Source organism: Myxocyprinus asiaticus, chromosome 27 (assembly GCF_019703515.2).
Source record: "Myxocyprinus asiaticus isolate MX2 ecotype Aquarium Trade chromosome 27, UBuf_Myxa_2, whole genome shotgun sequence".
NCBI classification, from domain to species: Eukaryota; Metazoa; Chordata; class Actinopteri; order Cypriniformes; family Catostomidae; genus Myxocyprinus; species Myxocyprinus asiaticus.
This window is the reverse complement of record NC_059370.1, coordinates 27836036-27956544: the sequence shown is the minus strand read 5'-3', so window position 1 is coordinate 27956544 and position 120509 is coordinate 27836036. Positions and strand designations below refer to the sequence as shown.

Below are 120509 nucleotides of genomic sequence, written 5' to 3'. Positions count from 1 at the left end.
TGAAGTACAATAACACGAGCCGCAATTTAAAGATAAGCTTGTGCTGGAAACGAGCAAGACTTTTGTCAACGCGGGAAAAATATATTTGGTAGGCTATGCTTCTTAAGGGCTGAATGAGACAGTGTTTACCATTTAGGCAGGACTACCTCTGAGTTTAATGTATAAGTACGCATTTTTAAATCATTTTTTCAAATAGCCTAGCCTACATGATAAGGCCTATATTAAAAATCCTTCTGATTGGGTGTGAAAAGTAGGCTACAGTTTTAATTTGATTAAGTTTTGACGCATATACTGTAATAGCCTGCGTTAAACGGCATGCCATGCCTTATAACCCTTCATCTAAAACAATCCTAAAATAGCTAATAAAGTTTTTTAATGTATTCTTCGCCTCAGTTTTTTATTATTAAATACATATTTAATGCTATACAAAATCCGCAACTCATAAGAATTAATAACATTTTTGTTTCAACTCAGTGGCTGCGGATACTAGAGTTACCACAGAATGATTTTTCAATTGCAGGCACAATGAATACCGCCTCATTGGGATTTGCATGATTTTCGAACCGAAAATGCAAATGAAGATGCAATTTCAGCACGGTCTGTTATTCCTATTGTGTTTAGCTGAATGGTTGAGTCCCCTCTGGTTCTGACACTGGTAAAATAATATTCACTGCTCAATTAAAGAAAAGACGAGGCTTGAGCCTGTCCTTCTTTCAGATGTCACGAACTATTGGAATGATATTGTTCTCTAGATTAAATATATGTTTTAACTCGGTCTTTAAAAATAATGTAATAATTTTTGCGGTCAATTTAAACCAATCAAATAAATTATAAATAAGATTCATCAAAAGACAATATTTTTATTTCATTTATTTATTTATGTATTTATTTATATATTATATTTAATCGATTTAATTGAAAATTAATATAATTAATACGCGTTCTTTCCCATAAATTGTCATAGAATCGCTAAATATTATTTAATGAATTAATAAACTATAGCATAATTTAATAGATTACAACGTTTGTCCTCAGCAAGACAAACATCGTTTGGAAAGCGCATTTCAGCGCTGCTAATTTGTCACTTGTAATGGACAATTACTGAGTATGGAATGTAGGCCTCCAAACATAACACTACCGGTGCAGATTGAGGGATTTATCTGACTCACGCTCGAATGCGTTAGACAAGATCTTTCCCAAATTTTCACTCAGCCTATTTGTCATCTAAATTACCAGTTGTGGGGTAAATTTCTTTTTTTTTTTTTTAAATAAAAAAAAAATAAAAAAAATAAATCCACTTGAACCTACTGTCGTTTCAATTTCTTGTGCACATAAGAGTGATATACTTAACCTCAGCATAATTTTAAGACAGAAAATGAAATACCGAGCTGTAAATAACGTTTTACCATTTAACAATGTCAGAAACAGAATCTTTTTTTCTCACTGATACCTAATCTATATAAATCATTTTGTTTGAGTTTCTTAACCATTAAAATTAAGGCAGATTTGTTTACCTCTGACAGGGAAATGCAGTGGTAATCCAAAGAGAACTCTTGCATGTGCATTCTATTGTAGACCACAGCTTGTTGTTAACTTAATTTGTCATGGCATCATAGGCAAGTAACCTGAAAAAGGAATCAACAGAGCAAATTGACTGACATGCTCATCTCTGGCCTGGATGTAATGCAAGGTCATTCTTGTCTTTTCTTTGTGATTTGTGAAGCATGTAATTTTATTGCAATGGCATGCTACCATTTGTCACAGAATACAGTTACTTTAATATTTAGAAGTAGCCTACACAACACAGTAAATGTGGACAGTTTTATTTATTTTTATTTATTTATTTTTTTGTAAACTGAATATCTTTCCTTTTTGTTTTTCATTCACTTATGTGTAATCTCTACTTTCCATCTTTACCAGGGGAAGTCAAGACATGACCACCAAATGCTCTTTGTCCACTGTACTCATACATACATATTTTAACATTTCTATTTAAATTCATTTACAAAGAATACTAATTGTCAACAACTTTTTGTGAATAAGTTAAAAAATAAAGTACTGTGTACATAAGAGAGGTGTGTTGCAGCAGAAGAATAAAGGAATGTTTGAGAAGCTCTTAACCCCAGTCAGTGATGAATAGGACTTCTGATCAAATGCAGCATGAAGCTAATGTGTGCACATCATCTGCAGGGACATTGCACATGGTCTGAATACACAGTCTCTATTTGCTCCTCAATTACAACATTTTTCTATAGTATCTTTAACTTTCAGGAGGAACATTTTTACAGAAACATTAATAAAAACACATTTGGTACATGGTGCGTTAAATGAAAATAGTTTTAACTACATTTATTTTTACAAAATGAAAGCTAATTTCAATTAAACTACTGATTTAATTTAGCAGAAAATGACTATAAATATCATTTTGATTAAATCACTGTGCAAATTCTAATAGCACAATCAATTGTCTTTGAGCTTAGAGGTGTTAAGTGATGAAGAGGCATATCTGTCTCCTGAAAATCACTGTGTGATAATGTTTATGTCTCTGCATGGGGTCAATCTCTCACACTCCACAAACAATTAAGCAGTTATGCATAGCTGAATTATTTCTGAAACAAACAAAATATAAAAAATAAATAAAACTCAAGCAAATCAAATTAAAAACTGTTCAAGAACATTGCATAAAGATATATTAAATCCTGAGCAAATGAAGCCATTTTTTAAAACTGTTGTCTTTTGTCAATCAGAACTGTCATCACTGAAATGCTATAGGCTACAAAACTAATTACCGAACCCATTATTTCCCAAGTATCTTTTGAATCATTTCCATGTACTACAGTTTCTCCAAAACAATAGAACTTTCTCTTTTTTTTGTTTTGCAGAGAATGCTGAGTTGTCGGATTTTGCTTTGCACCAAATGTGGCAAGCAGATGGCTTTTGTTTTAAAAATAATTAAGATCCTACTAATGGTGCCTCTTAAAAATGAAACAGTCCCTTCATCAGACCTTCATTAGTTAAGATAATATTGTGGAAAGGCACAATTAATTTGCAGGGTATATCTTTAATTAATTAAATACTCCCAATTTTGTAAAATGATTAATACCACAAAGTTGTTATCTTTAAATTATTCTAAAATTAATATGTAATTATAATACTTTATGCAATATTAGTAAGAACTGAGGTTTTGGCTGTGACAAAAGCCTGCAGAACTAATTACAGAGGGTAATTTATTAAATCTTGGGGAAAGAAACAAACAAGTATAAATTGATATATTAATCACAGGCTTCATTACGTTAATCTGAGAGCGATTTGAGGTGAAAATGCGAATCTCAGTTGAGCGTCAAGCACTTGATAATGGAGATACTGGCTATAAATTTAGTCTGCATAAAGGTCTCATTAAAAGAAGCATAATTTAATTAAGAGTTAGCCATCGCCCTCCAAATGCATTAATTATCTTGGGTGTGATGACATGAGTCTTGGTATTACTGATTATTTCATTATGGCCAGTGTTGCTACTAACTGTGGCAAGGAACCTGCTGTTGTTGACAGGATAATGGATTGGGTGCCTGGGGATGAAGCCGTTCACCTTGGTACAGAGAAAAGAGAGAAGACATAGAGGACTACATTGGACACTCATAGTCCGTGCACCATCCATAATTCTCATTTCACTCCCATATAATTTATCTCTAAATGTTGGTGTGTGAAATATAATTAAAATACTGTATGTTTAGACCTCAAAGCATCTGTTCTGCATCTATAATGCTCAAACTGATTACTATAATCGTTGTGGTACATACTGATCCAGCAGGACAACAGGTAAGTCCATGCAGTATCTAACACAGCAGTCACTTGAAATGACCCAGTTAAAGGTGTTCCAAGAGCAAAGTGCATTTACTGCCCTTTTCTTTTATCATGTATCCTCATTTGCTACTGATATGGCAGTTTGCCATACCGCACACAAACACCCTCTTTCTTTCACTCTCTCTCTTTCTGTTGGGGTAAGAAGGGCACAGTAGGGCTGACAGCTCAAAGCCCTTGAAACTGACATGTCAATGGCAGATACAAGCTGTTGCAGTTGCACTGGCAGGGACACATTGCAGACACTAACTGCTTCCTTTCAGTGACAGCCTGACAAAGACATTCAACTACCTTTCAGAGCTACACACACATGTATAGACCACATGTGGCACAGACAGAGCACCGCTCCACATCCTTAGAGGCTTGTGTTATCCATTTATCGTCAACATTTTCTGGCAACAATTCTCTTGTTTTAAAATTGTAATTGCAGGGGCAAGACATGAGCCTGTAATTTCAACATCTGAGCTCCTAGCAGGTCCAACCTAATAAAATAATGTATTCCTAAGTTTAAATGTACTTTCTAAAATATAGAATCTGTTGTAGAAATATTTTCATTTGAACACTGAACTGCTGAAACTAAATAGAACAATGGAATACTACAGTATATAGGGAGTATTATCTTCCAATGATTAATTCATGTGACCTGATGCAGAATGAGAACAGGTTCTATAATAACAAACAATTACATAACAGCATGAGAGCATGATGATGCAGCTTATGCCTTTATTTGACACTTGTGAATAACAGTCTCACTAACAACAAGAATGAATATATATATATATATATATATATATATATATGTGTGTGTGTGTGTGTGTGTGTGTGTGTGTGTGGTTTTTTTTTTTGTTGTTTGTTTGTTTTTTTGGAGGGTGAAAAATGAAAATTTTGCAAACAGTTTCAGTCTGTGCAGCCACTAGGTGCAAATTTACAACAAACCCACCCACCACCCACCCTTTTTCACCCCTCCCTTAATGATACTCCAGCCCACAGCTGCAGTTTTCCAGAAAGACACTCACCATTGCAGTCGCTCTTCTAAATCCTTCCCTCTGTGAGTTTAAGGGGGTCACTATGAGAACCTGCAGACTTTGTAGCTGGAAAAAGCTGTATGAGACTCTCAAACTGAGTCAAGAGAGTGAAGGGTAGGCAAGCGGCAGTCTTCCATTCCACGACAGCACCAAGCGGAGCCCTCCCTGCACTGGGAGCCATCGCATTCAGCCAAGATTGCTTCATACAAAAGTTGACAATGCCCCAGTGAAAGCCATTGTTGATATTCAACATATTTTAAATAGCTGAGCAGAATGGACAACATGGCAGTCCACAAAACTTGGTAGGGAAACCTGACCTGGAGTTCCCAAAAAGCATCACATGCTTTATATGAGTGAAAAAAGACTTGAGATAAAACAAAAACAAACAAAAAAATTATGTGGCTAAGACTATGTACCCATTGCTCAGGGATACAGTAGAAATTACACATAATACCACTCATAGCTGAACAAAAGCTGTGGATGATAAACAAGCTCTTGTTTCTGCATGACGGATACTTCAATTATTGGAAGAAAGATTATTTTGCAAAGGGTTCAAAATGTGGTGGGATAGTACCAGTTCAAAGCAATGAAACATGCTTCCTAAATGGCCATATTAACGATGACCTGCCTAAGATCATCCATTTCAGCCTTTAATTGTTGTTCTGATTGCCTTGATGGCTTCTGACAGTAAGTGGTGTTTTATTTCCATCTTTGTCAAAGTGACAAGCACAGATTAATAAAGACATTTAACCCAGCTTTCACCGCCCATCTGTCAATATGCAACCTGGGGCAAATAACATGGACTGACATGCATAAACATGGAGGAATTCTTCTGAATTTGGCTTTGTAACTAAAATGATCCAAGTGTGTGTGTGTGTGTGTGTGTGTGTGTGTGAGAGAGAGAGAGAAAGAGAGAGAGAGAGAGATAGGAAAAGACAGATTGTATGTACCACTGGCTCTCTTTGAATTATGTTCAAAGAGGCATCATCAGGTTCCATACAGATGAATAATGAATCTTTTATTTAGAAGGGGTGAGAAACATTGCAACTGCAGTCTACCTCATCCTTGCCGTTAAGACCCTACTTTCACAAGGGGCAGTTTTGCTTTCACTGATATAAGACTTGGTTACATATATAAAATGAGAGAATATAATTGGTCTTAAGTAGTGATAGACCGACATATCGACCAGGCAGATTAATCGGCTGATATTTGGCCATTTTGCAATTCTCTGCATTGGCCGATCACCGTGCTCGCTTGGCTGATTAGGCCGTTTAATTGACTGATATTTGGCCATTTTGCCATTATCTGCATCGGCCGATCACCGTGCTCGCTTGGCTGTTTAACCGAAATGTTAACTTTCCCATGTCTCAGTTCCAAAATCTACCAATAGATTTGTCAATAGAAAGTCAACACTTTTTGTTTTCAAGGTTGTGATTTTTAAGTTATGCTAATTTGAGTAAATATTGCATAAAATAAATGTTTGTTTCACTGAAATTTCGTGTCAATCTGATTTACTGTAGTTAAATTGTATAATGTTTTTGCAGTTTGTATCAGCCATCTGCCATCCTGCTCTCTAGATATTGGCATCAGCCATTGAAAAAGAACATATTGGTCGAACACTCGTCTCAGGGTTGCAAGCTTTTCAGAACTGACTTAAAAATTCCCTTTAAATTCCAATATGGAATGTTTCATAAATTAACTTTCTGTATGTAGTATCAAAAATTGTGTGTCACCACTCAGTTATAATGTAGAGCTACAGTAAGAGATGCTTTAATGAATTAACCAGCTAATGTAATGCAATATAATCTTGCATCCGAATGTTTCAGACCAGTACTCTGAAATCAGCCCCTTTAGGTTAAGTTTCTGACAAGCGGATTCTCCCATTAAACATTTATGCACATTCTAGGTTCAAATGTGTTTACTATCTCCTGTGATGTGACCAACTGTGTCAACAGTGTGGCAGACCAGTGTTCTCACCCCGCATTAAAGCCAGGAAGTAATTGTGTTTGCATAATCAGTGACAAGCACAATTCTGAGGTTCCATTTTCCCAAAAAATTTCATTTTAACTTCACTGGCGGTCAGGTTTAGGGTCTGAAGTTAATAAAACATGCATTACTCTTCACTGTATTACATGGTTTACAGCTTAAAACAACTTTAGTCACAACTAGTTTTGGCACCCCTCTGTGGCCATTTCACCCGGAAACTTGAGCTCTCATGTGCCCTTCGTTAAAAAAAACTTGGGGCAGTGCTTAGAACTTCGGTAAACGCAAACTGAGTTAAGCTCAAGATATGTCAACCTACTGTTTGCAAATTCACTGTCATACAATAGGGCCAGTAACCGAGCTACAAACATATCATGGTTTGCATGATTGAAAATCTGCATTTCATTAATAAACACAGCAACTTACATCCTATAAAATAATGAAAATATTCACACATGTTCACAGTCAGGATACCAATCATTAGATTACCAGCAAATTTTGCAAGAATACAAGAGGTCTGTCATTTATGCTCCACTTGCCTAACTTATAGATAGATAAGATAGGCACTTCTGCCTATCTTATCTATCTGGTTGTAGTAGGTGGAACCAATGAAACAGTTAAAATAATAATAATAAAAAAGTACAGAAAGGGGGGGACTCCACCAGTCATCCATTAACCAGTACTCCAGAGTAAATTAACTAAAAATGCTTTTGGGCTGGCTAGTGAAACACTCAAAATTGGGAGCAGCATTCATAATCCTTGAGGTAAAAAGCTAATTCAAGCTCATCTGAAAAACTGATAGGTGTGTGCTGACTTTGAAAGTGCTACCCAAACTACTAACATGTGCTACAAGGACCCCGGGTATCCCTCAGCTTTGCCTGTGTACCATTGATTACCCCTCCCTACCCTTGAGATCCTTGCTTCATGTCATTCTATGGACGATATTGGAAGAAAAGGTAAATTTCCCAGAATGCTCTAATTTTACCCAAAGTCTTCACATTGGAGCCAAACCACATGAAGCAGGATTTTAAATTGGAAACCTTAAACAGAATACCTAATTAGTCATCTGTTCTTGCTCTTTTGTTGTTGCATCAGACAAATTCCACTATTAAATGACTGTTGAATATCTATGAATTGCAACTGTTTAAATTCCTTTTCCTGTCATTCCAATTCAAAATCCAATTCAACACCCTGTGGGGCATGGCCAATAAAATTAAAATTAAAACTCATGAATTGAATGACTTTCTAGTGTTCATGCTAGAAACAATACTTTTTAAGAAACTTAATTTAGAGCATTGTGAAGTGCACTCTGCATCTGGTCTGTGTGACATCCAAGGGCTTAAAGGGTTAATGTCAAAGTATGGGATTACTCACCCAGAAAACGGGCACCAAGCTGGCCGTCTGAGTAGGAGGAGGCCACTAGAATTGCATAATTATATTGATCTGGGACAAATTACAGCCTTGACAGCAGATGCCAGCCCAGTCTGATCTTACAGGTGTGTCGGCACTGGTGGGGGGAAAGTGAGAGCAAACTACAGAGAGAGTCCAAAAGAGAGATCTTCCTGGAAAACGACGTCAGTAGCACTCATCTCAACCATTACCTGCCATCAAAGTGCTAATTTTACTCTGCACATTACACCCAATCCTACTTGTCCAACCCCCTCCATGCTGGGCTGGATGGAGATGCCTGGTGGGAAAACGACATTCAATCTTCTGGCCACCCTATTCAGGCCAAATTGTCAAATGATGGCTTTCCACCTCTAAAGTTTCAGGAAGTGTAAGATGGCACCGGTCCTGGGCTGAGATGGGGGCTAAGAGCAGTTGAAGAGTGAACAGGGAAGGAGAATAAATCTCTGAAACTCATGGCCAATGTCCCTTCTATTGGACATGGACATAAAGAATTGATAAGAGCAAGCTTTCTTCTATCAGAACACATTAAGATCTTCTTGTTACACTAATAACACTTAACCAGTACCCGCTATATGAATGAAAGTATAATGGTAGAAAATATTATCCTAAAATATTCTGTCTGTTTATATAAAGGCAGATTCCTGCTAAACTCTCAGTCAACATTATAAATATAAAAAAACAATGGTGCTGAATTATCTCAAGCAAATAATTACAAACCTAGACACTATCTCTAACAGCCATATCATCTTACAATGAATGAAAATAAAGGCAATAGTTTAACTCAGTTTGACCGTACCACTATATCAAACAACTGGAACATAGCACTGCACAGAAAAGCAAGAAGTGCATGTCCTTACAAACATTTTTGTGTTGGCACAAATTTGCTGCAAAGGCCACTCATTCATTTTCACATGCAAATGAGCTTTGTGGCAAACTCTTCATTGCTGCCAAAGGTTTGCTTCAGGTTCACCAATACCAGTGAAGAGCTGCAAACTTTTCAACATTTTCGACAAATAGCAAGCTTATTTGCATGTGAAAATAATGAGTGGCAAATTTCTCTAGATTTTTTGGATGTAAACATACAAACACAGGCCAACAGACAAGCACATGCGTGCAAACAAAAACTCTTCATTGCACACAGCAAAGACGCAGAAATATTGTACTCAATACAACTCAACCCCAACTCAACCCCCCCCCCCCCTGCACCTGGAAAGAAGGGTGCTCTCTGTGCTAATTAAGTGCTAATGGTTGTGGCCCTGCAGAGAATACTAATTAGGATTTCTATTATCCTTTTGGGTGAGCATGTACTTCAGTACAGCCTAATGAGGGGAGGCAGGTATGTGTGTGCTGGGTTAATGGGGGGTCCACTATCAGGTCTCAGGGCTGTGGGCTGAAGTAGGGGGCGTTTCCTGTGGCTTGGCCTCTTTCTACGCTCCCACATGGAACCACACACACAAGCACTCAATGAGGAATAAAGTCCAGTGAAAGGAAGTAACTCCAAGATTTCTGATGTATGTAAACTCCACAATATTCTCTAGTTCACACTACATTCTCTTTGAATCCCTCACATCATCTTTCTCTTTTTCCTCTTTACATTACAAGTTAAGCTCAATCGACAGCATTTGTGTTATAATGTTGATTACCACAAAAAACTTAAAATGAAAGTGAATGGTGCTAATTTCTGGAGGGTTTAAAGGCGGAAATGTGAAGTGATTGCATTAATTATCACACTAAATACACGTTAACACATATTATTTACATTTGGTGACTATACTTTTGAAACATTCGGAATTTTAACATTGATTGGACCAACTCACTTCCATTGTAAGTGCCTCACTGTTACCCAGTTGTTTGCATTTTTTTTTTTTTTTTTTTTTTTAAGAAAAGGAGAGAGTGAGTAACATTATGCCACAAATGCTGCTGACTGAGCTACTTGTATTGAACCGTCAAGGCCTCTTTGCATTTTACCTAAGTTGAACTGAACATGGCAATAAGTACAAAATCTTATCATTGTCAAGTATTGTGATATTTAGTTCCCAAGGACAGGGGGACTTAAAAATGACCTGGATCAAAATTGAAAAACACTGTCACATGTGTAGTGAAACATACTTTATTTATTCACAAAGGCAAAAGTTTTGGAAAGTTTTGTTCTTTGAAGTCACAAAAAAGCTAGATTTTTGAATCCAACATATTCTGAAGAATGTATTTGAGTGGGCAAAAGTTAAATGAGTGAATCAAATATATTTCAAAATATGTCTTTACACTGTTTTAACAAGGTACAGTTCCACGCTCTGCTCCTCTTGTTCAAAAGAGTTAAAGAATGTAACCAATTCAATGACAACTTAACTCACTTCTCAGCACTTTCAGAGTGAATAACTCAAGTTCTCAAAGAGCCATGAAAGCTGTCACTTTAAAACTGCTTGCCACTGAGAAAATGATTCCAGTCAGCCAAAACTTCCTGTTTATTTACAGGCAATGACTAGATAAAAAAAATAAAAATACACATTGTGCCAAGCAGAGAGACAGCGGAGAATCTGATGGCAATGTAATGTAAGTGGGAATATGAGAGGATGTGCATGCACGTAAACACATAGATTGGGGGTGGTATTGGAATTACCTGTGAGAGATAATGGCAATGCATTAGATTACCTCTCTTTCCTTAAATGCGACACATTTAAGTAATCTTGTCCCCCAAAAACATGTCAATGGCTGAAAAGCTGCCTCAGCGCTATCAGGAGCTTCTGGTCCCCCACACTGATGCAGCTGGCAAAACGCTACCGTCGACTGTCAAAACGCAGCGCAAGATCTAGTTATAATATAATTGAATTTTCATATCAGAGGAGACCAGAGTTCTAGCAGACAATAGGAGTGCTGAGTCCTCTCTGATATTGGCACAGACCCTTTGCCACGCGCATGAAATCAGTATGTTAATGTTCCCGGGTTTTCTTTTTTTAAGGACACTTGTGCCTTCGCAATGTAATACTGATGTGGTTTCAAAAAATTGCAACTATTGATAAGTAGGCAGCTAGAAACATTTAGACCACCCCCCTCCCGTTGCCTTTCCCATCCAATCGACCAAGCTCCCAGACACTGCAGCACCCCTATCCTACACTCCTTTATTAAAATTGTAATTTATTTTTCTAAATCAGAATGACAGCTTGCTTTCTTTTCTCTGCAGCAGCCAGTGAATCAAACTGCTTTAATTACTTTCATAACTTCGCTGACCCTGGAACTGCGCACCTTGTGCAGAGAAAATGGGCCGCCAACAAAGCTCTCCTACTGCCACGGCTGCCTCTGTTCATTTAAAATGCAGGAATTTATAAAGCTCAGGATTTTCTATGATTTTGTTAGCATTTCACCTCCTATCTTTTCCACTTTCTCCTTTGACCCTCTCAGGCCACACTAGCCCGCTTTCCTCTAACACCAAAATCTCAGCACATACAGAAGTTAAGTTTCTTCAAAAAGACTGAGCATGCTTTGGTGGTTACTGATGTATACTTGTGTGTTTGTGTCAGTTAAAGGGCATGTTTATCACTATCCTCAGAAGTTTGTGATGGACCTCACAGCAGAACTACGGACATACCAACAGGAACTAAAGCACTTGATCTCTCTGCAGCTTGTGACCAACAGAGGTCAGGGTCATTCTGCAGATAAGTAAGGATTTATTGCACACATCAATGCACAATCAGTGACAAATCACACAAGTTACATCTCTTAGAAAATCCTCTCAAAAGCCCTTTATTTTTTTTTATTTTTTTTTTTTGCTCATGTTCATGACTGGCATACAGAGTTTTGAATCAAAAAGCAGAAGCCACATTCAGTATCTTGTCTCCCAAAACCATTCATTGCATTTAACCCTCCTGAGCTGTTTGTCTTTAAAGGCTTTAATACTGTGTTATCCCTGCTATCACCCTCACCTTCTGACTGGCGCTTCTGTGTTCCAGCCCGCTCGCTGACTGAGAAACCAGACTAACCCAGTGGGCATGATCGTGGGCTGACGGTCTGATATAATTGAATGAGTGATTATCTGTCTCATTAACAGACAATGAGACAGAGCGCAAGGCCATATATCTGGAATATTAATGAGAAGCTGCGGGGGGCTTGATAAGAAGGAAATAGTGCGCAGTTGTAATAGGGTTTAAAACAATTTGCCCAGGTTGGGTTGGCCCAACTGATTGGGGTTGTCTTAATCCCCAGTAACCCTTACAAATAGCCACTAGCTCTATATCATCAGCCACATACAGCCAGGCCTGCAGTGCAGCCGTAAGCTTCCAGCATCCATGGTGCAACTTGAGCAGACAGATCAGTATACCTCCCAGCTTACTAAAAATCAAGCTTTTATTAACTAATTTATTAATTAATTCAACACTAATTACTAATAGAGTTAGCAATTTTTATACATAATATAAAATTTAGTTTTTTATGGAGTTATTTTCTCATTAACTTCTTTGTCTCTGAACTCCAACAGATGCCAACTAAGTAATGAGTTTGGATCCGGTCGGCTTAAATCACCATGCTAATCAATATCTACCACCTATTACATTGAAAAGCAACATTTCCCTTTTTAGCCTTAATATAGGTTTGTCAGGGAGAGAAAGCCCTGTTCCCATGGTGACTATGAAAGCCATTTGCCTCCTTTTCAGCTGGGTAATGAACTTCTTTCCTCTTTATGTCACTCTTCCTCTCCACTCTCAGCATCTCAGAAGTCCACGTCCTTGAAATCATTAGTTTATTCACAAATGACAAACAATAGAGCAGAGAAACCATGAAAGTAAAGTCATTAGGTTCAGAGGTGCAAAAACCATATATGCAAGGTATGCAATGCATAGGGGCGCCATGTAAAGGGGAGCTCCAGCGGCTCACCAGAGGTGGTGCAATCGCTCCCCCCCACCCCCTCGCTTGACAGATACATGGGGCACAAAATTTAGTTTTGCATACCCGCTCGGAAATGTGTATTTGCGCTCCTGATCAGGTTGAACAATATGCAAATAAAAAATGGGGCAACGAGGTAGAAGGGTCATTCCTGGGATTCTGTAATATTTCAGTCCCCCCAGACATTATGAAGTGGTAGAAATTGTGGCCAGGTTGCAGAAATAGAGATTATTTATGTGAAACGCTAAATTTAGATGTGGCCACTTTAAGAGCTTCTTTCTCTCCTCACATTACTGTTCGCTGGCCTTCTGATGTGCCTGCACTGACAGAGAAGCCAGTTCACGACATGAGAGAGGTCCAGGTTGTAGAGTAATGTGTGATTTCATTCTAACGTGGTAAATATCATTTTTCTTTGAAACTGTTTAATTTATATCCTTTTTATGCATAAATGTGTTCACCTGTTAACCCTAAAAAATATGGATAATGTGTAATTCGGTTAGATGTGTTTGGATCACACGTGTGACATGCAGACCTCGTGGTGAACCAGAGTGGGGACTGGTATGTGAAAATTCACGTTATTTCATACCAAATGTTGTAACCCAATGTTTATTTGGTTATTTTGTGTATTTCTGAGTCAATGATTTCATTGAAAAGCAGTATTTTTGTAATGATACCTGAGTTATGTGTTAAATACAACTTCTTGGGAATTCATGGTTATTACATGTGAAAAACCAGAGATGAAGAGGGTAGACTAATGAATATTTTTATTTCCTTTGTACATTAGCCACTGCCATATTTCAAATGCCGGATTTCAAATATCTTATTTCAACACTGTATTCCATTCTTGGTTGTTTTTTTGTTGTTTTTGTTTTTTGTTTGTTTGTTTTTTTGTTTTTTGCTGTGTTTCATGGTGATCGGCTGCGAGTTGGACCTGAGATTCTTTTGTTTTTTTTAATTGTAATATAGTTTCTTCTGAAAGAAAGACACTGAGACAATTTTTTGTATACAATTATGTTTGTAAATGTGTGTGTGTGTTTGATGTATATTCTTTCCCCAATACACCCAGTTAAATTTTTTTGGTACCAGGAGTGGGGTATCTGAATGTTGGGAGCTCTTAAGGGTTTTTTAATTAATTATGTTTTTTTAAATACAGTGGTGGTGAAAACTGGTGCCGTGGAATCAGCCATTCAGTGGTGATTACAGCAAAGTTGGTAGATGTGTGGATGAGTTTGTTGAAGAGGTGGAGAGGGTGTTACTGATTAGAAATCAGACCCCAGAAGATCAAATAGACTTTGTTCTCTCTCTCCTGAAAGGTGCAGCTTTAGAGGAGGTTAGGTTACAGATGGGGAATGAACCCAAGCAACCATGGGACCTCTTTCCTTACTTGAGAGGCTTTCAGAGAAAAGCGTAGCATTTTCCAATTACTGCAGATCTTCTATACTCGCAAAATAGCTGAGGGTGAGAATCTTCGTACCTACTCTCATGCTTTGTCACAGATTTTGAACTCATCAGATCAGTCATCAGATGCAGTTGCAAACGTGTTACTATCCGAGACCAGTTCATCGAGGGTGTAAGAGATGCAGGCCTTCGGAGGGAGCTTCATAAGCTGGTGAGGGACAAACCACAGTCAACTCTGATTGAAGTGAGGGATGAAGCCTTAATTTAGTCTCTTGAAGACCCCAACCTGTGTGCCAGTACAGTAGCCCATAATCGTAGTGTAATTTCTGAGGCTACAGAATCCCAGTGTGCTGCTATTGAGATGCCTGCAAAGAACCCTGTTACACTTGAAGAGATTTTAAAGGTGGTAGCAGAGCAGGGAAAAGCCATAGGTGAGCTAACCCAAGCTGTCCAGAAACTAACCTTACACAATACTAAGCCAGAACCTGTGATCCATAGTAAATCTAAGATGCAGCCTAGGTTTACTGATGGTGGCCAGCCTATCTGCTTTAAGTGTAATGGTGTGGGACACATAGCTAAGAACTGTGGGAAAAAACCCAATCAGACAGTCAGGGAGGATGCAACATCCTCTGGGGCTCAGGGAAATGTGCACCCTCGGTTGCTGTGAGCCAGGCGATGCAAGGGCAGTCAGTTGGCTCAACCAACATAGACTCTAGTCTTGACTGAGTACTCAAGTGTGCTGTAGGAAAATGTCCTATAGTTGATTTAAAGATTTGCAGAGTTAATGCCTCTTGTTTACATGACACAGAAAGCCAGGTCAGTACAATTACTGAGAAATTTTTCAAGGAATACCTAGCGGGCGAAGATGGAGATATGCTCTTCACAGCAGGTTGGCTTAAGAATACTGCTGCCAACGGCTTAGACATACCTTACCTTGACTATCTTGAGTTGGAGGTTGAAACAATGGGTATTACCCTAACAGAGAGTGGTTTTCTAGTAGTCAGAAATGCACAGAGCTTTTCTGCTGTACCAGCTCTCATCAGTAGGAACAATGGGGTGGTTGCAGTCTGACTGGAGAGAGGCCTTCCAGCAGATGCAGAGTGCCAGTAATCTTGAGAAGCTGACTGTTGCACAGGTAGCTGGAAAAGACATGGTGCACACACCTGCTTCATCAGTGGCAACAGTAATGGTCCAAGGAAAAAAGAGTTTGTCACCTGACGGTTCACAAAGCTTGTTGTTAGAGCCAGTGTACTCACCTTCACCGGGTGGCCTGGTTGTCGTTCCTTCTCTTGTGTCCACTGAGAAACTATTTTTTCCTGTCCAGGTTGTAATTCTCTCTGCAGAAGATATCTGGTTGCAGCCCCATACCAGGCTTGGTACTCTTTCTCCTGTTGAGTCGGTTAAACAAGATGAGTGTTGTGAAGTGAAGTTCCAGAGAATTTTGACGAGTGTTGAGGAGATAATCGTGAACACAAAAGACATACAGGTATTGGAGAATAGCTCAAAAGACCTCCTTAACAAGCTACACATAGGTGATACTTCTGAGCAACAGGCGGAGCTAAGTGCCTTACTAATAAGATATTCTGATGTGTTTGCACTGGAGGATGAAGACCTGGGTTATACTGACAGAGTGCAACATGAGATTAATTTGGTAGATGATGTTCCCATTGCCCAGCGCTATAGACGTTTCCCAACAACTAATTATGGGGAGGTCAGGGAACATATTACCAAGCTCCTTAAGAAAGGGGTGTTCAAAGAAAGCATCAGTGCCTATGCATTGCCCATTGTGCATGTAAGGAAGACAGATGGTAGTCTCAGACTCTGTATTGATTACAGACAGCTGAACTCAAAGACCAAATGAGATGCATTCCCTGTGCCTACAATAGATGAGAGCTTTGATACCCTTCAGGGAGCAAAGTTCTTTTCTACAGTTGATTTGGCTAGCTGATATCATCAGGTTGCTGTATGTGAGCAAGACAGACATAAGACGGCATTTACGACTCCATTTGGGATCTTTGAGTACTGCCAGATGCCCTTTGGAGTTTGAAATGGACTGTCTATTTTTCAGCGTCTAATGCAGACCACCATGGGTGATAAAACATTTTTATCTTGATAACATATTTGTGTACTCGCCTACCTTATATGAGCACCTTCATAGACTAGAGATCGTGTTCAGCCAGCTAAAAGAAACCGGTCTTAATGTTAAGCTTATAAAGTGCCATTTCCTGTAGGAAAAGTTAACTTTCTTAGGTCATCATATCTCAGCTCAAGATATTGGTACATACCCCAGCAAAATTGAGGTAGTAAGGCAATGGAAGATTCCAAGCACAGTGAAAGAGTTAAGATCGTTCTTAGTCTTCTGTAGCTACTATAGAAGGTTTATTGAGGGTTTTTCTAAAATTGCTGGTCCTTTTCATGACTTAGTGAACCTGTGCCTGAGACAGTATGGTACTGCAAGGAAGCATGAGTTTGGTTCACTGTGGTCAGCACAGTGTCAGTCAGCTTTTAAGTTGTTGAAATAGAAGCATACCACTTCCCCTGTACTAGGCTATGCAGATTTCACTCTTCCTTTCACTTTGTAGACAGATGCGAGTAGTGAAGGGCTAGGTGCAGTCCTATACTAGCAGCAAGGTGACTGTAAGAGGGTTATAGCATATGACAGTAGGAGGCTATGTAACGCTGAAAGGAATGACCGGAATTGTAGTAGTATGAAGCTCGAGATACTGGCCCTCAAATGGGCAGTTTCTGAAAAATTTCGCAGTTATTTGCTAGGTTCTAAATTTGTGGTATATGGTGGAAATTCAGTAATAAGAGACTCAAAGACTGTGGTGCCTTTCTAATAAGTATTTATTGAACATATTTGCAAGGTGGACTCAAAACCATACAGGGACTCTTAACTCCAACTGGTGGTGAGCAATGAAACCTTCAAATTCTCTAGCTTATATGGGCACTAGGATGTCTTCACCCTGCATTTCTGGTAACAGATTGATGTAGACAGCCGCAGCTGTGGTCAGCTGTCCCAGCCAGAGGCAAAATTTTAACAGTAATGTTTGGCATTTCCAATAATACAGCATTATATCTTAACCACCATGCTGCAGACAGTTGAGCTGTTTTTTGTTCTAACAGTATGATTGATACTGCATGTGGGACCAATAGGGTCAAATGTTGATAACCCACCAAATATCTGGAAGCGAGCACTACTTTTTCTGCAGCAGCAACAGCTCTAAGGCATTTGGGCAGCCCAGCTGCCACTGTGTCTAATTTAGATGAGAAATAAGCTACTGGCTTTAATTTTCCCCCATGATCTTGTGACAGAACAGAAGTCATGTAACAAACTTTTTCATCCACAGCCTGCACAAAATGCTGTCAGGCAGTCCCAATGTGGGTGCAGATTGTAAAGCCACATTCAGAGAAGAGAAAGCTTCATTTCTGAATTCAGTCCAGATTACTTTGTCATGTGCCGCCAGGCCTCTACCATGTATCACTGCAGACAGTGGAGCCTCTATTTCCACATAATTAGGGTTCCACTGCCTACAATATGATGTCATTCTTAAACTCATAACTTGTATTTTGGTGATAGGCCGTGGAATGTTTTGTATGGCCAAAATTCTTCTGGGCGAGAGGGACTTACCCTCAGCTGTGATCACATGGCCCAGGAATGTGAATTGAGGCCTTACCCATTGCAATTTGGTTTTGCTTACTTTGTGGCCATTCTCAGCCAAGTGTTTCAAAAGGGTCAGAGTGTCAGATTTGCATGCTTCCTCTGTGGGAGAGCAGATAATAAATCATCAACATACTGGAGCAGTGCACTATTTTTTGAGAGCTCAAGGCCTTCTAAGCTATCTTTCATTAGAGAGTCTTTCATTGTAAATCTGTGCCAATCTTGTCCAGGTGTATGTTTTCCCCTCGAAGGAAAACACAAGCTAATACTGTGAGTCTTTATTGACCGGTATGCTAAAGAAAGCATTAGACAGGTCGATAACAGAGAACCACTTGCTATCTGATGGAACCTGGGACAGAATAATGAGTGGGTTGGCACATTTGGGGCATGTGCATATACGGCTGCATTCACAGCTTGTAAATCTTGAACAAATACCGGCTGGCCAGCATCTCTTATTTTCTTAACTGGAAAAATTGGAGTATGCTACGGTGACGTTTGGCATGGCACAATTATGCCTGATTTCAATAAAGATTCAAATACTGGTCGAATGCCTTCCATTGCTTCGGGATTCTGGTGTGATCACAACCGGTTCAGCACCTTTCATTAATCCCACATCATATTTACTTTGGGCCAAAAGAGAACTTGGTATTTCAGAGAGCTCAGGAGGGTCTTCACCAGACATGTGGTTGACCATTAAACATGTCTCCTCAACAATCTGAACAGTTCTGTCTACAGTTATGCCTAAGGGCATCTGTAATCTGTGAGTAACATGCTTAACATTATATTGAACCCCTTTTAAGTCTTGCCAATCTGTTTCAAATACACAATTACGCACCCACGGTCCTAAATCTTCCCATTTGACGTCAGCTGATTTAGCTAATGAAATATGTGGGCTAACACCCGGCAAAATTTTGCTCTTAGAAGCTCTGGCAGCTGAACACTTATGTCTTTCCAGTAAAACCAATCTGTCTGTATAACATCATTATCTATACATTTGAAAAACAATTCTTTCACAAAATCATAATTTCCTTCTGACACATAAGCTATGCAATGCAAATCACCCTCTTATAGGAAACCTAGTGTTCCCTGTGGTGTGTGTTCATGTGCGTGTTGCAGTAATTTTCTGCCCACTGTGTCTTGTGATACTTCTGTGAGGTACCATTCATAGGCGTAGAGAATGGGGGCGGGGACAGGGTTCGTTAGCATGGTGTAAGCATGTGAGTTCACTTCAGAGTCAGTATGTCTGGTCAGTACTACCCCTGCTTCGTTAGCCTTTAGAATAATGCCCAGAGTACACATTAAATCGTGTCCCAACAAATTAATTGGGCAGCATTTTGACAGTAGGAATGAATGTTTTATGATACCCTAATCGTTCTAATGTATCGTCCACTAAATTTGGGAGGGGGTGTGAATCCTTTTTTCATAATTACAGATTCTGTGGCAATAGAATCCACTAAAAATGTAAATGGTTTGTTTCCAACTGTCAGTGTGAGGGTAGGCATTTGTCCGAGTCTGTGGGTTTTCCCCTTTTTGTTTTGTTCTTTGGATGGCGTGTTGATCCAACTCTGTACTCAGGCTTCAGGTTCTCGCTTCTCAAACCTCTTATGTAGGGGAGGTTCAGGTTTCTCAGGAACTCTAACCCAACTATGCACAGCTTTATCCTTCAGCACTGAGTCCATTGTCGAGTCAGACAACCATCCTGTTAGTGACTGCCAGCTTGTGGTGGAAATTCTGTAATAAGAGTCTCAAAGACTGTGGTGTCTTTCTAATAAGTATTTAATGAACCCACTTGCAAGGTGGACTCAAAACCATACAGAGACTCTAACTCCGACTGGTAGTGAACAATGAAACCTTCAAATTCTCTAGCTTATATGGGTACTAGGATGCCTTCACCCTGCATTTCTGATAACAGACTGACGTAGACAGCCGCAGCTGTAGTCACCCATCCCTGCCAGAGGCAAAGAGACCATTCCTTGCTCCAGATCCTCCCTGCCCCTCGTGACAGTTTCAACCTTGACAACACTATCTGTTTGAGTAACTAGTCAGATAACCACAAGGAGGGAGGGGTGCAAGTACTTTCTGTTCTCTGAGATGCTGGGAGTGTTCAGTCACACACACAGAGAAACACGGAAACACAGTATGAGACTATAAGTCTTCTTAAAGTAAATATGATTATGAATAAACATGTATAAATGTAAACATTTCTATTACATGGTCATCACAGATAACAATCCTCTGTGTCACCTTAGAACAACTAAGTTGGGTGCAATCGAACAAAGATGGATGGCTCAATTAGCTGTCTTTGATTTTGAGGTGAGGTACCATCCAGGAAGGCATAATGCAGCTGCTGATGCCCTCTCTAGGCAGCCATTGGCAGGGGAGCCTGCTAGTCATGAGGACGTTGAATACGATAACTGTGTTGCTATTTGCAATGTAATAAATAAAGGAACAACCTTATACCTTGACTTGGTGACAGCTGGTGATCAGTGCTGTAAAGTTAGGCAGATTCATGCTTTAGAATGTGGAGTCACAGTGGAAAGGACTGAAACTCAGGGAAGTACATTTACTCTTCCAGGCTATACAAAAGCTGATCTGAATTGTTTCCAGATGAAAGATCCTTCTCTGTTCTTTCAGGAAGTTCTGAGACTGTAAATGGAAGCCCACGAATCATGAAAGACCCAGCCTATCTAAGCCTGTATTGTCCCTGTTAAAGCAGTGGAAATATATTAGAGAGTCAGAGTGGTTTCTATATCGAATTGTGGATGATCCTCGTCATGTTGAGTACCAGCAGCTGTTCTTACCTGCTTGTTTAAAAGAACAAGTACTTGAAGTGTCCATTACAACATGGGACATCAGGGAATTGAATGAACGCTCAACCTGTTGAGGCAGAGTTGCTTCTGGGTTGGCATACATGATGATGTAGAGCAATGGATCAAAAAGTGTCAGTGGTGTATCTTAACCAAGATGCCACAGCCATGGATGCATCCTCCTATGAAGCCGTTTCTAGCTTCAAGGCCGCTTGAAGTAGTGGCAGTGGATTTTACATTGCTTGAACCTGCCTCTGATGGCTGTGAAAATTCACACAGGCTTTCCCCACCAGAGATCAGAAGGCTGATACCACTGCTAAGATTCTACTGAAAAATGGTTGATGAAATATGGCATACCGGACAGGTTACATACTAATCAGGAAAGAAACTTTGAGAGTGAAGTGATAGCTGAGCTCTGTAGATTGTATGGGGTAAGGAAAACATGCACAACTCCATACCGGCCTCAGGGTAACGCTCAGTGTGATCGATTCAACAGAACGCTCCATGATCTGTTATGAACACTACCCCTGAAAAGAAAAAGCGGTGAACAGAACACCTTCCCGAATTGGTTTACGCATATAATGTAACACGCTTAGAGAAGCTCATGAAAAAGCAAGAGAATATGCAGAGCACAGGGCTGCTGAAAGACTTGCTCCATTAAATGACAAAGTTCATTGCCCTACCATTGATGTTGGTCAGATGGTGTATTTACGTCACAGACCTGTTGGTAGAAACAAAATACAGGATGCATGGGCTCCTACTGTATATTGGGTCATAGAGGTACAGGGTACTACACACACTATTGAGTCCCTGGAGGGTGGCCCTATTAAGAGAGTCCACAGGGTTGACTTGCATCCTTTTATGAACCCTGTTCTTGATCCTGTGGGGACAGGGAACAGTTCGTCATCTCCACTATCTAGGTCTCTGTCCAAGCAAGTGGAAGTTGAACCCTCTGATCCTGAGTTTGTGGTGCTGGAAGATGTCACATATCCTTGTCTGGAAGAGACAAAGGATATGGATGCTGAAGTCTCCAGGTCAGCTGAGGAACTCTTAGCTGTTGAAACTGATCTTGACTTAGTGTGGATCAACAAAGTTCTGACCCAGAAAGGGTGGTACCTGACACAGCCCCTAGGGTAGAAGAACCAGAGGTTAGGAGGCCTGTGCCAGCACCAAGACGAACCAAGTGAGAAAATGCTGGTATTCACTCAAACCCTTTTAATGAGCCAAGATCAGCATGTAATTCTGTTTCACTTAGTCCTGAAGTTTTCACCCAGGTTTTGACAAGCCTTGGTAGTGTTGTTTTCAGGGAAGTGCTGAAGGAAGTGAAGAATTTGTATTAATTGAGGACAATGACCTCTAGCAGGGGAGAATGTGGCCAGGTGGCAGAAAAACGCTAAATTTAGATGAGTCCCCTTTAAGAGGTTCTTTCTCTCCTCTCGCATTACTGTTCTCTGGCCTTTTGATGCACCTGCGCTGACAGAGAAGCCAGTTCACGGCATGAGAGAGCTCCATGTTGTAGAGTGCTGCGTGATTTCATTCTAACGTGTGGTAAATATCATCTTTGAAAATGTTCAATTTATATCCTTTATATGCATAAATGTGTTCACCTGTTAATCATAAAAATATGGATGTGTAATTCTGTTAGATGTGCTTGGATCGCACGCGTGACGTATAGACCTCGTGGTGAACCAGAGCGGGGACTGGGTATGTGAAAATTCACGTTATTTCATACCAAATGTTGTAACCCAGTGTTTATTTGGTTATTTTGTGTATTTCTGAGTCAATGATTTCATTGAGTAGCAGTATTTTGTAATGATACCCGAGTGTTATGTGTTAAATACAACTTCTTGGGAATTCATGGTATTACATGTGAAAAACCAGAGACAAAGAGGGTAGACTAATGTATATTTTTATTTCCTTTGTACATTAGCCACTGCTGTATTTCAAATGCCGCATTTAAAATATTGTATTTCAACACTGTATTCTATTCTTAGGTTTTATTGTTTTTTTGCTGTGTTTCATGGTGATCGGCTGTGAGTTGGACCTGAGATTTTTTTTTTATTGTAATTCAATTTCTTCTGAAAGAAAGACACAGAGACAATTTTTTGTATACAATTATTTAATTAAGCGCCAATCGACCGCTGTCCATTAAAATAAACAGCAGTCAGAAATAAACCCCAAAAAGACATTTTTGTGTGTGTGTGTGTGTGTGTGTGTGTGTGTGTGTTTGGTGTATTTTCTTTCCTCAATACACCCGGTTACAAAATGTTGAAAGCTTTTTACAAGATGTTGATATGTCCATTATAATGAATTAAAATAATTATTTCATTAAAATAATCTTTTATGATAAAGAATGTCTTCTTTCTGTCTTAAACCAAGCAATGTGTCATGTCCATGAGGCACTTCACTGAATTTGCACATAGAAAAATAAAATTGTACCCTGTCTATAATTTTTTGTCATTAATGTAAAGATTTATTTGTGTTCCTTTGCTGAGAAAATCATGATTTTTTTTTAAATTAAAAAAACCAGGCTATAAAGGTTTGTCCCTCAGTCTGAACTCAACCCCGTCACACCAACCATTTGCAGCCCATAAAACTTTTAGTTCTGCCCATATGTGACATTATTAATCAGAAGTGACATCATTCAGCTGTCTTCAACACCGTGGTACAGAAACAGGTATGAATATCATAATCTGTATTCATATTTTGAAGTGTATTATAGTAAGATGGGTATGGTCAAGCTCAACAACTCAGCCCCATCACATGAAATTAAGATAGTAAATCAGTACTTTTCAAAATGATATTTTAATCCATAAATATACACTACCGGTCAAAAGTTTTGAAACACTTACTCATTCTTTATTATATTTTTTTTCTTCACATTTTAGAATAATAGTAAAGTCATTAAAATTATGAAATAACATAAATGGAACTATGGGAATTATGCGTGACTAAACAAAATCCCAAATAAATCAAAACTGTGTTATATTTTAGCACCTTCAAAGTAGTCACCCTTTGCCTAGAATTTTCAGAAATGTACTCTTGACATTTTCTCAACCAACTTCTTGAGGTATCACCCTGGGATGCTTTTTAAACAGTATTGAAGGAGTTCCCATCTATGTTGGGCACTTATTGGCTGCATTTCTTTATTATTTGGTCCAAGTCATCCATTTCAAAAACTTTTTTTATATATATAAACTTTTGATTTATTAAGAAATAAATTAATATGGTGGCACAGTTATATTTTTGTCTACAAAACTAATTTCAAATATTTAAGCGTACACCTTCAGATCAAAAGATTTTTAAGATCATGAGAAACATTTGATCAAGTGTTTAAAACCTTTGACCGGTAGTGTATATAGAATTTATGAATATCATGCATGCTATATGGTCTTCTGTCAAACACCACACAATGAACAGTGGCCATTTTGAGAAAAAATCTACAACTCTGTCACACTCAAACCTGTCAGATTTCTTCACTGTTAACCTTAGTTATTCAGTACATTAAAAAAAAAAAAGTTACAAAAATAATGATGTATTATATAATACAAATTATATATATTTATTTGAATGAAACATGGTGTTAAAAATATGTGGGTGCAAGTTGCCTAGTGGTTGGAGAGTTGTGACGGGGTTGAGACAAGAGTGATTAGATCATTAAAATTGGAACACAATTAAAAATCAATATATTGTTTTCTGTGCACAGCCTGACATGTTAAGGGCTAGCTAAAAAGAAATTGGGGTTTTAGTTAAATATCTGAATTAAATTTTTTTTTTTTTTTTTTTTTTTTTTTTACAGAAAACAAAGCCACAGACACACAATGAGATTTTTATATATATATATATATATATATATATATATATATATATATATATATATATATATATATATATAGTTTTATCACATATAAAAAAACTTTCATACATTTTATATCTGTAGTCTTTACATTTCAATGAGGGACACATAAGCAGCAGGTAGATGCTTATTTTATAACAAGTATTGTGTAGAATAATTTTCAACCCACTTCTGTTATGTCCGTGACGGGGTTGAGAAAAGTGTCCAAATCAGAAAAAAAATAGGAAATAATAAAAAGGGATTTGATGTCTGATGTGGTAAAATATGATTTGTTGGAGGTTTAATATGTTCCTAATTCGGAGTATTAAGAGAATTAATCAAATGTAGTTGAAATTTTTTTTTTTTTCCAAGTTGTAATATTACTGAATCCCAGGAATGACCTAGAAACAGAACTTCTAGGGCCATACTTCCTCACCTACTCATGTACCTACAAGTCTGACTCAAGTTCACAAAACCATATATTTCAGTCCATGTCCACCTCTTTTTAACAGAAACAAAAACATGAACTGCAGTCCACAAGTTTGTAACTGTGCTATGGAATATAAAAATATTAAATAATATAAACAATTAATCTCACTTGTCCTTGGAGGTTGACAGTTTCCTTGATTATTGTCTCATTATACTTTTACTAAACAAAAGGTTATATATAAAATATTAAAATGTTGCATGTTGAAACCACCTGCCTAATATTGTGTAGGTCCTCCTCGTTCTCACCACAACTGTACAGAGCAGTTATCTGAGTTACCGTAGACTTTGTCAGTTCGAACCAGTCTGGCCATCCTCTGTTGACCTCTCCCATCAAGGCATTTCCATCCACAGAACTGCCGCTGGATGTTTTTTGGTTTTGGCACCATTCGGAATAAATTCTAGAGACTGTTGTGTGTGAAAATCCCAGAAGATCAGCAGTTACAGAAATACTCAAACCAGCCCATCTGGCACCAACAATCATCCATGCAATTATCTAATCAGCCAATCATGTGGCAGCAGTACTGTGCATAAAATCATGCAGATACGTGTCAGGAGCTTCAGTTAAAGTTCACATCAACCATCAGAATGGGGAAAAAATGTAATTTTAGTGATTTGGACCGTGGCATGATTGCTGGTGTCAGATGGGCTGGTTTGAGTATTTCTGAGTACATATATATATATATATATATATATATATATATATATATATATATATATATATATATATATATATATATATAAATTGAGTATATTAAATAAAGTTTTAATAGTTCTAATTAAAACCAGTTTGAAGGAAATGTTTTAATTTTATATATAAAATGTTAAAATGTTGCTTTATAAATATTATATAAACTGAGTATAGTAAAATTATACTACATTTTTAAAAGCCACTTACAGTGGAGAAAATATTCTTGACAAACAGTTATGGACAGAGCAACATGTTATACACAAAAAAACAAAAAAACATTTGCATTAAGCATCTACAGAAGAAACTTTTTTTCTTTTTTCTAGTATAAGAAAAATATATATTATTGTTTAATGTTAATAATGAAGTAGTTAGGGTTAGGACACTTGTTATTATCATTCTACATTCAGAAAACATTATAACAAGTTCTTTCAAAAACGTCTACTGGCTGGTTAAAAAAACAAAAAAAGACCGAAAACAATTCAATTGCAAACAGTGCTTCTTGAGCAAAAGAAATTGATTCTGTTCAGTGTTACAGTCCTTGTTACCTCAATGTACAACACAAAATAATACATATAATGGTTACTTATTGCTACTGTTGGGAAAAATCAGGCTTCACAGGCAGTGAGTAAATTTCTTATTCTTTACTGCTAGATGTCTCGTATAAGTATTGTTATGCAGTGCAGTGATCATGGCATTATTTCTTTATCAGGGACTCCCACCCCCTGTCCTTGGGCCCTGTGGCTCTCAGCACAAGGATGTGAGGGTAGGAGTACAGTAACACAGAGAGAGGGAGGGGGAGGGAAACATATGTGGAGGAAGGATCAGGATGATCAATGAAAAATACATATGAAACTATCTATTCTTTATAATGAAATTATAATGTGTTAGATATTGGGCATAATATTTGACTGTAAAAACATACAAAAATATGACTTTCTCACATAGGCAACAATCAAAAAACACCAACTGTGGTGGCAATTAATTATCTGCACTTGATAGTTGTTTGTGTGTAGCTTTTAATGAAACACTAATATAACAATTGTTTTGAAGTTTTCCATATTAAACACAGTCCCTTAACTTATAAGTAATAGTTCAGTGGCCATATGAATAGTTTTATTGTGTATTTACATATCTGTATTGTGCATAAGCCTTGACTGACTTGATGCAATTCAAACATTCAGGGTTATTTTAGTGGGCTGTTAAAAAAAAGACGGGAAGTTATTTTTGTGTCTTTAACTATTCATGACCCAAACAACCCATCTTTTCTCCCACAACAAGAGAAGCAGCCAACAGGTCTATTTATTAAAGTCAAAAAGCCATTAGCTAGAGAGTTCAGGCAGATGAGGGTATGATGTCCATGCTCTCATCATTAAAATGTAAAATGCTACTGGGGACATCTACTGACCAAAAGAAAAAATGAAGCGCCTTTCCATGAGAGACCCCAGAACATCCTTCCATGTGCTGCTTTTCAAAACATTAAAAAAAAAGAATCTTAGAAAACCACTGTTAACAACAGGATGCTCCAAGATGATGAACTCAGCATTTGAAAAGATAAAAGAAAAACACTCTAAACTTCAATTTTTAACTTTTAAATTAGCACAAACACTTTTGAACTCTACATTTTATGAACCACAAACAATATTGCATTATAAACCCATTTCTAATAGAAAATGCAATGTGGATTTGAACAACCATTGGTTTAAATCATATTAAATATGAGTGTATAATTTATCTTGTGTCAAAGCAATTACTTATAAATGCATTTTCCATCTAATGGATAATTTCTAAATGGTCAGATTCAAATTACAGTAATTTCCACTTGTAAGAGCCACAAATTACTAAAATAAAAATATTTATATTTCTTTCTTTCTATAGATGTTGATTTAATAATTGAGAACATGTAATTTTATATTTTAATAGTTCAACTGTTTTCTTATTAAGCAACTGACTATGATACTGGCTCACACACATGTACAGCTACACAGCTGAACAGTTCCTCTGCCAAATGACAAAAACAGCTGAAGCAGCCAAGAGGGGATATCTGCAGAACTGCAGTTGTGCTTTTTGACTTTACAGCCTCCCTCACAACCATTCACCTTTTCAATCACAGTATCTCATGTTGTCTCTCAGGTTCAAATAACTGGAACTTTCCATTGCATCTTACCTCATTTTATATGAATTATAATGTTTCCAGTATTCAGGAAAAAATAAAAAAATAAGTGGTAAAGTAGGTATTCTTTTGGAATTGGTAGAAGAATCATTATAATTATTCATGAAAAATTATGGAACTACAGTTGAGTTCTCTCACAGGAGGATTTCAAGCCTTCATTTTCATCAACAGGAACTTCAGACATAATAGAAAACAGAGGCATTGTGTTACCATTTTTGTAGTAGTAGTCACAGGCCAGAGTCCATCTCTGGCATGTAGAGTGGGTTTTGTTTTTGGTCTTGACAGTAGCTCCACACTGCCATGTTATGTCCTTGACCAACAGTGAGCAGTTTCAGCAGATGAAGGTATCCATAGGAGTGAACTGGCCATCAGTACTTTTATAAAATGAGCTGCACTGTTGCTGCATTACATTACCAGTGATAATACTTGATGGCAAAAACATTAGGAGTACACAAAGAAAGCAAACCACATCACTTCTCCAGAGAAACTCCTTTACTTTCATCTACACCTTAGTGTTTACAACAACGCCGTCCAGACTTCTTTCAGATTTATGTATCAGTGCTTCAAGAGATACGGCTGTCGCCACTGAACACATGGGGTCTCTAAAATCTTTTGAGGCAGCCTTCAAGGATATCATGTAAAAAAAAATACCCCAAATCCATGACTACAGTTTAGATTCATTGTTGGCTTGGGCATCTGGGTTCTTAAAGACCAGTACGATATTGTTCTTAGGAGGTGAGTGCACATACGCAGTGGATCGGGTGTTGGCCATTTGTCTCGTGAACACTCTGATGAGTTTCGAGCGGTAATGATCCCCCGCCAGGAAGTAGAGGATGGGGTCCAAACAGCTGTTCATGCTGGCAAGCGGACGAGTGATTTTATAAGCAAAGTTGACAATATTAAGGGACTTACAGTTAGCGTCTAGAATACGGTAGGCATAGTAGAGGGAACGGGTGATATGGAAGGGTACAAAGCAGATTGCAAACACAATCAGCACCACTATGATAAGTTTAACGGACTTCTTCCGGGATGAAGCACTCTGTTGACTTTGGGCCAGGCCCGTTCTGGGTTGGCACAGGGCCCGTGCCATTAAACAGTAGCAAATCATGATGACCAGAAAGGGCAGAATAAACAGCAGCACCATTACCACCGAGTTGTAAGTAACATAGCTGTTAAAGTCTCCCGGGCCACTGGTGTCATGACACAAAGTGTCATTGTCCCTCTGAGAAATAGTGACGAAAATCAGCTTGGGCACCAAGCAGGCTATGACTGCTATCCAGACCAAAATACAGACCAAGTGGGCATGGCGTGGCTTCACCAAAGTGAGAGTGCGAATGGGGTGACAGATGCCAAGATAGCGGTGCACACTGATGCAAGTGAGGAAAAGGATGCTGCAGTACAAGTTGGCATAGAAAAGGAAGCGCACAACCTTACAGAGGAAAACACCAAATAGCCAATGGTTGCGGTTTGCATAGTAATATATGAGCATTGGCAAGGAGAGCACATAGAGTGTGTCTGACAGAGCCAGATGAAACATATACACTGTACAGGTGTTCCAGGGCCTCATCTTAGTAATGAACATCCACAGTGCCACAGAGTTTAGTGCCAGTCCCAGGAAACACACCAATGAGTATGACACAGGTAGTAGGATATATTTGAATTCCTCACTGAAGCGACAGCTAAAATTTGCCTCCTCCAAAGACATCAGTTTCAGTGTGGTGGGAGGAAAGGACAAATTCCTTGAGAAACGTTCCCTTAATAATGAATTCATTTCTCTGTTTAAATGGGGGAGGAAAAAAAATAGCAATTTTAAGAAACTTTATATATATATATATATATATATATATAATATATATATATAATATTTAGACTATATCTCATTTTAAATGATTTGTGTTTTTGTCGAAAACGAGGGTAAAACCCGAACACGCAGAAAACTGTATAAGTCTTATAATTCAAAATACCTAATAAACTCTTGTGAAACTTTCTCCCATTTACACTAGTTTGTTGCCTTTTAAAGTAATTCGCAAAATAGCTAGCGTAAGATTGAAACCTGCACACTAAATTTCGCCTTTTCTTTAACGGAGCAGCTAACTCTGTGTGAAAATTAAATCATCAGGGAGAGAGAAAGAGATCAGCACGCGGGGAGCGAGTTAACACACTAAAACTTACCGTTCAGTCGAACAAGGTACATTCGTCCCTCACAGATCAAATAATGAACGTAGAAGATTGAGGTTAAATGGATCAAACCTCCTCAGCCTGTTTAAGAGATTAAAGTAGCCAGATTTATTGGATTGAGCTTGAACTCGTGCTATGGTCCCGCTGGATTAGATGAGCGCGTGATCGGTGGGGCGGAGAATCGGCGCCAATTTAAGATTCTCTCTTCAGCGCCTCAGGACCAATCAGACCAACGGCTACAGGTGTTGTTTAATGTCTAATCTCTTTTCTTAAATATTCATAACAAAGCTTTCAAAATAGTGAAAAGTCTAAATTATACGTTTAAAAAAATCTTCGATGTAAAAATGAATCACGCTTTTCCTAATTTCTTGGAGTTTCTGAACACCTCAGACCTGCACCTCAGTATCATAGCGTCGCTTATCAGTTTCTGTCATCTTATCCCATAAAACAGACACTAATATACTGCCGAAGCTCATCTCCTATACCCTTTAAACACTCTTTGTTAGCTCACGTACTGACACAACCCAGTTTTTATGATAAAATCCTTTAAGGAAAATTATAGGACTATATTTTAACCCCAATACAAACACTGTTTAGTTTTCTTTCCGTTTTATATTAGCACTCCAGACATTGACACTCTCAATCTCTTAATTCCAGGATATACTAAAAATAGGTTTTAGATGGTTTCATAGTACACAAGCATTAGCCATGAAACAGTCTAAATGTCAAAAGTTTACATTTTATTTCACTCTGTGTGGGCAACAAACCATTTGTCTGTTTACATGATGAGTCAAAATTATCTGTTCTGTAACTTTATCTTTAGCACTACAACTAAGAGGAAATGTGTGACTTAGGGGTGTGTTTACTTTCCATAAAATGTCTTTGCAAACTGCATTTTCAGTATCCTCAAAGGCATAACCACAGATAATAAAGAGAAAATCCCTACTGTTTCCTAAGAGCTCCCAGAAGCTGATTCATATTTGTTTAAAATTAATAAAGAAAATTTTAAAACAGTGCCATTCAACCAATGAGAGGTTGGTAGTATACGTCTTCCCCGGAGAGGAGACCTTATCACACAGCAGTTAACACTCACTTGCCGGAACTGATTCTTCAGCAATATACATTACACTCATAAACAATCTGAGAGACACACACATTTATATTGCACCCATTCAGATTACAGAGCGAGGTAAATTGTACTGGTAGGTGAGCATAGTACAAACTATGATCACTGTTTGTTTAGGGAAGTCGAGGGCTAACACAGAAGAGCAAATGTCTTATGAAAATCCACACTTAGTACTCTAAATGTCTATAAACTGCATGTTCCATGCAGGCTGAACAATTAGTGATGTAGTTTTCAAACTCATTCAACTATATAATTCAGCAATTATATATGGCTTATACACCATGTTATAATAAAGGCATATTAAATTACAATTTATGATATGTCATGGAATAAAAAATCAGTTGTGTACATGCTGGGGGGATAAGTTTCATTACTATTGCTGACCTGATGGCTAGGCAGAGGGGCAGTTCTGGGAAATTGTGCAAATTGTACAAGAATACGAGTGGGAAATTGCTCAGTATCACTCTTGTGGCCCACATAATCTTTTGACTGACAGTTTAGGCAAGACCATGCATAACACACATCTGCTCTCCACCTGCTTTCTTTGATTACTATAAGGCTAAGATGCAAAGTCAGGAAAAAAAAAAAAAACCCAATAACAGCACTATTTTAAGAGCAAATAAAAAGTGAGATACATTGTAGCACACAAGGATGTGTTGGCACACTTGGTAATGAGTAACTTATGCTGACCTTTCTCCAACTTTTTGTCACTATCTGTCTATCTATTGATCAAGCTATCTATCGATCTATCCAAGTAATCACAACCATTCCAGACTTAATTTTTTTATGTCAGAGAGAGGCAGCTCTATCCGAAAGACGACTGAACGTTTCCTTCAAGATCACCCTTTGTATTTTTCAGTGATCATGAATGGTTAAACATTGCTCTTTTTCTGTGACTTTATAAAACCATCACAATGATCTAAAGTAAGCATTAAATAACAATGTAAATACAATAAACACTACCGTTCAAAAGTTTAGGGTCACTTACTCATTCTTTATTTAATTTCTTATTTTTTCACATTTTAGAATAATAGTAAAGTCATCACAACTATGGAATAATAGAAATGGAAATATGGGAATTATGTTGTGACTAAAAAAATCCAAAATAAATCAAAACTATGTTATATTCAAAAGTGGCCACACTTTGCCTAGATTTTGCAGAAATGTACTCTTGGCATTTTCTAAACCAACTTCTTGAGGTATCACCCTGGGATGCTTTTTAAACAGTATTGAAGGAGTTCCCATCTATATGCTGGGCACTTAGTGGCTGCTTTTCTTAATTATTCGGTCCAAGTCATCCATTTCAAAAACTTTTTTTTTTAATTAAATACAATTTGTTTTCTAATTAAATAAATTAATATGGTGTCACAATTATATTTTTGTCTACAAAACTAATTTCAAACATTTCAGCATACACCTTCAGATCAAAAGGTTTTTAAGATCATGAGAAACATTTCAGGCAAGTGACCCCAAACTTTTGAACGGTAGTGTATAAATTAAAGTAATAAAGTACTATTTGACCCAAAAGTGGATCTGGACAAACTATGGGGAGGGGGGTGAATCCACTTATGGTCATGTTAACATCATAAAAGAGAAAGCAACTCAAATAGTCTTGAGAGTTTTATAGTTTTATATAAAGGAAAAGCAAATAGAAGGACATTTTTCTATCTGTATTAAATTCCTGTGGAAAATCCAACTGACTCCTTCAGCAAACATTTTATTTTTGCACATTTAAAAGATAATACATATCCACGAGTCTGCCATGAATTAATACAGCATACAACTTTATTACAAATGAAATGACAAATGAAATGTAAACTTTTGAAATCGAGCAAGAAAAAAAATAATTGAGGCAAAATTTTATCTCATCATTCATAAAAAATCTCCTGAACAATACATTATAACCTGATAGTGAACCAGTCTCTGTGTTCAGTCCCAAATCTTGGGCAGGTTCTCCAAGATTCTTCGTCGGTGAGATGGGTTGGACACACCTGCTGCACACAGCTCCTCCTCGGTAATACCACTACACAAGACCAGAGAACACACCTTTCACTTTTTATATTACTGGGACACATGTAGGGCACTTTTGAGCACTTTTTTTTTTCTTTTTACAGAGCGCCTTCACTGCTTTGAATCAGTCTCTGAAAAGCATAACCGTGAAAGAACTGTGAAATGCACAGGCTGAAGACAGACCATCTCAGATCATCTGTTCCCCTCAGCACATCATCCTCACCTGAAGTAATCAAGATCATCCCAGCCATTGTGGGCGAGGCCCAGAGTGTAGCGCTGCAGACCAAGAGTACTAAGCAGCTCTCGCACTGTTTCTGGGGCTCCATGCAAGACAGAAACCTGTCGACAAACATCCCCTTTGTTTTCATCAAAGCTAAAATTAATCATGTCATTACCAATTCTAACCCTAAAGTCCATATATACAATATTCTGCATTGTAACATAGAAAGTGCCAACTCACCTCTTTCTCCCAACAGTAGTTTCTCTCATTAGCTAAACCATAATCATACCCATGATGCTTTTGCTGAGATGAAATTTGATGAAAATGGTATTTCCTATCTACGGGTTGAAAATCCACCTCACTTAGTGATTTTGCAATTTGAAGGGCTGTAAGTGAGTTGTCTCCTGAAGCTGCAGTTAGCTGCTCAATTACCCAGGGAGCTGAGGATTCACGGATTGGAACCCTAGTGGAAATATTTGGGTAGAGCTTTGGACCTTTTCTCATTGGCTTGGGCTGGCCTTCATGGAGCCTGTGATAGTCCTTTTGGACTTTTTCCTTTAGTGGCATCTGTATTTCCCGGGAAAAAATTGAATGGTTCATATAAGAAGAATTTGTGAGTTTTTTTACTGATAATACTGAATTCTGTGTCATACTGTTCTTAAGGGACTGTAACTGTAAGTATTGTTTTGAGGAAGTGCCCTGTCTCTGGTTTTGCGATGTATTAGGGACATCTGGTTCAGGAAAAAGCTGATAAGAGGAAGCAGGCAATGGCAATTCACTTGAACTCTCACAAAAAGGTTTGTTGGGTGCTAGAGAGCCAGGAATCTCAATCTCTGTGAAGTCTGACCTCAGAGCAGACCTTTTGCCATGGCTGTAGCCTCCTGTCACTCTAGGGAGCTTTATCACAGTGTCTTCAGCCCACACTTCTTGGGACTCCTTGCAGGGCGAGGGAATCTCTTCCACCCTCCGCAACACAGGCACCCCCTCAAAGATAAAGTAAGCAGGATTGGTGTAGCTGTTTGGGGCTGTGGTGTGTGAGACTGATGGAGCTCTGCAGTGGGAACAAAAAGTAGGTCCAAGTCAGGAAGCTAAATTTCCAGTGTGAAAAGTTAGCAGAACATAAGTACAAGGACATCTGATTTAGGATATGAATGAAAATAATTTATCATAAGCTATGTTTCCATAAACTTTTTTTATGCGTATTTTGAGATATCACAAAAAAACCGCTGGATGGAAACACTAAGATGCGAATAAATCTCCAAAATGCACATGAATTTGCATTCATAAATGTTTTATTTGATAAGATGAAATGTGCATAAACTATGATGGAAACACATTTACCGAATAAACTCCTATTGAATTTGTTAGGAAGAAAAGATGCACATCAAAAAGGTCATGTGACTGAATAACTCCTTCAATACTGGACTAACCAGCGGGCCAATCATCGCATCTGAAATGTTTCTCTGGTCATCCTGAAATAACGGTGTCTAGAAAATCCAAAGCCTACAAAGATTTTGCAGAGCAAATAAGTCGAAAACAAACTTGAACTGTATGAAACAGAAGGATTGTTGACACTTTTGAAAAATATCTTGATACAGACAGTTACAACCAACAAGAAAGCCTTAAAATGATTTTTACAGAGAAACTCCAATTTGTAGAATAATATTCTATGAAATACAAATCAGTTATTGTATACTATTGAGATGCTATTATATCACAAAGCTATAAAATAAGTATTTGTTAACTGTTTCACTTAAGTGTCACCTTTGATTCAGGTTCAGAGTGAGCCAGCATTGAGCCTCCATAAGGATGGATGAACACATATATAGAGCTCAGAAGTGCATGATGCGCTGTTGCTCCCAAACATGAGACAAAGTTCTTCAGAATGTTTTGTCTGCATGCTCTAAACCACCAGTATTTTATTAATAAAACACTCACATTGGCTACAATTTCTCCAGAAGTGACGATTTCATCCTTTTGAACACCCTTGGATGGAAACATGGCTTTATTCGCACATTGTTTTTGTGATAATATGGTTTTTCGCATAAATTAAATTTGCAACTTGGATGGAATCATAGCTAAAGATAAAGTCATAAAGTCACTATTCACTACTTTTTTGGTCTGTTTGTGTCTATTTTGTGACTTGATATTTTGTGACTTATTTTTGACTTACTGAGCAGGCAATGCACAGGAGGAGGGTGGAAACAAATGGTCCTTCATCAGTTCCTTCTCATCCTTCTCAACAGAGAGCCACTCTGTAATGTGCAAAAAGACATGTCTATTGCCAAACTGTACTATGAATATTGTAAAAGTCTGAGGCAAAGCCATTAAAGGTTTCAGGGAGTGCACATTCAGAATCATGTTTCAATGAAGGTCTCAGGATGCATCAGGACAAGATCAGGCAGCAGGGAGACAAAAGAGGATGCCATGGTAGATGGAAAAGCAAAAACAGAGCCAAAGCTACAGAGGAACCAAAACAGGAAGAAATATGAAGGGCAAAGGGTGTCCAGGGAGCATTTGAGGAAGTGATAGTGAATAGAGGCCATGTGGGTGACCAGGTCTCATGACAAAAAACTTTGCCGTAGCGACTTTTTGCCCTGCATTGTAAATATGTCATTGTCATGTCATTCTTACCTTAGTTCGGACAATTCCATCACAGGCAATCTACAGATTTATTGTGTGTTTTTAAACACAATGTTTAATTTCACTTAAAAATATAAGTTTAATTATTATTTAATTATATTATACTATCACGTTGATATTTTAGATCACCCAACCCCACCCCTAAATCTAACCACTTATCAACAATATAAAGCATATAACAGGCAGGTAAATATAGTCACAGTAATTTTATTTATATTACATTTATATATATTTTTGAACACCTAACCCTACCCCTATGCCTAAACCTTGCCAATAATATAACAACAATATAGCAAACCAACAATATAAACAACTTAACAAGAAGATATATGAACAGTCACAATAATTTATTGATGACAAAAAAAGAAAATAAAAAAATAAAAATGACGACAATAAAGCACCATAAAAGTATTCCAACCGACTCTGCATTTGAAGTCTTCTGAAAGCATAAGGCAGCTTCATGTGAGTTACAGGGTGAAACTGAAGGCATCACTGATGTTAGAGGGATAGTTCACCCAAAAATGAAAATGCTGTCTTTATTTACTCACCCTCATGATATCCCAGTTGTGTATGACTTTCTTTCTTTACCAGAACACATTTGAAGAAAAACTGAAAAACATCTTAGCTCAGTAGGTCCTTAAAATGCAAGTGAATGGAGATTTCTCTTTTGAAGTTCCAAAAATCACAGACAGTCAGCATAAATGTCAACCATACGACACCAGCTGTTAAATTAATGTCTTCTAAAGTGACATGATCACTTTTGGTGTGAAAAAGATATTTAAGTACTTTTTTTTAACTCTAAATCATGCTTCTGGTGAGCAGCGGTATGCATGTGTGACATAATCGCATTGGCATTTGAAACACGCGTGAACTGACACAAGTGATTCACAGCCAGAAGAGCAGTGCTGTTTACAAGTGAGAAGGAGGAACGCTGTACAGTATCTTGGCTGGTTTTGGTGTAGATCTGTATTGATCTGTTTCTTTACTTACAATGGCTTGTGTGCTTATCCTGGATGTCTAAACTGAGTGGAGAACATGATATTTTATCTGTATCCATGGCAACGTGAATCCGTCACATGAAGTGTTGGATTATAGTTAAAAAGTACTTAAATATTTATCTTTTTCACACCAAAAGCGGTTATGTCACTTTAGAAGACATTAATTTAACTGCTGGAGCCCTATCGATTACGTTTATGCTACGTTTATACGATTTGTGGAGCTTCAAATAGAGAAATCTCCATTCACTTGCAGGACCTACTGAGCAAAGATATTTGTCTATTTTTCTTCAAATGTGTTCTGGCGAAGAAAGAAAGTCATACACACCTGGGATATCATGAGGGTGAGTAAATAATGATAGAATTTTCATTTTTGTGTAAACTATCCCTTTAAAGCTATCGTAACGTTTGATCAGGCTGCAAATCTGAAACGTCTAAATGAACGAGTTGGGATCTGACTGTTTTGGCAAATGGAAACGCTGATAGTTGCTAAAAGATTTAAAGTTGGATTTGTTCTTCACACAAAGCGATCACACGGCATCGGAAGATCCAGAGTACAGTGATAATTTTTATGATAATGTGCATGGTGCAATTCTAATTTTTTTTAGCTGCAACTCAGCAATGTGTAAATGATGATAGAATTTTCAAATAATTTAATAGTAAAATTAAGCATTGTGTAAAGCAATGGAATGCTTTGAAATGAGTTGAATACGGCATCAGTGTGATATTTATATGGCCCAAGGGCAACATTTTAGTGGTGCAGGCAGAAAGACCCCAATGACGTTAATTAAGTGTATTTGAATGACCCACCATAGATCCTTTCCCGGATCCTTCGGCGGTCTGGTGGTACATGGACCCTAATTCGTCCTCTAATAGAGCCCATCTCTTCCCCTCTGTGAGTCAAGCATGTCTGAAATGATTCTGAGCATTTATCTGTTACCGAGTGAAGAGCCACACAGCACTCACCTGAAATAGCATAAAACAGGAACTATGACCACACTGATTCAACACAACAATAAAGAGGATGTGGTATGTACTTAAGTTATGATGAGGTATTGGTTTCTACAGTATATACAAAACCAGAGTTCCAGAGACATTTTATTTCAAAAAGGCAAAATGAGCTTGGCAATGTACCATATGACTCAAAGCCATCACATGACTTCACAGAAAATAGCAAGTGCTGATCCCGGAGATGCTCTAAATCTGAGGAAACTGGGTGAAGCTGAAAAAATGTGGGAGTAAAAAGAGAAAGAGAAATAAAAATGTATTCATCATCAAAAACATATTTTTTCCTTTTATTTGACATAGTTGGCAACCACAGCTTTATCCCAAAGCACACCTCAACTATCTGCTTGTGTTGTGCACAAATAATGGTCACCAACAAAAAGTGAAAAGTCCTTATTAAACATAGCGTATGTGACAAAGCAAAATAATCACAATGAGTCAAATGATTTCTATCACAACCTTGGGGAACTGCTTAGAAGACCAGCCAAGTTTAAGAAACCCTGCCACCTCACAGCACTGGGAGTCATTCTCTGCAGAACGGTGAGGCTCTATACAGAATGAAAAGGAAAAGTCTCAAAAAAGAACTGTCACATTTTGAACTCTCAGTTCAAAAGAAAACAGACCAGCAATAAGGCATTGCATGCTCACTAGTCTGATTGATTATTGCACAAAAAATACCTTCAAGACAGCGGGAGTGGAATTCGATGAAAAACTTGGCCTTGCTAGCAGTTTTCACTATGGCCTCAATCGCCTCTAGCTCAATGCTGGCTCGCTCTGAACCTGAATCTGCACCCACAAAAGTGACACTAAGTGACAGTTAACAAATACTTATTTTATAGCTTTGTGATATAATAGCATCTCAATAATATACAATAACTGATTTGTATTTCATAGAATATTATTCTACAAATTGGAGTTTCTCTGTAAAAATCATTTTAAGGCTTTCTTGTTGGTTGTAACTGTCTGTATGAGATAGCCTTGAAATCAAGAAAAGAGTATTCTGTGGCAAAGGGAAATGGTGGTTCCTTAATTTAATGCATAGATAGCAACTCCTAATTTAACATAATAACCTTAGGTTATTATGAAATGCCCTATTAGTAAAAAAAAAAAAAAAAACTGAATAGGACTTTCCCTACCTGTTCTTGTGAACTGTGATATCACACCCACTTCAAAAGTAGCAAAAACAGGAGAGTGATCACTGGTGAAGATGTCATCTGTGCAACCTGATGAACAGATCCATAGGATACATTTTAAAAATGTATATTATCCTTTTAACCTATTAACCTTTATAGTGCAATGGAGCTATACACATCTCATTCCAAATGAGTCCTATGTACTCCTCTAAAGCTAAAGTGCAAACCAACAAATTAGTTTTTCTAGCCTCTTTAGTTGTAATGAAGAACTTGAACAGTTATGCACTGAACAATAGCTGCTAGTTATGGCTGCTACAGGGACTAGATTTGACATTAGCAAGGCAAAAATCAATTGGTCTTCTTTCATTACCATGTGATTTGATAGTTTCTGAAACATTAATGAGAATAGGAAATTAAACAAATACGCTTGATAAAGTTTGAATTCAATGTAATTCAGGTTGTGTATGAGAATAAATATAAGGCTGAACATACCATACGAGGTACAGGTAATGTGAGATTCTGGGTAGGACTTCCACAGAACTCGGTCACACCATGAAGGCCCATTGACTTGCATCTAAGAAATTAGAATTATTTTGTGTGTGTGCATGTACAGTATGTGTGAATACAAGTGTTTTTTTTTTTTTTCAAAGTTACACTAGCTAAATCAAGAAGGATGAGATATAAAACTGTAATATTCAGTGCTGTCACAAAATCATTAAGATCTCATTCATCAATTATCTTGTTTAACATGCCACCTAAATGGAGAAAATGGAAAATTGGAAAGTGGGAATTTTAGAAACTGACACAGATTGCAACGCAAAGGCCAAATGCATTAACTATATAATTATTTGTCAATATCGAGTTATGACCAAAACCAGGTCACTTTGACTATGATTTTTCCCATGACAGAGTTTGGCTCAACTATGATTCATAGAAAAATGAAGTAACTATAAAATCCACACCAGTTACTGCATTTTACCTTTGTATGTTAGAAGAGACAGAATTAATGAAATAGAAAGTCTTACTCCACTAGACTTGTACTTCTGCCATAGATAGCAGTCTCTAGAACCACGTTCATACCGATAGGTGGGTGGAAACAAAATCTTCTCCTCCTCTTAACAGAGCAAAAACAAAGATCAAGTAAAATATTAAAAACAGAGTTATAAACTGACTATTAAGACTTATTTTTTGTCCTACGGTTGCTGTCATGTTTGTGTCTGGTATCCGTGGGAGGGAAAAAGCAGCCTGCAGTTCTTACCAAAGTTAAAAAAGGCTTTTCTTCTATGTCGCTCTCTGGTCAATTGGTCTGCACACATCAGCTCCTCAAATTCTCGCTTGGAAACATGCTTTAATATGTCCTGCAAAAAAAGAGAGCAAAAGTCAGAGACACTTGGCCTTGGATATCTGATATAAGTACACAAAGACATGCAGAACTTTTAAATTAATCACTCAGACAACAAACGGTTTCATATTTTTACTGAAACATACTGTTTGTGTCAATTATAATAATCAATAATATAAATCATTATAATAAAACAATTATAATATAGAAATGACTAATATCTAGACTGAAAGAAATTTGAGATAAGCTATGTGACTTGTGCATCAAGGTCCAGGCGGTAGTTGAGGTCTCCACACCAGAAGAGATGACTGAAACGAAGGCTAATGTCAAAAGTGCTGAACTGTTTTTCTCCAAGAGACAACAGCCTGAGGATGTCCTGGAAATTGTGGTTCCTCCTGAGAGAAGAAAGAGGAACAACACAGAATACACTCTCATGTACTTCAGGTGACAAGTACGGCTACAACCATAAGGATACCCTAAGGAAAAGGTTATTGCTCAAGCATTGCTCTTACAGAGCAGAGATAAGGAGAGGGATAGTTCATCCAAAACTGAAAATTCTCTCATTATTTACTCACCCTCATGCCATTCCAGATGTGTATGACTTTCTTTCATCTGTTGAACTCAAATAGAAGAAATTCTCAGCTCTTTTGGTCCATACAATGCAAGTGAATGGGGGGCAAAATTTTGAAGCTAAAGAAATCACATAAGTCAGCATAAAATAAATCTATAAGACTCCAGTGGTTAAATAAATGTCTTCAGAAGTGATATGATAGGTGTGGGTGAGAAACAGTTCACTTTCACATTCTTCTTCTTAATTTTTTGGTGATTCACATTCTTCATGCATATCGCCCCCTACTGGGTAGGGAGAAGAATTTCTAGCAAAAAATAACATAAATATTGATCTTTTTCTCACCCACACCTATCATATCACTTCTGACTCCATAGATTCAACTACTGGAGTCGTATTGATTAACTTTGTGAGGCCTTTATGTGCTTTTTGGAGCGACAAAATTTTGGCAACCATTCACTTGCATTGTATGGACCAAAAGAGTTAAAATATTCTTCTAAAAATCATAATTTGTGTTCTACAGAAGAAAGTCATACACATCTGGTGTATGAGGGTGAGGGTGAGTAAATGATGAGAGAATTTTCATTTTTGGGTGAACTATCCCTTTTAATGGAGTGGTTTATCTGTCTCAGTTGTTTCTCCTAAAACTCCTTTGGGAAAATAAAAAATACAGACAATTGTTCACATCAGTACGAGTATGGAGCTATAAAATAATTGCTGAAAGAAAAGCCCAGATACTATTATTAAAAACAAATTATATTAAGCAAAATGTTTTGAGTTTATGAAATCTCTGACTTTTTGTAGATTTTGGTATATTGGCAAATCTGAGCTATATTTATGTCCACTTTTGAAACCATATAAGATTACATAAAGAGATACAGATGATTACATTGATGATTAACCATAAACACATATGTGATTACTTCCCAACAGAAAAATCTGAAAAGTAGGAAACAATCAAAAGTCTTTGTTTGATCTCAGTGCAATCTTCATTTATTATTAATTGAGACATTTGTGATTTTTCATTTGGATGTTTCACACTAGAAGGATAAGTAATGTAAGAGGGCTGTCTTTGATGTGTGAATACCTGAGTGCTTTATCACTACCAGAAGTCAGATGGCAGTTCACAAAGCCCATTGAGGTACCATTAAAGAGGAGAGAAACACCTACTGCACCCTTATTTCCTGTATGCATCAAGAGAAAACATGTGAATCTTCAGATGATGATTTATCATTTTGTTAGCTTTGCTTTGCTGCAACATATGAAAGACAGGAAGGAGGAGAGTTAAGAGGGATAAAGGAAAAAGAGATCAAGTACCAAGTGTGTTTCCTAAGCCAGTTTTTACACTAGCTGTGTTTACTTGAGTGATGCATCTTTCATGCTCTGGCTTCACAAACACAGCCAGTCTGATATTCCAAAGGGACTGCACTGCCACCTACAGAACAAACACAAACAACACACTCTACCTCTCACCATTCTGACACACTCAATAAATGCATTGAAATTATTATTATTAGTATTATTATTTTTAAATAGTAGTTAAATAAAAGATATTATCCTTTTAATTTTTAAATTTTTAATTGTATTTATTTATGTATTTATTTTTATAATTTTTTCAGTCTGGAGATTGACAGCCCCAGTCCTCATTCACTTTCATTCTAAGTGCCCAGAAAATTCCATAAAAAATCTTGTGTTCTATGCAAGAAAGTCATACAGGTTTGGAATAGCTTGACAATAAATAATTTTTAAGTGAACTTTTAAGAGAGATTTGTGATGACTTAAGAATAACAAAAGCATGAAGTGTTCTGGGCTATAAGGGTTTCAGAATTTAAAATGTCCAACCTGTTTAAAGTCAATATTGGATGCATTCCAGAGTGTGGCTCTGATATTATCAGCCCACTCTCTCTCGCTCTGCGGGTTGTCCTGAGTGCCCACTGCATAGATATCATGAGGCACTGAGGCAATGGACTCATCTGGGGTGAGACCCAGACCACAGCAAGTAAACCAGGACTGCAGTGAACCGGATGGAGTGGTGCCCCCTGCAGGCAAAAAGTAAATACAGCAGTGAAATGTTTTGCTGCTGATAACCAGGGGCGCATTAACGCACAGGCTTATATGGGCTATACAACTCCCATGGGGCCCAGTTCGCGGCCATGGGGCACATTTTCCCCTATCCATGTTCAAGGGAGGAGGGCGTTTAAACTCTTTCAGCGGGAGAAGTGGTTGTTGACACGGTGACAGTGCGCAACCGTTAAAGGCATCCGTATAGTGCTTGTTCAATGCACTTAGCAACTGGAAGGGGGCCTCTGCGGACCAGCGAGCCTATGGGCCCAGAGGTACCTTAAAGCGCCCCTGCTGATAACAAATTCATCCAACAACAACATCTTTCTTAACTTCAAAACATAATGATACAGTTTATATTGATACCCATGTTCCAGGTGCCCACAAACACAGAGATGATGTCAAGCTTAGACTGCTGGGAGTGAGCAGCTTTCATAAGCTGCAGCAGCCGACAGAAGGCTTCTCGTTTCTGTAGGGGACACGTCAGTACATAAGTAGATTTAGATGTATTTTCTTAGGCAAGCAAATTTAAATTTTTCTCCTCACCTTTATGTTCTCAAAGACCAGTTCTCTCGGAGGGTTGTGATGACTGTCCACGACCATCTTCAGCTTGGCAGGACCTCTCTGAAACTTTACCACCTTCACAACTACAACATAAAAGCATTACACAAAAGCATTTACTAGCCTTGTATGATAACAATGGAAAGTGAAAAATGTAATGTTTTCACAAGCGCACGGAAAACTCACTCCTGTCGTGTGTGACAGTCTCCACACCAAATGAGCCAGACTTCTTGTCAAATAGCAGTACTCCTGCATCTATGTCTGCTGACACTTTTTGCCTGCCATACCTGACATCTTTCACCTTGACAAGCAAAAACATACACACAAATAAATGCAAACACTGTCATAGTTAAATATTTTAAATCTGAGCAAGACACTAATGTGCTACCTGAAAGCTGTGCACAGGATTAGGCCTGGCCTGTTTTTTTGGAGCTGTGATGGCTTCTAGAGGAGTCACTGGTTGCAAAGATAAGTTGTGACTGGTTACAGCCTCTTGCAAAGCTGTGAGAACCTGCAAAAATATGCTATTGTTCAAAGGATGACAATACTGCAGTGCATTTGCATTTGTAAACATTAATGTTAGTGTGTGTGTACATGTATGCTGTTTGCATATGTTATGTGTGTCTCTACCCTTTTCTCCAGGGAAGACAATAGGTTGCATAAAGTAGTGAGCTTGTGAAGTAGATTATCCATGTTTTCTTCAGGGCTCTTCCCTGTTTTCTAACAGACAAGAGTTAATGAGAACAAAGTGCTTTATGAGGTATAGGGAAAAATGTAGATCATTACTCATTCCCCAAACCTGCTTTATGGAAAGCATTGATACTAGATTCATAGAGTGCTACTTATCCATGGAAGGGTTGTGGATGGTTATCGGAGTGTTGCTATGTGGTTGCTAATGTGTTCTGAGTGGTTTTAGCGCATTGCTATGCAGTTGCTAGGGTGTTCTAGGCAGTTGCTAAGGCATTGCCAGTTAGTTGTTCACTGACCCAAGTGAAAAGAGACCATCCCCAAGACTCTGTGATATTCTGATCCTTAGATATAGCTTGGGTCCCACTTTCAATGTAATTCTAATGGGGTTTTTTTCACCCATTTTATAGATGTAAAATGTAAATCATAAGTCAGATTGCTTAGTAAAAGAAGCACACATCTCCTCAACAAGTTGCATGATATGAGGAATCATTCATGTTTGTATTACAAACAAGTTACACACTGAATTTTAATACTTAGGGTTAAGGGCATGTTCAAATTCCTAACCATCAAGTATGAGCAAATATAAAAGTAATTCTTGCTTTACCAAGCACCACTACTGATCCCCTTGCTGTAAGAATATTTAATATAATGTTGAACCCTTTGAATAATGTTTCCTACTGTATTTCAGTCACATCATGGTACTACCTATAGTACTATTCTTTATCGTGCAAGAAAAAGTTGCATGAATGAATTAAACTAAAGAAGTTGTACAGTATTAGCCACAAGTTTGTGTAAAAAGACCACATTAATAGGTTGTACCTGCATAGTGGAGGTGAGGTGGCCACCAGGATGATCAAAAACTTTCGCCAAAGTCTCCAAACTGAACAGTGTCTGGTCAATCTCGCTATGGTAAACAAATCAGGGAACACTTTTTACAGTCATTTTTCTTCATTCAAAGAATACCAATAGTGTGAAATGATGTATAATGTTACAGAAATAGCACCTGTGGAGACTGTTGCAGGCACGGTTGAGGATGCACTGGAAGTGTTGCAGTCCTGATGCTCCTTTTTTCACATTTTCCAGGTCCATAAACACATGACCATGCAGATAATCATCCAGTAATGGAATGATCTCACAGCCTACACTGTAGAGTTACACATGAGTATACTGAGCTGTGAGGAGAGATAGAGTCTTCACACAAATTCACATCTGACACACAAATGTTGTATACTTGGAAATTAGTTGTAATCTCTGTATATGAACAGCTAAAACAAACTGGTAAGCTGGAATGCAGTGTTTTTTTATTTATTGTGTTTGATACTGATCCATAGGATGTGTGTGATTGAGTGTACCTAGTTGGGCTGAGCTCCTCAAGCCTCTGCAGCAGCAATTGAGGAGCTGCTGAACTGGAAGGTGGAGGGTGGCCTGTAGGGGACATTGCTCGGGGTGGAGAGGCGAATGTTGAACTTGGCTTCTCATCATCACCATCTGTATCAAGAAGAAAACCTGCACATGCCTGAACAATTTTTGAATTGTTGTGTCTCAACCTGTAGATAGAAGAGTGTCGCAGAGTCCTTGTAGCAGCCAATAATGTAATAACATTTCTGAACCAATAACGCAATAACTTTTTGCCCATAATGTAATAAGTTCTTACATTATTGACTGGCTTTACATTATTGGCTGGGTTATTAAAAAAAAAAAAAAAAATGTATTACATTATTGGCAGTTATTACATTAATGGCTGTTATTACATTATTGGCTGCTACAGGCCTCACAATCATCACTAACATTTAGCACAAATGATCTGAAACCTTTTGGTAACTGGTCCAGATACTTAATGGTGAGGTCTGTAATTTCTTTGCCTCTATAGCAGCACCAATCGGAATTGCAAAAATAATGATTGTTTTAAACAGGTTTGCCAAACACGACAATTCTGATGGAGATACGTTGTGAAAATATCCATACAATACAAGTCAGTGGGGTCCAAACTTTTAAAAATTACATAAAGGCAGCATAAAGGTAATCCATACGACTCGTGTGGTGTAATACATGTTTTTTTTTACAGCAATACAATAGGTTTTGGGTAAGAAACAGACCAAAATGTAACTCCTTTTTCACTATAAATATTGACATTGAAATTTCCTAGGCGCAATTATGATTTGATGCTCAGTTACACTCGATTACACCATGCTGCACTTATGTCTTTTTCAGAGCTTGAAAGTTTGGACCCCATTGACTTGCATTGCATGGATGTATTCACATCATATCTCCATCAAAATTATAATTTTTGGGTGAACTCTTCCTTTAACTACCAGACTTAAATCATTCCACCTTACCTGAACTCTCATCATTGGGCTCTGTGTCACACACAACAGGGTAAATCAAAGGGGCCACCAGACCTTTGTGGGGATGCTGATACCCAGCAACTAAATCACCAAGATTACGGAAACAGTTCACCTGCACTCCCTGTGTAGCCTGCAAACAAACAAATACACACACACATACACACACACAAGCCCAAACACACAACACCAAACAGATACAGACATCAAATACAGCAGAAAAGCATATTTAAAATGTGTATAACTAATTTTTGCTGTTGTATTCTGAACTAAGAATGCAGTCATTGATAATCAGAGCATGACAGATGATCATGGCATGATCATAATAACAGGAAACTGGTGTATTTAATGATTAAAGAAGGACGACTGTTGGCAGAAACAGCATACTGCACCTAACATCTGTTAACTGTCAGCTGCGAGGTATGTCCTAAAATTCAATTGTGAGTTAACACGCATATACACATATGTCACTAAAAACAACATGTGGCTCTGTGGTCACACAGATGCCCAAAGCTTATATTCATAGGTGATAGATTTGAAATTCATATCCCAGAATTGAATAACTCTTTATGTAATTACAAAATACTGTATCAGAAATTCGGAGAGGAACCAGACAGAAATATTAAACTTGAACATTGAAAAATAACTTGAGTTTCTATATTCTGTGTAAACTAAAAAAGCAGAATTGCTTGGTTTGCCACAACAAGAAATGGTCTAGATAGGGTAACTCCCAAAGCATTTCAGTTTTTCCTCTTTATGGACCAAAGGTACAATTACATTATGATGCCCTCATTCCAGCATCTGCCAAACTCTACATACCGCAAACAGTCACTACAGCCAGTTACCCACTCTGCAAACAAGGGCACACATACACACACACAAGTACACACACACACACACACACACACACACACTTCTTAAAAGTTAAACCCTCATCACAACATATAAAACAACCCACTCTTTGAATGTCTTTTTATAGAAACTTGTATTTTCAAAGCAGGGTCAATGAAACCATTTGGCAACGATACTTTGAATTATTTCCCCCAAAATATTCAAATAGCAGCATGTTTTCCCTCCAAGAGTGCAGCTCTTGAAAAGCGATTAAAAGAAATTAGACACTTGGAGGGGGAGACTATTCAGTAAATGTTCCTGTCTTACAAAAGAAAGCAACACAAACTTAAAATTATTCTTTGTGTATATTCACTTTTAGATAAGTTACAAACATTAAGTCCACTTTTAAATGTAAGCCCATAACAGAGTGTTTTAGTATATAACAGCAGATGCAGTGCCAGTGCCCTATGGGCTCTTAAATGTGTGAAATGGACTTCTAATTTTTTCTGTCTGCTCTGTTGGATGTCACAGCTCAGGACAGTCACTAGTAAAAGGCTTGAGACTGTGCATGTTCTTGTGGAGCCATCAGCCAGTAAGTGTTGTCAGCATGTCAGGACATTATTTTCCTGGGACTCCAAAGAAATTAGTCACGTGGCATTTACAGCTTAGGTGATGGGCTTAAAAAACTTTAAAAATTTGGTAACTGAGTGCAACTGAGTGCAGGTTGCATACTTGACAGGGTATGTAACAGGTTGCCATTGAGATTAATGGGAATGCTATCGGATTCTCAAAGTATTATAGGCCTCCTTGATTACTAAGCAATATGAAACTGCATCGCCGCAGAAGTGAGATATCTTTTTGAGTTTTAGCTTGTTGCAAAGTCTGAGAAACATGGAAATGACACATATCTAATTGTTATCATTGTGTTGGTGCTCATGTTATGTGAAGTTTCAGCTAGTCATCAATGTTCTTGGTGATTAGCAAATTATTTCACCTCACCTGCACAGCCAGTAATCCATCTGCATCAGGGAGGATTCGGTATGTGTGAACATGTTGCTGAAACCTATGGACAGTACAAATGGACTGATGAATCCAAGATAACTCAGTAAAATAACATTTAAAGTTAAAAAAGTTAAAACTGATTTTAACTGCAATTATTCTCCTTTTTTTTTTTTTTTTTTTCAAATGTGTACTGTTCTTCTACACATGTATAAGTTTATTTCAATTAATGCTGAGCTTAGAGTTCTTACAATGGCATATTTTCATCAAACTCTAGCTATTTTCATTAAATTCACTCTCAGAAATAATATCTGTCAACCTGTGTATGTACCTGTGACTTGATGAAACTACTGTATGTGAGCACACTTGCCTCGAGTGTTTTAAACTGTGGGAGATCAAGTCTGAAAATGGATCAAAATTTAATATATCATACGTGACATTAATATCTGTGTCATATTTCTGTGCCCATCACAGGGTGGATAGACCAGAAAATTGTGCTCATTGTGTGACTCTCATTTGGCCACACAATCTGCCAGATATAGCCTATTCAACTGATCTCAGTAATGACATATTTAGGTTTAGTGGTTCCAATAGTTCTAGGTATTCTAAAGGAAATGAGCAGAAACGTACAGACCATATATATGATTCAGAGGGGCTCAGGACAAAAATGCCACCAAAATTGCCCCCAAATTCAAAACGAGGGGGTAAAAAATGCTCTAGAAATGAATTCTGCAGTTTTATATATAAGTATATATATACACCGATCAGCCACAACATTAAAACCACCTGCCTAATATTGTGTAGGTCCCCTTCGTGCCACCAAAACAGCGCCAACCTGCATGTCAGAATAGCATTCTGAGATACTGTTCTTCTCACCACAATTGTACAGAGCAATTAACTGAGTTACTGTAGACTTTCTCAGTTCGAGCCAGTCTGGCCATTCTCTGTTGACCTCTCTCATCAACAAGGCATTTCTGTCCACAGAACTGCCCCTCACTGGATGTTTTTTGTTTTTGGCACCATTCGGTGTAAAATATAGAGACTGTTGTGTGTGAAAATCCCAGAAGATCAGCAGTTACAGAAATATATATATATATATATACTGGCGGCCAAAAGTTTGGAATAATGTACAGATTTTGCTGTTTCGGAAGGAAATTGGTACTTTAATTCACCAAAGTGGCATTCAACTGATCACAAAGTATAGTCAGGACATTACTGATGTAAAAAACATCACCATCACTATTTGAAAAAAAAATAATAATAATAATGTTTTGATAAATCTAGACAGGCCCCATTTTTAGCAGCCATCACTCCAACACCTTATCCTTGAGTAATCATGCAAATTTGGTACTAGAAAATCACTTGCCATTATATCAAACACTGCTGAAATCTATTTGGTTCGTTAAATGAAGCTTAACATTGTCTTTGTGTTTGTTTTTGAGTTGCCACAGTTTGCAATAGACTGGCATGTCTTAAGGTCAATATTAGGTCAAAAATGGCAAAAAAGAAACAGCTTTCTCAAGAAACTCATCAGTCAATCATTGTTTTGAGGAATGAAGGCTATACAATGCTTGAAGTTGCCAAAGAAGATTTCATGCAAAGGTGTACACCACAGTCTTCAAAGACAAAGGACAACTGGCTCTAACAAGGACAGAAAGAGATGTGGAGGGCCAGATGTACAACTAACAAGAGGATAAGTACATCAGAGTCTCTAGTTTGAGAAATAGACACCTCACATTTCCTCAGCTGACAGCTTCGTTAAATTCTAAATTCAGTTTCATGTACAACAGTAAAGAGAAGACTCAGGGGTGCAGGCCTTATGGGAAGAATTGCAAAGAAAAAGCCACTTTTGAAACATAAAAACAAAAAGAAAAGGTTAAAGTGGGCAAAGAAACACAGACATTGGACAACAGATAATTTGAAAAGAGTGATATGGATCTTAACCCCATTGAGCTTTTGTGGGATCAGCTAGACAGTAAGGTGCGTGAGAAGTGCCCGACAAGACAGCCACGGCAAGTGCTACAGGAAGTGTGGGGTGAAATGTCACCTGAGTATTTGAACAAACTGACAGCTAGAATGCCAAGGATCTGCAAAGCAAAATATATATATATATATATATATATATACACGTCAAATAGGTTAATTTAATAAACTTAATTAGAATCTGAAGATCCTAAAGAATTTATTACCTCTTTCCATAAGATATATATATATATATATATATATATATATATATATATATATATATATATATATAAAATTAAGAGTATGCATACTCATACACATACTTTGCTATGGTTTGGGAACAAAATTGTCCCTAGAAACTGGCTAAATCTGGCACATTCCCAATTAGAATATTGATGTTTTTTATTCTAAAAGTGCTAAATGTTTTCTTCCAGGGGTACAGTTTTGGGGTTGTCTGTAGACACAGAGCAAAAGACAGAATAAATGAGAGAGAATGAAAGACAGTAGGGAGAGCAGCTCAAGCTGGAGTGCTCAGCCTTCAGGAATGTGTCTGGCTGTGAGCCGCAATGGAGGAAGAAGTGTGGTCACTGGAGCTCATTCCCTCCTACAGGGGCCAGAGACAGGAGGAGGGGAAAACTCAAGTCTGAAAAAAGTTGACCAAGGTGGGGCCCAGAGGAGCTGCTTTTGACTGTGTCTCCTCCCCTGGAGCTCATATGCATAGATATAATACATACATATGTACAATTGCATTGTGTACAATTAAACAATCTGAAAAAAATATTACAATACTAAGCTTCAGTCATGTCTACGCCAAAGTTCTGCTGAAACTTGATGAGGAAGGCAGACACATGTCTTTAAAATCCATCTCAGAAAAACAGACAATAGAGAAGAGATGATATGATACCTTATTGACTTTTTGGCAACAACTACATTATCCATAGTGATTTATGTGAAAATGTTGGTGTATTAGAATAGAAAGCTGGGTGTGGTGACATAGTTATAACCTACTTTTAAAAAAAAAGCATTGCTGCCATTAATCAGCATATATTGTGCTCTGGATGCTGTTCCCTACCATGGGATGCTGGTGCCAGCACCAGGCTTCTTAACTAGCTTAACCAGCAAGACTTCCTTGGTCAACCAGCTTCACCAGAAACAGTATGGCTCCAAACCAGAACTAAGAAACTTAAACCAGCTTGGACCAGCATGGACATTAATGCTGGCTTAATCTGGCCTTTTCAGCCTGGTATATTCAGAGTTATCAACAAGTAAATTTTTTAATCACTTAACTCATTATTAGATATGTAATGTATCCACAATGTGGTGAAATAAGTGGTGTAAAATGTTTGTGTAAGGTAGTGTATGTGTGTTACTCACAGCAGACACAAGGCATAAGCTCCGGGTACAGACTCGCTGTCCCTCACCAAGAAGCTGCCATCTCTCCCAGCATGAGCCAGCAGCTCTTCTGCTTGCACGCGACTGATGTCCCGATGATACCATGATGCTGCTGTCATGGTGATGTAGCACAAAAAATGAGCGTCCCAGCTCTGTAATTTCCAGAATACAGACAAAACTGATGTTTCTGGGTGGTTGATCCAAGTTAGAGAATAGAATGTGCCAGGTAAGAGGACACAAACAAAAACGGTCTCATATTGTTTTTTGTCTCCACCAGTTATCTTCAATGACACTAAAATTAGAGGTCCACACTGACATCTCCCCCTCTTTTCAGTGTGATGCTTTCACATTTCATCCAACCTTCTTTGAAGCTTAGCAAGTAAAGTCAGATCCAGCATCCAAGAGCCTTGTTTCCACTATCTAATGTTTTTGACTTCACATGAGCATATGTTGAACAGAGAGTGTTTCAAAAACAGGCCTCCTCAGGATGCGTATTTGACCCGAGGGCAGATCCAGGTCCAGTATCTGTCACCTCCTCCTTTTGTGAGCTGCACTCACTTGTGAGAACTTTCATTTTCATCTGCAATCATATGCATGCTACACACCCCACTGATAAAAGCTGCTATTGTTTTCCAACGACCATTCTCAGCACAGACACTTCCAAGAAGAGGAACCAAGAGTGGAGCAAAGCACCAGTTCCAGACTAAGCAGACGTGAGAAGGCAATGTAGCAGTACCACCACAAATTCAAATACTTTTCCACTCGGTTGATTTCGCCTTATAAGGCAAAGGCAACACCCCTTTGGGAAGTTCAGCTGATGTCTGCAAACTCCACTAAAGACAACAAGCATTTGTAGCAGATGCAGAGATGATTGCGGAAAAACCTCGTACCCGAGGTACGACGTGCTAATGTCCCCTGAGGGTTGTCATACAGATGCAAGATCAAAATGGATGGCCCCCTACCAAAGGGGGGTCAGACGGAGGAAGTGCTGCGCAACTCCAGATGTCAGAGAGAGAGGGGAGAATAAATTAAAACACCAACCTGGGTAAATTCCTCTAAGTGACCTCACTATATCACTGGTGCATGAACCTGAGCACAGTGCTTTCAGAACTCTCTATTAGTCTTTGTGTTTCTTGTTCTTGCTTTCTAACCAGTCCCATACACAACCACCTTTACATTGTAACTAAATAATGATCACATGCTTTGAAGTGGTCTGTCTCTACAGTTCCCAATTCATCTTACTTCCACAGCCTCAGCTTCTCTGGGTCTTTCTGCTACAGTTCCAGTTGTTTTTCTCATCCTCCTTGTTGGTTTCCTTGTTCTCTCTTTCTCTCTCCTCTCTCCGTCCTCCTCTCTCTCTCCAGGAAGTGAACAACACAAGCTCTAGCATATGGATATGATCATCCCCCTTTCTCTACGTCTCTTGTTTTGTTCTCTCACAGTTCTCCTCCTACTCTTGCCCTCTTTTTCTTCCCTCTGTTAATTCCAGCTGCTTGACTTCACCATCCCTTACTACTCAGCAAAAAACACATGTCTGCAAACACTCCACTACACAAATAAAGCTCTTCACCCCACCCCCAAATCTCTGTTTCTTGTGCATGGGCTATAAAAAGTCATTGTTTTTCCACTATTAAATTGCTGGAAGAAGGAAGTCGAGCAGTCCCTAGAAGCTTCTGAGGCAGTCTCCACTCCTGCTGTAGTCTCTTCAGTACTCACCATTGTCAAATCAAATCAAATCACTTTTATTGTCACACAGCCATATACACAAGTGCAATGGTGTGTGAAATTCTTGGGTGCAGTTCCGATCAACATAGCAGTCGTGACAGTGATGAGACATATACCAATTTACAATAACATCAAATTAACACAGCACAATTTAAAGTCTAATATACACATAATTACAACAATATACAAATAATAACATACACTGTACAGTATACAATACACATAATAAAGATACACATTATTCAATAAAAATAAAAAAAAGTATATATAGTAGTATATATAGAATGTACAGTAGGTTGTATTGTACTGTATTGACATTCAGGCTGTCGGTTGATTGTAAGTTGTTAAGAGAGAATATAATAATAATATAATTTATGACAGTCCGGTGTGAGATATAAGAGTAAGAGTAATAAAGGGCAGTGCTGATGTATTTTGATCGTGGGAGATCAAGAGTTCAAAAGTCTGATTGCTTGGGGGAAGAACCTATCATGGAGTCGGCTGGTGCGGGTCCTGATGCTGCGATACCGCCTGCCTGATGGTAGCAGTGAGAACAGCCCATGGCTCGGGTGGCTGGAGTCTCTGATGATCTTCCGAGCTTTTTTCACACACCGCCTGGTATATATGTCCTGGAGGGAGGGAAGCTCACCTCCGATGATGTGACTGGCAGTTCGCACCACCCTTTGCAGTGCTTTGCAGTTGTGGGCGGTGCTATTGCCATACCAGGCGGAGATGCAGTCAGTCAGGATGCTCTCTACAGTGCAGGTGTAGAACTTCCAAACTTCCTCAGCCGTCTCAGGAAGAAGAGGCGCTGATGAGCCTTCTTCACAATAACTTCAGTGTGGATGGACCATGTGAGTTCCTCAGTGATGTGGACACCCAGGAACTTGAAGCTGCTGACTCTCTCCACTGGTGCTCCATTGATGGTGATGGGACTATTGTGGTGATAGACTGCACAAAGACATTTGAGTGTACAAGTTAATCATGCTAGTGTAATGGGAGCCAGATGGTACGTGATAGCTGTGCAGTACGTGTAAACCTCACTCCCCTGGCCTGAAGAGGCGCACTAGCAGCTGATGCTAGAGGCTGTAGCCTTTAGCCTCCTCCTTAGTGTGCCCACCTCCCAAGCCAGAGACCCCGGTTTGAATTCCACTCGGAGCAGATCGAGCAGGACTGGTTACAGTGGTGCCGTGACCTTGATGGGAGTGAGGTTTAGGGGTGTGAGTGTAATGGGAGCCAGCTGGTACATGATAGCTGTGCAGTACGTGTAAATCTCACTTCCTCTGGCCTCAAGAGGCACATTAGTAACTGATGCTAGAGCCTTTAGCCACCTTGTTAGCGCAGCGCCTCCCATGCCAGAGACCCTGGTTAAATCCCACTCAGAACAGGTCACTGCTTACACTGGACCATTCACAGATACCACCATTCACATTAATATGCTAACAGCACCCCTATTGTGAAGATCTGATTAAGACAAATAAATAATCATGGAATGTCAACATCTCCTTCTTTATCTGGCAAGTTCATTAACTCAATTCCTCTGCTCTGTTTATGGTTTTTGTAGCTGAAATTGGTTATACAATTAAATTTAGCATTTAACAATGTGAATATTTTGCACAAGGGTTATATCAGTAACTATAAGGATTGGAGTCAAAAGTTCAATTACACAAATGCATGTTTTCTCTAATAGAGGTAATATGTTGGTTTCAAACGCCTAATACCCACTGAAGCTAAGCAGGGTTGAGCCTGACTAGTACCTGGATGGGAGACCTCCTGGGTAAAACATGGTTGCTGCAAGAAGAGGTGTTAGTGAGGCCAGCAGGGGTTGCTGTGTGGGTCCTAATGCCCCAGTATACAGATGGAGACACTATACTGTAAAAAGGCACCAACTTTCGGATGAGACGTTAAACCGAGGTCCTTCTCTGTGATCAATTAAAATCCCAGGGCACTTCTCATAAAGAGTAGGGGAGTAACCCCGGTGTCCTGCCCAAATTTGCCCATTGGCCTCTATCAATCATGGCTTCCTAATAATGCCCTATATTGATATGAATCACTATACTCTCCTCTCCACCAATAGCTGGTGTGTGGTGAGTGTTTTGGAGCACTATCATCCAGGTGGATGCTGCACACTGGTGCTCACTGAGTAGATTCTCCCAATAATATGCGAAGTGCTTTGAGTTCCTAGAAAATGTAATGTGAGGAATTATATAAATGTAAGGAATTAATACAAAACCCTCTTAAGTTAAAATATTTTTAAGCATTCGATACTTCTAAATTAATTTCAATATCATCATATTTTTGTAATAAAGTTCCAAATGTAAGTTCGGGAGGAGGCCTAGTCCTGCCAATCACATCCCAAGGATTTATAAGCATCCCTCGCACCGGTGACAATTTTCCCCCATTCCTCATTTTCCTTCCTCCACCTTAATGTTTCATAACGCCTGTACCAGTTATTTCAATATTGTCTTTCTATTTATTGCCTCAGTCAGACAGTCGCAGGGGGAATATCAGAGGTCAAGCCCAGTCCTGTGCTTGAGCCCCTCCATTATGGACGCCAAAAGCATTTACCTTAATGCGCTCCAGGACTATATGAACCAGTGAACTCATGAAATACTGTAGCTGTAGGGTAAAGAAGGGAGCACAATAAAACCACACTAGCATACATTCAGACTAGGGTTACCTATATAATGTTTACATAAAAGTTTGACAACTCCCCTATACCTGAGTTTCACATGTGTGGACCTTTCAGTGACTTTTTCTGGGTTCTGCTCTGAAGCTTCAGTCCATCCAGTTACACTCAGGGCCATGTTTACAAAACCCACAATGGATTACAGTCCATCTCTGACCCAGGGCTTAGCTATCTAAGACACGCTCTTACTGTCCAGCATTTCATACAGATGCAGAGTCATTCACTACTCTTCTCAGATAAGAATAAAAGAATGGTCTGTTTCTAGAGTTACCCTGACAAATGTACACAAATTTGGTGTATCATGACCCAAACCAAATGCTAAAACTGACCCTGCTATCCTAACACAAACAGAGCTCCAGGTTTATTTTAATCACATTAATTTTTGACTGCAACTAATTCAGAGTGAGCCATAAAGACCAGCGAAGGTAATACAAGTAAAGAGCATTACCTGCTTATGCCAAAGTATAATGATAAACAAACAAGGATTTGTTCTCTCTAAAGATAGATGCGTAACACTTAAATAGAAAATGAAGGCTATTTAAATAATTGTTTAAGTAATTATAGTAATTATAAGAAGAAAATGCTGGACTTTTGAGAGAAATCAATAGAAAATTGGGGGATTCCCATTTGCAGCAGGTAACACGTAATAACAATGTATGTGTATTTTGTCTGTCTTATATCGTCAGGAGATAAGAAAAGGTCTAAGACACAAGAGGATTATGACTGCAAGCCAAGCACATGAGCATTTAACAGTCCTTTTAAATCATTTAAAATAAAAAGATACTAAACTTAACTCAAAATGTCTCAAATTTAAACACATAACAGCATTCTCTGACACTTGTGTGACAGATGCACTATGGAACTATGCCATCATCTGCTCACAATAAAACAATTGACATGAATAAATTATTGTCTCGGATCACCCCACCTCAGATATCTCACTCTTGACAAAATCAACCTAAGACTAAAGACATTTTAGAAATGGTTTACAAGAATCTCGTGGAAAGCATTGTCTTTCAATATGTACATTTTTTGTCTTTCGGAGTGTCAAAAAAAGCATTATGTCTTTCTGAGTGTAAAAAACAAAGAAAAGTTGTCTAAAGTTGTTAATGTAGCAAGTAAAATTGTAGGTAAGACACAGCTGCAGCTAAATTATATATTTATATCCAAAGTAAAACAAAAAGCTTTGGCGATTATAGAGGATCTTATCCATCCTCTATACAGTCACTTTCAGTTATTACCCTCAGGGAGAAGTTTTAGGCAACCGCGGGCTATCAAGAATGTGTATCAGATGTCATCTGTGCCAACTGCAGATTATTAAACGCGTAGTTGTATATGTGTGTAAATATGTGGGTAAGTATTTGAATATGCCTGAAGAGGGTATACTTTTAATGGATTATATTTATGTTTTTTATGCTGTTTTATGTGATGTGTTGGTGTTTTTATTGTGTATGGTGAAGCCGAAGACAAATTTCCACATTGTGGATAATAAAGTCACTGAACTGAAGACTATAAAAACATGCCTGTGTTGAATTAGCTTTTTCAGTTTTAGATAACGGGGTGTACACCTTGGCTTTCCAGATGAACCATTTAAATTAGTCATATGGTGAGAGAATGTGTGAGTAAGTGAACATACAGGAAATGAAACCAAGATGTTCTGGGCTTCTTAGAAAACTGAATTTGGTTGGGGGGGAAAGTATTTGTGGTTTGCAGATAGCAAAGTCATGTGTTGTCATTTAGACAATTCTTCCTGAATGTAAATTGGTCTGAACCAATAAGCTCAACTGAAAGCCCCAGTAAACAATTACCATTAACTGTCACCTCTGGTTTTGATGACAAATAAACTGGAGAAGAAATATTTGCATTTGAAGAACATATTTGCCCTTTTCTGAAGCATAAAGTATATCTTGCAGTATCTTGCAGCAAGCCAGATAAGAATACACACACAAAGCCTTTCATAATGTTTTATTAAAGAAAAAATTATAAACCATCTAAAAACTATAGCTACACCAATTGTGCTTTATTTACTAAGTGAAACTCTAATATAATTAGAATTACTAATATAAATACACATACAAGTGTTTCACAACATTATTTGCTTATGCTGATTTGGAGATCACAATACGTCCACACATGTTTTGGCTAGTGAGGTAGTGGATGGGAGGGAAGTGATGCACTCAGTTGTAACCTCTCAGCCAAGATCTGGCTGGCTTAGCCAGCCGGGTTAGAGACATGAGTGTGTGTATAAGGAGATAACATAATCTGACTGATGCCCTGCTGGACACAAAGCCAGCATCTCTTAACCAGTCTCACACTGTTACACACATTTACACATACATATATACACATATTTACTGAAAAGAAGTGTCAGCATGCAACGTTATCTACTGACATCTTTCTTAAAAACACAGTCATGTGTGCATACATGTTAATATAGACAACAAATTCCAAGAGTTGACAAAAAACCATCCCATACAAGAGGATGGAGGTCTAGATACTTGAGCATTGAGTTGTCTTTCACTTGTATGCCCTTGAAGGGCACTGCCGGAATGGGACACCAGTCAAAGTGATGCTCCAAACTAAAGCAAGAAAATGAAACTTTTCATGAAGGGCCCTTCCACAAGATTCTTAGCAAAGGGTACATTCAAACAGTAATGCTATGCTCCCTTCAGAGTACACACTTCAAGGGCTCTGAGAGACAAAGATCAAAGATGTCCATCTAGCGCATGTTTACATAGGAGAGCAATTGAAAATCAGAGCAGATGGACACAAAATTGCGTATTCAGTTGAAAACGCATTGATTTTTCAACTATAATGACACTCATCGACACTGGAATGGCACTTTCCTACACTGTAAAGGCTTTCAAAAATGTCTGGAGAGAGATCACAAGCCTTAACCTTAGACAATCTGTTCAGTCAGGCAGCTTCAATGAAGGTGAGAAGCAAGAGCTTGTCCCAGTCTGATCCTCTCTCTCTTTCATCCTCAGAAAAGGGTTACATCAGTTTCTACTTCCATTAATAACAACTTCCATTAATAACAACTTCCATTAATAACAACGTGTTCAAATTACATGTTGCATTTGTTCAACACCCCTTTATCCAAGCCCTCTGAGGATCATGAAGTGTTTGCTATTTAATTTATTTAATTTAACTTTTGTGTGACTATGTAAATATTTGCAATAATTAACCACTTGACAATGTGAGATTATATGTAACTGTGTCACACAGATTAGACAAGCATAAAATCCTCAAAGATGTCCATTTCAATAATGCACCATTTTGAATAACATGTTAATAATAGTGCCTTAGATGCTTACATACATGTCTATTTATCTGTAAGAAATGTTAGAGTATATTGGTTATTGCAAATATTCTAGTCACAGCCAAACTGCTGTTTGAACTGTAAATCACAGTCAAAATCACAATGTTACAAAGACCCTCAAATTGCTTTTGAAGAAGCGATGATCCAAAATAGTCCCACACCCACCACATTCCCTCAAAACACTTGAGAAACAATGCCATGAGAACCATTTCAAGAAACATAAGTATTTATTGTGCCAACAAGAACAATGAGAGTGGAAGCATAAGGCTCATTGTACTTTACATTGTAATTGATGCTTTGACTCTTATGGTCCATGTCCATCTTGTTAGGATGACATTATGTTTTGAAGCTTTAGTTTTCACAGTTGTTATTGCTATTCTGGCCTCATGACTTGGAAACTGAGGCCACAGTGTGGACATGCCCTACATGGACACAGGCTATGTTAGAGATGGAGCTCTATTCAATACAATGAGCAGGGATGTAACTGTATTATTTCGGTTCTCTGTGATCCAAACAAATGACCCTGAGGCTGACACTCTCATTTATACCAGGTACTCCTCGATGGCTAATCCCTAAATCCAATTCTGTGTTTATTTTTATAGACATTGTAGCCAGAAAAAGAAGAGGACTAATGAACTAATAGGATTGGGGCCAAAATGGGCCTTTTGTAACGTAGGCTGTGTAAGCCAAAGAAAGGGAGGAGAGTTTGCAATATAAAGACAGATGGACGAGATGAAGTGAGAAACACACTACGAAATCAGCAACACCAACTACAGGACGACGCTAGCACGTGCTACAATCAAGAGCAAAGCAGAGGACACCTACCTCGGACGCAGGTAAGACCTGGACTACTGAAACATCACACTCAAACAAGTGTACCTAAACACTGAAAAAAGGCACAAGAAAACAATGAATTTAGATTAAATTAATATCCATTGTTCAATAAGAAGAATATTAATATTTCTGTAGTTTTGTAAAAGATAGGCAGATGGACTGAATTTGGCATGTATGTTCAAATATAATGATGTGTTACAAAAATGTCTAAGACTAGAGATGGTCAGTGCTTTCCAGGTATATTTTCCAGGTAACCTAATCCTGACACTAATTGAAATAACCTTAACCTGAAGGTGTGAGATCATAACAGGAATATACACAGGGATATTCAAAAGAATGTTAAAGGGATAGTTAACACAAAAATTAATTTCTATCATCATTTACTCACCCTCATGTGGTAAGACTTTCTTCCTTCTGTGGACACAAAAAAGGAGATGCTAGGCAGAATGTTAGGGACTGATAGCCTCAGTCACCATTCACTTTAATTGTGGGGGGGAAAAGAGCACTGTTAAGATTCTTCAAAATTTCTTTTTGTTTATGAGGCTGACTATCCCAGTTGCCATAAAATAATAATAAGAAAACAAAAACATAACTCCAGCATAAGACACATAGACTTTGTATGTTGATTGGACAATGATGAGAAATAATTAGGATATGTCTTGCCAAGTGTATTTTATATTTTCCTGTTTGCATGAAAAAAGATCATTGTGTTTTTCCTTTGTTTTTCCTTTTTTAGCTGGTACAACCAATGAGAACATTTAGGGTCTTAATGTTTTTATTATTATTGAACCATACGTCAAATCAGATACGTCAAAACACACAGATAGTGTGACTTTCAAAGAGGCCATTCAATGACAGTATCATGTGATTACATATGTGATTCATTTTACTAATTTAGATAAAGTTCATTTAATCCATTTGTTAAGCAGCTCCTGCTCAGGCTTTTGAAAATATTTGAAAGTCTCATCTTACGATCACAAATTATAAAGGGGTTTGCCTTTCTGAAACAAGAAATCTGTCAAAATATTATTGTATGTACATACTGTATTTTTATATTTTAAGCAAAGTAACATCTGAATACATTGCAAAACTGCACAAGTGTTATGAATGAGAATTTTAAAATACATTAATATTCACAGTAAATTAGAATTCTTCAAAACATCATTCAACAAGTTACATTTTGCTGGCCCTTCTAAGGTTTCAGCACTTAGAATTACCTGGCCTCATCCACAGAGACACAAACAGATAATCCTGAGTGCAGCTTCTGTGGAAGATTATGGAGCAGACTATCGTAATGTTAATCTTCTCTTCCCAGATAAGCCCTAGAGATTGAAATCTCAGCAGGATAACACACAGACATAAATGGTTTTCCAAACATTGTACTCAGTCCATGGCAGGATGTTGGTACTTTTAAATGTTGGTAAATCAAATCACTGCCCTCTACTGGCCGACCATTTAATCTCATCATTTCACTTTTAATTGCAGAAAACTTCAGCTGATTTTCCATAACCATGGCAAAGTAAGTTCATGTATATAAATGGTATCAAATATTTCAAGTATTAGTGCAAGAGACAAATAGACATTTCAAAAGTCATAAAGACAACTAAAAGGCATTAAAGCACATACCCCCTAAAAATTTACAAACTGTGTACATTTCTTACGTGACAGACTAGTCAGTTATATTTATGACACCTATTTAGGCTAAGCAGGCTTCTTGTAATACTCCTTCACTCTGTTGCCTATTAGTATTAAATCTGTAGAGTGTCTTTTTGGTCTTCAATCCCACTGGATTACCAGATTATAATAAATCCCTTTTAGAGTGGATTAACTGGATTTCTACAAGAGTTTAAAAGTAACAGTTCAAAGCTTAGCATATGCGGATAACTAATCACATGTCACTACTAATGAGTCATATCATACAAAAGCAACAGAGATTGATCTATCAAAAGGATGGAATTAATTTTATTTACTGTACAGGCATTTTAAAGAGTCCAAGCAGAACACATTAGTACAGTGATGTGTAAAGCTAAACATTATATTTTGCTTATTTAACTGTGGGACCTACAATCACCTTTCTAATATTAACTACCTCTAATTTTGCATGGACTACATGCTTCTATTCTTAGAATAGCTGTAATTGAAAATATTCAATAGAGCAAGACATTTGGTCTAGGAACTGGGCATGATCTTCAGTAAAGAGTATGTGGTGTTGGTTGTTTCAGAATATGTTAGTTTCAGGTGGGACTCATATAAAGTAATGTTGAGTGGAGGAGTCCAAATTAAAGAACATGCCACTAATCCGGACTTTAAGCAGCAGAGGTGGAAAAGCTGTAGACTTTAGTCTTTAGCAGGACAGTGCTGGTTGTGGTCTTTAAATCAGAGGATATTTTCTGATTTGTGTTGAAATCACAGGGATATGAACAGTGAAATTGACCTGTGAGGTCAATATCCCTGTTTTGTTGATAATTACCACTCTTCTTATCCCGTGCCTTTCATATAGTAATTTGAGGTTATATCAATGATTGTAAGACATGAATTTACATGGGTCTGTATGTTTCTTCTTCAGGGTCTATAAGAAGACAAGTGGCAATGGTTCGGTAAGGCTCCCATGATACCACTTGCATCTCCCAATATTTACATTACTCATCATCTGCTCGACATATGCATGCCATATCTTTTAAAGACACAAGCACATATGATAATCATTTCAATAATCTTTTATTACAGCTTTGCCTCTATTTGGGCAGGAGAGACTTTGTGGACCATGTGGACAGTGTTGATGCTGTTGGTAGGTCCTGCTTTAGGATGAATCTTATTACCATTCCTCAAGACTGTGAAATGTTTTTCAAAAACCATTAAATCACATACACACACACACACACACACACACACACATATATATATATATATATATATATATATATATATATATATATATATATATATATATATACATTTTCTTATTTCTAAGACTTGTAATATCATTCTCAGATGGAGTGCTCAAGATTGATCCTTCAGGTCTTAATGGAAGGAAAGGTATGATTTAATCATATTGTTATTATAGTATGAAACATTGTCTGTAAATTAACGCAGACACTTTATTTAGATTGTTTTAATTTCTTTCTAGTGTGGGTACAGCTTGCATGTGCTTTCCGCTATGGCAAAGAGGATTTGGATGTGATTGGAGTTTCCTTCAGGAAAGACATCTGGGTAAAGCGCATTCAGATATATCCACCTGCAGCAAGCAATCCCCCCAACACACCGATGCAGGATGCGCTTCTGAAGAAAGCTGGGGATCAAGGGCACCCCTTTACTTTTGAGGTAAATCAGCAAATTAAATTGAATCTCACAGTGACCGGATGTCAAATGTTTTGTCTGCTAAAATCAGTCTATGCTTTCTGAATTTTCCAAACTGCACTGAACTAGTGGCTGAAGCTGGAACTACAGTAGGTCCACCTAACCCAAACCTAACACTTAACCCCAACATTAGGGGGACCAAAACAGCCTTCTTTCACTTACTTCTTTGCAAATATAGTGTATCACTAGTTGAATATCAAAATGGATATGACATGGCTGATTTTTGGGGCATAAACATTTGCAGAATGTTGGCACTTTCGGAATTCGACACATCAGGTCTGAATTTCAGTGCCAAAACATTCTGAACTAAGACACAGATTTCCCATGTGATCATGTTGAATGCACTTATACCTATACTCCGAAACTCCCTTCAGCACCCCCATTCACCATTCCCCTGGTTGTCACTTGGGGTTGTGGGTGGTTGGAGATGATATGGACAGTGGATGGTGGGCACATCGTTCCACCCCTGGGAAGATGCCTCACCGGGCAGCTGCCCATGTCGCCCGTGCCTAAATCTGCCCCTGCCTATACTCTTATGCTGAGTGATAATATCTGTGATCAAGGATGTCCTTGTATCTCTCTTGATTTTTCTCAGATCCCCATAAATCTTCCGTGCTCAGTGTCCCTTCAACCAGCACCAGAAGATGCTGGCAAGGTACAGTGGCACTAACACACACAAAGACAAACACACACAAATAGACATCTGGCTCTCTGTAATATCTTGTGTTTTACTTCTGCAGGCTTGTGGGGTTGACTATGAAGTGAAAGCATATATCTCCAATGAGGCAGACAACCTAGATGAGAAAGTTGAAAAGAAGTATGCACTATATATTTTTTAACTTAAATAACTTACAAACTATCAGAAGAAAAGCATGAATATTCTCTAACTCCAATATCTATACCAATGGCTCTTCATAGAGACACTTGTCGTTTGATTATCCGCAAAATCCAATATGCACCAGATAAGCTGGCAGCTGGACCCAAGGCTGATATCAATAAACAATTTATAACTGCAGACAAACCAATGCACCTGGAAGCCTCAATGGAGAAGGAGGTACACTGTTTCAAATGTCCGTTACAAATCATTTGCATTGAAATCAATTAGGTATCAATTAGTGACTTTTTTACCATATGCAGTTCTGCTTCTCTTTTCATTAGATTGACACATCAAGTTAACTAAGTTTATTAACTGCTGTTTTCTCACTTTCAGCTCTACTACCATGGTGATCCAATTTCTGTTAAAGTGAAAGTGAACAATGAGACCAGTAAAGTAGTAAAGAAAGTCAAAATCACGAGTATGTGCAAACAATGTCAAATGAAGTTTTGTTATTAGTTGGTTTTAAAAGAAAACCTCATCCTTCATCCTTCATATGCAATTTAAGAATGATTAAGTAATGTCTCTAGGTAGAAGTCTATGTGTGTTTCCTTTTATATCTTTCTCTTTTTTTTTTTTTTTTTTTTTTTTTTTTTTTTTTGCCACAATGACCCAGGATTAATTTAGTTAATATTGTGTTTTAGTTGACCAAATTACAGATGTTGTGCTATACTCAGCGGACAAATACAACAAATGTGTCCTGAATGAAGAATTTGGGTGAGAGCAAAGAAATTTGCATTGAATTTGAAAAATTGTATTCCTTTTATTTTAAGCATTATTTATATTGAGTATTTAACAAATAATGCTAAACAGAGCTCAAGCACAAGAATGAATGAAATAATTCCATGCATGGGTTATATTTTTTTTATAATAGAACATTTCTGATTTTAATATTTTCATTTCCAGGACACTTTAGAAGTTGTAAAGTATGCTTTTAAACCCATATTTTGTAACAGGGACCAAATTGATGCTAACTCCACCTTTGAGAAGGAATATAGACTCACTCCTCTGCTGGCCAACAACAAAGAGAAACATGGTCTTGCACTGGATGGCAGACTAAAGGATGAAGACACCAACTTGGCTTCTTCAACAATGTCAGTTATTCGTCACTAACGATATTCCATATTTTAACCTTTACACAATGTACAGACAAAAAATGTTACTCCTTCGCATCTCTCTGTCTCTGCAGTCTGCGGCCTGACATGAATAAGGAAATGCAAGGCATTATGGTTTCCTACAAAATTAAGGTTACCCTCATGATGGGAGGTGGTCTTTTGGGAAGTCTCACATCAAGGTCAATATCTGTTTGTTTTCTTTCATCACAATAGCAGGAAAGTCATCTCTATAGAGAGTCATAGATGCTCTCTTAGCACTATAGGCCTTTACCTTCCTGCTCTTTCTCTAATGATTTTGCCATTAAGAAAGATATTTCTCTTGATAATGCTCTAAAAGAGCTACTTAATAAGGAACAGTTTGCTTAGTTGCCTTATCATGACTAAACATCAAAGAGAACAAATACATCAGTACATGGTGTGATATGGTATACCTTTGTGAGCAAGGAGAGTACTCAGACCCATGGAGCTAATTTGTGTTTAACTTCTGTACACAGTGATGTTGTTGCTGAGCTACCTTTGGTTCTAATGTCACCGAAGCCCGCAGGTGAGGTTTCTAATCTTTTACATCTGAAGTGAGTTTTTCCCAGGGCAGTTGCATATTATTGTGACCTTGTCACGTTTTTAATTATAAAACCTTTAACTAAGTATGGATTATACTCTGTGTAAATACAGTACATATTTACCTTTACCATGCGTGAAACATACTAAAAAGCATCATTTTCTTGTCTTTCAAATGCTTCCAAACTGAGTAGATGTGTAAGTATTGAAGTAAACTTGTTTTCTCATGTTCAGAAAGAATGCTGTCCTTCTATGCACTTTCTTTTATAAATCTTGGACTTGACCATTAAAAAAAAAAAGTTCCTCAGTAAACAATCACTACACACTGGAGTATAGAGAAAGGTTTAAACAGTACCTGGAACATAATTGCTAGGCGATTTCAAAATAAGTGCCACAGATTTATTTTTAGACAGAAGTCAATGTTCTTAATGAGCAAAAATATAAACAGAGACTTTTAAACAATTTAAAAGAGAATGATAAAATGTGTTGTTTTATAGTGTTTTGAAATTGACTTTAAAAGGAATATTGCTCTCTGTACTTTATACTTGTATAACACCAGAACAAGAGATCAGAGATAACTGGGAAACAGATATAAGAAGCAGAAGATCTTGCTTGTCATGTTTTTATCTTATCTCTTAATTATTATTATAATTTTTTTTAAATAATTTTTTTCACAAAAATTATGTTGACTAAGCTACTGTTAGATTAATGTTTTACTCTGTCATTTATTTTGCTTTAATTATAGGACTGATTTAAAACTTGAGTAGGTTCTACAGCAAGTGACAGTGATGAACGAATAAGGAGGAGAGACAAACAGGAACAGATGCCGATGTCTTGATACAGAAAAACCTCATTTCATGAGCCATAGGCCATAGACTCCTCCATGTTACAAATACATGTGTAACAGGAATTAGTAAGGTTAAAAATGTGCTACACTAAGATGAACTCAGTGACATTGAAATGCATGCATTGGTCAAATGCTTTTATTTATGCCTTTATCATGTGAACTCAATGTAAAAGTGGTTTAGTTTTTTTTTAGTTTTTTTTGTGAAATAGGGTTGTCAAAGGTGAGGGAGTGATGAACAGTTTACTCTAACTGCAGTACTCTACTTTCAATTTATTAAATTATGTTGTCTTGTTTTTATTCTGGCTGTGCTGATGGTGGAAATTAATAAACTTTGCACTGATTACCTATCAACTTATTTATTTAGACCACTCTCAAACTCAATCCTAATCCCTCTTTATGAATTCTATAGATGCAGGACTATGAATTAGCTAATATGTATTAGTGATTTGTTTCTGTTTTTCTGTTGCTACAACTCCAGAATCACACAATTATGCATCACCAGTATTTAATTACTCTATAACAATCTAATAAAGCTGTTATATGAATTAAAGTTAAATATGCAGTTTGCCAGTGGCAGATTTCCCATTTGCTTGTTTAGGATTTGTATCTGTTTGGAGGAAAATATATATTGCTATGACAGTCCTGCTCACACATTCTCACACTTCTTTCCACAATACCTTTACTAAACATCTGAAAGATCCGATGAGACCAGTACATGACACTGATAATAACAAGCTCTCACGGCGAAATATTCAGGATTCGTACGACTTTTCTAAATTTGGCTAATTCGTATGATATCCTGTGACTGCACTCATTTGAATCCCTACGACTTTCACTACAGCCAATGACGTCGCTGGACATCGTTTCCATCTAATACGCAACAATTACTTGCTTCTGCCACACACAACAACTTCCTATCATGTTTACACACTCTACTGATTGGTTAAGTTTAGAAAAGGGGTTTGGGTTAGGGCATAATATTAATAAGTATGTCTTTAACACCTTGTATGCGGAACTCGCACTTCCACATTACACAGAGTTTATGCGAACCACATCGTGCGAAACCATTAGAAATAGCCAACTCATAAATTATGTATGAATTTTCATGAGATCGGGATAATAACGCTTAAGACGCTGTTAACAGTGGAAAAGCAGAACCACTCGGATTTTGTTAGTGGAAGCTGCAGCAAAGTCTGTGCAGAATTTACTCAAAGCACCTCAGCAGCTTTATACAAACAGCACTACAACGACGGTAATTAAGCTTCAGTGATGTTATTGTGAAATGCATGCATTATTTTTTTATTTATTTTTTTACCCAATTTGGAATGCCCAATTCCCAGCGCGCTTTTAAGTCCTCGTGATGTAGTGATTCGCCTCAATCCGGGTGGCGGAGGATGAATCCCAGTTGCCTCCGCGTCTGAGACCATCACCCCGCGCATCTTATCACGTGGCTTGTTGAGCGCATTGCCACGGAGACATAGCGTGTGTGGAGGCTTCACGCCATCCACCGAGGCATCCGCACTCACCACGCGCCCCACCGAGAACGAACCACATTATAGCGACTACGAGGAGGTTACCCCATGTGACACTAACCTCCCTAGCAACCGGGCCAATTTGGTTGCTTAGGAGACCTGGCTGGAGTCACTCAGCACGCCCTGGGATTCGAACCAGCGAGCTCCAGGGGTGGTAACCAGCGTCTTTTATCACTGAGCTACCCAGGCCAGCATAACTTACTGATTAAGAATAACCGTGTAAAGATGCTACTGCGTCACCTATTTCATCCAAAGAGAACATTATGGGTTATTCTAGCCACATAAAACAGTTGGCTAAAAGGGACAGTAACAAACTTATGCTGAAATGCATCCTTGGAGAATGATGTAGATCAGTGAGTGCCGGGTGTACAAAACAGGGTAAACACGGGAACACAGTGAGACTAGGAACCTAGAACAAACATTTCATCAACAACAACTGACAAAGACTGAGCAGACAACAGGGCATTATATACACAAGGATAAACGGAGGTAAATGGAAGACAGGTGAGAACAATCGGGAACAGCTGACAGTGATTAGGGCAGTGAATTATGGGAAGTGTAGTCTGGGGAAAACAGAGGACAGAGGATACTCAAGGTAACAGTGAATCATAACAGATATATATATAATTATGTTATGTATTGTTACATGCAAACAGTTAATAAGAAGAAGAAGAAGAAGAAGAAGAAGAAGAAGAAGAAGAAGAAGAAGAAGAAGAAAGTTGCAGAACTTCAACAGAATCTCATACGAGCCTACAATTGCAGTTTCTCAACTAGTGGGTCGCAGGTCTGTTCGGTCTGGGTCGTGGACAGCAGGGAAAGAACATGCATGATTCTCCCATTGAAAATTTTTCGCCAGCCACCTAAGTAAAAATTCAGCGCTTTATACACGCAAAAGGCTTCTCATCTGCAACGCGATATTTTCGCAGTGCGATTAAAGCTTGTTAATTGAGTGTAATGGAACAACTCGCGCCAATGATCTGCTCTCTGATCCACTGTATCTCTGTGCAATTTGATATAGAATCCAATTTGAATCCAATTTGAATTCCAGTGAGAATTTTTCTAGATTAAATCGCTATGGAGGAAGTCAAACCTCTCAAACAGGCAGCCCCGACATTATTAACAGCAGTGAGGTGGAACAGAGCAACACTGTGCTATGCGCCAAAATAAAGTTGATGTTTTTAAAATTACACATCACCCATACAAAAATGTTTCACGACTTTACAGTAGCTGTGATATTTTACAGTAGCTGTGATATTTTGACAAATGTTATAGTTTCATATTAAATAATCTATTAGGTAGAATCTATACTATTTTTCATACTACAATTTATTATTATTATTATTATTATTAGAAAAAAAAACTAGCTACATTGACCTATAGCCATAGCAATGAGGGGTCATCATGGCCTTATGGCTGTGCTTTTATGTCATAACACTGTAAATATAAGGGCAAATACATAAATGGCTTTAAAGTCTGGACCTCCAAGACTTGTGGACAAATTATGAATAACATTTTCCTCCTGTGTTATATATGTTCTGTTAGAATAATATTTGATATTAGAAAATAAACTGGATAATAAATATAATGGGCTCATCAAGATGCTCATCAACTTTTAAAAGGGGGAAGATAATTTATTTTTGTTGTTGACAACAACAAAAAATGTCACGATGCATGCATTTATACTGGAAACCATTAACAAAACTATGCAAGATAAAAGAAAATGCGACCTAGGATACATTAAATACAGGTTATGTTTTTTACTATGGTGGGTCGCCATTTGATGTCCAAGGTAAAATCTGGGTCCCGAAGCAAAACCAGTTGAGACACACTGTACTATTGGGCCATGTGAATTTCCCAGTATACACTGCGCGCGCTACGTTGTTTCCGGTTAGCTTTTCGCTATCGTGCGTCAGATACCGGGATGATCAGACTTCAAACACCGGGCCTGTGTGTTTTAATAAAACCCGCTGCTCTTTACTATGAGTTTAGCGTGTAATGTCGATGTTTACCGTCAGCAGTTCGAGAGTGAAAAGCAGTGGTCCGCTAGACGTCAGTTCATAGTTAAGCATATAGAAGAGTACGAGGACAATGCTCTTGATAAGCTTCTGGCTCTTTCGATGGTGTGGGTTAACCACGTTTTCATGGGATGCAGGTTGGTATTTGATTAGCTGGCTTGTTAGTGTTCTTCATAGGGATACTTGCCGTTTGATCATCCGTAAAATCTAATATGCACCAGATAAGCTGGCAGCTGGACCCAAGGCTGATATCAACAAACAATTTATAACTGCAGACAAACCAATGCACCTGGAAGCTGGTAGCATTGTTTTGGGACATGGTAGCTGGTTTCCAGCTGGATCAAGCTGGGAGACCAGCTACCAGCTGGTCATACCAGCTCAAGGTGGTCATGCTGGTTTTTGGAACATGGTTGCAGGTCGACCAGCTAAAGACCAGCTACCATGTTCCAGAACACAGCTACCATCTTAAGCTGGATTTTCCTGCAGGGCATTGGTTTTGAGTGCACACAAGGAGCATCCTCAAAAACAAAGGCCATGCATTGCAAGTTGCATCTAGATCACCATAATACCAATGTGCTGCATCATTATGCCAAAGTATGTAGTCAATAATGTGGTTAATCTTTTTTTGGGCAGATATGGCCCTCAAATAATGCACAAGGTGCTTGAGATGGCAGAAGGGATTGATATTGGCAAAATGCCCTCCTATGAACTAGTACCAAGCGCTGAAGCAAAAAAGAGGCCAAATTCATCTGATGGAAGTAAGTCTGTCTATGTACACATGCAGACACAATTTTTTCTTATAATAATATCATTCAGCATTGAAAGGTTATTTTGTGTTTTTACATCAAATTTTAAATACTTGGTTAATCATTAGAGAGTTAGTTCACCCACAAATGAAAATTCAGTCGCCAATTACACGTCATTATGTTGTTCCAAACCTGTATGTAGTTCTTTTCTCCATGGAACATAATAGCAGATTTTAGGTGAAATGTTACTGACTGACAGCCTCAGCCACCATTCACTTTTTGTATGGAAAAAAAAAATGCAATGAAAGTGACTGGTGACTGAGGCCAACATTCTGCCAAACTTTCATGTTTCATGTAAGAAAGAAACTCATGGGTTTTGAATGACATGAATAGAGCACAACAGTGCCAGCCCACTTTTTTATTGTCTGGGTTCCAGAAGGATTTTTCCCATTCATTGTTTCCATAGCCTTTTCACAAATTTCTTCATATAGAGTTCTAAGCCATGAACCAAACCAACCAGCACCCGAGGTGTATCAAAACATTACAAACTTTGATTTGAAGCAAAAAAATATTTGAAAATCAGACAAAAAGAAAAGGTACAAGATTGTGTATTTGCAGTCTTTCACAAGGGTATGAACTACAGTCCCATGAAGCATTGTAAATGATGTAATCGAATATAAAACGATGGAAATATATAAAACTGTTGTTTTTAGATTGTTGATTATAGTAGAAACAATACAAGTTTATTGCAAAATATACCAATATAAGTGGGCTGTGTCTTCCGGGCTTGTTTTGCGGGCTTTCTTGGCCAGGGTTCTCTGATTGGTGAAGCTTTCTCTGCTGGACCATGGGTAATGTAGTTGTTCAAGACTCTGCTTTCAAACACAATTTTTAAACAAAGTTGAAAAAATGCAGACTGATGGCTTCAACAGAAGCATATACCATTGATGAACAACCTTGGAGCTTATGGTAGGTCTGTCTGTAAAGGTTTATAAGTTACCGTTGAAGACAAGTTCGTCTATAGAAACAAATTAATGGGATTTTTAGTTCTGGAACAGGACTGTTGCACTCTACTATGACAGAATATAAATTTTTGGGTGAACTATCCCTTTAAAGGAATATTCAGGGTTCGATACAAGTTCAGATCAATTGACAGTATTTGTGGCATAATGTTTATTACCACAGAAATTAATTTTGACTTTACAGTGAGTGTAAGTAAATAGGGCCAATCCATAAAAAATACTATATTAAAATACTCTCTATTTCTAAAGTATAGCAACAAGACAATATGCATGTTAACATGATTTTAGTGTGATGAAACACTTACTAATCTTTGCTGTGTAAAGTTATATCCAATTTTACTGTTCCAATTTAACTTGATTGCCACGATGACAAAATTCCGCAAACCCTAAAATGACCATAAAAATACAGATATAAACAACTTTACAGCTCAAATAAAACACAACTTTTAACAGAAGAATTACTGTAAGTGCATTTATAAAATTATTTATTGGTGTCATTCACTTCCATTGTAAGAGCCTCACTGTAACCTTGATTTTTACTTTTATTAAAGAAAAGTAGAGATGAGTCAAATCTAATTTTTGTGGTAATTAACATTATGACAAAAATGCTGTTGATTGAGCTTAACTTGTTTTGAACCTAGAATATTCCTTTAAGTTTCCAATTAAAAACAAATCCACATAAGTAATCATATAACCCTGTAAATATAGATTTAGGTTATTTACATTGTATACAATTCTGTATCCTAGGTGTGGAGACACTGAGGAATATGCCAATGTCAAAATTTAGTTCCAGACCTCGATTCGAGCCAGTACACTTTGTGAGTGGCGGGAACAGCAACAGTGGAGTAGGAGGAACTGACGAAAAAGAAAATGAGGAGGAGCGCAGGAGGGGTGAGATGAATGATGTGAGACCAGATCATCAGCCATATATTGGTAGCTGTGGTAATGGCCCCTTTTCCTCCTCTGGCTCTTCTGAGACGGGGAGGTTTGTTTACAATGATTGGCCTGAGCAAAGAGGCAAGGACACCGCCTCAGGTGGCACAAGTGGGCTAGGCTGTGGCAGCAGAGGGCCCACCGGAAACTTCATGGGCAAAGTGCAGCAGGAGTACACTGCTAGATATGAGGCACACACTGCCAGACAGTCGGACTCATTCTCACAAGCAGATGGATTTGATGGATTCGGCAGGGCTGGAAGGTCTGGAGGCTGGGATGCCGGGTGCCGTGGACTGGGATTTGGGCATCAGGATAGACCAACTTCAAGCAAGGTTTTCACCAGGCTATATGATGGTCCAAGCAGGAGTGGTTCTGGTCTTCTCCCTACACCCTCACTGCCATCCTCTATATTTCCAAAGAGAGATGATGAAAAACAGAGGCTGATTACCAGAGTAGCATCAGCTGTCGCTGTCACACTCCGAGATCCTGCCTTCATGAGTGGGCCTGATACACCAAATTACAATTTCATACTCAGCCGCAGCATTCAGGCCTGTAAGACCAACCCTGAGTATATATATGTCAATTTAAGAGATATTCCACCCTCTGACCTACCGAAGAACAGGAAGGTACCCTCTGATGGATATGCATGCGAGCTGAGGTGTCAGTCTGTATACCTTGCCACGGGGTACTCCGGCAGCAAAAATGGTGCCAGAGACCGTGCATCAGAACAGGCTGTCAAGCTTTTCATGAGGCCAGTGGAGGTTCGTGTGTTCCAACGGCAGTATAAGCGCAATTGCGTCAACGATTTGGTGGTGTGCCAGGTTAATGCTCCAGCCCCAAACCTCCCCCCACCACTTCGTAACCCGGAGGACAAGCCGCCCCCCTGCACCAAGGGCCAATATGAGCCTGACAGAAGCAAACACTGGACAGAATTTGTTATCATGGAAAATGCACACGATGCCATCTGCATACTTAACAACTCCGCTGCGTTCAACCGCATGAAAGTTGATTACACTTTTCACATGGTTCCTAACAGCAGTTTATGGCTGTGTAGTGTGTACTTGCAGGGTGAGCTAGTGGCACAAGCCAGAGGGAGTAAAAAGAGCTCAAAACATTCTGCAGCAGAGGAGGCCGTAAGGAAGTTGCGAATGAACCAGGCTGCTCGCCAGCAACAGCAGCATTTGTCTGAAGGGAACCACAATTCAGATAAACCCAGCAGCCACATTAGCCAGCATAGTGGCAGGAAAGCACATTTCAGTCAACTGGTTATCCTTGAAAACTCTGATAATGCTATTTGCATAATAAATGACACCGCCCAATTTAACAAGGTATCCGCTGACTACAAATTTACAGTTCTGCCAGACCATCGCTGGAGGTGTGAAGTTTACCTAGATGGTCAATATGTGGCTGTAGGCATTGGACCCAAAAAGACTGTGAAGCATATTGCAGCAGAGGAGGCCCTGGCCACACTTCGACGAACACAGGCAGTGGTGAAGTCCAACCTCAGAAAGGATGGTAGTGTGGATGCAATTTCCCGAAATCAAATTATATCTCGTTCCAGTGAGGAGTCCATGCGACAGGAGATCAAGGAGGACAACATTGGCAATCAGCTACTCCGTAAGATGGGCTGGACGGGTGGCGGTTTGGGGAGAGAGGGGGAGGGCATTGCTGAGCCTATCATGGTGAAAGAGCAGTTTACCAGGGAAGGACTCGGTATGGATATGGACAGGAATGGCAACCAGCTTACTAAGCGTGACATTGAGGACATAATTCAGAATTATGCCAGTTCCAATCGCCAAGATGATCTACGCTTCTCCACTGAGCTCAACAATGAAGAGCGCAGGCAGATCCATCAGATAGCCCAAAGGTACGGGCTGAGGAGCAAATCTTACGGACAGGGCAAGGAACGATTTCTTGTGGTTAGCCGCAGAGTTCAGAAGGACCAGCTAATTGGTCAGCTTTTGCAGGAAGGGCAGGTAGGACGATATGAACTGGTGAAACCTCAGGTCTCACATTGAAACCAACAGATGGCCATTTAAAAAAGCAAAACGGTTTTACTTGGTCTTGTTACTTTTCCTGTTTTTGTTAGAAAAGTGTAAAACATTTAATAGAAAAAAGATGAAATGTGGCAGGTAACTAACTACTCTGCAAGCCTGGAAGACCTGTACATTTCTCAATGTTACAATGTGTACTCTTGCTCCATTCACCCTTTTGTAATTTATAGAACTTGTCCAGATTTGCTCTAGGTTAGCTCAAGGCCAAATGATGTACACAAGCTACTTTACTAAATGAATCATATCATGTATTCTGTGAATCATATTTATTGGATATTAGTAGTGGGGCTTTGTGGCAGCATGTCGTCCTCTTAGAAGTGACATTACATTTTATATTTTTACAATGGTCAATATATCATTAACTCAGTTGTCTAATGTATTGTAAGATTTACACCTGAATTCTGAAAATATAAAAATAACCATATTTAAATAAGAAAACATGTTTGTCATTTGCAGGTAGTTGACTGCAGAATTGTCCATTATTAAAACTCAACTTCATATTACAAATGCCTGAGCAGTAATCCCTGAGATTTACTGTACATGTTTTTTTGTTTTTTGCTGTCCCGTCAACCACTCTTGCTTGTTTTGACACACACATTAAATTTAGTCTGGTTATAATCCATTCCTAGTTGATTTAGCTAACTGTAGTTCTGTTTTTGCCTTTCCCGTCTTTGCTCAAGAAAAAAAAACAGATTATATTTTACGGTTTATTTACAAGAAGTGAGAAAATGTACAGTTTCTTACATGGGTTACTAGTGCAAATCTGAAACTTTTGAACTTTTGTGAAAAATTACATTTAAATTTGCTAAAATGGACAATGTAAGAAAGCATGTTCATGTGACACTGATAAGTTAAACGGCACTTGGAACTGAGGAAAACAAGCAAGAAAATCGTGCAGACACAAGTCAATATAGAAAAAAAAAGATCCGCACACACTCAACTCTACTAATTTGTAATGTTCTCAGTCCAGTGCTTGTGGCAAAGGGCTTTGTGGGACACTGTGTACCTTTAAACAATTAATGCTAACATACTAGCACAATGTCAATAGATATGTCTTTAGGCAGAACCTTGAACAGCAGTATGAGCTGTTGAGCACTGAATACAAATGAAAAGAGCACAAACCACTTGTACATGATTAAAAAGGGCCAATTCCAACATTTTGTACATTGCAATTCAATAACATATGGATTGAAAGGTCAGTTTCCCAAGTGCAGCAATATAGGCTCTCCATACCTTTCTGAAACAAGTAAGCTTTCCATTCAAGACAATGTACCAACCATGTTTTATGTTCTTGCTGTTTAAATTAGAACTTAAAACAAAAAGTGGCATATGCTATATTGATACTTGTTCTGAGATGAATGAATCTAGCAAGTTTTTATCAAGGATACTTAAACTTGGATTCATACTGAATACCGAAACCAATAACATATTAATACCCAACCAAATGAAATCCTGCGCTTGACAAACAGCTTATAAACCAAGAATTAAGATTATAAAAGACAAAATTCCAATATGAGGACAGGCCAAATAAAAGCAAGTAACCCTGGTGACAATATTTTGTTAAATTCTCCATGAAGAGGGAGACCACAACACAACAGCACTCTAATCTTGCAACAGCTACAGAACAGACAACTCTACTGAGTAAGGAGAATGATTTGAAACATGACGTGTTTTTCAATTTATTCTTTGCAAGGTGGTTTTCCTCTTGGTGGCTGAGGCTGACTATTGTTCATCGTTGTGAACTGTGAGGAGGGTCAACAGTCACGCCAGCTCTGTTCCACAATGGCGGACACACGTTTCTCATACTCTCTCTTGTTTTCCTGATACAGTTGAGCCGCCTGGCTGTTGGCAGGGCTGTTTGGGTTCGGCTCATCCAGTAAAGACTGTGATAAGTGAAAGGCATGTTAAAAAAAGTGAAAAGATGTTATCTGAAGTAATCCACATTTTAATGTACCAGCAAAACAGAAAAAAATAAAATAAAATCTACTAAACTAAAACAAAGTTCTGTTTAAAAGGACAAAAATTATGCAAGTGCAGACCTGTATCGAGGTTAAAATTGAGGAAACATCATATGTTGGACTCCAGCGATTCTGAAGAATGTCCAAACATATACTACCATCTGCATAAACTACCACAGAAAAACAATTAGGTCTACAAAATGTAGACATTGCATTCTATAAACACTTGTCTCCATTGGGATTCCAAAATGAATGGAAGGTTTTGTAAATACATGATTACTGTGAGTTTGTACAACTTACCATTAGGGTGAAACATTTTGGAAACAAACCGAACTGTAGGAGGTTTGTTTGGATATTCTTCTGTAAATTCTATTGTGAGTTTGAAAGTTCCTATAACAAGCAGAAGAGAAAAATATGATCTCCACTGAAATAAAAAAAAAAATAAAAATTCCACAAAAAAAAAAAAAAAAAATGAAAAAAAATTTATATATATATGCCAAACACACTACTATGGGCAAGTACATCATAAGTACCCAGTGGCATTTTTAAGCGGCTCTCAACAGTATTTGGGAACCCCAAGCACAATCCTTTTACTCAGCAGTCATGTGGTTTACGTTCAAGTATACGTTAAAAAAAAAAAAAAAAAAAAAAAGTTTCACACCAAGGAATAACCCATAACTCGTGTTACTGCATGAAAATCACCTTTTGAATGCAAACACACTGTTAGAGGAATAATCTGGGTTCAATACAAGTTAAGCTCCATCGACAGCATTTGTGGCATAATGTTGATTTCCATAAAATATCATTTTGACTTGCCCCTCTTTTTTTTTGTTTTTTTTTTTTTTTTAAAGAAAAGGAAAAATCTGGGTTACAGTGAGGCACTTACAATACAGTCCATAAATGTTCAAATACTCACGGTTTCATAAGTATTGCCACAAGATGTAAACAATACAGTGCTGTTAAAAAAGTATCTGCCCCCATCCTGATTTCTTTTGCTTTTGTGGATATCTCACACTAAATTGATTCAAAAATTCTAACAAAATCTAACATAAAACAAAGGCAATCTGAGTAAACACAAAATACAATTTTTAAATAATAACGTTATTTATTGAAGCAAAAAAACATTATCCAATACCAACTGGGCCTGTGTGAAAAAGTATTAAGAACTTTTTCAGCAGCACGAAGGTGGCTAAAGGTCTCATCCAGTAGCACACTGTGCCAAGGTCGAAAGAAATTCCTGAAAAAGGTGATTGAAATACAGCAGACTGGGAAGGGTTACAAAGCTATTTCAAAGGTTCTGGGACTCCAAAGAAACACAGTGAGAGCCATTATCTCCAAATGGAGAAAACTTGGCACAATAGTGAACCTTCCCAGAAGTGGCCGACCAAAATCCGTCCAAGAGCACAGCAACGACTCATCCAGGAAGTCACAAAAAAGCCAAGGACACCATCCAAGGAACAGCAGGCCTCTCTTGTTCAATAAAGGTCACTGGTTCATGACTCCACTATCAGAAAGACACTGGGCAAAAATACCATCCATGGAAAAGTGGAGAGGCAAAAACCACTGCTAACCCAGAAGAACATCAAGGCTCGTGTGAATTCTGCCAAAACACACCTTGATGATCCTCAAACATTTTGGGAGAATGTTCTGTGGACTGATGAGTCAAAAGTGGAACTGTTTGGAAGACAGGGGTCCTGTTACATCTGGCATAAATCAAACACAGAATTCCACAAAAAGAACATCATAGCTACGGCCGAGCATGGTGGTGGTAGTGTGATGGTGTGGGGACGCTTTGCTGCTTCAGGGCCAGGGTGACTTGTAATAATTGAGGGAAACATGAATTCTGCTCTCTACCAGAAAATCCTAAAGGAGAACATCCGGTCAGTCCGTGAGTTGAAGCTCAAGCGCAACTGGATTGTGCAGCAAGACAATGATCCAAAGTATAGACATAAGTCCACCTCTGAATGGCTCAAAAGAAGCTAAATTAAAGTTTTGGAGTGGCCTAGTCCTGACTTGAACCTGACTGAAATGTGGCAGGACCTTAAACGGGCAGTTCATGCTCGAAAACCCTCCGATGTGGCTGAACTAAAGCAGTTCACCACAGTGCTGGTAAAGACTGATCTCCAGATATTGGAAGCATTTTGTTGCAGCTGTTGCTGCTAAAGGTGGCACAACCAGCTATTAAGTTTAAGGGGGCAGTTAGTTTTTCACATAGGTGATACAGGTGTTGGATAACTTTTTTGCTTCAATAAAGAAAATATACATATTTGAAAACTGTATTTTGTGTTTACTCAGGTTGCCTTTGTTTTTATATCTCATTTGAAGATCTAAAACAATTAAGAAAAATACACAAAAATAGAACAAATCAGGATACCTTTTCACAGCACTGCATGCGTATTAGCATGATTTTAGCGTGATTAAATGACTTACCAACATTTTCTGTGTAAAAGATAGATCCAATTTTACAACTGAAATGCTATGACAATGAAACACAGCTAACCCTGTTATTCTGGTAAACTGCGATTTAAACAACTTTACGGATCAAATAATACATTAGTTTAAACAGATCAATGAATTAAAGTTCTTTTATAAAATTATAAGCTTCACATTTCTGCCTTTTCACCCTCCAAATATTGGCCCCATTCACTTCCATTGTAAGTGTATCATTGTAACCTCGATTTTTGCTGCTTCTGTTTTTTAAGAAAAGGGGAGACGAGTCCAAACTCATTTTTGTGGTAATTAACATTACACCACAAATGCTGTCGATTGAACTTAACTTGTATTGAATCCAGAATATTCCTATAATGGCAAGCCAAAAACTTGCAGTCAGTGATGTATGCACTGCCATTCAACAGATAAAAGGGATAGTTCACCCAAAAATGAAAATTCTCTCATCATTCTAAAAATTTTCATTTGTGTTCAGTATTAGCCTTTCACCGATATATCGGTATCGGCGTATATTTTACCGATATGCGCCGATATGAAGACTTTTTTTCTGAACATATAATGCAGAAAACAATGCTTTAGAATTGGTGTCATAGCGTAGTTTGTCCAGCAGAGCGTGCTCCGACTCCATTGTTTACAGAGCTGAACAGACAGTGGCTCTGCAGACAAGGCGGAGTTTAGCTGTGTGTCTTCAACAGTAAGCTGTTAACTAGTCTGTTAAATACATACTGGAGACTTAACAATGACCCCCATCATTTTCCCTTTTCAATATTACTAATATAACTTTAACCCTGTCCCTGACAACCATGTCACTCATGTCTGTTTGCTGTTAGCCAGCTATAGTTTGTCAGTGCAGTCAGTAATGTAGTAGATTGAAAGGTAAACATCAGAGCATCTTTTTGCAGCTCAGCAGACAATGGTGTGGTGGTGGATTGTGTCTGATGAGTGTTGATTTCATGCTATGTTGTTACCTTGTTGGTGAGACACAGTGCTGAAAAGTAAAATAAACAACGTCCATCTTTTACTCTCCGTGACAACGAGCTTATAGCTAACTAGCTAACCACGTAGCTACTTTCATTTTTGTCAGCTGAGTGGAAGCTAATGAGTAAACATGTATTCACCAAACTGTTTTGTTTAGGATTCACAGTTTGATACCCCCTTCAAACGAACAATTCCATTCGTTGCATTTATAAAATGTAATATTTAAAATTCTGGTTTTCCACCGTTGAAAGTTTCCCCTGAACTTGTATAGCAGAATACGGTGTAACACGGCTGCCGCTGTTTATCTTGACTTGGCAATATTAATATAGTCAGCATTTGACTGATACTAAACAGTACTGATGTTTATTTAGCTATTTATTTATTTTTTATTCTTTATTTTAATGGTCAGCAATTGACTGATACTAAACAGTACTGGTGTTTATTTAGCTATTTATTTTATTTTTATTTATTCTTTATTTTAACGGTCAGCAATTGACTGATACTAAACAGTAATACTGATGTTTATTTAGCTTTTTATTTTATTTATTCTTTATTTTAATGGTCAGCATTTGACTGATACTAAACAGTACTGGTGTTTATTTAGCTATTTATTTTATTTTTATTTATTCTTTATTTTAATGGTCAGCATTTGACTGATATTAACAGTACTGATGTTTATTTAGCTATTTATTTATTTTGTATTCTTTATTTTAATGGTCAACAATTGACTGATACTAAACAGTACTGGTGTTTATTAGCTATTTATTTTATTTGAATTTATTCTTTATTTTAATGGTCAGCATTTGACTGATACTAAACAGTAATACTGATGTTTATTTAGCTATTTATTTTATTTTTATTTATTCTTTATTTTAATGGTCAGCCATTGACTGATACTAAACAGTACTGATGTTTATTAAGCTATTTATTGTATTTTTATTTATTCTTTATTTTCTCAGTGTTCATTTCTAGAATTTGTTTACAATGTATAATAATGTCAAATATTCTTTGATAAAAATATTTAAGAAAGCAGCCTTCTGAGTACCTTTGCATAGTCATATCGGTGAAAAATCCACATAGAAAAGGTCTGTTTTCATTCCAGCTCAAAAATTAACTATATCGGTAATCGTTGAATTTTCTATCTCTAAAATTGGTATCGGTCGGGCTCTAGTGTTCAATAGAAGAAAAAAGTCATATACATCTGGGATGGCATGAGGGTGAGCAAATGATGAGAGAATTTTCATTTTTGGGTGAACTATTCATTTAAAGACCACTTAATAACACCGAGGTCCTTTCTGACAGGACTGTGCACCAACAACCTTTATAAAAAATAATAAAAAAGAACATCTGAAAGTGCCAAATGGCAGCCATTTAAATGCATTAGTAAGAGTTGGTCACTTAACCTTATTTAGTTACCGTTTTCCTCTTCTTAAACAGATTACACGGCATTAGCCATTAAGAACAACACAGAATCTGACTGTAAACTATTCAATATCTGTAGTTAAATCAGATAAATTCACTTTTCTTGTGTTGTCATTTCACATAAGTGAGTTAAACAATATTCTCTAGATCAACCAAACAGACACAGTAATGACAAACATCTAAGAACCAAAGACCAAAACAAACCTGAACACAATTTCAAAGTTTGTTCTTGACTTACCATCTTCAAATGGTGTTCCTTCAGGGCTGCAGGTACAAGAAAAGGGTCGATGTCAGTACACATAGCCTTATACTTGACATGACAGCAAGAAGCAAAGTAAAACCATTGGCCAATGTGCAAGAAACCAATGCACTACTGCAAGTCAAAAAGAAACATGCACAACAGTCTGCGGAAATGACATTATAACCGGTTTCCTTCAGCAAAACAGAAAGACGACAAAGGGTGGTCTATTCAGGACACAGTCGCTTAAATAACCAGCACCCCTTATGGAGGACCACTGGCCATCTGGCTTATTTAAAACAGGTTATATTACCGCTAACACGTTGGCTTGTCATCTAATATACCTCGAAAAGACTGAAATTGTCAGTGTATCTTGTGTTAACCGCTCGTAGCTATCAAACAGACAAACGATACAAACCCAAAAATGACAGCGTTCCAGACCATGATGTTGTTTTCCGACGGAGCTCCGCTAACTCCTGCTGGAGGATCCTCTTGGAGACTGAAAAACAAGTTACCAGATAAAGTTACATTACACACACGGCCTGCGATGCTATACACAATTTACCGCAAACTTACGGCCAAATATATAAACATAAGTGGGTTAATGTCGTTAATAAATAGATTTGGGGAAAAAGTCGCCATGTTCAAGCCCCAGAGCAGCCGGTTTCCATAAAGCAACCAGGGCCGGGGGCTTTAGCATTTTCCGTGTCGCTTACCGTTTAAAATCTCTCATCAAACGCCGTCTTGCTGGGGTTGACATCGTTCAGTTAGATAACCAAGACGTTAACATAAGGTATCGACGATGTTACTTTGAATCGGGTTAAATATTTCGGTTTAATTAGTCGGTTTGATCGACTCGGTTAAATATCGACGTTAGCCTTTCGCTTACTTGGATCCTCCTGCCTGTTTTCTGTGGAGAACCGGACAATACCATCACGAAACTGGGGGAGAACAGCTGCGTGGTTAATGAAAGTAAACTCGTGCACACCGCTGTAAACTAAGCGGTGGTGTGAAACATGTTTAGAAATAAGGATTGGGGGCCTGGGATTATGCAATTGAGTGAACTGTTTTATAAACGATATATGCCATTTAAAGTCGTTTCAGTAAACCCCCACGGTTAATTCAGAGTTCATGCAGCCTATCATAGTTACGTCATGCGTTTGACAGTCTTGGTAGGCAAAAATAGGTTTAATAATGTAACAAGTCTTTATATGGGATCCCTGCAGCCGTTGCAGGGTTCCAGATTTTGCCAATATTATCATGTAATAATGTGCAAAAATAATTCAAATGAGTAGTAATTACTAGTAAAACATTTATTAGCAATGTTTTTCCTCTAATACATTCCATTTAGACTTCTATTTATCAATAATAAGTCTCTTAGATAATAGTCATGGTCAATATCATGATGATTTTGTCTACTTGATCCCGAGTAATAATAATAATTTTCTGTGCTGCACAGTGTACAATTTAAAGATGCATAACAAAAAGTAAAATTACACATACAGTAATCATTTTTTTTCAAAGATGTTTAAAATCAAACCAGAGTTATTGTGGCATGTTGCTGCTGTGGAACATTAAATGTTGAAGTAATAAGGGTTAGCAATTTCTGTAAATATCAATAAACATTTGAGTTTTCGTGCTGCTCAGGGCAGTGTAAGCCTGACTTGTCTGAGGTATATCAGGATGCATCTTTGAAGAATATTCATAAAAAATATATTAAATAATTCATATAAAAAAAACAAAATAAATAAAAAAATATTATAAAAGATCTTGTTCCTATTATAAAACAAAATCCTTCACATTTAGATTATCTATTGTAGTGAAGGCAGGCTCTCCAGGCAGGAACTCCCTTAAGACATATGATAGCAGCATCTAAGGACACACACACAAAAATATAAATGTAAAGCTGGATAACATTTGAATACTTTTCCGGATGGATTCAAACTGCATGAGATTATTAATACTCTTAGCGCTCACATAAACCAGTTTCTTGTTCTCCTCTGTGTCCTGGAAGATTTTAAAAACGGTTTCCACGTCAGTCTTCTTAAGGATTAGTGAGTTTGAATCTAAAAGCACCACAAAATGAGGACATTAGCAGGGGTGAAGAAAGTATTTGAAAAGTGAGAGGGACACATCAAGTATCACATCAGGTACTGATTTTCTGTTACAGGGTTCCCACTCTTTTCAAGGAATAATTTTCCAGGACATTTTATGTACCCAACAAGTGTAATATTTAAGCAAAAAAAAAATTGTGCATCCATATAAATCAAGCTTTCATTTTGGTGTTTCTGACAGAAGAATCTCACCTCTAGTTAAGCAGTTCGCTACATGGCCCATCGTGATTATTAATCCCCATAAAGCTGTGATTTAATAAATACATAGTCTGTATATGCTGCACACTTCATAGTGCTCTGCTCTATGTCATCTCATACACAAGAGCATGCATTCATTCAATTTGAACTTGCAGATTATATATTTCATTAAATCACATTTGCAGTTTAATTATCACAATAGCACATATCACAATTTAATTAATTTTAATTAGATGTGTGAAGGCCGAATCACCACGCTACCAACTCAGGGTGTTAATACATTTTTTTTTTTTTTTTTAAATCAGTTGTCTGACCATCATTGTTGTCTAAAGTTTATAATTCAAATGTTTCTGTTGTTAACACAACAGCAATGTTGGAATTAAATAATCTTATTTTGTACAATATCAATACTTAAATTATTTTGTCAGAGCAAAGCAGAAATGACAGCAGATGAGCAGAGAATGTATGTGACAGTAATTTGTTCATGACAATGAACCGTTGACGTTGTTTCACAATGCACAGCCACTGGCAATGACAAAATTATACAAATTTGTGCATTTGAAATGGAAATGTAACCAACCTTGTTAGCAACACAGTCAAATAATTCTATTATACAAAAGTATTTTCCAGAACAAATAAATATTTTCCAGGGCATTAAGGTATTTTTATAATTTTCCACAACTTTTCTATGACTGGAAAATTGCATTGCAAAATTCCAGGTTTTCCAGGATACATGGAAACCCTGTGTAAAAATGATTGCTAAACCCCTGGATATTAGCAATACATAAAACTGTATACATTTAAACAACATCATTGGAAAATTTTGTACATACATTTTGAATTTATGAGCTGCAAAGCCCTTTCTTTGGTTTCATGTTTCTCCTCACTGTCACGTGGTGGCTGAAGGGGTACGTTTCCAACTGGCCACATCTTCTCCCTGAGAATATCAATGTAGGACGCGATCTGAGCTTCAGTGGGATTCATACTTTTCAAAAAGTTGTTTAATTTCCTGCATGGGAAAAAGCATACATATATGCTACAGGTACATATAGTTCACCCTAGTGTTTGAATATAGATATGCAATACAAAGCAACAGAACTTACTTCTTCACCAAAGGCATGACAGGTTTTAGAATGGCATCAACAATATTAATGAAGACTGAGTTGCCTGTCGATGGCAAAAAAAAAAAAAAAAAAGAAAGAAAATAAAAATTCTTATGGCAGTTTTCTGAAATTACCATAAAAGCCAAAGAGAATAAGGGAGTCATATCATACCAGTTATTTCCTTCAATAAATCAAATATGGCTTTGGTGGCTTCAAGTTGTTCCCAGTTGTTCTGGCTGGATTCCTTTTCCTGTACCGGTGGCTGATTTGTTGCGTCTTCTTTCAGTTGACCCATTTTCTCTTTTCCCATGAACTTTTGTAATCCACTTGACTTTTTTTGAGTTAACTTTTCCTTTTTGTTTGTTTTGCCACCAGACTGGAGTCTTTTAACTCTGTCAGCTTTGTCAGAAAGTTGTAAGCCTTCATTATGGCTCATGACAGAGCTCGAGCCATCATTTGAGTGTATTGTAGGAGTTAGTATTTTTGACCTGTTAACAAAGATGTCCAAACTCTCAGCTATACTCTCCTGTCCATCTGAACCCTCTTTAGCTTCATTAAAGATTTGATTGTTGTCTTCCATATCAGGATCTTCGCTTCTGAAGGGGTCAGTCTCTCCATTGGGGGTAGAAAACCTAATGTTTGTGGCCACTGGCTCATCCACAATGCCCGAATCTGGCTCTTCAGCTGTGTCAAAGCAGGCTGGCTGTGCACAGTGATGTACTGTTGATCCTTCTTCATCAACCTTTTCCTCCCCTTTGGGGTTATGAGTCTGGGAGAATAAATTAAAAGGCTTAGTAACACAATTTTTATTCCCACTGTTATGACAAATACAATTTTAACTGCATTCATGAGTCATAACAGCAAACATTTTTATTCTATAAACTGCACAATTGTAACTTACACAACTTAATTATTAGGTTCCCCAGATCACCAGAAGGTATCAGTATTCTCAATAATTTGAACTATTTGGACGAGATATAAAATTTTGCTCCATGTATATCAATTCAGATACAGTACAAACATTTTAGTCATGAATAGTTTTCACTGATCATTAACTTCATACAAAGTGCAGCAAAATAAATAAATAAATAAATAAAATCAATTTTTGGTGTGAACAATTTTTGCATTTAAAACAGCACCAATAGAGCTGTTCAGCCATGATGTAAATTTGGAGATGAACCGGGAATCCCGCTGGAATTTCCTATTGGTTTTTTTATAATGGGGTTTTTCCAACTGATAAGTAAAATAAGGTCTGTGGTGAACATTATTTGAAAATCCTTGGAAGTTTTGTTCTACAACATAAATTATACACTTGTTTTTCTATGTAAACGTGCTAGACTAACGTCTTTAATTGTATCGCCATGTTTTTTTGTTTTTTCAGCATCTCATGCAGGAGCGCTGTGTTTTTAATATGCCGTGTCAAGCTAAAAAGAATCCTTAATCCTTACAATGCATCTCGAGACTCCTGGTTTTGTTAAACTGTTTGTTGTGCTGTGTCTAGCCTTTATTTGCGCAAGAATGCGATCAGTCTGAAATATCATCAGTGCTTGGCACATATCCAAAATTCTAATGCACATGTTTTAGCATTCATGTGGGTTTCACTTTTTATTAAATTCAACAAATATTCAAATATAAAAATTTATTTGACAACACTAACCTGAACTGCTCTATTCTCCTAGGTACACTTGCACACATTTTTCTAGGTTGTTCCAAGAATCTTGGAGAACTTGCCTTTTCTATTTGCAAAAGGAATGTTTGGAAATCTAAAACTGATATTTCCCTTTGACACACTAAAGCAGAAGATATAAAATAACCTTTTTGTCTTAAGACAAATGTTTTGGTGAAACATTCAATGTGCCTAAGAATTTTGCACAGTATTTGATATTGATATTTGTTCAGCATCATTTTCAAGTACAGTTCTGTTACTTTAAGCTAGTCTTAATAATTAAAAATCTGTATTTACCTCTTCCTCATCGTGTTCAGGAGTGAGGAAGCATGCTAGTCCACTGAGAAGTCCCCACACACCTCCCTCATCTTCCTCTTCACTCAGTAACTTTTCAAGAGGGCAGAGGAACTGGAATACAGGCCGAGTATGACCAAACTGTGCATCAGAAATCATTTCCTGAGAAATGGGGGAAAACATTTTCAGGATTCCAGGATTGGTAACTCTCTCTTTAATAATTGATAGCATGTGACAACTTACTTGTAACAAGTGTTCCAAGGCTGATCTAACTTCCTCTGTGTATGTTTCATCAAGTTCCCTCTTTGTTTTCTCTACTACTGCAGATACAGAGGGTAAAGTTGAAGTATCCTTTTAAAAAAAAAAAAAAAAAAAAAAAAAAAAATGTAAAGAGGAAAAGCTTTAAATGTCAACCTATTAGCAGACAACTAAAAACAAAATCCACAATGACCATCCTAAAATAAATAAATATAATTAAAGCTGAAGTATGTGATTGAGGCGCTACTAATGTCAATATTTTCAGACAGATTTCTGAAAACTCCCATCTTTCATTGGTTGTACAAACAGCTATGCCTGAAACACACACTGTTAATTGATCCACTGATAATTGCAGTGTCAGAATGGATGGGCCACTCAAACAAAAAGAGACTTTTAAGTTAAATCAACTTATGGCTTACTTATTGTTGACTCTGCATTAAGATGGGATATGAGAAAGCTGAAATAAAGAAAGAAAGTTGTAAAAAAGAAAGAAAGAAAGAGTTGTAAGAAAGAAAGAGTTGAAAGAAAGAAAAAGTGTCAGAATGGATGGGCCACTCAAACAAAAAGAGACTTAGGTTAAATCAACTTAAGGCTTACTTAGCTGACTCTGCATTAAGCTGGGATATGAGAAAGCTGAAAGTTGTAAGAAAGAAAGAAAGAAAGAAAGAAAGAGTTGTAAGAAAGATAGAAAGAGTCAGAATGGATGGACCATTCAAACAAAAAGTGACTTTTAGGTTAAATCAACTTAAGGCTTACTTAAAATTGACTTTGAATTAAGCTGGGATATGAGAAAGAAAGAAAGAAAGAAAGTGTCAAAATGGATGGGCCACTCAAACAAAAAGAGACTTTTTTTAGGTTAAATCAACTTAAGGCTTACTTAGCTGACTCTGCATTAAGCTGGGATATGAGAAAGCTGAAAGTTGTAAGAAAGAAAGAAAGAAAGAAAGAAAGAGTTGTAAGAAAGATAGAAAGAGTCAGAATGGATGGACCATTCAAACAAAAAGTGACTTTTAGGTTAAATCAACTTAAGGCTTACTTAAAATTGACTTTGAATTAAGCTGGGATATGAGAAAGAAAGAAAGAAAGAAAGTGTCAAAATGGATGGGCCACTCAAACAAAAAGAGACTTTTTTTAGGTTAAATCAACTTAAGGCTTATTTAAAATTGACTCTGCATTAAGCTGGGATATGAGAAAGCTGAAAGAAAAAGAAAGAAAGAGTTGTAAGAAAGAAAGTTGCAAGAAAGAAAGGGTTAGGAATAAAGCCTCAACTGAACCAGATATCTGTCGCGACACAATAGTAATGACTTCATGAATTTCTTTACTGATAAAATTGAAATAATCAGGAATAAAATGGGAATTATGCAATCATCTGTCACAGCACCTCAGAAAACAGTGTCTCATAATTTTCCTCATGTGCAACTTCAATCCTTCGTTGTCATAGGTCATGAAGCGCTAACAAAACTTATCGAAACATCAAAAGCCACAACACGTTAGATCCAATACCACATAAGATTTTAAAAGAGGTATTCCCTGTAATCTCAGAACCTCTTCTTAATATTATTAACTCCTCGCTATCCTTAGGACATGTCCCAATAAACTTCAAAATGGCAGTTATAAAACCACAACTTTATCCTGGAGAAATAAGACCGATTTCAAATCTCCCATTTATTTCGAAAATACTAGAAAAGGTAGTGTCCTCCCAACTATTTTCATTTCTACAGAGAAATAGTATATATGAACAATTTCAGTCAGGATTTAGGTCCCATCACAGTACAGAGACTGCACTTATCAGAGTTACAAATTACTTGCTCTTATCATCTCATCACAGATGCATTTCAATTCTAGTGCTTTTAGATCTTAGTGCTGCCTTCGACATGATAGATCATTGCATTCTCTTGAATAGGCAAGAGAATTATGTTGGCATTTGTGGACTTGCATTAGCATGGTTTAGGTCCTATTTAGCAGACTGCTACCACTTTGTCTATGTAAATGAGGAACTGTAAAACCAAAAGTATGGAGTGCCACAGGGATCAGTTTTAGGGCCTCTGCTTTTCTCTCTGTATATGCTTCCCCTGGGAGATATCAGGAATAGTGGTATAAATTTCCACTAATGCCGACGATACATAACTTTATATTTCTTCAAAACCTGATGAAATTTCACAATTCTCCAAATTAGCAGAGTGTATCAAATGAAATAAAAGATTGGATGGCCAGAAATTTCTTTCTACTCAATTCTGACAAAACAGAGGTACTAATTATTGGACCAAAAACCTGTCCTCCCCCTCCACCACCTGACACATCACTGACATCAAATGTCTTCACCACATTTTTTACTAATAAGGTTACAGCCATCAGCAATACATTCTCAGCACCACACCGTCAAACACCCGCCTCCTGTATGCAGCTCTTCTATGTTCTATCCTCTGACTGACCCCGAGGTCTCTAAACTTCTCCTCTCCAACCACCCCACCACCTGTTCCCTTGACTCCATTCCTTCCCACCTTCTCCAGGCAATCTCTCCGTCTATCCTACCTGCACTCATACATAATTAACACATCTCTACTTACAGGCATTTTTCCCACTACATTTAAGCAGGCTCAAGTACATGCACTTAACCCCACACAAGTAGACCACTACAGACCAGTCTCTCTCATCCCATTCATGGCGAAAACACTTGAAAGTTCAGTTTTCAATCAGATCTCTGCCTATCCCTCACAGAACAAGCTGCTGGATGACAATCAGTCAGACTCCAAAAGTGGACACTCCAGCGAGTCGCTGAGATAGGTGAAAGCTGGATCCAGATCATCCATCCTGATTCTACTGGACCATTCTGCAGCCTTTGACACAGTCAACCATCAGATCCTACTCTCCACCCTCTTTACTCTGGGCATCACAGGAACTGTGCTTGACTGGTTTAATTCCTATCTCTCAGGTATGTCCCTCAAGGTAACCTGGAGAGGTGAGGTCACATCACACCAAATCACATCAGCTACTTACTGGGGTACCTCAGGGCTCAGTGCTTTGGCCACTTCTCTTCTCTATATACACATCACTGGGACCCATCATTCAGGCACATGGTTTCTCTTACCACTGCTACGCCAATGACACAGCTCTACTTGACTTTCCAGCCCAATGACACCACGGTGACTGCTGGAATCTCTGCCTGTTTGGCAGACATCTAAGCCTGGATGAAGGAACACCACCTGCAACATAACCTAGCCAAGACTGAACTCCTTGTCTTTCCAGCCAACCCTGCTGTTGAACACAACATCACCGTGCAGCTGGGTTCAACTACAGTAATGCCTTCCAAAACGGTCAGAAATCTAGGGGTAAGTATCGATAACCAACTAAATTTCACAGACCACATCACAAAGCCGGCATGATCATGTTGAGTTACACTCTACAATATCAGGAAGACCCTTCCTCTCTGAACATGCAAATGATCCAGAATGCAGCAGCACATCTGGTCCTTAAATGAACCAGAGAGCGCATGTTACACCACTCCTTGTCTCTCTTCACTGGCTGCCGGTTGATGCACGTATCAAATTCAAGGCTCTGATGCTGGCATACAGAACAGTCACTGGGTCTGCTCCAGCATACCTAAAATCATTTCTGCAGAGCTACGTTCCCACCAGAAGCCTGCGGTCAGCTAAGGAACGGCGCCTTGTTGTACCAACTCAGAGGCACCAAAACACTTTACCGGTCTTTACCGGACATTAAAGGGGATAAGAAAAAGGCTTTAAAAAAGTAATTTCTCCATGAAAATCCAGAATGTCTCTATGCAGACCTGACATCTCAAAACAAAAAAACAAATCTAATTTTATACAGAGGAGCAAAATATAGAAAAACACTATCAGCGAACATTTCCCTTTCACTAAGAAAAAGGGGATCTGTAAAGGCTGTCATTTCTGCATTTTTGAAACTGCTGATTATACCTCTCATTACCAAACTATTAATTTGTACAACAGTGGAATGAATTTGATTCAAGGGAATGAAGCCAGCCTTGAAGAGTAAGACAAAACCATGACCCGTCAGTGAAGAGCACTTTTTGCCAGTCCTGTCTGGTCCAGCGAAGGTGGGTTTGTGCCTATAGGCGTTGTTGTTGCCAGTGATATCTGGTAAGGACCTGCCTTACAACAGGCCTACAAGTCCTCAGTCCAGCCTCTCTCAGCCTATTGCGGACAGTCTGAGCACTGATGGAGGGATTGTGCGTTCCTGGTGTAACTTGGGCAGTTGTTGTTGCCATCTTGTACCTGTCCCACAGGTGTGATATTCGGATGTACTGATCCTGTGCAGGTGTTGTTACACGTGGTCTGCCACTGCGAGGATGATCAACTGTCCTTTCTGTCTCCCTGTAGCGCTGTCTTAGGTGTCTCACAGTACGGGTATTGCTATTTATTGCCCTGGCTACATCTGCAGTCCTCATGCCTCCATGCAGCATGCCTAAAGCACGTTCACGCAGATGAGCAGGGACCCTGGGCATCTTTCTTTTGGTGTTTTTCAGAGTCAGTAGAAAGGTTTCTTTAGTGTCCTAAGTTTTTATAATTGTGACTTTAATTGCATACCGTCTGTAAGCTGTTAGTGTCTTAATGACCGTTCCACAGGTGCATGCTCATTAATTGTTTATGGTTCATTGAACAAGCATGGAAAACATTGTTTAAACCCTATACAATAAAGATCTGTAAAGTTATTTGTATTTTTACAAAATTATCTTTAAAATACAGTGTCCTGAAAAAGGGACGTTTCTTTTTTTTGTTGAGTTTACATGAGTCAATCTCATACAGCTCCTCACCTTCAGACACACTGAATGACCATACACATGCATCCTCCAGCACACCAGCAGAAGAGGCTAAGGCACCAGTAGTTCTACTTATGGACTCAATTGGCAAAAACATAGACCCCAAGAAGCTCTTCCCAAGACAGAGAATACTAGCACATCTCTGTAAAAAGACAGGACGTTCTCTTGAACTGTTGAACACAGATGATCTTGGCAGCCCTACGTGTATTATCATTCATACAGGCACGAATGATCTTCACAGCCTAAGAAAAGATACAGCAAAAGCCATGTATGAAATGGCAGAGAAAGCATCACAGACATTCCCCTCAACACGTGTGCTGGTCTCCAACCTGCTCCCTCGGCTGGACATCCCTCAACATATGATAGATCATATCAGTGAAAAGATACGTCATACCTGCATCTGCCTGCCCAATGTACACTTACTCCATCATACTTCTATAAGTCCATGGCACCTGTATAATGGCCTACACCTGAATCAGGATGGCATCAAGATATTTGCCAAAGCTATTAAAGATGTTGCTCTTATACGGTCAACTGGCTATAAAGGAACAAAAAGACATCATGGGAGAATGCAATCTTCAGACTCATCTGGCCCTTCTTCTCACTCAAGACCATCACAAGAGCTCTTCAGACCAGCCATGACTCCTCGATGGTCTCACAGACAACCAGAGAGATGGTCTTACACTGAAGCTCCACCCCAGCGGCCCCCACCTGAACCACCATGACAGACATTAAGTTATGCCCAGGTAGTATCACAATGCCACACACCACCATCAGCAGCTCCTCAAGCTAACATCAATGATATGGGAGAAATCAAACGTCTGCTGGGTCTTCTGTACAACAAACTGTTAAATTAAAAATGCACACCAACACTAAAATTTAACTTATTTTACAGTGGATAAACTTATTCAAATTATTATCTATTAAGAATAAATTAAATGTAAATTAATCTGCATCACAAATCAATAGCAATATTTTATTCTTAGATCCTATGAAATTGTTAAACATTAGCTTTTGGAACATTCAGGGTTTGTACTCTAAGACATTTGGACTAAAATGTACAAACAACATTTCACATGTTGACAAACTGATTCTAACTAAAACATGGTGTAAAATGGCTGTCTCCACCCAATGCCCGCAGGTTACTGTGAACACATTGTACCCGCCTGGAAACACAGCTCAATACATCGTGATAGAAGCTCTGGAGGTTTCTTTATATGGACAAAAAATTATCAGACCCCTTTTATAACACCACTTCATCAAGGCAAAATCCACATATGATTAAAATTAGACAGAAGCTTTGGAATCCTGGATAAAGATCTGTATATTTGTGGAATTTACATACCACCATACGATTCCCAATATTACAATGATTAAATTTCCCATTTTATTGAAAGAGAAATTAGTCCATATCAAACTCAGGGAAAAATGTTACTATGTGGCAATTTCAATGCTCGAACTGGCTTAGAGCCAATATACATTAATAACTTGGGAGATAAGCATCTGTTTACTCAAATACCTCAAGATCTCTTCATTGCTCTTGCTTCAAGAAATAATCAAGATACAGTACTCAACAGAAATGGAAAGGATGTACCGCAACTCTGTCAAACCCTAGGTCTTTATATTCTCAATGGCAGAATCAAAGGAGATTCTTGCGGATGCTTTACTTACAGTTCAGATCTGATGAACAGTGTAGTAGATTATGCCATAACAAATATAAGCACCTCCTACTTTAATGCATTTACTATCAAAGCTCAATCACCCTTTTCTGACCACAATCAGATCAATAATTCCATTAAAAATTTAAACAAATCAGAAGCCCCAAATAAAAAGCCAACTGATCTGTATAAACTTAAATCATACAAATGGACTGATAGTACTGCTGATACATATATTAAAGCATTAAATTCAAATGAAATAGTAAATTCTATCAGAACATTTAATAACTCAACATTTGCTTACAATCAAGGAGCTGATTTGGCCAATCACATTTATGAAATTGTGGAAAATACAGCAAGAAAAGCAAAGTTAAGGGAAAAAAAATCAAATGAGTACAAAAGAGACACTAACAAAAGCCTCCCGAAAAATGGTTTGACCGTGATTGTAAATCAATTAGGCAAGAACTAAGATTGACTTCAAACCAAAAACACACAAATCCAGACGAGTTACGTTTAGAACACTCAAAACTTCTTAAACAACAAAAAAAAAGACACTGAGACAAAAACAGAAATACTACAGCCAGACCCTAAAGAACACTGAAAACACAATAGACCAGAGTCAGTTCTGGAGCCTATGGAATGGCTTAGGCACTACAAAATCACATGAACTAGGCATACAAGATGGCAACATTTGGAAAGATTATTTTGAAAACCTCTATACCCATCAAATTGGTTATTTAAATTACCCTAATCAAACAAAAATCCTTGAAAAAAGTTAAATACTCTTGAGTCATACATCAAAAACAACCAAAATCCACTAGATTAGCCAATAACCCAACTAGAACTAATTGAAAAACTGAAATCCCTTAAATCCAATAAATCCTGTGGTCCTGACAACATAAGAAATTAGATGCTAAAAACCAGCTCTCCTACATTACAGAATACATGCTGAAACTCTTTAACATGATTCTGATGTCGGATGTTTTCCCTGATGTGTGGAATAAAGGGCTTATCTCTCCAATCTTGAAAAGTGGAGACAAAACAGATCCCAATAACTACAGGGGAATCTGTGTAACCAGGAACTCATTAAAGTATTCTGTTCCATTATCAACTCACAACTTTCATCTTTCATTAAAGAACATAATGTCATCAGCAGATCTCAAATTGGTTTCCTTCCTGAACACACTGAATATATATTTACACTAAACACATTAATTAACAAACATGTACACCAAAAGAAAGAGGGCAAATATTTGCATGCTTTGTAGATTGCAAGAAGGCTTTTGACTCCATTTGGCATAAAGGTTTATTATATAAAATTAGTCAAAGTGGCATAGGGGGTAAGGTATATGACAAAATTAAAAATATGAACACCCAAAATAAATGTGCAGTAAAAATTGGCCAGAAAAGAACAGAATATTTTCCCAACACCAAGGGGTAAGACAAGGATGCTGTCTCAGCCCGACTTTATTTAACATTTATATTAATGAATTAGCAGACCCTGCTGGACAGATCCGCGAGTCCAGGACTAGAACTAAAAGGACATGGAAGTCAAATATTTACTGTATGCAGATGATCTATTAATTTTATCTAAAACACCAGAAGGTCTCCAAAACAATCTAGACATCCTAAATCAATTCTGCCAAGATTGAGCCCTAGAAATCAACGTCCAAAAAACTAAAATTATGATATTTCAGAAAAAAACAAGAAATCTGGAACAAAAATACAAATTTACTTTAAATGATACCACACAATATACTTACCTAGGACTTGTCTTAACCCCCTCTGGAAATTTAAATTCAGCAATTAAAACAAAGCCTGCACAACAATTCATGCCAAAAAATGAAACTATTCAAAATAAACATTCCAATCAGAATTTGGAGAAAGATATTTGATAGTGTCATACTCCCCATAGCTTTATATGGACGTGAAGTATGGTTTCCTTTCAATAATTATAGCCATAATGCTTGGGACAAGCATCCTATAGAAGGTTTACATGTAGAATTCTGTAGAAGTGTCCTTCATGCCAACTTAACTCTCAACTTAAATATTAAAAAAAGAATGTTAACTCTAGTTCTAAAGATACCCTTCATTATAAAGCACTGAAAACACAAGAACTCAATCCACAAAGTCCTCTCTGCCTATTAGTGTCAAAACTCACAAACAAAGCACCCAAAATCAACTCAAAACAACTAATAAGAATAAAATAAATAATGAATCTCCAAACTGATATATACATGGAACATTGGAGGGAACAAACAAAAACAAAGTTGCCTAAAACACTACCTTCAACTCAACAACGGGTACAGACTTGCTGCATATCTGTTCTTGGTCAGAAATACCAAACATAGACAACTATTAACCAAATACAGACTAAGTGACCACCAACTGGCCTTTGAAATAGGAAGGCATTAAAAGACATGGCAACCTAAAGAAGATCGAACATGTGTCCATTGTACATCAGGTGAAGTAGGGACAGAGGTACACTTCCTCATTCACTGTGAAAAATACTCACACCTCAGAGATTCATTATATATGAAATTACAACATCTTATCCCCGAGTTTCATTGCCTCAGTGAAAATGACAAACTGAAAATCTTACTTGAAGGACCCACTTCACCCTTAGTGGCCGATCACATTAACAAATGCCACAAACTACAAAATGAATACACATCCAGCACTGTTTCAGCAGTTTAGTTTAGCTACTGTTATTTATTTATTATTTTATTTATTTACATTTTACTGTATATGGCAAGCAAAATTACATGTGTTTGTTTCCCTAGTTGTTTCTTGTCTAGTTTTGTTTTGTCTTATTGTTCATGTCCATTTTACTGTATTCACTTGTTTGTTATTCTTGTAATGCTTTGACAATATGTACTTACTCTATGTCATGCCAATAAAGCTAATTTGAATTTGAAAAAGAAATGAAAGAAAAGAAAGAAGAGCATTTGAACATTTTGTTATGGACATTCTTACCATTCCTTCTCTCACCTGCCAGAGACTATGAAAATGAAGTATATCTGACTGCGTCTTTTTCACATCCCAGTGGAGATTCTCCGGATTATTTCTCTCCTCCAGGTGAATGTTGAAACACAATTCCTTCTTTTCCTTTTCAACCTGAGATAATGTTTCTTTTTAATTACTCAAAATAAAACTCAAAATATTGCAACTGGTTACCTTTCATTTATTTATAATATGTCTCTTACATTAGTAACACGGACTGCCCACTTTCCCACCCGCCACATCTCATAGGAAAGCTTAAACTCCATGTCCTCTTGGAGACTTGTTAGGTAAACATCCACATCACTGTCCTTTTAAAAGAAGGCACGGACAGACTCAGTTGCATGAAAAACAGTTAAACAATAAGTTGCATGCAAATTTGCTATGGTTTCCTCACATTATCAGAGTCCATAAGGCTTCTGACGGAGCTCTCTCTGCTGCTTGCGTCATCATCCTCAATCACAGCAGATCTACGTGCTGATAAAGCCCTCTGTAAAAGCTCTTGCTCTTTATTTTTGAGCTTTTTCTTTTTGGCCTTCTTTGACTTTACCTTATCGACGAATTTAGAAAATGTTTCTTTGATCCTATTGCCTGCTTTGAAACCGTAAACAAGAGTAATTAAATTACAAATATTTTAACCTATAAAAGTAACTGATAACAAATTCAATAAAGTCAGTATACTTATATACAGTATGACATTAATCATGTAAACATACTGCTTTAAAATCAAATAACTTAGCTGAAAGAGAAGTACAGCACCCTTCTTTTTTCCTCTGGTTTCTTCAGACCGACCATCCTCTGTATCTGTCATTCTGAGGAATGTCAATCAGCAACAGGTTTGAAACAGGAAAGAGATTACCCAAATGAGATTTAATCTGATAAATATTTTTAACTACAGTACACAGCATAAATGAGTACACCCCCTCTGAAACCTAACAAATTCAGCTCTTTCTCTTTACAAATAAGACATATTTGGTGTTCATGTATAATGTCATGTTTAAGCAACTCTTGTTCATCAGATACTAATGACACATGTCAATGCTAAACAAGAAAATAATTACTTTTTCAAAATGATAAAAGGACATGTTGCAAAAATGAGTACACCCTCCTGAAAGTCATAATATATAACTTAATCAAAATTGTCTGGTGCTTGTTGAGGAAAAATTATTTTGTGTTCAGATAACTTACACTTCTGCTCTTTCACTTCCTGTGGAGGATGGTGTACCTTCCCTGTCAGAGTTTACCAAGTCTCCAATCGAGTTTTTGGGGGTTACTCGATCCAACTGCAAAACCACCATCTGATTGAGGTTGTCTGGATCACAGAGGCATGTCACAAGCACATCCAATGCTAGAGATGTAACCACGAGTGACCAAGAATTCAGTGTTAGTGTGTTGTTATTATTAGATGTAAAATATGCACATTAAATTTACAATAACCCATTTAAGTATCAAATATCATTTAAAGCAGCATTTGGATAAACACTGTACGCTTATTGATCTATTCTGAACCTGATAGAAAACAACAGTAAAGAGTTTTATGAACCCATGCACCAACAGTCAAGAATTCATATATTCATATTGATACCCGTGCCATTGAAGTACTTTCATTAAAAAATGTGGATAAACTAGTCGGTAACAGCAGTGAAGGTGTGCTGAGATAATCTGTGAGAGCAACAAGAACCTCGGCGACAGTGTTTCACAGATACTATCCTATATTGAAGAGTGAATGGTTCAAACAGTGATGCCAGAGAGCGGAGTGGAATGTTCTGATAACTAGAAAGAATTTAAAATAAAGGTCGGTAGGACCAACCTTTTGTAGCCAATATTTCAGTTAGGATGCACTGGTAGAGCTGTGGTTCCCAAACGTACTCAGGGAAAAGGTTTCGCACCAATGCCACAGAGAAGTTTCTAAGGACTGCCATTTCCTCAGACCTCGAGCGGAACACTGGGGAACTGAAACAGGTAAAACAAGAAATGTGAACAGGTCAGTAGTCATACTGTATTCAAATGACATCCAAGTCATTTTACTAGCAGTGTGGACTCTTTCACAGCCTGTGAGGACCCATTTCTGCCTTATTTAGCAGCATAAACTAGCAAACTTTTCTTATATTATCACATTTTTTATTTTTTTAGTGTAAATTTCTAATATTATCTTTGTGTTATATTATCCTGCCATTAAAATAAATAGTCAGTCCATCTCTCTTCTTTTTTACACTTTTGGAATGACATGTAAACGTACTGGTAAAGACTTTTTAGAGCAAATGGGAATGCAAAAATAATATTTGCTCCAATTTTTCTCCCATTTACTGTTATAGAAGTTTACCTCCATTTTCCAAACCTGGAAATGTGAAAGGGGTCCACTCTTGCAATTGTCAATGGTGGGTAATGCCAGTAAGGTTAATAATGAAAGTCCATCAGTTTTGCGAGAAATTCACACCTCTGCAAATTCTGTACCCATAAACTCATGATTCATAAGAATCAGTTCTGCTTGTGTTACGCATATAATAGAAAAGGAAATTAACAAAACAATGACAAAAAGCATACATTATGCTCACCCATCTGACTGCTTTGCTCTGTGGAGGTGTTGAGTGAATATCCGAATGCAACCCACACTAGTTGCAGAGAGATCAAATTTCTTGGCCTTGCAAATGGTTTTCTCCACAACCATGTTGAACTCCCTCTGCAGTGCCCTATGTAAGGGCTGACTATCACCAAGTTCTGGGACAGTGTACCAAGGCTGGACCAGATGAGCATAGGCACATTTAAACACTACAAAAGACATTGAAATACCATAAATGAAATAATGTACAACTGCAATGATATCCCGAGACTCACTTTAATGCCATATGCTCTTTGTCTTTTGATGAGAAAATTAACGGAGGTATAGAGTATACATTTCCTGAAAGAGTTGTGCCACACAAACCTATCAGAATTTACCCTTTTTTTTTATCTGATCTTCAGCTTCCTTTTATATGTCATGTTTAAAACATATTTCAAACTTTAATAGATTCAAAGAAAATTCCTCCAGTCATTATTTCCAAACATGCTTGACAAGAAAAATGGAGTGAAGAAATGTATTATTTACCCTGGAGAAGTGACCTCTGTACATTTGGATATTGCATTGTCTGAGGCCTAATTTGAGCTAGTCTGGTTGCATCAAGCTCATCACCAACATGATGACCCTTCTTTGTCTGAATTAGGAGGATTAAAGGTGCAAAGGATTATACTACAGTCATTTCACTGATCAGTGCACATGAATACAGAAATGAGGGCAGCAGGAACTTTGATGGTTTTGCTTTCTGGAAGACTCTACTTACAGAAATAAGGATCAGGGTAGGGTTGTACCAGCTGTGCGTAAGGTCTCACTTAAGTTGGGACATAAAGTTCATACTAAGGGCTTAGTAACTACTAGTTAGTTTATAACTAAATCAGTGCTTAATTTTGGTTGCACCACCTGTTCTTAAGGCAAGACAGTAGGTCGCAAGCTCTCCGTAAAGTAATGCATAGTCGCATAATATGACGTTTACCTGTATTATCCTATAAATTGCCTTCAGATTTGTACACAGAAGTGTTAAAAAGCCGTGAACTTCAATTTGAACTTGTTACGGTTGATGTTCAAACCTTGTTTGCTCACGTAACTGTCAGCTGTAATACATTATATCCCCACTGAAATACGATACGTAATTAAATAAGATTTAATTAATAGTATATTTAGCTTATGTAAATAACAATATTCAGTAACTGTATCTAAAACGAATAAGGGGCAATAAATAAATAATTACTTAAACAACAGGCTGGAAAAATAGACATTTATTCATTTTAATATATATATATATATATATATATATATATATATATATATATATATATATATATATGTTAAAACTTGACACCGTACACAGGAAAGTGCACGTTTTGATCGGTTGAATCATGCTGAAGTAACTTTTTTACATAATGTTTTCTCCCGTAAATGTAAAGGAAGATGCCAACCTCATTATATACATGTCAACAGGATTTAAGCCTGTCACACAAAACGTGAGCTCATTGATGTCATTAAACGAGTCTGCATTTTTAATTCCATCCGTTACTCCTGGTCTGAGGCTGCCATAAATATTTCGTTTATATGTAGCTATGTTATACCTAAGTTTAATGGTGCAACGCTCAAATATTTAGTAGTGCGTAAATTGTGACTTAGTGCCCATCAACTAGGCTAAGTTGTAACTTACGTATAGCTGGTGCAACCGGTCGAAACCGTGAAGAAGTGACAGTGAAAACTGAAGGTTTTAGCCTGCTATTAAAAGATTTTCCATAGTCACCTGATTGTTTCTGTTGTTGGCATGACCTGAGAACTGCAGCCAGCCTCAAACAAGGCTTTCAATAGTCCACTATAGATTAGTGATTATTCTTACCATTTTTTTTTTATTATTTTTTGTCATAGTTCTGGCTGAAATCTTTTCATAATTTTGACTTTGTCATATCTCATTTTCTCAGCTTCATGCTCAGATTCCAAGTCATGTTTTGAATTTAATTTCAGTTTACTATTGTGCTCAGGAGGGTCACAACAACAACAACAAAAATAATACATTTCCAGAAGCATTATTCTTAATGTTCTTGCAGTAAGGTTCTTAGGTTTTTCATAACTCTTTCACGTCACCGACTTATCGCCATAGTTGATACATTACAATATGTTTCCTACATTTCAAACACATTGTGCCATGTAATGCTATAGATGTTTAAATCAGAGAAATTACCGTTTAGCGATAATTGCTGAAACGAAGGAATAAATAGATTGATACCTGTCGTGACGTTTCCTCAATTATATTATCCGTCTGAGTGCTTGTTTCACGGTCTTGATTTTTAAAAGGAAAATTGAAAAAGCATAAAAAGCAAAACAAAGCCTGTGTCCATAATTGTCCAAACCCTGAGAAGTACCAAACCAGCACAAAGATCATGGCGATAAAGCACCGCCAGGTGTACATGTTTAAAAAGATCCAGTTTCAGAAAGAGATTCCTTCGCATTAGTTCTTCATTCGTTCATTTGAAAGCAAGTGTTTATCCCTGTCTACTTCATTCATGCACACGGAGGACACTCGTTGTGTACAGAACCGGAAGATAAGTTTGAGGGGTTTAAAAGCGAACCTGCAGTCGAATTGTGATTGGTGCAATATAAATTGTCGTCGTATTTGCCCTCCCTTGAGCATTTGCTTATTCATTTTCTATGCTCTGCTTACTGTAGGTAATAAATGTGTGGTGCTTAAGTTAGATTTATTTTTCTATGTATTGAAATGACAACATTTTACTCCAATAAAACCACTTACAGTGGAACTTCTACCCAAAAATTTCCCTACACAAGTATCTAAACTGAACCATCTTCACTGCTGGGAGGCACACATGGAGTAAACTTCATTCATCCTTGTAGGAGCCCTCTCATAAACTCAGCAAAAAAAAGAAACGCCCCTTTTTCAGGACACTGTATATTAAAGATAATTTTGTAAAAATCCAAATAACTTTACAGATCTTTATTGTATAGGGTTTAAACAATGTTTTCCATGCTTGTTCAATGAACCATAAACAATAAATGAACATGCGCCTGTGGAACAGTCGTTAAGACACTAACAGCTTACAGACGGTAGGCAACTAGGTCATAGTTATAAAAACTTAAGACACTAAAGAGATCTTTCTACTGACTCTGAAATACACCAAAGGAAAGATGCCCAGGGTCCCTGCTCATCTGCGTGAACGTGCCTTAGGAATGCTGCATGGAGGCATGAGGACTGCCAGTAATGGATTTAAGCATGGGCAACATGTGCAGTTGCCCAGGGCGGCATCTTGCGGGGGAGGCGGGCGGCACGAGGCACCCACACAGAGCTCCCCGAACGTTTAAACAACTTTGGGGGCGTGTTGAAGCGGGTTTCACACAGGGCGCAAGCTAGAACCGCCACTGAGGACTGCAGATGCGGCCAGGGAAATAAATTGTAATGTCCATACTGTGAGACACCTAAGACAGCACTACAGGGAGACCGGAATGACAGCTGATCATCCTTGCAGTGACAGACCACGTGTAACAACACCTGCAGGACAGGTACAGGATGGCAACAACAACTGCCTGAGTTACACCATGAACGCACAATCCCTCCATCAGTGCTCAGACTGTCGGTAATAGGCTGAGAGAGGCTGGACTGAGGGCCTGTTGTAAGGCAGGTCCTTACCAGAAACCACACCTTCGCTGGACCAGACAGGACTGGCAAAAAGTGCTCTTCACTGACGAGACGTGGTTTTGTCTCCAGGGGTGATGGTCGGACTCGCGTTTATCGTCGAAGGAATGAGCGTTACACCGAGGCCTGTACTCTGGTGTGGGATCGATTTGGAGGTGGAGGATCCGTCATGGTCTGGGGCAGTGTGTCACAGCATCCTCGGACTGAGTTTGTTGTCATTGCAGGTAATCTCAATGCTGTGCGTTACAGGGAAGACATCCTCCTCCCTCATGTGGTACCCTTCCTGCAGGCTCATCCTGACATGACCCTCCAGCATGACAATGCCACCAGCCATACTGCTCGTTCTGTGCGTGATTTCCTGCAAGACAGGAATGTCAGTGTTCTGCCATGGCCAGCGAAGAGCCCGGATCTCAATCCCATTGAGCACGTATGGGACCTGTTGGATCGGAGGGTGAGGGCTACGGCCATTCCCCCCCAGAAATGTCTGGGAACTTGCAAGTGCCTTGGTGGAAGTGTGGGGTAACATCTCGCAGCAAGAACTGGCAAATCTGGTGCAGTCCATGAGAAGATGCACTGCAGTTCTTAATGCAGCTGGTGGCCGCACCAGATACTGACTCTTGATTTTGACACCCCCCTTTGTTCAGGGCCACATTATTCCATTTCTGTTAGTCACATGTCTGTGAAACTTGTTCAGTTTATGCGTTAGTTGTTGAATCTTTGTTCATACAAATATTTACACGTTAAGTTTGCTGAAAATAAAAGCAGTTGAAAGTGCGAGGGATTTTTTTTTTTTTCTGAGTTTATTTCAATGGAATTTATTTATTTATTTTTTTTTACTCAAGTTTCACTTTTACACCTGAAAGACACGTGTGGTGCCTGTTTAGTTTAACATTCACATGTGAAAGTGGATATTTGGGGAGGAGGACTTAAATATTGTTCTGTTTCTCACCCACACCTATTATATTGCTTCACAAGATATAGATTTAAACACTTGAGTCAGAGGGTTTAGGCTACTTATGTGATTTTTTTTTTTTTTTTTTTTTTTTTTTGGAGCTATAAAGATCTGAGCACCATTCACTTGCATTGTGAGAACTACAGATCTGAAATATTCTTCTAAAAGTCTTCGTTTGTGTTCTGCAGAAGAAAGTCATACATATCTGGGATGGCATGAGAGTGAGTAAATGATGAGAGAGTATTTTCATTTTGGGGTGAACTATCCCTTTACCGTTGCGCCTCGTTTTTATAAATCATGTCAAGTTAAAGTAATCTTAAACTGTTTAAAAACCCCGTCTGCAGACACCCAAGTCTAGACGTATTCGGTGTGAACGATCCCTAAAGCCACTTTTCCTTTCCGCAGGATCAGCGATCCAGTCAGCAGAGGGAAAAGGACAGGATTCCAGAACGGGCTGTCTAGAAGGTAACCGTCACAATGTCCAAGTCTCGCGAGAGTTGCACATACCGTTATCTGTTAGTGGTAGGGTTAAGGGTTTCTGTGAGAACTCAAAATTAACACAAACAGCGTTTAATCGACTCATGAGACTCTCGCGAGACTTTTAGCACCTGGATGGTGACCTCCTGAACGGGCTCAATATTACTGGGCAGGTGTTTGAATCACTACAGTCACATGCACATAATGTGCCAGTAGAGCCCGCTGCCTTTGCCAGCCAGAGATTAAACCCACAGAAATAACTACAACCCTTTACAAGTCATGTGACCTGCGAGTAGCACTCGCTGCCAGCCAGGGCGAGATTGAACCGCCTGTACAGGATAATGTCACGTCCTACATGAGTGGTTCTGACATGTCGCTTACCCTTTCAGACGCACTCTTGTGTAATCGGCTCATCCAGTTAACGCATATGCGATCCACTGGAGAATTGGCATTCCTTCCAGTAAATGTAACATGCAACAGTGACGAAAGAGCTGATAGGACAGAATGTTTGGAATTCGTATGTTCCTGTTGATTACTCATGATACTGACCTCTCTACTGCAAACGAAACTAATTACAAATGATTAATTGATCCTTATCTGTATGTACATATAGTTGTGATACTGCAGAATTTTATGTGAATGTTTACAATACTAAAAGGGTTCAATGCAATTTTAATATGAGAAATAACTCTGTAGAAAAATATTTCAGTCTTAAATATTAGACCGCATTCAGTCCAAGAGATGTGCTCAAAATCTCATTGCATCCAGCCAGTAAAGTGTGCATGACCGCCATCCACTATTTATCCATGCTGAACATCCTGTAATACCACACTAAAGAACTTGCCTTACGAGGCATGCTTGAATTGAAAGTGACGCAAGGACGGATAAGCGTGCTAATTTACGACTAGGTTGATGTCTGCTAAGTAGCCAACAAGGTTTTTAGTGTGAGGTACACACAAGCCACCTTTTCCAATATTGGATTGCACTGGATGAGGGCCATTAGACTCACAGCTGTTGTAATCACGTAACCCTCAGCATCTCATTCATGTCACTAGCACATTACTAGGAGGAATCCTGAAACTAAACAATTTTAGCTCCCAAGGCTGTTTGAGCTACCATTTGTTTCTTATGATTCTTCAACAAGCTGCAATTCTTAACAACTGCCTCTTGAGCCAGTACAAATTCCAATAAGAAACATCTGAAAGATCTCAAGTATTAACTGGATACACAAATTAAAATGTACAAATTCTCGATATAGTTCAAGGGCAAGACTTTATTAAAACAGCAAAATGCAGGTAATGCCTCAAGTTGATCAGGGCTGAATTTCACTGTAGGACATACAGTTGAAGTCAGAAGTTTACATACACTTTAGGTTGAAGTCATTAAAACTAATTTAACCACTCCACAGATTTAATACTAGCTAACTATAGTTTTGGCAAGTCATTTAGGAGATCTACTTTGTGCATGACATGAGTCATTTTTCCAACAATTGTTTACAGACAGATTGTTTCACTTTTAATTGACTACATCACAATTCCAGTGGGTCAGATGTTTACATACATTAAGTTAACTGTGCCTTTAAGCAGCTTGGAAAATGATGTCAAGCCTTTAGGCAACTAGCTTCTGATAGGCTGACTGTCTAATTGGAGTCAGTTTGAGGTGTACATGTGGATGTATTTTAATTTGCTTGACAGCATGTAAAAATCAAAAGAAATCAGCCACGATCTCAGAAAAAAAAAAAAATGCGGACCTCCACAAGTCTGGTTCATCCTTGGGAGCAATTTCCAAATGCCTGAAGGTACCACGTTCATCTGAACAAACAATAGTACGCAAAGTAAACACCATGGGACCATGCAGCCATCATACCACTCAGGAAGGAGACATTCTGTCTCCTAGAGATGACCGTAGTTTGGTGTGAAGTGCAAATCAATCCCAGAACAGCAAAGGACCTTGTGAAGATGCTGGAGGAAACAGGCAGAAAATATCTATATCCACAGAAAAATGAGTCCTATGTCAACATAACCTGAAAGGCTGCTGCTCCAAAACCACCATAAAAAAGCCAGACTACAGTTTGCAAGTGCACATGGGGACAAAGATCTTACTTTTTGGAGTAATGTCCTCTGGTCTGATGAAACAAAAATTGAACTGTTTGGCCATAATTACCATTGTTATGTTTGGAGGAGAAAGGGTGAGGCTTGCAAGCCAAAGAACACCATCCCAACCATGATGCATGGGGTGGGGGGGTGGCAGCATCATGATGTGGGGATCCTTTGCTGTAGGAGGACTGGTGCACTTCACAACATAGATGGGATCATGAGGAAGGAAAATTATGTGGATATATTGAAGCAACATCAAGACATCAGCCAGGAAGCTTGGTCACAAATGGGTCTTCCAAATGGACAATGATCCCACCATACCACAAGTTGTGGCAAAATGGCTTAAGGACAACAAAGTCAAGGTACTGGAGTGGCCATAACAAAGCCCCGACCTAAGTCAGATATAAAATTTGTGGGCAGAACTGAAAAAGCATGTGCGAGCAAGGAGGCCTACAAACCTGACTCAGTTACACCAGTTCTGCCTTGAGGAATGGGCCAAAATTCCAGCAACTTATTGTGAGATGCTTGTGGAAGGGTACCCAAAACGTTTGACCCAAGTTAAACAATTTAAAGGCAATGCTACCAAATACTAACAAAGCGTATGTAAACTTCTGACCAACTGGGAATGTGATGAAAGGAATAAAAACCGAAATAGTTCCCTCTACTATTATTCTAACATTTCACATTCTTAAAATAGTGATCCTAACTGACCTAAGACAGGGAATGTTTTCTATGATTAAATGTCAGGAATTGTGAAAAACTGAGTTTAAATGTATTTGGCTAAGGTGTATGTAAACTACAGACTTCAACTGTAAGTGTCCCCACAGCTGTCCTTGGCTCAGACCCAAGCACAACTCTGGAGCGCCAACAGCGTATGAGGTTGCAATCTCATGAAATAAAACACGGTCTGAACCCCAGGAGTGAGTCTAATAGCATGTGTGAGGTCAAGCCTTTTAATAAACATTTGAATACTTCTAAGTGATGACTCTCCATAGGTGTATTTTAATACAGGTGGTGCGACTCAAGGAAAAAAACAATGACAAGAAATGACTGTGTAGGTTCGTTCAGTGGGTCTTTATTGGTGTCATGGCTAAAAAGAGAACGGCTGGAAAACAGGTAGATTTTAGCACTTGGCAATCTTTTTCTCTGGGAATGACAGTATGGCGAGGGGAACAAAAAGAAACCGGGGCAAAATAAAACCGCAAAAATAATTTCCCCCAGTACAACTAGTACTGACATACTAGTTGGTCCCTATAAATAAGGCGGAATTTGAGAGTCCTTCCAAATGTACAAGATATGTTACAGTTAACATCTCACATTGAATGGTGGACAGGTTTAAATGACCTTCTTCAACTCATCATACAAAACCAGCACAAAGGCACCACCCATGCCTCTGAGAACATTAGACCAGGCTCCTTTGAAGAACGCCTTGCCGCCCTCATCACGTGCAATCTTCTTCCAGCAGTCAATTGTGCCAGTGTACATGATGTCAGCTACAACAGAAAAAGCAAATGGTTTATTTCAAAACTTGTATGGAAACCAGCCAACTTGTACAGGAAACATTTAAAACATCTTAAAAGCAAAGCTGTGACTGACCTCCTTTGCGTCCAGACTGCATCATCATACGACGACGGACTGTGTCGAAGGGGTAAGATGCAAGACCAGCAACAGCAGTCACAGACTGAGCAATCATCCAGCTGACAACAATGTGGGTGTTCTTAGGATCTGGCAGCATACCTAATAACAAGAGAACAGATGTGAAGAATGTAGCAACAGCACATATTGATGATGATAGATGATACCAAATCAATGCAATTTGGACTCACCTTTGGCCGTGTCATAGATGCCAAAGTAGGCAGCTCTGTAAATGATGATTCCCTGCACAGACACGTTGAAGCCCTGGTACAGGCCTTTGAGGCCATCAGACCTGAAGATCTTTACCAAGCAGTTACCCAGACCACTGAACTCTCTCTCTGCTCCAGCTTTGCCGACATCAGCGGCCAGCCGGGTTCTTGCGAAGTCGAGAGGGTAGACAAAGCAAAGGGATGTGGCACCGGCAGCACCACCTGAGGCCAGGTTACCAGCGAAGTACCTCCAGAACTGGGTGTGCTTGTCAACTCCATCAAGGAAGACCTTCTTGTACTTGTCCTTGAAAGCAAAGTTGAGGGCCTGGGTGGGGAAGTATCTGATGACATTTGCCAAGTTTCCTCTCCAGAACGACAGGAAACCCTGCTCCTTGGGAATACGCACCACACAATCCATAATGCCTTTGTACTGCTTATCCACTGTAATCTGTTTGCTAGCATGTTGCACCTGTAAACACAGTAGAAAATTATTCAAAGCACATGTAACGGAAAACATTTCAAAGAAACGGTGTGTGATTTAATAAACAAACCAAGTCTCCAAGATTACAGCAACATTACGATCGCCATAACTTAAGAAACCAATAAACTGTATAATGCAAAAATATAGACTGATGGCACTACAGAACTAAACCAAAAAGGGGAAAAGCTCAAAAAAGGAAACACAAACGCCTGATAAGGTTAAATGAAAGAAAAGCCGGTAACGCGAGATCTTCCGGAAAGAGGCTTCCGAAATTAGCTAATTGACTAGAAGCTTAATTTTTCATAAAAATCATGTAAAAACTTTTTTTTTTTTTTTTTATGGTTTTACTATAGTGCAAAGCTTTTCTCTCAGAGCAGCGTGGTCTCAAACAATAGATGGTTGTTTGTCGTCCTAGGATACAAGCATTAGCTTGAATGCTAGCAAAGACGGCCTATCCTTCTCGCGACCTTGGCGAAATCGGTGGAGGATGCTGGTTTACAATGTTACAAAAAGTATTTATCAAGAGAACAGACTGACTTATTGCAAATCCACCGTAAAACAACTAACACATTAGCCCTGCCAAATTCTAGTAATTTGGTTTCCAACTGGATGTCGGCTAAGGCATTTCACATGATGTTCACTCGAAGAGGTTGCTAAAGGTTACGGTGCACTTATGGCCTCGTCAGTCTTCTAAACAAACCATCGCAACGATCAGCTCTTTTAAGAAAAATTATCAACACATTCATAACTCACATAACAGAGCACTGATAATGTTATCAATTAAATGAGGTGACAATTTCTTTACATCATCTTGATACTCAAGTTTTAATAAATGCTCGTTGCACCTTCAATAAAACAAAAAAGGCTGTTACGTGCCAATTGCTTTATAAAATTGCTGTAGGATCGTACTATCCTTATTGTGCTTACTTTTAGAACCATTACATAATCCCAGATAAATAATTATCTGGGATTATATAATCCTGTTGATATTACTGTGTGCATTTTACCTGAAGCAGCAGTTTAACTCTCTCAATGGGGGCCACAGCGGTTTTAGAGATGGCAGCGGCAATACCACCAGCCAAGAAGTCCTTGGCGAAAGAGATGGCGGTCTCATTCATTGTCGGATGTTCTTAGAGAGGTGTAGTTTGAAGAGGTCAATCCCGCTCTGTCGCAGGGCTACCGTGGACTCCCGGCTGCTTCGAAATGGCCGAATAAAAAGTTGTGAAGAGATTTTTAAAAGGTTGGTCTCGCGAGATGAAACGCGCCCAGCGCTTCTAAGCTTTGATTGGCCCGTCGACCACACGTCACACATTCCGGGGCGGTGTCATATTGTAATGACGGAGATGATTGCCTCAAAGTTAGAAAGGTAACCTTCTCAAGGTGGAAAGCATAAAAGACAGTAGGAAGTTTTTAAAACTTAAAACTATGTGTTTTAACAGATACTGGCGGTCCAATATAGCAAGAGAATCAGACTGTCAAGTTCTTTCTTTCAAGCAAAGAAACCAGAGCTGCACTCATTTTTAAATATTAATAAACTTTTGGTTTAATCCTTTTTTATTATGTTACCAAAGTTAGGAGCTTCTATATATTTTTTTAAATTAGTTTTAAATAAATTTTATTTTATTTTTTTTTTTTTTTTATAATTTTCAAACGCTTGTTTTACTTTTTAGTTTTATTTAGATTTTTTAGGGTGGAAAAAAAAAAAAGACTATCTACATTTGGCAGACACTTTTATCCAAAGCAACTTACAGTGCACTTATTACAGGGACAATCCCCCTGGAGCAACTTGGATTTAGGTGCCTTGCTCAAGGACACAATGGTGGTGGCTGTGGGGATTGAATTGGCAACCTTCTGATTACCAGTTATGTGCTTTAGCCCAGTACACCACCAGCATCTAGGGTCCTGAAATGCAAATTAGCATATGCTATAATATCTATGTACAATGCATCATTTTTATTTTTTACTTAAGTAATTTTTTTTGTACTGTCCATATACAAATAAAGTAATAAAAAAGCAGCAGTTCTCCAAGGTGACATAGCATGCTTGTTTGTAACTATTTAGTAGTAAACCTGTCCCTAGTTAATGATCTTCAAAGGGCGAGAGTGTGTGAGCGGAAAAGGTTGGCATACTAGTATAAAGTCCTTCACATGACTTTTGATTGTGTGACAAATTGAGTGATCCATTATGCAACATGTGACTACACAATGCAATGCAATACAAAATCAATACCATCAACACTAAGACAATATCATATATACCAGTGCAATTCAAAAGTATGTAAGCCATAATTAGTAAAGGTATATAAATAAGTATTGCAGAGAGCTGACAAAAGAACCAAGTTAAGTTTATTGCTTAAACTTGTTTTATTTTATTTTAAGCTTTGAGTTAAGCTCAACATTTGCCACATTTGAGAAATTATTCCTCAGAATGAAAAACACACTAATGCACTTTTTTTTTTTTTTTTTACAGCTCAATCAGAGGCACTGGTTACTGGGATAGCGTGTATCCAGATCAGCATGATACAGTTTATTACCATACAACTGAAAATCTGTCATAAAGCATCAAATATGTCAATACTAAAATCGCACCAATATATGACCTTAAAAACATTAGATTATAAATAACAGAAAGAGCTTAAAGCCAGTGAACGACTAATACTTTGTTTGACAAAGGCATTGTCCTATACTGTTCAACACATTTCCTGAGAAGTGAATAAAATGATTAAAGACTTTACATCTCCACAGTTCTTTAAAAAACTGCATTTTAGTGGAGTGTAAAGCTAAAGGAATAAATGTGATAACGTTGATATAATACTGAACCTTTAATACTGCCTTAAAGGTGCACTATATCTGGCATTTATCTGATATGTCTTGAGAAACTGCAGAATGTAGGTTTTGCTTCAAGTATGAACAGTATATGCAGGATCCCTATAACAGCCTTTCGGAGCATAAATCCAATGACAGGTACAATATTCATCATAAACAAATATACTGTACCACTGTGAATAATGCACAGAATGAGTTCCAGCATCAGGCAGTAAAACCACCTAACACTCACATCATAATCACAAAACAACACAGAGCTCCATTTTCCTGTTCACTTCTCTTGCATTTGTCACAGTGTCTAGGGAAGACCATATTACCAGCGGTTTCCTATGGATGGACTCTGCGCTCTGTGTAATTTTCTGTTTCTCATGTAGCGCTTAAACTCTTGCAGTTCATATGGGCCCAGGCTTTGGTCAACCCCTGGTTTAAGTGTGTAGCTTAGTGGGGAAACAATATAGCCATTTCGGTAAAGGCAGACTTGCTTACACATCTCAAAACAACTGAAGAGCAGGCCAAAATACGGGACAATCTGTAATGTATAAAGAAAAATGTAAGGTTATTAACAAAGAAGTGAAGATACAATTTTTCTTTTAAGGAATAGTTCACCTTATTACTTTAAGGTACCTGAACACCCATTAAAACACATGAAATGAATTGCTGTGACACGAGTATGCTGTTTAGAGACAGATTGTTTGAGAAACTCGTTATTAATTTTACAGAGAGCATGTCAATACAAGTCTGCTGAGGATTTTTTTTAATACATGGCAATTCATGCTTATTCAAGAAAGATGTTTCTGAATTGCTGTTTCACAGCTAATTTATCCAATCCAGGTTTTTTTTTTTTAAGGAAGATCAAGCTATGTATGACCATTTACACAGAAAACACTGAGTGCTGCGGTTATTTTTATCTCTGTCAATACATTAGCTCATAAAAACCTCACCTTCACCATGTTGGCTGCAAGGCCACTCCAAAGAGCCATGACACCCTTGTTCTTAATGACCTGTCTGAAACAGTCCATCATCCCATTGAAATGAACATCAACTCCTCCACAATGTGGCAGAAGATGACTCTGGGCCTAGAGTAATGAAAGGAAAAATAATCCCTAATTATTAAGAAATAACAGCACAAGAGAAGATTAACATTGTTGTTTAAATGCAATGTGTAGAAGACCAAAAAAGTTATGGAAGTAAGTGTTGGACTGATGGTAAAAAAGTGTTTGAACTGTATGTAGAACCTTCTCAGAAACACAGGACAAACCACTGCCATTAAATTAAAGACTCCCTGATGTGTATTATGTGAGCTGTGTTGACCTTGTCTATAGACGTTTTTGTATAGAACCCAACTGAAATGTCTTCTCGGAATATTTAGCAGCCTTGGTTAGGTTTTTTTTTTTCCACCCCTGACAATGCAATTTAACTTGCAAAAGAGAGAAAGCAAAACTTTTCATTTCTGTCTGTTTGTCGAGCACAAAACATATAGGAACCACCAGAAGCACCACTATGTGTTTTTTGTATGTGTGTGAGAGGTCAGCTATATTTAGACTATTTATCTTTGGGACAGGAGACACTGGACACTATCTACATTCTCAGCTGCTGCAGGGCCTTTTGCCCTTTAATAATAGTGTTTGGCATTGTACTATTTGACCTGTTGCAAACACAGTTTTTAATGAACTTTCGTTTTAATACTTTAATGTTTCATCTATAATATAAATGTTTGGTAGCACAACACGGGACACAGGTCAAAAGGTACGAATCTCAGGAGGTCTGTGACACTAGTATTGTGCCTCCTTGTGGTGAGATATAGCACTACAACAGTGCGTCTCAAAGGTTCTCACCTGCATCTTCCTTTTAACAGTTTCCAAGGGGAAGGAGAGAGTCTGAGCAACTCCTGCAGCAAGACAGCCATTGATGAAGTTCTGCAAAGACGTAAAGCGAACGTGCCGCTCCTGCCACAGCTTATCCATGTTGACATACACCGCATAGCAGCCAACTGAGAATGGAACAGCGCCTGTTTCACAGCAATGCAAACACAAAGCATAAAGTTACATATATTTTTCAAGTAGTTACAGCTTTGATAAAAAAAAAAAATAAAAAAAAAGCTGCAGAAATGCTTCAAATGATTTGTTCAGAATTGTGAGGGATCCAGAATTGTAGTAAAATTATTAGCTAGAAGGTTATGATGTTGAAACCTATGCAGTAGCCTATTACTGGTAAATATTGTTATGAGCTCAATTGCAAATATAGAGTGCAAATATTATCTGATGTCTCTGAGATAGTACATACCTAATATTGTGAGGGAAAAACCCCTGTAGAGAGCTTGAAGCCCTTCATTTCTGTAGATGCTGGAGAGAGTAAGCAGCAGCCCTTTGTCCGTTGATTCTCTGCAATTCTGAGCAATGAGCCTGGTTTCAACCACCTCCAATGGATATGTTGCTAGAGCGGCAGATATCCCTGCCAGCCCACCTGCCACTATGGCCCTCCATTGGGAGATATCACCCAGTTCATCGATGTGTAGGTGGACAATCCTGCCAGAGATGGAGTGAAACATATAATTATGATCTTGCAATCATTACATCAACACCTTTAGTGTACTTCACATTTGTGTGACATGCATACAGTACCAGTCAAAGGTTTAGACACACATGACTGGTACAGTATGTTTCTTGTGATCTAAAGACTTATGCCCAAATGCGATTCAAAAAGCAATGCCTAAACTCCATTAACTAAAAATATATATACATTACATTAAGAAAGTAGTCATTTTTTTTTATTTTTTATTTTTTTTATTTATTTATTTATTTTTTGTGGTAGGATGATTCCATTGCTTTTGGAGTGTTGGTGTTTTTTTGTACTTGTATTAGTAGTAGTATTGGAAACTGGACTAGAAAATTACAGCTACTAACTACCAAGATTTAAATAATTCCAATATTAAGGCTTATATCAGTTAATTACAAACAACATTAACGTGCATAAGAGAGGTACACATCCTATATTCTTTTCCACGTATCACTCAGTATCACTGTGTTCAAAACAGGCTACCCTCTACTGTTTTCCTGGATTACTGGAACACTATGTACGTCTGCTGGCCTGCAGCATGTGAAAACACACGTGACGAGTATAATAATGAAGTACTTTCGTTTATGGACAGGCTGAGCTGCCAGAGTCCCTGTATATAGGCGGTACTAAGTGGGCAGTACGAAGTTCAAATACTTGAAAACATTTCATTTTATGACTTCATAGAATAAAGTCCACGCCCATTGAAATCTGCCCAGGTTCAGGATGACACCACTCCAATACGCAGATTTCTGAGCTACGTGATTGGTCAGGACGTGAAGGCGTGATGTGTTACGTAACAATGAGCTCAGCTGCAGAAATGAATGCTAAACAAATGTACCAAATGCAAACGATAATTTCTTTAAATGACATGGCACATACATGTCCTTTCATAAACCCATTATTACGAATCCGCACTTATGAATGTAACATTCATTTGTGATGCCGCCATTTACGTCTACTTTCAAATGCTATTAAGCTAACACGTCAACTTCCGGTTGTTGTCATTGTTTACCATCACAGCTGATCGAGAAGTTTATTATCACCTTAAAAATCACCTAAAACAACGGCACAGTGTGTAATCTGTACATTAGGTATACAACTTTGACAACAAAGTATCCACTACTTAACATAGAAGTATTAAAAAAGCGTTAATACTCACTTTTTATAAGTTGCTAAATGTATGGCACTGTAGGGGAACAACCGTAGACAGGAAACCATATTACCCTTCCAAAATGCTCGAAGTCCCTCATTCTGATATAATAAAAGAAAGCTGTGAACGAAGCCGCGTTTACAGTGAAATGTTCCTATCTGACTCAAAATCTTTACGACTTCCAGCGGCGAAGTTGCTGTTTTGCTAAAAATTCCGGCAAAACCGACGCAGAGTATACTTTGAGAATTTGTCAGTCTGTCATCCTTCTTGACTATGGCCATAGTTCAGGGGCTTCGCTTATCGAGCATCTGTTAAACGACAGCTTTGTAAATTACAGACGTATGTTGAACTGAATCCGACTACCGGTAATGTTTATCAGGAGCCATCCATCTGCAGCGCAACTATGTCGTCCAGCGGCCAGTCACATTGGTAGATATTGCGTTGAAGGCGGGTGTGGTTGGTGCAAGCACAAGTTTGGTTGCATGCGAAATCACTTCAGAATACTGTAGTTGTCAAAAACTCTAGAATAATCACTTTAAGCCATCTAGTTTGTCTCAAGCAGCATCATACTTTCTTTTTTATGAGTGTACCATTGATGAAAAGGCATTAGTCGTGGATGGATGAACCTAACTTCACATGATAATATTGTGACCATATTCTGGTTTTCCAAAAAGAGGACACTTTTTATTTTTTCGGCCGGGGGGGGATGGGGGTGGGGTGGAATAATAGGGTTCAAAACAGTGTTACTATGAATGCAAACTTTAATACAGTGAAAAAGGCAATCTATTAGCATAAAATAAATATATATAAATAAAATAAATAAATGTCCATGTACTAAAATAAAATATTTGATCCCATGAGTTTACCTTTATTTACTATTATTTTGAATGGCCATGGAAAATGAAGCAATGTGATAATTTTACCTGGTCGCAAAAAGTAATCCGTTAATTTACCCGATGAACTTTCACCTTTTGCTGACCCTTTATGCTTCGCAGAGCTAATGTATGCTTCTAAATCACTTGCACCTTTATTAGCAACTGACACATAAGTGCCAGTTTTACATGTCATACATTCTGCTTCCCACGGAACTCGACCTGGACGAAAGCATGGGAATTTTTGTGCAAATCTTTTGTAAATTTGCACTTTTGTTTAGGCATTGTTTCCACTCAGCTGTCATTTGCTGCTACTGTCAAGCAACTGTTTGATGCCGAACACAACAACGCTTAGCTTGTTCGCGAAGAGATTGACAGGCAGGAATTTGGCCAATAGTTGCTGCAAGCCTCTTATAATTGACCAATTGGTGTGCGAGAAGGCGGGACTTACAAAGAGAGGTTAAAGCAATGCAAATATGCGCGCGCACACACTATTAGACCAGACGCACATCATAATGCAACTAAAGCCGAATCCAGGACATTTTCACAAATTTAGAAATCCCGGCCGGACGCTTTTTTAAGGTCCGATAAAAAGAGGATGTATGGTCACTCTACATAATAATAGATCTTTTTCACAGACTGTGATGACGCGTTTCCGCCTTATTTAGCAGCGTAAATTTAGCAAACTTTTTATATGATAATTTTTTAAAATATTGAGTGTAAGTTTATAACATTATGCGTTGTGTTATATTACCCTGGAATTACTTATTCTTAAAAAAAAAAAAAAAAAAAAAAAAAAAAAAAGAATTACCATAGCTGCGAGGAGGTTTCGATTACAGCTGCTGAGAGAGTGACGTCACATTTTTGATCCACCGATCTCTAATTTTTCTTTTTCGGGAAAGTTGTTTAAACGTTTTAGAGTTATATTGTAATAGTGTGACTTCTTCTTTTGCTCTTGGAACAAATGGGTAAGTGAAATTAATGCGACCTCCCATTCACCGCTGTAGAAGTTTACCCTGCAAACGTTTACTTCCACGTTTTAAAAATGTGAAGAAGGTCTATGTTGACAGCACATTGTGGACAAGTAGTGTTGCATGCTTGTGGTTGTTTCTTAAACTAGACGCATTTCGCATTTCTTCTTCTTTTTTTAACCAAAAAAAAAAAAAAAAAGAACACATTAAAACATTTCAACATGCCTGCCCTTCATAATTTATTTTTGCTATTTTTCGAGTGCCTTTTATTAATAGATTTGATTGTTTTAGCCTTGTTAGACCTAAACTTTATTCTTCAAAGATGAAAATCTATCACAAAAATATTAATTACATATATATATATATATATATATATATATATATATATATATATGATAATCGAAATAATCGCAAACCGTTACCATAATATATTGTGTGAAAATTATTTATATCAAAGTTTAAACAAATTACAACTGTCTCCCAACATATTCATACAGAACTGGACATTATTAGTGGACAAATTATATAAATGAGTGATAGTATGAAAAGTCTGTTTAAGAAGAGTTTATTTTCTAAAAGTCCACTGGGCCAAAAGTGCCCATAGTTGAAAAAACCTTCCTGCGTGTGACTTTTGACAAGACCATATTTATCAAAACCAACAAAAATATAAATTATAAAGTTATTTCACCTATTAACTTGATATGTTATCAGTCACCTGATTTGTCAGAACAGAATTATGATAAAGAACATGATATGACTTATCATTCTCAAAAGTTTTATTACATAATTTTAAAGAAATCTCAAAGCAATGTGTCTCTGTGATTTGCCCCGTTATGATATTTGAATGTAAAAATAAACTAAATACACTATGAAATACAAAAAATATTTTTGCCTATTTTAAGATTTACGCATTTAAAATTCATAATAAATCGAATTGTGAAATGTTTAACAAAATGTAATTAATTACATAACAAATATTTTATTTTATTAAAGATTAGTCAATGTACTATATAATATATATATATTATATATTTACTATTTATATATATTACAATATATACTGTATATATATATATATATATATATATATATATATATATATATATATATATGTGTGTGTGTGTGTGTGTGTGTGTGTGTGTGTGTGTGTGTGTGTGTTATATACAGTATACTATATTATATAAAAACAAATTAAATGTTTAAAAAAACACCTGTTCTTCGCAGCGGTATAATGTGGTATTAGACAATGACCAATAGATGGCAGCCTTTTCATGAAATCACGCTGTTAATTTCATAAGAAATTAATCTAAAATTAAATTGAATACAATAGGCTATAATAGAGATAAAAAGCTTGACAATAATACTGTATTCTCTGCTGCAGTGTTATTTAAAACTTAATAGTATGATCACATTGTAGTGCAAATGTGGATTTACTCTTACCACTTTATGAATGTGAAATATTCTATAAATAATCAACAAAAAAATATACAAAGTACAAATTTCCATTTCAGAAAAGTAAAGCATCTACCAAACTTCAACATTCTTCATAAAGAAAATTTAGGCTACAAGTCACACCGAAATATTACAATACAAATAAATGTCTATTACATTACAATAATTTTCCTTATATAGACACAAATAATATTCTTTTTTATATACTGCTGTTTTCAGTAGTTTATTATGGCATAGAAATCGTTTGATTTCAGATCCAAAGTTTGCAGGGGATTTCTGTAGCCAGCAGATGGCAGTCTTTACCTAACTCACACTGTTATAACCAGCATAAAATAAAAAACTACTTGAGTTTAACTGCTGTGCTGACCTCTTTGTAAAGATGAGCTCCTAGCATGTAAAGTATTATTAATAATAACAAGGGAATGCATATTAGGAATTTCTTTTAATTCAGACTGTTTGTGTCTCTAAAAGGTTATAATATGTTGCAATTATTGTAATGAACCTCACATAGCTGTAAGTTGTTATTTACAGTATATAATAGTAGTAGCATTATTTAACCACATAAAACATTGAAGATCTGATTTAATTGCAGCTCTGTATGTTCCGAA

At 37.8% G+C, this 120509-nt stretch overlaps 8 protein-coding genes across 16 annotated transcripts; 2 read left to right on the top strand and 6 right to left on the bottom strand.

Annotated features, from left to right (window-relative positions):
- Positions 1-26058: 26058 nt before the first annotated feature.
- LOC127418226 (P2Y purinoceptor 4-like) lies at positions 26059-30732 on the bottom strand. The gene is made up of 2 exons (XM_051658693.1): positions 30369-30732; positions 26059-29971 (listed from the first exon to the last, which is right to left on the bottom strand). Exon 2 carries the CDS (start codon positions 29965-29967, stop codon positions 28861-28863), a length of 1107 nt encoding a protein of 368 aa, XP_051514653.1. The 5' UTR covers positions 29968-29971; positions 30369-30732; the 3' UTR covers positions 26059-28860.
- Positions 30733-33267: 2535 nt separating this feature from the next.
- On the bottom strand, positions 33268-53646 carry LOC127417927 (phosphatidylinositol 3,4,5-trisphosphate 5-phosphatase 2B-like). 5 transcript variants are annotated; one of them, XM_051658194.1, is made up of 27 exons: positions 52240-53646; positions 48901-48964; positions 47065-47203; positions 46081-46234; positions 45732-45872; positions 45548-45632; positions 44669-44758; positions 44427-44549; positions 44225-44339; positions 44024-44124; positions 43844-43946; positions 43259-43455; positions 42734-42851; positions 42504-42600; positions 41105-41243; positions 40765-40864; positions 40532-40620; positions 39999-40080; positions 39510-39596; positions 39052-39159; positions 38833-38921; positions 38503-38590; positions 38179-38334; positions 35904-35985; positions 33971-34781; positions 33734-33849; positions 33268-33523 (listed from the first exon to the last, which is right to left on the bottom strand). In XM_051658194.1, the coding sequence occupies exons 1-27, from the start codon at positions 52374-52376 to the stop codon at positions 33430-33432; spliced, it is 3705 nt and encodes a 1234-aa protein (XP_051514154.1). In that variant the 5' UTR covers positions 52377-53646; the 3' UTR covers positions 33268-33429. The 5 variants fall into 5 exon arrangements, with proteins under 5 accessions (XP_051514154.1, XP_051514155.1, XP_051514156.1 ...); XM_051658195.1 differs by having other exon boundaries at positions 46081-46216; XM_051658196.1 differs by lacking the exon at positions 48901-48964.
- A 7062-nt stretch (positions 53647-60708) lies between these two features.
- Positions 60709-67926, top strand: LOC127417874 (arrestin-C-like). Of its 3 annotated transcripts, none has more exons than XM_051658113.1 (15): positions 60709-60826; positions 62310-62343; positions 63391-63421; positions 63552-63612; positions 63816-63860; positions 63952-64145; positions 64777-64836; positions 64922-64998; positions 65100-65235; positions 65392-65476; positions 65700-65772; positions 66012-66149; positions 66245-66349; positions 66665-66714; positions 67474-67926. In XM_051658113.1, the coding sequence occupies exons 2-15, from the start codon at positions 62336-62338 to the stop codon at positions 67482-67484; spliced, it is 1074 nt and encodes a 357-aa protein (XP_051514073.1). In that variant the 5' UTR covers positions 60709-60826; positions 62310-62335; the 3' UTR covers positions 67485-67926. The 3 variants fall into 3 exon arrangements, with proteins under 3 accessions (XP_051514073.1, XP_051514074.1, XP_051514072.1); XM_051658114.1 differs by lacking the exon at positions 67474-67926 and adding an exon at positions 66923-67463; XM_051658112.1 differs by lacking the exon at positions 67474-67926 and having other exon boundaries at positions 66665-66890.
- A 3078-nt stretch (positions 67927-71004) lies between these two features.
- On the top strand, positions 71005-76424 carry LOC127417675 (NF-kappa-B-repressing factor-like). 2 transcript variants are annotated; one of them, XM_051657817.1, is made up of 3 exons: positions 71005-71259; positions 71756-71880; positions 73638-76424. In XM_051657817.1, the coding sequence occupies exons 1-3, from the start codon at positions 71087-71089 to the stop codon at positions 75839-75841; spliced, it is 2502 nt and encodes an 833-aa protein (XP_051513777.1). In that variant the 5' UTR covers positions 71005-71086; the 3' UTR covers positions 75842-76424. The 2 variants fall into 2 exon arrangements, with proteins under 2 accessions (XP_051513777.1, XP_051513778.1); XM_051657818.1 differs by lacking the exon at positions 71756-71880 and having other exon boundaries at positions 71047-71259.
- A 146-nt stretch (positions 76425-76570) lies between these two features.
- LOC127417679 (ubiquitin-conjugating enzyme E2 A) lies at positions 76571-84971 on the bottom strand. Of its 2 annotated transcripts, XM_051657822.1 has the most exons (7): positions 84899-84971; positions 84722-84793; positions 83340-83420; positions 82922-82947; positions 78136-78225; positions 77917-78005; positions 76571-77760 (listed from the first exon to the last, which is right to left on the bottom strand). In XM_051657822.1, exons 3-7 carry the CDS (start codon positions 83363-83365, stop codon positions 77632-77634), a joined length of 360 nt encoding a protein of 119 aa, XP_051513782.1. In that variant the 5' UTR covers positions 83366-83420; positions 84722-84793; positions 84899-84971; the 3' UTR covers positions 76571-77631. The 2 variants fall into 2 exon arrangements, with proteins under 2 accessions (XP_051513782.1, XP_051513781.1); XM_051657821.1 differs by lacking the exons at positions 84722-84793; positions 84899-84971 and adding an exon at positions 83638-84709.
- Positions 84972-86100: 1129 nt separating this feature from the next.
- On the bottom strand, positions 86101-103440 carry LOC127417676 (uncharacterized). Its single transcript, XM_051657819.1, has 13 exons — positions 102807-103440; positions 101096-101201; positions 100566-100779; positions 99821-99963; positions 99199-99358; positions 98770-98822; positions 98408-98601; positions 98217-98321; positions 97987-98127; positions 88540-88647; positions 88300-88458; positions 86508-87105; positions 86101-86242 (listed from the first exon to the last, which is right to left on the bottom strand). Exons 1-13 carry the CDS (start codon positions 102987-102989, stop codon positions 86235-86237), a joined length of 2172 nt encoding a protein of 723 aa, XP_051513779.1. The 5' UTR covers positions 102990-103440; the 3' UTR covers positions 86101-86234.
- Positions 103441-108805: 5365 nt separating this feature from the next.
- LOC127417677 (ADP/ATP translocase 2-like) lies at positions 108806-111301 on the bottom strand. The gene is made up of 4 exons (XM_051657820.1): positions 111083-111301; positions 109577-110063; positions 109347-109487; positions 108806-109243 (listed from the first exon to the last, which is right to left on the bottom strand). Exons 1-4 carry the CDS (start codon positions 111191-111193, stop codon positions 109086-109088), a joined length of 897 nt encoding a protein of 298 aa, XP_051513780.1. The 5' UTR covers positions 111194-111301; the 3' UTR covers positions 108806-109085.
- Positions 111302-112400: 1099 nt separating this feature from the next.
- Positions 112401-117041, bottom strand: LOC127418242 (solute carrier family 25 member 43-like). The gene is made up of 5 exons (XM_051658712.1): positions 116616-117041; positions 115184-115425; positions 114736-114908; positions 113842-113976; positions 112401-113429 (listed from the first exon to the last, which is right to left on the bottom strand). The coding sequence occupies exons 1-5, from the start codon at positions 116885-116887 to the stop codon at positions 113214-113216; spliced, it is 1038 nt and encodes a 345-aa protein (XP_051514672.1). The 5' UTR covers positions 116888-117041; the 3' UTR covers positions 112401-113213.
- Positions 117042-120509: the final 3468 nt, after the last annotated feature.

What these genes read in the sequence shown, in the direction of transcription:
- LOC127418226 (XM_051658693.1), bottom strand. Translation starts at nt 29,967, where the DNA reads ATGAATTCATTATTAAGGGAACGTTTCTCAAGGAATTTGTCCTTTCCT.
- LOC127417927 (XM_051658194.1), bottom strand. Translation starts at nt 52,376, where the DNA reads ATGACAGCAGCATCATGGTATCATCGGGACATCAGTCGCGTGCAAGCA. An exon ending in TGGTCTTTGAGAACATAAAG is followed by an intron (nt 43,947 to 44,023) that starts GTGAGGAGAAAA and finishes TGTCCCCTACAG; the next exon opens with AAACGAGAAGCCTTCTGTCG. An exon ending in ATCACAGTTCACAAGAACAG is followed by an intron (nt 39,160 to 39,509) that starts GTAGGGAAAGTC and finishes TTGTGGGTGCAG; the next exon opens with ATTCAGGTTCAGAGCGAGCC.
- LOC127417874 (XM_051658112.1), top strand. An exon ending in CACCAGAAGATGCTGGCAAG is followed by an intron (nt 64,837 to 64,921) that starts GTACAGTGGCAC and finishes TTACTTCTGCAG; the next exon opens with GCTTGTGGGGTTGACTATGA. An exon ending in TTGGGAAGTCTCACATCAAG is followed by an intron (nt 66,350 to 66,664) that starts GTCAATATCTGT and finishes TTCTGTACACAG; the next exon opens with TGATGTTGTTGCTGAGCTAC.
- LOC127417675 (XM_051657817.1), top strand. Translation starts at nt 71,087, where the DNA reads ATGAGTTTAGCGTGTAATGTCGATGTTTACCGTCAGCAGTTCGAGAGT. An exon ending in CACGTTTTCATGGGATGCAG is followed by an intron (nt 71,260 to 71,755) that starts GTTGGTATTTGA and finishes TTTTTTGGGCAG; the next exon opens with ATATGGCCCTCAAATAATGC. An exon ending in GCCAAATTCATCTGATGGAA is followed by an intron (nt 71,881 to 73,637) that starts GTAAGTCTGTCT and finishes TCTGTATCCTAG; the next exon opens with GTGTGGAGACACTGAGGAAT.
- LOC127417679 (XM_051657821.1), bottom strand. Translation starts at nt 83,681, where the DNA reads ATGTCAACCCCAGCAAGACGGCGTTTGATGAGAGATTTTAAACG. An exon ending in TTGATGAGAGATTTTAAACG is followed by an intron (nt 83,421 to 83,637) that starts GTAAGCGACACG and finishes CTTGTTTTTCAG; the next exon opens with TCTCCAAGAGGATCCTCCAG. An exon ending in CAATTTTAACCTCGATACAG is followed by an intron (nt 77,761 to 77,916) that starts GTCTGCACTTGC and finishes CACTTATCACAG; the next exon opens with TCTTTACTGGATGAGCCGAA.
- LOC127417676 (XM_051657819.1), bottom strand. Translation starts at nt 102,989, where the DNA reads ATGTACACCTGGCGGTGCTTTATCGCCATGATCTTTGTGCTGGTTTGG. An exon ending in TTGAGGAAACGTCACGACAG is followed by an intron (nt 101,202 to 102,806) that starts GTATCAATCTAT and finishes CTCCTAATTCAG; the next exon opens with ACAAAGAAGGGTCATCATGT. An exon ending in CTGAACACGATGAGGAAGAG is followed by an intron (nt 87,106 to 88,299) that starts GTAAATACAGAT and finishes TTATTCTCCCAG; the next exon opens with ACTCATAACCCCAAAGGGGA.
- LOC127417677 (XM_051657820.1), bottom strand. Translation starts at nt 111,193, where the DNA reads ATGAATGAGACCGCCATCTCTTTCGCCAAGGACTTCTTGGCTGGTGGT. An exon ending in GAGTTAAACTGCTGCTTCAG is followed by an intron (nt 110,064 to 111,082) that starts GTAAAATGCACA and finishes CTGTGTTTACAG; the next exon opens with GTGCAACATGCTAGCAAACA. An exon ending in CATCTATGACACGGCCAAAG is followed by an intron (nt 109,488 to 109,576) that starts GTGAGTCCAAAT and finishes TCTTGTTATTAG; the next exon opens with GTATGCTGCCAGATCCTAAG.
- LOC127418242 (XM_051658712.1), bottom strand. Translation starts at nt 116,887, where the DNA reads ATGGCCATAGTCAAGAAGGATGACAGACTGACAAATTCTCAAAGTATA. An exon ending in CTGTTAAAAGGAAGATGCAG is followed by an intron (nt 113,977 to 114,735) that starts GTGAGAACCTTT and finishes TCATTACTCTAG; the next exon opens with GCCCAGAGTCATCTTCTGCC. An exon ending in TTGCAGCCAACATGGTGAAG is followed by an intron (nt 113,430 to 113,841) that starts GTGAGGTTTTTA and finishes TATACATTACAG; the next exon opens with ATTGTCCCGTATTTTGGCCT.